The 144,179-nt window shown below is 44.6% G+C and overlaps 2 protein-coding genes across 2 annotated transcripts; both read right to left on the minus strand.

Annotated features, from left to right (window-relative positions):
* Positions 1–11,271: 11,271 nt before the first annotated feature.
* Positions 11,272–78,164, minus strand: CDK5RAP2 (CDK5 regulatory subunit associated protein 2). Its single transcript, XM_072352889.1, has 39 exons — positions 77,653–78,164; positions 77,473–77,534; positions 76,174–76,241; positions 72,556–72,666; positions 71,956–72,032; positions 70,842–70,965; positions 68,648–68,799; positions 66,890–67,052; positions 65,505–65,558; positions 64,963–65,082; positions 64,267–64,359; positions 63,492–63,710; positions 58,899–59,069; positions 57,902–58,075; positions 51,853–51,950; positions 49,151–49,281; positions 47,488–47,603; positions 46,089–46,217; positions 42,691–42,786; positions 42,256–42,303; positions 41,470–41,660; positions 39,000–39,465; positions 37,091–37,358; positions 35,652–35,768; positions 32,994–33,588; positions 30,963–31,195; positions 29,388–29,436; positions 28,241–28,428; positions 27,239–27,364; positions 23,486–23,602; positions 21,927–22,116; positions 21,590–21,711; positions 20,268–20,516; positions 19,245–19,340; positions 18,905–19,152; positions 16,599–16,745; positions 14,998–15,136; positions 12,860–12,906; positions 11,272–11,954 (listed from the first exon to the last, which is right to left on the minus strand). The coding sequence occupies exons 1-39, from the start codon at positions 78,048–78,050 to the stop codon at positions 11,895–11,897; spliced, it is 6,252 nt and encodes a 2,083-aa protein (XP_072208990.1). The 5' UTR covers positions 78,051–78,164; the 3' UTR covers positions 11,272–11,894.
* Positions 78,165–83,858: 5,694 nt separating this feature from the next.
* On the minus strand, positions 83,859–112,795 carry MEGF9 (multiple EGF like domains 9). Its single transcript, XM_072352782.1, has 6 exons — positions 112,390–112,795; positions 98,090–98,282; positions 91,823–91,959; positions 88,775–88,909; positions 88,000–88,272; positions 83,859–85,184 (listed from the first exon to the last, which is right to left on the minus strand). Exons 1-6 carry the CDS (start codon positions 112,667–112,669, stop codon positions 84,730–84,732), a joined length of 1,473 nt encoding a protein of 490 aa, XP_072208883.1. The 5' UTR covers positions 112,670–112,795; the 3' UTR covers positions 83,859–84,729.
* Between the last annotated feature and the right edge of the window lie 31,384 nt (positions 112,796–144,179).

Below are 144,179 nucleotides of genomic sequence, written 5' to 3' on the forward strand. Positions count from 1 at the left end.
TGCAAGGAGGTGCAGGTGAACAGAAAAGGCAAAACCTGAACGTCTCTTGGCAATATCTGTAGTCAGTTCTGGTTCTGGAGCTCACTTCAGGTTGTTACTCTTCGTATCTTTTCTCCGGCAAGAATGTCTTGATGGAAAAGGTCCTGCAGATATGGTGCAGCTCTCATGGCTTTGGGGGAGCTGAAGATACAACGCCTCACTTAAGGTTTTCTACCTTAATCCCAAGTAGAAGCTGCTTTCAGCCGTGTCTCAAAAGTACTTGGAGTGATTTAAACAGCGTGAGCACCTAAGAATTAGCTATATATGTTTAAATACATGTAATAATATAAAGCAGAAATAAAGAATGTCCCAACCTTCAGACGAAGCATCCTGCTAGCCTTGGTAGTGAAAATGAGTTTGCTTTGCCCCCTGGGTTATTTTGTGCTACTGAGCTTCGTGGCTGCAGTCCAGGGTAATTTCTAATAACGCTTCTCTATCTGTGAGCATGAAGTTATCACTCTTTCAGCATCCGTGTGTCAATGGTGCTGTGAGCTCTTCTGTCCCACTCTTGCTCGCCTTGAGTGACTCTCACTTCTGTAGCCGATCTGCTCAGCTTCTTCCATCTTGCCACCCATACGTATGCAACTGGCATAAATAAAGAAATAACAAGCTCTCGCACCATTAAATTCAAGGAACTGATGCATTTCCAAGGCGGAAAACAGAAGCAATAGAGTGCCTTGCTAATTTTTACACTAATTTACACCAGAGGGAATAAGAAGTCTCTTAAATCAGATGCTAATTTTGTTTATTTAACTTCCCAGTCAGCACAATGACCTTTCATCCACGAGTAAGAACAAATTAGAGCAGAAGTTCTTTGTGGGAGGCTGGAGAACTTGTCTCAACCTGATACTGAATAATACCCAATTAAATCTACTTGCTAACAGCTCTGCTTTCCCCACTAGAAGGAAGTTTCGGATAAAAAGAACAAAACGTGATGCCTTTTATTTGCCACTCTACAAAATCTCTTCACGTAATGCAAACAACCCTAACCCTGGTGTGTCTGATACAGGATTTGCAACGCTCTTGGTTATTGGTAAGAGGATAAGGAGCTTATAAATGTTTATCAGGAGGAGGATAAAAGATCCCCTGCCCCCCGTGCTAGGAGAAGAATGGATTTCCATGTTTATCAACAATCAAGGTGGGAGGGAAGCGTTTGGGTAACAAAGCTGTAAACACGAGAAGAGTTTGTGGGAGAATAGGGGCTCTTCATATTTTGTAATAGGATAAGAGACATTGGGCAGGCTCTTTTGTGAGATAAGAAGCTTAGGCTGAAATCAGAATGTTTTCTTGGTATCAAGGGGACCCAGAGGCCTTCTGATGCTGGAGGGGAAACTTAGCAGCCCCTGGGGGGTTTGCAGAAGGAACTCCCTGGGGTCAGTGGATGTGATGAAGCGCTGGTTGGGGGCAGCACCTGTGGGCATGCAGGGTTTGGGAGAGGTCTGAGATGGAGACACCTCCAGCGCTGTCTTCTGCCACCTCGCTCTATCCAGACCTTGAGATCTCTTTTTAAAAGCCAAGACACCTTAAAGATGCCTTGTAAGTGCACCAGGCACTGGGATGGCTGCAGGGCTGGGTGGGCAGCTAACAGCAGATACAGCTGGTATTAAATCTGCAGCACAAGTTTTGCTAGAACAGGTTTGGTTCTTCTGCTGGCAGTGTAGTTAAGGTACAAATGGCTTCCTGCTGCAGCTGGACTGGTGGAAGGGTGGTCTGTAAGACTGGTGCTGTGTTGGAATGCAATGCCTTGAGCACATCTGGTGCTGGCTGCCCTACACAGGCATTTTCCCACTGGCTTTGAATGATCCACGGGGACTGGAGGAAATTGATCCATAAGTGTGTGCCAGAGAGGTGTGAATGAAATGTGATCCTGTACTAGGCATGCTGTACTGTAGAGGTCATACTGCGCAGCTCCTTTTAATCCCAATGAAGTCTCACAGTCATGTGAGGTGTCCTCTTTGAAAGCTGCTCTTCCCAAAAGGAACTTGAGACCACGAGATAAAATGAATCCTAATGTATTTCCAGCTCTGTTCTCCTGTGCCCTTAGTGAAGCCATCTGTTCATGTACTGCACGGGTCACTAGATGCTAGGACGTGTCACTAGGAGAAAACCCTTTTTAATTCTTCCTATTGCAGCAGGGGCTGGCACAGCCCAGGAGCACTGCATGTCCCCACTTCTGTACCCTCAGTCTGAAGGGTTCAAACTGCAGAGTTAAACCCATCCACACTCATGTTTCTCCTTCCCACCCCACTGTGGACATGGACTCTCTTCCAGCTCCAGCATGTTGTTCAGCTCAGCCAAGGGCTGAGGTTTGGGCTTCCCTCCTGTTGGGTACAGGGAACAGATTTCAGCCTTGCTCGTCCTCCCCTTGATGAAGCCTCCAGCTTGGAGGATAAGCTCCAATCCCAACCCATTATCAGAGGGATCCAGATGCCGGCCAGCAGTGTGTGGTACCTGGCAGGGTCTGCCTGTCCTTTGGCCTCTTTGTAGGACCATAGAGCAGCAGTGCTGGAGCTGTTCCTGGGGCTGGCAGCAGACCAGGCCAACATCACATTTACTTATCAGCGGCTGAAATTCATGTGCAAAGTCCATTGAGGTGCCCAAGTTATTTTCTTAATGGATATTGCTCTGTGGATTGTGCATGGTTGTTTATTTTTAGATGTGCCCATTGGTTCCGGGGAGGAGCAGAGGGATGCTGTGGACTTGTCCCCTCTGATCTCAGTTACCCACTGGCAGAGCTTCACCATAAATCCCCCCCAGATCTGTAGGAGGATCTGTAGGAGGATCTGTAGGATGCGCACTCAGCATCTGGCTGCATGTCACCCCCAATAAAAACCAACATAAAACCATCACTGGGACCCTCCTGAGCGAGCTTCTGTGCCCCATGTCAGGAGCTCTCCCTGCCCTCCCGCCTATGGGGAGTTCACGTTTCCCACTTCCAGATGAATCTCCCTCTCTGGAGTCTGACTCCAGCAAAGGAATGATTTGCACTTACAGCTCCGCTAATGAATTTCTGAAATAAGGAATTAATTACCGTCTGTCTAAATTAGAGTTGTCCCATCCTTTGAGATCCATCTTTTTGATTCTAATTAATTTCACCCTCCTCCCCCCAAAAAAAAATTACTTCTAGAGTCTTCAGCGGAGATTCTAATTTATTTTCCTCTAATATTATTTCTCTGATAAGCAATTTAATTTTTAGATCGGAATCCTCCTAATCTCACATTTGTCACACAAACTCTCTCAGATACTGTTTGCAGCATCTGGGAGATGACAGACGATGCACAAATCCTTTCTTCTATTCCCCTTTTGAACACCTGAATGTGCGTTCAAAGGAGATTAATTGAATCCCTTCGCCGCGCCGCGTTTAGGAAAGATCCTTTGTATTTTAGAACCAAAAACAAATATTAGTTATAAAGCTTCTCTAATTGTGCCGTTTCATGGAGAAAAATGCATGTCTAATTTGCTGCTTCTTTTTTTCCTTTAAGAAGAACATTTGCTTTATGGGTATTTGCTGGAGTCTGACAGTTACTTAACTGGCTGTTTTTATTAACTCGTGTTCTCAGCATCGGGCGCGCTGGCAGCTGGGGAGAATTCAAATATCAGTTTTACATTCTTATCTAAGCTGCCATCCCACGGGCTGCAATGAGCTGCACAGCAAACTTTGCTCTGACTCCTGACTTTGTCCTGTCTGAGTTCCAGACTGCAGAGCTTTCTTTTTGCCCCATGACGGTGATGACTGCACTGAGTCTCCCAAGTGCTTCATCTCTGGGGTCTTCAATCCAAGCATAGAAGCTCACCAAGGGCAAATCTTGGCCCGCTGGCTCATCTCTTTCTCTGCTTGGTGGAAGTCTTTGGCAAGGACAAGAGTAGGTGAGGTGATGGTAGGGCAGCTGGTCCTGCAGGCTGGGTCTCCATCTTGGTTATCATCCAGTATCCTGAGTTAGAAGGGACCCATCATCACCTTCATCATGGGTACCATAGAATACCCCAAGTTGGAAGGGACACACAGTTATCACTGAGCCCAACTCCTGAGCTGTTTATAGGCACACGGCTCTCTTATATTTTCCTGCCAAATATGAATGAAAGGTTTAAAAACACATTAGCAAGAGACGGATGTCAGTGGAGATCTCGCAGTGCTTGCCAAAACTCTTGCAAAAGCAACTCTACGCAGCTCTGGGAGTCTTCCTGGCGACTCCATGGGATTTGGGCTTCCCATATACATCTCCTGTGGAGAAGACCCTTTCTCTGCAGCCCTTCCATGCCTCACCTTGTGATACAGCACCTCAGTTTTCACACTGATGTGTGCTGAAGAACACTGGTGCAATGAAGCTGATGCAGTTATTTGACTGTGCACCTGCTTGCTGTGTAGGGAAGACCTTGTCCTGTAAAATCTATCTTCCTATGTGGGTATGCAAGGGAGGCAGGAAAGTCCTTTGTCACTTGGGACAATTTTACGTCCTAGTTTGTTTGGGTTCTTCAGCTCCTTCTATCTGTATTTTGTAATTCCCACCTGTGTGTGTGGAATGGGTCTTGGATTCTAAGAATCCCAGATGCTTAGCAGATGGTTAGCTCGAAAAAATAATCAAAGAGGCAGCAAAATTCTGTGTTCATGAGCTCCTATTTATTTCAATCTGGTGTTTTGCCTCACAACAAGACTAATAAGCAATTACTCTAGCATCTCAAATGCTTATGCAGTGTAAATGCATCTGTCAACCAGATTCAACATCATCAATAAAGCTGCCAAAGCTGTTCATAACTCAATGATATATGCTTTGAGCATCTTTTTTTTTTTGAATATAATCTAAAGATTGCAGTCCTATGATTCCGACATTATTTTGTGTGTGTTTAAAATACCTCCAGCTGGAAAGATCCCTGCCTCGCATCACATAAGCACCTCTGCTGTGTGGGCTGCTGCCAGCCGTGCCATTTGGCTTGTGTGCCCATCACGCTTCTGGCTGTTCCCACAGGGCTCCCACTGGGGCTGCTGGAGATGCAAGCAGCTCTATGGGATTTGCAGCATTTCCTTCCTCCTGCAACCAGTCCCTATGTATACGTGCACGAGTCTTAATTGTTTTTCTGTATTTCAATCCAATTTGACTGAAATGCCCCAAATATGATGATTTCATTATTACGCATGAATGCATTATAGTGTGTTGCTGCAAACTGGCACCCAGCCATAGCTTTGAAATTACTTAACTGGCAATGAGAATTTCCCCCCCCCCCCCCCATGCTGCTGTCATACCTCTCTCTCCTTACCCCCCTTCCTTCACATACTGTGTGCCTGGAAACTTTTTGTATCATCGTGAACTCACAGAATGGTTTCAGTTGGAAAGGGTTATTAAAGAGTGCACAGGGACATCCCCAGCTCCATCAGTGCTCAGAGACCCAACAGCCTCACCTTGGCTGTCTGCAGGGATGGGGCACCATCACCTCTCAGGGCAACCTGTGCCAGTGCTTCAAGTACCCTTATATCCAATCTTTTCCTTATATCTCAACAATGTCTGTAAATGCAGAGATCTATGCCTGAGCTGTAGGCAGAGCAGCCCTTGGTTATATCCCAAACTGCCCACACAGAAATGGCCATCATGGATATCCCAGCTGTTAGAAACTCTTTGATCAGATGTAGCAGATTCTTTCTCTGTGTCAGTGCTGCTGAGGTGAGACTTTCAACCTGTGCCATCAGATAGAGGAAAGAAAACATAGGGTATTTTCTGTGTCAAGCATTGGTTGGTCTGGTTTTGGTGCCCACCTGTTGCTGGTCCAGTGTGGAGACTCAAAGACACACCTGGAGTCCCAGCTTCAATACCAGCATCTTGGTTGTGCCCTGAGACCTGATGAATGCTGAGGACCCCATGCTAAAATGAGCCACCTGCCTGCTCACTGTTACCTGGTCACACATATCCAGGTAGGATCTTGGCATCTGAAATGGATGCTGGAATGCTCTGCAGTGTAGCTACCCCACCTCAGCTTTGTGGAGCTGCTGCTGCAGTGGCTCTGAATGGACCCTGCTCAGCTCTCCCCCTGAGGGACAGAGCCCAGCTTTTTGTCACTGTGTAATGGGATTATGGTCATTTTCTTGTTTACCAGCTTTCCCTTCGCTGTCCCTGTGTGGCTGTTTGCTATCAGGGCACTCTCAGCCGCTTGCATTTTCCTGAGTGCAGAGCACGTTCCCCAGCTTGAAGCAGAGCAGCTCATCAATCACAGCGAGCGATGCTCGCTGGGGTTTGGTTCCTTCTTATCTCTGCTACCAAATTCACACAGACCCACTTGGCCACGTGCTTCTGTAGCACTCAGGACTGCCTGTTCCTCCCATCAGGATCACCTTGTGGGAGCTAAAATCCTCCGCTTGCTCTGCATGCTGGCTGTGCTTATTTACTCTGCCTCTGTTTTCTTGCTGCCTACCGGTGTGAGCCTCCTGGTCTCCTGGTTTGTGTTGTGCCTTAATCCAGAGTTAATGGAATAGAGATTTCTAAGGAAAGAGATCACAAGGTTTCCTTGTTATTGTTGTTATTTTTAAGGTTCTATGTGAATAAGAACCTGAGCGTGTCAGTGCAGGAGGCGATGCATGGCTTCGTTCCTCTGCTCTCTCAACTGTGGGAGCTCCCATGGGGGGAAAAAGAGCTGGTTAAAGCAGCATGCCATGAGCAGCAGCCCAAGGCTGGGAAAAGGAATGGTTACAAATGGGCTATTTGGAAAAGCTCAGCTTTGGGAAGAGCTGTGTTGTTTGTGTCTTTGCAATGGGCTCTGTTTTATTTTCTTGGTCAGCTCCCTTAACGTCTTGCAAATAGCTGCTACCTCTGTTGGGATGGGCTCCCCATTGCTGTGGCTGCATGAAAGGCTGCATGAAACTTTCATGATGTTTCTGAGTTTTCCCCGTGTCGAGGCTCGGTGTAAATTCTGTGCTGCTTGCAGAGGTCAGCAGGGCAGCTCGCTGCGTATCGATCCTTCTCTCTGCGTTATCATCGGGTGTAACTAAAAACAATCAAGGAGCGTGTGTGCATGCGAGCCTGCATTCAGGCAGACAAATGCAAATCTCCTTCCTGTTCTGCAGGGTCAATTCCATCAAGGAAATTGGTTTTGGAGTGGAAGCCAGCCCTGGTTTCTATTTTTTTCCCCTCCAATAGCAGAGGTAGAAATGTCAGGTTTCAGGACTGTGTACGTCTCTGCCTGCGCAGCAACAAAACATAATCGGGCTCCCATCAAAACGTGTCCCCTCTTATCTTGACAGCTGCTGACAGTGATGGATACCGACAGGTTTAGGAGATCAAACACAAGACAACCCGTACTGCATTTCAAACCACCCGAGGCTCTTTAAGTGCCGCTGTGACATCTGGAGGTCTCAGGAACATGAATGATGCTCTGCAACACCTCTGTCCCCATCAACCCTCATTTAGAATCATAGAATCGTTTTGAGTCAGAGGGGACCCTTTAAGACTTCTGGTCCCACTCCCTGCAATGCACAGGGATGCCCACAGCTCCACCAGTGCTCAGAGCCCCATCCCCTGACATTGGGCCTCTCAGGGCAGCCTGTGCCACTGCCTCCCTGCCCTCAATGTCAAGAACATCACTGTTATAAATTAAGAGCTTCCTCCACTTTAAACGCATTATCCCACATGTGCGCTCAGTGCGTTTCTCTGTTAGGAATCGGGTTGTCTTGAGGGCAGGAGGACACAGGAAGGGTGATAGGATATGTGAGTGGAATGTCCAGCTGTAAGAGGATGCCATTGTGCCAAACACTACATTGGGAATGTGATGTGGGTTCCACAGCGAGACGGGAGGCAGAACACAAGCAATTGGGACTCAAGTGGTGCTCAGAGGATGCAGAGAACTCTCCCATTTGCAGCAAGGCAAGGCTGGCTCACAGTGCGGTTATTTAAGGGTTATGGGGTCTTCTCCAAAAGAGTGGCAGCGTGTTGGCACACATGGGAGCAGTGGAATCGCTGTCCCTGGAGCTGTTAGAACTGTGCAGATGTGGCCCTTAAGGACGTGGTGTTGGTGGCAGGTGGTCAGTTGGACCGGATGATCTCAGAGGTCTTTTTCAACCATAATGATTCTATGGCTTTTTTTGCTTTAAAACCATATTAGGTGACCTCCAAGTGTGAAACGCAGCATGGTTGTCTGGATGGCCTCGGTACTGTCTGTGCCTTTCTTGTGTGGTTCTGCTTCATCAGCTCAGCCAGAGGCCATTGGGCACAGTGCTGCTCTTATCCTTAGATCCTGAAAGGGACGGAGGGGGAGCACATCTGGCACACAGTGAGAGAAGCCACCTGAGCTTGGTGGCTGCACTTGGTGAGCACCCTCACCGATGCTGCATGTCACACTGAGCGCAGCAGCTCCGAGCTGGTTTACTCAGCACAATACAAACGTGCCTGCTTTTGCTGGTAGCTGCTCTTAGCAATCCCAACCAGAACAGCTTGAAAGAGAGGAGGGTTTCTTTTCTCCACTCTTTCCTTTACATAAACGGGGCTTTTTTAGGGGGGTTGCTAATGTTCATTTTGCGTGCAGGCACGCGGCTCTGATCCTGTTTGAGGATGCACACAGTGCAGTGCAAAGATAAAGATTGCATCTCATGCATAATGCATGTCCCAGCAACCCGCTTTAACAAATTACCCAAGTAGATTCCTCTGATGGGGCTGAGGGGAAGAGGGGGGGGGGGATTGTAACAAGTTTCCTTCTAAAGAAAGGAAAGGCAAACACGCACCAAAAGTAGGCAGCAGGGCTTTTCTCAAGAGGAATCGATTCAGAAAGCAAGCAGGCTGGGTGCTGGGATTGGACAGGACAGAGCATCGTGAGCAATGCTTCTTCAGGTCATTGCGCTCCATGGACGGCACGTCTTCAGACTCTTTCAACCCGGCAGAGGGGAAGAAGGGGCACCCCTGTGTGTGAGGTTACCCACGTGTTGGAGGGGGGGGGGGGGTAGCAGTGTTAGCGACACACTTTATTACACTGCTGCTAGGTAAGGGTTTGCATTGGAGTCAACAGCCTGCAAAGCCTCTTTGCTTTGAGTGTCAATGCCAAAAAGCACTGCAGCTATTTCTGGGTTTGGTGGTGGTTTGTTTGTTTTTTCCCCCCCTTTTCCATATTGCAGCTCCTGTAGAATTTGGAAGTGATGACAGGAGCTGCTTTGTCTCGTTCAGCGTTGAGAATAAACCCAGCGCACGAGGAGGTGTGTGTGCACCTCACTCAGCTCTGCGGGGTGATGGCATTGAGCAGGGTGTGAGCTCTGCCTTGCCTGCACCCCTGCTGTGAATTGGACACAGCCATGCCCCACAGATCCCCCCCACCTCCCCCTCCCCACTGCCCTGAAATGCAATGAGCAGCTTCAGTCTAAATTAAAACACCACTCTGCTTTACTGTGCTTTTTGTTTTTAAACGCTCGGCTGCATTAGCATTGATTGATTTTTAATACAGCCAGCCACCGTGATTTGGGGGTATTGCTTCTGTTTGTTCTCTTTCAGTGATTGGAATCACAGTCACAGCCTGGTGTGTGACAGCAAGCAGTGCCTTCACTCCGTGCTGCTTTTCCTGGCTGTTTCCAGTCACCTTGAGCATGGAATGGAAGCACAGACAGGAACACCCGAAGTCAATGAGCCCCTCCTTTCATTCCATGTGCTTCCGCTGCTGATTTTTCTCCCCCCTAATTATTTTATACAGGAAAATTGAATTTCGTGTGATGGGGACAAAGTTTAAGAGTCGGTGAGCTTTGCCTGCTGCAGCCCCTCCATCTGCTGAGCTTTCTTAGCTTAAATGTTTTTAACCGGCCCAGCAAACTGCGTGTTTTAAGGGGGGCTGCTCATCAAGATGCGATGCTTTGATCTCATAGAACAGTCTTGTTTTAAGGACCTGATGATCCATTGGTATCCTTCCCAATAGTGACCCTGTCTGCTCCCCCCCCCCACCATTGCCCTGCCTGGAGTTCAGCCTGATGGGAGGAAAAGGGGTTGAGGAGAGCAGAGCTGTGAGTGGGCACAGCAGGGACCAGCAGGAATAAGTGGCAAATCATCTCAGGAAAAAGGAAACATTTAATGGTTATTTTTTTAATCACAGATGGTGTAACTGGAGGGGGGGGGTGAGGGGGGGGGGAAGAAAAGCTGCATGAAGACCAAGAGAGGGGTTGCACTAAATATAGATGTACAGCTGTTTCCTTCAGGTGTGATAACTCCAAAAGGTAAGGTGATTAATTCTGAAAGTTGAAACGTATCGCAGGTCCTGATTACATCTGAGTGTCTATAATTTAGCTACTTAGTAAAATTAACTTGACGTTTTTAGTGAGCTGTGAGGACAATAATGTGTGAAGAGACTAAAGAGCAAGTTTGACTGCATGCTCTTTCCTTACCTTCCCCCTCCCCCCTTTGCTTTTCAATTTGCAAAGTTAAAAATAAACTTTTTTTCAGCTTTTTTCCTGCATCTTTCCTCTTAATCCAGACAAATGAATCTGCCTCCCCCTGCTGTCGGTTTCCAGTGGAAGCCTATGGGTGCTCTCCTGTTCTCCAGTGCATAGTGTGAAGGACCCAGCAGGACCCCAAGCCTGTGCTGAGATATCGCAGTCCTGGTGCCAACCTCTGTGTGTGATGAAGGTAAGTTCTCTCATACAGCATCACCAACTTGAAAGGATTGTTGTTCAACAGAGCCATGACGGCACCACGTTTCTGTAACCAACAAAAGCTTTCAGTTCTGGGTGTGTTGGGGTTAAACTGAACGATGTCCCAGCTCATACTGTGCCATTGCTTGCACAGAGCCAGGGTGGGCAGCTTGGACTGAGAGATGTTAAAGGCAGCAGGCAGGATGAAGGGAGCACAACCACATGAGTTTGGTGCTGTCTGGCCAGAATGTTGCTATTGGAACATGCAAGTGAATCCTTTGTTATTAGTTTCTAGAAATTAGGACATTTTTGAGTGTTTGTAGCAGAAAATAGGACTTAAGCACTGTCAGGCTTTGTCCCTTCTGTGAGCCCCTGTTCTCTTGCTCTGGCTTTTTTGAGGGCTATAGAGGGGAGTGCAATGCTTCTGCCAACAGCAAGACGCCTTCTGCTCATGGCTGCTTAAAAGCAGGTTCCTAACGTGAAAACTCAGCAATGATGTGAGCAAACACAGCTGTAAGGGCTGCGTTCTGTTTGCTCCATGATGACAGAGCCAGTGTTTTGTGCCCACCGTAACAAAGACATCAACCCCTGAATTTTGTTCAACGGGAGCTCAAAGTTCTGATGCTTCAAACAAAACAACACAAGCGAGATTTGTGGTTATTAGAAAAATTTAATTCAATGGTCTGATCTTAAGGAATATGTTCAGAGCCAGCATCAAAGCTTAACTTCCTACCAGGGCAGTGAGGAAGCACAGAAGGAGGTGGCTTCCAGGACAGGTGGCTTTCAGGACAACCTTCCAGCTGAGATCTCAATGCTTTCAAACACTGGTTATTTGCATTCCTATAAAGCAAGGGCAGCTGGCAGAACTGTTCTTCTTTAAGCTCCCTTCTGTCATTTCACAAGTGGGGAAAGGGGCTGGAAGATGGAGCTCTTGGTTCTCTCCAGACCTGTTTGATTACAATCACAAGCAGCCAGACAACATGAAATATAAAATCTCAAAGGAGCCAGCTTTAAAAAAAATGTGGGGTTTTTCAATAGCTCCAGTACTGTCATTTCATAATAAATATTAAAAACCAACATCTTTTACATTACAGAAAATGTTAAATAAGTTATTTACCAAAATAGGGTTTTTTTGTTTTTTCTTGCTCTCCCCAAAACAAGATTCCGTTAAAAGAGGCTGAATGAACATTTTTTACATCAATAAATAGTAAGGCATAAAGAAGCAACCATCAAGCAGAGGAATGCTCTGTCTTTATTATTAGTGGGCCTTTCTCCTTCAGAGGATCCTTTTTTTGCTGGTATAGGAAGCTGGTTTTTGATTGTCGACTGCTGGGACCTGGTTAGAAAAGCACTAATTAATACAACTGTGTGGTGCTACGCACATCCAGTCCCTATCACTGAGCTCTCATCCCACAAAAGAATCTGCAAATGCTGCGTTCAGCTGATCTGCCCATTAAAGTGATGAGATTTCTGTAGGCAGAAAGACTTTATGTCCTCAATCTTCTAACTCAGGTAGGACTGAGCCCGTGCAGGAGCTGCATAAGGAGGTGCTCAAAGTTGGTGCTGCTGATGAGGATAATGGAGAAGAGACTCACAAAAAGAGAGGAAAATTTAAGGGCGGGCTGGGAAACGTGCAGCCATTGAGAATGGGATGGTGTGAGGGGAAGGATGCGATTTAGGAGTCAAGAAATATATTACAGCCTTCTGGGAGCAGAGTCAGAGCCTTCTGGGAGAAATCAAATCTGAACAGTGGATACTTAAACGCTCAAAGTAATTTAATGCTCTGCATTAGCAAAGAGCTGTTTGCAAAAGCTTTACCTATTGGGTCTGTGTTTTAGAGAAACAGAAACACCGGTTATTAACCCACACTCAGGCTTTAAATAAAGATGCCTTTCGTGAACTTATTCAGCAGACAGCTTATTGGGCTGTGATCTGATGAAAATAAACCATTGGAGAAGGAAAAAAAAGACATATGAATATTAATCTGGGGAAAGTTATCAGAAAAGAGAGAGGGTTTTTAGCTGTCTGCATGGCCAGTCATAGAACTCTAATTTAAACATCAAATAGTGCAGAATATTTATCACAGTAAACTGCTGTCACCCCAGACTTGATCTTAATGCCGTTCCAGTTGCAAACCCAAAATAGACTGGACTAATTCTGCAAGATGCAACTGATGTAGCAGTGCCTATTTCTGATAAGCATACGTCAAGGAACCAAGCGCACAGTAGATATGTTACTTACTTCCAGGTTTCCTCTTGCCTTCTTCAGGACATCATGAGTTAAAACCACTGGAAACAAAGAGGCAATGATTACACGACACTGTACTCAAAGTCTTAGAACCAAATATTACATAACGTACAAACTACCATCTATGAGATGGGCAGCAGCCAGGCAAACATCAATGGCCCCACCACCACTTCAGCTTTCTTAGCAATATCCAACTGTTCCTCTGCCCAAAGCCCCGTTTGGGCTCAATCCAAGGCATGAAAGGAACACTTTCTGTTCATTTTAAGAGAGATGGTGCATGATCTAATGGAGGTTAGAGAAGAAAACAGTGCAGAGGAGAGGTTATGTGGGATGATGGGCTGGGAAGACAACAGATGGCAAAGAAGTCAGCCATCTCCTCCTGCAGTTCAAGGACAAAGCAACCTATATATGCTTGGGGGAAATCATGTCAGTGGCTCGCTCTGAAGGGGCCCAAGCTTCCTTTGCTCATTCAGCTAGTTTGCTTCTGCAGGGAGAGAGCAAGACCTGTGAATGGAGGAGGGGATGCTTCTAAACAAAACTGATATTTAGAAATGTCAGGTTAAATATGTGATTCTCTAATCTGTGTCAACTCCGTAACTGCTGAAAAATACCATTCACAAGTGCCAATTTAATATTCCAGTCTCAAAAATAAACAATTTAGCCATAATAAAGATTTTTCATTACAATAATAAGAACCCAACAACTCCAAGGGTATAGCTGTCATGAGATAATTATACCCTTGGCAGATTGCTGCAATTTGGCACTGCATTGTTACATGTTCAGAGGTTCAGATGAGGTTTCTAAGCATTACGTTCTCTTGCCCAGAGAAAGCAGACAGAAGACTCTGAGCCATAAGAATGTTCCAGTCTCTGACTCTAATGTATTTAGGAATGTTAAACTAAATAAAAGGGGAATCTGAAAATCCTCAGCGGACTGACCAGCTAGCAGGGTGCTCAGAGAATGAAACCGAGCAAGGTCACCTACTGGAATGCCTGTGTTGCTTACTAGCAAAATGAAATTAAACAAGCATAAGCATCATCACAAACTCCAGCCCATGATTCACCAGTTTTGTTGCATGCTTGGTCAGGAATTTGTATACAGATGCCATTTAGAAACGTTTCTGAAATTGCTCTTTGAGGCAAAGGTAACTTGACATCCATAATTCCCATAATCAATGAAACTTAAAGAATGTTGTATCTGGGTCTTTCTGTGCAGCACGGCACTCCCTGCTCATAAAGAACTCAGCTTGTAGATTCACTGCACCCAGCAAACTAGATTTTTCTAAATCAAAAAATATTACATTCAGTACATGAAGAGAATTTAGAGCACGTGACACTAATGGTGAAGCTGCTGGGAGGAAGGCAGGACTGCACGGTACGGCTTCAGAAAACTCAGGTTTCATTTTATTAGGACCTAATTCTGGGTGTGCTGAAATGGTGTGAATGAAGGAAGAGGGAAGTGCTCTGTTTTCTTTCTCAAAGTGTGGATGGATTGAAAGGCTGAGTCCGTAAGGTGAAATCCCAGCTGATTTAAACTCTGCACAGCCCTACTGAATTACCCACTGTCTGACATGTCACTGGAACTAAGAACTGACCAAACCAAATCACTTAATCTGTCCTGAGGGATTTTAGTGGAAGAGACATCATAATAGCTTTGATTTTTTTATATGACAAATCCCAAACTGAGTTACTAAAAACCCTAAACAAAACCTGATTTGGAGTTTATCTAAGTGACTTGTCTGTCATTTGATACAACACTTCTAGAAGGGATGATCAAAAAGCAGCTCATCAACGCTAAGATAGGAAAAACAACAATAATCTGAATGCAGGGGATAGATGGAATTCAGACATACAAATTATAGGCTATGGAGCAAAATGAGTTAAATAAGGGCATGCAAAACCATGACAGGCAAAATAAATGACTTGAGGAACACAGAGTCACAACAAACAATAACTCTGCAGGATGTATAGCCTTTTACATCCTAGATTAACTACTGATAACATGAATGCCATTCAGCACAGCCTAACAAGTCTTCATATTGTTGTTTCTCTAATTCAATGGAAGCCACGAGTTACAAAAGCTAAGAACCATAAGGCACGTAATACACATAATAAGGCACATAATACACTTACACTGGTCAATAATGACTTTCTCCATGTTTTCCTTCAGCTGGTTTGTAGAGTGCAAACGTTTCACCGTGCTGTGTAACTTCTTCTCTTGCTCAGACAGTTTCTTCCGTAATCTGACTATTTCTGCTTTCATTCCTTCATCCTGTATTCACAGATGATGATAACATATTAAAGCAGTACAGAAATTATTTATACGCTGTTAACACTTAGATTCCTCTTTTGAAGGTTCAGTTTTTACCACCAATTCTAAGCAAGTCACGGTTGGTACCCTGTAAAACAGGACTTCAAGGCAGCCCTGGTACAGTCTGCTAATAAAGCACTGATCTGGATTCCTCATGCAAAGTTAAGCTTCTACATTTGTCTTGTTGTGCTGTGAGATAATAGTGCCTTCTGGAATTCTCCCCTAGCACTTTGCTCTTTAGAAGAGCTGATTACTCCTATGGGGCTAAACAGAAGGCAGTGAACGCTCAGTATCTTCTGGGAGGTATTCTTTCTTATACTGCATTTAAGATATCAGAAGCACTCTAATGATCCTAAGATCTCAGTATGTTGGATAAGAAGGTCTGAAAAAGGATTCTAATAGACTCTAATTAAGAACTGGAGTAGAAACTCAGATCTCCTGCACACGAGGTCAGATTTTCTGACTGATCCAAATCAAGGTTTAAACTGTACAGACAGAAAAAGCATTTGTCTGTGTGTATCTGTGACATGCTCAGATCACACAAGCCAGGCCAACATACAGCTGTCCCAACCCACTTTTATCCTCATGTGCACCATGTAAGAGTTCCAATATCCCAAACACGGAACCGAAACACGAGAGAATTGCACTGCTTTTCTGCTTTAACAGTGCTAGAAAACTACAACAAAAACGATACTAAAATGATATACCCAGTGTTAGCTTTCCTGAAGATTTCTTCTCTTCAGCAATCTCCTGCTTCTTTTAAGAAACACATACAAAAAGCTCAGGGAAAAAATAAAAATTCAGATGGATTTTACAGCCAGAGTTTGAAGCAGTTGATTGTTGAGCAGTGATATGATGACAGTACGGAGGATTCATTCCTCATTCGGTTTACTTCCATTCATTTGCATAGTGCAATCCTTTTTAGTTAAAATGCTATAAAACTTGTCTCGGGGTTTTGTCACACTTTTAAGAAAGCATCCTATTTTACAGCTTTGGCATCAAAAACATAAAATGAAAATGTAGCTCAGATTACATCAAAGTTGCTGAAGTTTCTGTTGTTACTGGAATATATACAATCAAATTGGATTTGATTCTATAACAGGGAACCCAAATCTTTCCTCACTGAAAGGGAATGCTTGCAGTTTGCTCGGCTTTCCTGAGTATCACACGGCAAGGCTGCAGATTACAACCTTCACATAAGGCACCTGCTAAATAAACAGCTGATGTGTGCAGTGTGATGAGGACAGAAAGGCGGTACACACTCAGCCATGGCCTTCAGCGATGAGAGCTACTTCAAAACTGGGCTACCTACGTTCATGATTTACAAGCAGTTTTGCCTAATGTTCTTCACTGGTGCGTCCTCCTTGACACGCTGCAACAGTTCAAGAAAGCCAAACACAAACAGAATGAAAGAGAACAGTACCTGAGTGCCGTGAGCTGTACTGTGTTCTGCTTTCATTGGAAGGGAAACTCTCCAGAGAAGCTTCAATAAACGTGCGGCCTCTTCTAAAATCTGCTGCACCGTGTTAGTGTTTGCAGAAAAGCTTCGCAGTGATGCCTGGTCTGGTACCTGTATTGTAGGATTAGACACGCTTTATAGTTTCTTAAAGGTAAGATATGAAAGCGTAATCTTAATTAGTGACATAAATCCCGTTGATACGATTTCATGTTTAAGATGATGTACACAGCTATTGTGCGCCTAAAAAGCTCATTTCTTCATTTAGGCAGGCTGTTGAATTGCACATTATCTCAGAAGTTGAGGGAGGAAGGAGATATCTCCTCATCAATAACCATGATTAATAATAGATTACATTTACTGGATTTGCTGTGCCACATGGTAACAGTTGGCAACTCTTGCCTTTCTCCATTTGCATTCTGTGTCATGTTATTTGAAAGTCAAATGATTACAGACATCAATTTAAGCAATATAGATGTTTCTTCCTTAGCAGACCCTTTAAACTGTTCCATTTAATGCTAAAATAACTATCAGGACACACATAAAATGTTTTCCTCTGCTGACAGATGAGAAAACCAAATTGAAGAAATTGCACGAATGTGAAATAAAGGAGAGAAAGAATGCAAGGGGAGCAAATGGATTACCAAAGCAGCAGTGATACAGAATGGGGGAGGGCAGTGAAGTAAAAGCATTTCTGGTTTGTGCCCCATCCAGCACATCATCTGAATAGCGACTCAGAATTGCAATCCTCCTGTCATACAAAGCATCCCATTTGCTAAGTAGTCTGAAACTTCAGTGAAGTAAAGCTTGATAGGAAACTCACTGCTTTTATCTTTGCACCAAGAGAAGTTAAAAAAACTTAGAGAGATTACTTCTTCAGTCATTATCAGCACCTTAACTAGGTCATCTGAAAACACACGGTACTTCAGAGACCCTTAAGTGTCATTCAGACATCTTTCTACTGTGAGCGTGCAGGTGATGCTACAAAAAGAATTTCAGAGTTGTTGCAGGCTGCATTCTCAACAGCTTTACTAATTATAACTCGGAAATAGAAGTGTTCTTCGAAATATCTCTGCTAATAGTGATTCAGCAATGTCAACGAGCAGCCTCCACCGATACAGTGTTTCACTGTTTTTACCAACAGCGTCTTGTTCTAACCTTCTGTTCCAAATCTTCCCTATTGCAGGTTAAGTTTCTCAGTTCGTTATTAACTGCTATGGACACATACAGGCTGTTCTTTCCCTTTTGCTGAAACCTGGAGGTAGATTTGATTATCCCATCCCATCCCATCCCATCCCATCCCATCCATCCCACACTAACGGGCTGTTAACTGTAAGAAAAAATCAGCGTAAGCAAACACTTGCTCTCCTGATTCTAGGGGAAAAACCATTAAATGTCTGATTTTTTTCTTCCTCCTTTGGTGTATTTTTCATTAGAAAGCAAACATTTTATTGTCTTAAAGAATTCTAATGCTTAAGACAACAGCACTGTGACTCGATAGCTTCATGTCACATATGATGCAGAAAGAATGACAGACCGTGTCTAAGAAGTCAAGACTTTACCATTACTGAGATATTCAAGTTGCTGGCCTAGCTGCTGCTATTACTGAAGTATTCACCAGCTACCAGAAAGTGGAAAAAGTCTATAAAAGCTTCCTCAATGTAAAACAGCCCTCATTAGCATACATCAGTCATTGCTGTAATGCGATCACTTGGTGTTACTGGGGGCAAGGTACAGTAAGTGGAGAACCCAGCCAGCTGTCTGTCGTCAGCTGTCTATTAAATTACTTTTAACTAACTCTCATTTCCTGGGCTTATCCCAAGCCTCAATTACAACAAAATCTCCTTTATTATTTTTATCCTTAGGTTACTGATACATACCCCATAGCTTAAGCCCTGTCTAAAGCATTTTACAGTTGAACTTGTTTTGTTGTTGTTTTTTAATAATTTTCAGTGTGATGACGACCAGTTTCCATGGTAAAGGCAAGCAGTTTCACCTCATTTCAAGTAAAGTGAGACAGCTTATTAAAGCAGAATTAACTAATTTATCCATAGCCTCGTTAACCTAGAATCACAAATAGGAGCCTGCATCTAGATGTGACTTCAACAGCCAAAGTTGAGGTATCCCAACAGAGTTATGAAGTTAATAGTGCCTGCTGCACCATTAACCTGGCTGTTTTTGTAATATATATATATATATGTAATATATAGATAGATAGATAGATTGTGTCTGTAGGCAAAACCCAGCACCTTCTACCAGCTTTCACTGCTTACCTTTATTCCTGGCTCCTGCAGCTTCGTACCAGTGACCTCTCTTAAAGTAACCTCCATTTCCCCCAAGACCTGTTGTCCTTCTGAGATCTGTTTCCGGAGAGCATTGTAATCCTCAATCAAACCAAGGACGTGGCGCCCATTTTTGTCTGCCCACATCCTATGCCCAGGAACGAGACGAGGGGTGCATGATGTACCAGAAGATGAAGTACTGCAGCAATCTAAGTCATCCTTAGAGGAAGAGTGTGTACCTGGCACAGAAAGACAGTATGTATTTTTTTTAATCCTTACATGTAGAACTAATTGACATGAGACATCTTTCAAACATGCACAGACAGGATACCTTGGGATGTACCTGTTTTTGCCAGCAAAACGCCACTTCCATGCTTCTGCAGCTCACAAACGTTTCTGCTGGCAGCAGGGCATTTACAAAGATCTTCTATACATCAAAAAGGAAGAAGGAAGAGCATATCAATAAGTTAAAATGCATTAAAAAATCATCCTAGGTCAACTTCTGTTTCTCTTCTCTGCTGATGATACGCTTGGGCTCAAGAAATAGGGAAATACAGCGAGTTTTTTTGTACTCAGGCTGAGCATCTTCCATCCTTCACCCACACTCTCCTCTTTTGGTATCTGCCCAAAGTTGAAGATATCTCCCCAGCTCAAGACACGGTCAGAAAATCTACAGTATAGCCTGATGAAGATATTTTAATCAACTCCATAAGGATGACACTCTCAAAGCTACGCCATACATAAGGTCAGATCTTGTATACCTATACAAGCAGTGGGAAGGGAGACTTTATGATGTATGTATGGAAAGCTGCAGAGCACTTTAACAGCAAGAAAGAGCATTTCTCGTGCCCTGTTCATCCATACTGGGGCCATACCCTCAGCAATAAGATACATTTTCCCTGATTTGCTGTAACAGTTTCACTTAACTATGATTGAAATAAAGGTAAAATGTTTCTCAAGAGCATAAAGGGGGAAACTGATTTATACCAAGACCATTTAGTGAACTTATTGATCCTTCCTGAGTCCCACAGCAAGTGCTATAAAGTCTGCATTAAAATAAGCACCCTCCAGTAAGCAAAATTTCTGGCACTTCAACACAGCCATCCTTCCATCCCAGACATTTTCTGCAAATGCTTTTCTTGAATGAAAAAGAAGTGACAGTTGGAGCCTACAAGACAGCACGGTGTGTATTTCTTCACCCCATATACTAATAGCTCTTGCAGGAAAGGGATTTGAAAGGCTGATGGGCAGTTCCCAAATCATAGAGTCGGTGTTGAGTAAAGTTTGAAGATCATCTTTAAAGAAACAAGGAACGGGTTCTACAGTTATAACAAAAGCACTCGTGGCACAGTACCGTTCATTCCTGCATAATGCTGAGATTCTTGTTTGAAAAGATAATTGATATTCACAGCTGACACTGATCCCATCTCCTCCTTCTTTTCTTTTGAAAGCTGCTCCTCCAGTTTTTCATGCAAAGTCTTGTTTGTCTCTATGCTTCTTTCAAGCTGTACTCGCAAACTCTGTATTTCAGTCAGTAGTTCATGTAAGTCAACGGGATTATTCTGATCTTTCCGAAATTCTTCTGATGCATCACATCTGGGATCTGAAACGATTTGAAAGGAACACTTAACATCTCTCACTATTGAAATAATATTAGCCATTATCAGAATGCTGAACAAGTAAATTATAGCCAGTTTTATCCTCAATATTAAGAATTAACTACAAACGGCACTGAGATAATGGTTTGACAAAGCATGTCTTAATTGCTTTTACTCTCAAAAGATCTGAAGAGCTGGAAATTAGTTTTTTACTTTGTCCATAATAGCTAATAAGTCTCATACCAACAGCAAAAGTATAATAGTAGGAGAATGAAGAAGATTTACAGAATTTGAAGTGCAATAAAGCACAGTCTGGGGGAAAAAGAAGTAACGGGAAATCTTGGAGTACGGAGGAGGGATAGAGGACAACTGGGAGCTTAATTTTACACACTGCAGAGAAAAAGGAAACGGTGATCACCTGGCAACCAGCAACAAATCTGAACCTGAAAAAAGCAAGGGCTGCATTCATCTTTCATAGAAGGGGGTCGGTACACAAAAATTCTGTGTTCTCTCATGCTGAAGTCAAACTGTTCTCCAGATAATGGAAAGGATTCAAGTGCGTGAGGTGGGTGCTGCTACTTTAATTACATTACCAGTTCTGCAAGGAAATTTACTTCCATTCCTGAGCCAGCCCTGGCTTAAAGCCTTACACCAAGAGGGCTGTGCTGCAGTTAGGTATGAAATACAGTAACAACAGGGTATATTATGTAATGTGGGAAGAAGGGAAAAGCTGACTTTCACAAGGACTTCCAATGGGAAATTTGCTGGATCCTGTATGCTGTACTGACCAGCATTCCACTTCTTTACCTAACCATTCTACCTTTATTTGGTGCCATATCTTCCTTAAAAGGTGGAATGCAACCTGGACATGCTGGGTCAGATCATAAGCACACCTCACAGCTATACTCCCCAAGTAAAAAGCAGCATTTTATCATCAGGTTGTTGCTCCTGCTTTTGCATGGCAAATCCAAGCAAAAACAAGGCAGTAGTGACCGAACCCTACTGTCTTTTGACAGGATCATATCCAGGAAGAGAAGGGTTGCAAGAGCCAAGGGTACAGAGGTAACTGTGTTTATACCTGTCCTCTTCCTCCTTGCTTCTTCCAGCTTTTCATAAACTTTGATCTCTGTTCGGAGCGACTGCAGTAACTTCTCATTCTCAGAGAGCTGATGCTGCTTTACATTCATTTCCGTTTGCAACCTGTTAAGATCCAATAAATCATTAAGTTGACAGTTGAATTCTTATCCCTTATTTCAAAATCTAGAATCCAGTCCTCCTTCCTCAACAATTCCTCCATTGCCTTTTGAATATATCTATGAACCTGATTAATGTTAATGGCTATGGCTAAACACATCCACATCACATTGACAATTTTCTTCTCTAAATGCATGTCTAAACGTGGACAGAATCAATACCTGTTTAATTCATTACGACTGCTGTAAATTTCACATGTCAGATATCTGGTTTCATCCTCCTTTTTGCCAATTTGTTTTTGCAACCTTTCATTTTCTTTCTTGATGCATTCATAATCCTCATGAAGATGTTCAATGATTGCATTCTTTTTAGAAAGAGATTCTCTTAGCTTTTCATTTTCCTTTTGTTTATCTGAAAGAAGAAACACGGGGTGTTTGCATTGCCTATAACGCATTAAAAGCTACGCTTTCCAACAAAATCAGCTTTCTTAGAGACTGACAGAAAATAGCAGCTGCCCTCGTGAGTTTTAGGATTTCACTTTTTCAATTGTCAAATGATTTTTTGCTATATACATTTCCTGTGACAACACAACATTTAACCCCTGAGGTTCCATATGAGGGCTCAATAAAAACCTGAGTACAGGCTCCTTTGCCAGATTCCCCACGTCTTGGAACTGATCAGAAGGAAAGCATTCAAAAACCAGCAGCAGCAGTTTCCCAAAGAAGGCACATTAACTTGGCTAAACCTCCCCCAAATAATTTTTACTTCTTGTTAGGAAGAAGAAAACTTAATAGGGTTGCTTCAGGGAGTTGCATCCATTCCATTTTGTCACACTGAAATCCCTTTGTCCTGTCCTTCCCAGCCTTATCCATCTGCCAACTTTATCACAGCTCTCCTCTCTTCATTGTTACAATTCCCTGGGACAAAAAACTGTCGGTAGGGGCAAATGACTGCTGCAGCCAGAGAAGTCTGCAGGGACACTACATCGCCCTTAGTGAAGAGGCAAGTTTGGCAAGGAAACACAAGGCAGAACCATTCCAACTCCCAACAGTTAGAAAATCATTCCTCCACCTTCAGTAGCCGGGCTGAAAGCACGTGCAAATGGTAACACCCACGTGCTGTTGACAACAAGCACCTTCAGCCTTCCACTACTAACGGGATAAGCTAAGATTGGACCCAAGATGAAAGCAAGCAAGATGTATTTAGGCAGCTTTCCTCCAGGATTAAAAGGAAAAGAAGCTCACAACTCTGGAGACATGGATATTATTTTAAAACTCGAGGGCAGCAATGCCTTATTCATCACGGCTCTTAATGTAAAAAAGAAACACTGGCATTATCAGATCACACTGTCAGATGTAGAAACAAACAAAAGCAGTAATATTTTAACAAACAGAAGATTTTAAACACAATGATAAGCTGTAAGAGGCACCAAAACAGGGTTTCAGAACACAGACATGGGGGAAGAAACGTATTACGAAAATGGTAATAAAAGGCACAGAAGAAAGAGGGGAGAGGACATATAAGAAGAATGGTATATAAAAAGAAGAATGGAAAAATGAAAGCACACATCAAATGGAAAACGCTACGAATAAAGAGAAAGGAACATTTCTGCTATGCTTTTATCACTGTTAACCCCAGTGTGAGTGCTTATGGCTGAGCACGGCATTTCAGGTGTGGGAGGAACGGTGAAGGTAATTTAATGGACTGTAAATACTTCCTTGTTTTCCTGATTTGGAATGAGTTGCAGTCTACGTCTGCAATGCACAGTTTTACATTTTACCTCGGGATCCTTTTGCCAGCATCGCATTCAGAACTTGATTTTGCTTTCTCAGGAAATGTACTTCAGAAGTGAGAGAATTATGCTGCTCTGAGCCATGGATAAAATTGTTTGCAGAACCTATAAATATGTACATAAAAGATGATTTATGAGTCATCTTTAGGTCATTAAAGATTAAACTTTCCAGACAAGAACAATTTTTAAAATTGCAGAAAAACATGTTATGAAAGGTATTTATCCCCTCTGTGTTTTGAAGGTTATCCTTACAGACTGAAAGGCAGTTCAGGTTAATGCCAAGTAACCTAAAGCTCTGCATCACAAGAACCTCTCGTTGCTGTGCAGCCATTACCCAAATAGCAAAATTATCCCTGCTCATCTTTAACTATCAGCCAAAAAATGCACCAGGACCAAATGCAGCAGTATTTTGTGACACTGCTATTTTAAAACAATGCTAACTGCACCAAGGTTTACCTGTATTTCTTATTGCTCTGTTTCATACAAACCACCATCCCACATTGATATGTACAGTACACCCTGAAAACTGCCATATCCAATTCTCAAGGCAGCTGCCTCGCAAACACAAGTCAAGTAACTGTTATTGCCCTTTATAACCTATTTGTAGTCAGTAAAACACTTCAAAACCCACTGGAATTAACAGTACCATTAGAAGTATTTTTCAGTTGATTGGTTATCCCAGCATCTACTGTGCTTTAGTGCTCAAGATAACTGCATGAGTGTCAACTGTTTGGTTAATAGAGAAATAACCAGGTGGCAAAAAAATTAGTGGAATGTATGAGAAGGATGCCTTTCAGCTCTGGCAATTCAATTCAATTGGATGTGCTGCACTTCCTCTGAATAATCTCATTTTATTGTAATCCCAATTGAAGCTTTTACCAACTACCTAACTGGGATGTAGTGTGCCATGATATGCACCTCTTGTCGTTACTAAAAGACTCACAGGCTCTAGAAGCTCAGCACTAATGGCATTTTACTATCTATATGTTAAAGAGTTGAGGTAGCTACGTGAACTCAAAAGGCTTTTTCCTTTCAGATTTTAACAAAGCAATTCAACTTCAAGTGGCAAAGCTTGATGGTCTCATCTTGATTCTAATTTAATTTATTGCCCATCACCCAGCTTTATCCTATTTGAAAAGTTATGCTATCACAATCCCACTGAAAAGCTTTAGAATATAACTATTAGTTATCTTACATAATAAGGGATAATGCAGAGCCAGTGCTAATAAGGCCACAATCCTGCAATTTGACCCACTACTGAGACTGCTACTTCTGTGCAGAGCCCTGCTGACATCAATTATGCTCTCCATAGATGCAAAGGTCCATCCAGTCGGAGTACAGTGAAGCATCAGGGCCTGCAATTGGGATACACTTGAGTTTTCATTATGTTATGTGCTGAGCACTACCTGTGAGCACTAAGAAAGAGTACCTTGAAGGTTTCAAAGAAGCACGGGCTGAAAGACAGGCACTACAGACAATCAGAGCAAAGAGGAAGGGAAGAAACACTTGTTCCCAAATCAAAGCAAAACAAAGGCAAAACAAAGCTGGAGGCTGAGGACAGACATTAGTTGCTTATGGGTTAAAAAAATAGAACCCCGCTTTTTAATGTTAACTGCTGTTATTAACATTTGAAACACAGGAAACTCAAAATTAAACCTTTGATTTTATTTTGATGCCTAACATTTGAAATGACTGAAGCAATTACTTCAGTTCTACTTGCACTGCAAATCTCAGCTCTGTAGTAATGATGTAGTCATTACCAGTGCCTTGTATCATTTATAGAATGGTGGAAGCCCAGAGGCACTCAAATACTTTGAAAATCAACTTATTAGAAAGAGCATGGCAAAAAAAAAAGCAGGCAGGTGTGTGTACATACCTGGATATAATATCTATCAAATAGACACGAATTCTATGTGTTGAATTGCTTTGAACAAACAACTCCATATCAAACAAATTTAAGAGGCTCTCATCAGCAGTTAAGTTGTGTTAAAAGAAAACAGACTAAGGATGTTAAGTTAAAACTAAACTGTTTTCAACAATTATGACTCAAAGCTAAAAATCTCCTTCAGCTCCACTTGGGAGCTCCTTTTTACATTGAAAGTTAAAGCATAAAAAACCCCCCCACAAATAAAACCCAAGTAAGTAGCAGCATTACTATATCTGATAACATGAAAGAGAGCTTCAGAACTGAGAGAATCAGGAAGAGCTGAAAGAACACAGGAACAAAAAGGAACAGCCGTAACATGCAGTTGTTTTTCCCTTTCTTTTAGAAGATTTTCCTCCGTGCATTGCTAGATGCACTAAGGCAACAAGCAGACAACCAGAAAGCATAAGACAGTTTATAAAGAAAATATACTTCCACTGCATTAATGGATGCCCTTGCCACAATCTTTATGAAGCTGTAACAGAGCTGGAAGTGTTTCAGTGTGGTTATTTCAAGAGAACGGTGTGCCTTTCCAGCGGTGTAAATACTTCATGTATGAAATGGATGCTTTTTTTATACGCCATTCCCGCAGTGTAAATTATTCCTGAAAGCACACTGCCATTTGTAGGCAGCATCCATTTAAACAACAACAGAAATGGATCACGGGGATGATGTAAAACATAATGAATCTAACGTCAATACTAGCGAAACTGAGTTAAAAGGAAAGCACAGATGTACTCATTGCTTGCTTCCACTCTGAGTAACAGTGCATATTAATCAATTGTCCTATAGGGAAAAACGTGGAAAGGAGAACAAGGAAAAGCCAAATGTGGGAAGGCATGTCTGGTGCTGTGTGCTTGAAAGGAGCTAAGAAATGGCCCTTAGCAAGAGCCTGGCCACCATCTCATGAAGAGCTTTAAATGTACCACTGAGCTCAGCTTTTAGAGGTGTTGAACATCACCAAGAGAGAGCAGTGACTCTGAATCTGCATGCTTATTTTTAGCACTTTTCATCCACTGCTTTATATTAAGAGTTTGGAAAACCCACTCTGTGTTGAAACTTCCATCGGTTTGACAGGTACTTCTCATTAGAAACTCACAATGTCATTTTGTGTAGAACACATTCATCACGCTAATCAATTCTAATGACAGGCTGAACAACAAGGCCTACGCTCTGGGCTCTACTGCAGCTACTTGTCCTTTACATACATGAAACCTGGCTTCAGAGCAGAGCTGCACAGAAGGCATCTCCAGCAGTGCAGTCCATGGAGCACTGACCACCCCCCGAGCACACAGGGAAGAGAGGTGTGAGAGCTAATTCCACAGCATTCCTCCTTTGTATCAATGGCAGCAATGTAATTTAGAGCAAATAGCCTCCTCTTTTCATACTGGGCTTGGGCCCAGCTGAAATTACGTTGTTAAAATTGGCTTCCTCACCTGCAACTGCCCCTGGCTGGACATGGCAGAGAATTAAGAGGGTGACATCCTAACATCCAGGACCACTATAACAATAATGATGTCCTGAAGGCAAAAGGAAGCAGGCTGTTCGCTGATTACAGAACTAGAAGGTCATTCAATTTTCTGGGTGAAATTCAACCACAGTAACATCAAATGGCACAAAGCAACCTAGTAGCACTTCAGTCCTGTTCTCTTAGCAAAACGTGCAACTGTGGGCCCTGTGGTGTGCCCGTATCCCACAGAAGCTCTACATCTGTACTGCTTCAAGCAATGGAGTTAAGGCTAGGATTAGGCATTTGCTCCCCCAGGCTTCAGGCAGACGAGGAGGTGGATTTAAGTTATCAGCAGACAAATTCTTACCTTGATCGAGCTCCTTGTCTGTTACTTGTCTCTCAAGCTGCTTCCTCAGTCTCTCATTGTTTTTTATGGAGTATTCTAAACGTTGTCTCAGGATTCGAATTTCATTCAGGTACTCCATTAATAACTCTGCATAAACCAAGAGATCACTTCTCATTTAAAAGAAATTCTTCTTATTTGGACCACTTCTTGCTCAGAGTAAATGACAGCCACACATTCAGACTCAACACACTAAGAGTACACATTCTCCCTTATAACAATAGGAAGCTTACCAGAGTAACTCAGATATAAATTTGACTTTGGCTCACACAATGCATACCTTAATAAATAAATCTGCTCTATCAAGTTTCATTACCGTACCTGTTCCTTCTTGCTTTGCCACTCTACAATTTTTCTTCTGCTGGCTGTAAGTTTCAGCTTTACCCAGGAACTTATCTGTTTTAGCTGTCACTATCTTATTTGCCAGTTTATCCATGTCATACGCTCCTGGTTTACTCTGCAATATTTTTCTCCTGAACAGTACGTGCTATCTCAGCTATTAAATTTTCATCGCCGCCTGCAACAAACGACTGCAAGCACCACTCGTGCTTAGTGAAACTACCCAGGTCAAACATGACACCGCTTATTAATTATGCAGCACTTACAATTCTCAAGGAAACACAACACTGGCTTTTATAAAATTAGAAAAATCTTTCTTTTTCGGTGCAATAATCTCTTGACAATTGTCTATTTTCCCTCATAACTTGTCTATTTAAAGACCGTCTGGAGTACTGTAAAAGATGATAGTCTAAAACAACAAAGACTAAATATCGTAGTTAATTTTGTTTCAAACAGGAGGTAGTTCAAATCGTTGTCATCTCTGTATGCCTTATTACTGAAATTGCAATGATTATGCAAGATACTGCAAAGCCGAAGCAGACGAACATTCTTCATTATTTCTTAATTAGTTCCCTCGTGTCTTATTTATCGTATTTTCCCCAATATCTTCATGGGGAAAAAAATTACCTGGGGGAAACTGGCTTGACAGAAGTGCCAGTGTGGCATGCTGTCCTTCTCCTAGGTCATGCCTGTGCTCTGGTGATCCAAGAGATGACTTCTCTGACAAATCAAAGTCAGACAGGCTATGAAGCGCAGATGGTACCGGTGATTCATCCTTAAGCTCTTCATACATTGTGGCATTCTTCTCGTTTTCCCTTTTAAGACAGACAAGACGTTTTAAAATATAAGAATTATCCAATTATTTTGGGAGCAGGAAAAGACAGCATGGTGTCATGTTTACAGGACAAAGGTAAAGCAAATGATTTTAGGTGACTAAATCTGACAAAGCACCGTGTTAGCTGCACATATCAAGACCGAAATCCAAACCTTACTGAAGCCAGCAGGAACAACCAATGAATCTGAAGCCCAGTGTTCACACTGCAGCACTAGGTGGTCACCTTTGCAACTTCAAACTGCTTTCAGTAGGCAGCTGAGGACTTCTGTAGTATAAAAGAACCCCAGGCTGGCCGGAATCCAACATAAGCAGCCAACACCTGCTCTCTTCACCTTCACCCTTATGCTGCTTTATTCAGCAGAATGCTGTTTTGAGAATGAAGTTCAACAGAACTGAACGCTGGTGCTCCTGAGCCAGCACCAAGATCACACAACCAGAAAAGCTACCCTTTCTAGCAGCTGCAATTAGGATAATACCTAAATATACACAGAGGTGTCTTATAGCACAACAGTGAAAGTTTTGTTTCTTCATAAAAGGGGAAACCCTGGTAACATGATGTTTTCCCTCTGCGATTAAACCCTGCATTGGTCAAACACTGGCACAGGTTGGTGGTGGATGCTCCATCCCTGGAGCCATTCAAGGTAAGGCCAGATCAGGCTCTGAGCACCCTGATCGAGATGCAGATGTCTCTGCCCAAATCAGGAAGGTGGACCTTAAATGGACCTTCCAAATGATTCTGTGATTTGCTGAGAAGTAGAGGAAAAAGCCTAAGCTTGTTATATGTGAATATTTTACTAATGAAATGTATAGTACTGAAACAGGCAGCATAGTAAAAGTCCTCCCCAAAAAGTAAGACAGTCATGTTGGGCTGCAAAACACGGAGCATCCGTACCAACTTGTCAAACAATATATTGAAATGACACTGAGTTGCACTCTTACCTTTGAGCTAATTCATAAAGTACGGTAACTTCTGCACCTACTGACTCTCCTGCAAAGAAAAAGTATCTGATTAAAGAGAGAGACCAGGAATAATTTTTGCTTCCCCTCCATCTCAAGCTATTCAAACGCAGAATGGTAAATTAATGAGAATTTAGAGAAGCCAGCAGATTCTGAACACGCTGCACATTCACGTCAAATACTGTGCGTGAGAAAAGCTATTTATAGCACAGTAACAAAACTTTCTTTGGAGTTCAAATAATGACCGAGGAAGGGCTGTGCAACATATGTGCCAGATTTTACAGTCTTAAGAGTTTACGTTAGCAGACAGAGATGAAATATCCTGTTACATGACAGAAGGATCAGGGGTACATGTCACTACTACTTCAATAAAAATTACACAAGAAACATTCCAGCTCACTTGGATGTTGGCCATCTGGAGCCGGGTTAACAAGCTGTCCTTAATAAAGGAGCATACACAGGGCTCTGCCTGCAGCACTTCCAGTGGCACAGTGTGTAAGCGCACACAATTCAGTGCTAGAGACCTGGGCTCAGATGCTAATTTGAATTAGGAAATAAGAACTGCATCGTGGCACCTTGGCTCAGCACAATGCAAAAGTTCAGTGCAATTAAGCAGAAGTGGCAGGTAAGAGTTGAACAGCTCAGACTTCAGGGGAATGAACTGAAGGTCAGGATGGAAATGCAGAGACAGACGGTTGTTTATGCATCTTCTTTACAGTCAGTTCCTAGTAAGCTGGATGTTCTTTATCGCCCTACAAACATCATTTTATTTTACAGTGTGATTCAGTGCAATAGCATTGTGCTAGATACATTGAATTGTCTCAGTTGTCAGTGGCTTTTCATAGTATATAGGATACCATCTGTTGCCTTGGTGGGTTTTGTTGTTTTTTTCTAAAGGCATTTAATGTTTATTCACTGCACACTCTTCCTATTTTTAATGTAAGGAATCTTTGTAGCCACCAAAATCACTGAAGACACTCAGTCTTTTATTACACTGCTATGACACACTGCCCGGTAATACCTTCTTCTCATAGCTCCCTTCTATGAGCTATCACAAACAGCAAAATGTTGCAACTATCTTTAAAGAAAGGCCGAATACAGATCATTGCATGGCTGGGAGCTGAACGTTCCCAAACAAAGGGCTCTTCCAGAAGCAATGTCAGGAAGATATAGGGGTTCAGGTTCCTTTATTAAGAGCAATTCAATAGTTTGGCTGAAGATGTTCGTTTTGCAGCTGACATCTGCAGAAGCTGTTTGGGTGAGAAGCAGCAATAATGGCCATGATAGGACTGAGATTAAGATTTTATTAAACTATAACCACTGGGTTTTGAGCAGTTTAAAGTACGCTAAGAGAACTGCAAATGGAAAGTGCCAATACGGAGGGCAACTGCAAAGGTAAAACCCAGCCTTTCTGGATCTTCCAAGCCAGTCCATCACATCACACATTCAGAAGCAACCATGAGAAATTAAGGGATTCATTTCCACGCACACACAAAACTATGAATTTTGAGACCACGAGCACACTTCAAACAACAGGCACAAAGCACTGCTACTTACCATACAGGAGTTTCCTTTCCAGCTTCTCAAACAACAGCATACTTTGATTCAGCTGCTCACGGAAGCCTTCAGCAACATAATAATCTACATCGCTGGCTTGAAGCAGTTCCTCAAAAGCCTTAATCAGGCTCGTCAGATGCTGATGGTAAGTGACACAGCCACTGCGGATCTCTTTAATTTGGTGGCGTTGAAAGGAAAGCTCTCGAGCTTGTGAATGAACTAATGAATCATATCTGAGAAAACGAAATTATCATTGAAAGTAATTTTCTGACCGCAAATAACATTTAAATATAGATAAAAAGTGAATTAAACTTATATTTCTAAGCTATAATTTTATGGGAATCGATTTCCTTTTAAAATGCTTTTATGGCCACAATGACAAACTCAATGTCTCTAAGTGCTGAGTTTTGTACCTATGGGCATAACTGGTGGATATTGTCCTCCACTTAATTGCTTCCTTTATAAGATGTGCAGAAACCACAATGAACTGGTTTGTGCAAAGGTGCCAAAAGAAATAAGACAGAATACACTAAAAGAATGTTTAAGAATACACTTATTTTTCCCTATTATTACTATTTTTACTCAGTATGGAAACTTTCTATACTGGCCACCAGGAGCACATTTGACTTTCATCCAGTTTGGTGAATTCTACACATCTCTGCATGCTTAATTACCAAAGGCATGACCATGGCAACCACTGTAGCATTCAATCCCTCTTCTCCACAATCTACGAATCAGTTCAGATCAGTTGGATTTATTCTGCGCTTATGAATACAGACATGCCCTTTATATTGCAACTGCCTGTAGCACAGATGCACTCCCTTTTATGGAATCAAACATTAGCAAGGGGAGTGGATCTGAAAAAATGCAAGGAGTCAAAGAACAGAGGCCATAAACAAAATCTATGATGGTGTGGGCTGTTATGGCATTTTTATAGTCATTTGTATGGGGGGAGATAGATAATTCATTCTGGGGCCTGTCATTTGTGACTCGTGTAGTTGTTCTACACTGCGGCCATAAAACCCTCACAGAGATCCATACCATCCCATTCCTTAATTCACAGTTACATCTCCCTTTGTAATATGAATGAGGTTTACCTTCAAGGTATGTAAATTTATACATACTATGTAGTAAGACCGTATTTTACGACAGTAATACTAGATGATATACAATTGTCCATGTTGCTGCTTGCTCGATGTCTCCAAATATTTCTACCCAAGCATTCCAAAGAAAGCCAACAGAATGAACACCTTTCTTTGTAATACCTCCTCTTATTCTATCAGCCCTCAGGAAAATAATGACACTACAGTCAGGGGAAAAAAAGCTTTGGACTTATGAGTCCACATTTTACGCCTGTGATTTGTATATACGTTATCAGAGATGCTGCCCCTAGTCCTTCCATATGAAAAATAGGACTGATACTTTCCAGCCTCCCATAAATGATTTTCTAGCATACAAGTTTATGCCATAAAATTCCGTTCATTAATTTCAATAGATATATACTTCTACATCCTTCAAAGAAGGCGGTGCAGGCGCACAACTGCAAAATAAATTACAACTACACTCTCAAATTCTTATTTTTACACATAAAGTGTCACACAAACAGAAGGGCTTGAATAAACGTGTCAGTCAGTTTCCCAGGGAAATGTTTGTAGCTTGGTGGGACATTCCATTTTCTTCTACCTATCACCTGAGAAAACCTCTGAGTGATATAAGGTCATCCTGCCTCATAGGATATCTGACTTTGCTCAAGAGAGGATATTTCACTGCAGAGTTGTGGGCCTGAGTTGTGGTAAAAGATCCATAGCATCACTACTGCGGACAGTACGAGCTTTCCTGCACTGAGAAATATAGTATTCTTTAAGACATCTCTTAACTAAATGCTTTAGTTGTTTTACCGTATGTTAGTAAAATTTATCATTTAGTGCAACACAGTTGTATGTGAAGAAAATCTATCTCCATTTGCCTTCCTATATTATTTGGTAGTGCTGTTCAGAAGAAGGAAACTGAAGCAGTGACAACTGTACTCACTTGGATGGTGACGTGGCTCTCAGTTTGTTTTGAAGACAATACACTTCTTCAGGACGCATATCTGCAACCTGCTCTTTTTTGAGGTCTGTCTCATTAGCTGCGAGTATTTCCTTAAGGTTTTGTGCTGGCCACAAGGTTTGTGCTTTTGAAGACTGTGAATTCCTATTTTCTGTGCGAATCTCGTAGTCCACCAGCTGATGTAAACCAGAAAATTGTTTGATTTCTTGCACAGCCGTATCTTGTACAAAACGTCCTTCCCCAGGCAAAGCTGCGTCACTTAGAACTGCATTGGAAATACCACTCAATAAAAGCTGGTCAGAGGTCTGCAAATGAAATACGAACATTTTGTACTTTTCAAGTTCAGACTGCATTTTCTTAATTCTTTGTTTCAGTTCTTCTGTATCATCTACGACTTCACAGTCATCGAGTGCATCTGTGCTTGTTACACTCAATTTGAGAGAACGAAGACACTTGGAACCCGAATGTGCTGTGGCTGAGTCAATGTCCTCATGTTCCATTGAATAAAGCTCTTCATTTATTTCTTTTAATGAATGCTGGATATTCACATCGCTAATGTCATGATGATTTTCCATTTCTGAAAAACAGGAGGCTTGCATGTGAATATTAATATTTATTTATCTAACATTCTGTTCTTAACAGCACTAGAACGAATTCATTTACTTCTGTAATGACTGAATAAAAATGCAGAATAATTACAAACTGCACCACTCTTGTTTTGGCCCTTTCACCTCTTTCTGTGATTTGCCCATTAATTCAACTTGTACATCAAATCCTGCAAACTCCTTATCAGCTGTCAAATAACCAATACTCAAAATAAATCCCTTTTTTTTTTTCCCCAAAGATTGAAAATTACTTTTTTGGTCCGTTCGCTTCTGAATCAGAGACACTGACGAAGCCCAGTTCTCTCCAGCCAAAGGGATGATAACTTCAGACATAAGGCAATGAGGTTTAAAAGCTGACTGTGTGACCTTACATGTGTCTTCCTAAAACTTCTCATTATATATTCTTTTTCTTCTCACTTCAAAATCTATATGAAACCGACTGGAAAAGCTGGCGGAATTTTAAGAAGACTATCAGCAAAATAGTAATATTTGTCTTTAATAACTTCTTTCTTAAAACATGTTCTAAACAAAATTCATTAAAACGTTCACTGCTAAAGGTTTTACCAGCACTTATTTGGCATGCGCAGCACATCTCTTGGTTGACTTTGCCACTCTAAGTAATGAAATCAACGCAGACTCAGAGCAATAAAAGCCATATATATTGCTACATATGCTCTCTGTTAATAGTTCTCTGTGTGTTGAGGGCTGTAAGTATCAAAGAAAATGGTATTTTCTGGTTACCAATAAATTAAAGTCTCCCCTTCTATTAGTTCAGCAAAAGACCTTAGCTACTTAGAAACTCCCTTCTGGGAGTCATTCATTGATCTTGAGTAAGCCTGAAGAGTTTCAAATCCCCTTTCATTCCATACAGAATGAATGTGAATGCCCAAACTCTGACTCAGAGCAGTATGTTTGAGGGGATGGCTGTATGTGAAGTCTCGAGTCAAGCACAAGGACAGGATAATAAGAACAAACTAACCTAAAAACAGAGGGGGGGAAAAAAGGAAGGTAGATTACTGGAATATCAACGTATTTGAAATTAAGGGTGGATGATATTCTCTGCAGCACACAGATTGCTGAACACCATTTACATCATTCCAGAGGCAAAAGAATCACAGGACAGAAAAGCTCCTGAGAAAGCAAAGCATTCATGTATGAATTCAAGATCACACGGTGAATAAGAGATGTGACATTCAGTTCATAGGCTTCTCTTCCTCCTCCTCTACCTAAAAGGCACAATCCTTTGACTTTGTAGCTTATTTCTGCTGAAGGAAATGCAAAAAGGTTGAGGACTGAGGTACCAGATGAACCCACTCTGTAACCTTGATCTGGGGATTGTTTCTCATTAGAAGATGGGCTATAGCTTTTAATGAAACACTGTCCATTAAGAACTAAGATACCCTACATATGTATGGGTGCCCATTCACACAGAGAACAATCCTGCAGACTGACGGGCTTCGAGGACTCATGAATAAAAATAATGATGTGATCACAACTGGCCATACCCTCAGCATCTTGTGAACAACAGGTTAACTACATTATTCAAGCCCCCACAGTAAATGACTGATATACAGTAATAAGCCTATTTACATTTTCATTAAATGACTCCATTAGGTTTCAACCTAGTTGAATGCCTTCAAATAATTCTGATAAGCAAAATCGTATCATTCAACTGTTTCATTCCAATAGTTCTTAACTAGATGCAGAAGCATAAACATGTAAAAAGATATATGTTTAATACAGAACAGTGTTCAGAAGCAAGGACATCAGCAGCAGAGATCAGGGTTATGCACACAACTCATTGTTTTTACTGACATCCAGTTTATAAATTCCTGTGACCCTTCCAAAAACATAACCCTTAAAAGACTAACTTGGATTGTTAAGAGAAATTCAACCATACAAGCAAAGTAAGCAAGATTTAGAGCTCACAAATAATGACAAAGGAGACAGTTACCTGCAGCAAATTATAATATTGCAAAACTTAGCAGAATCTAGAGTGTCATTTTTTTTTTCTTATCCCATATAAATGCTCTACCTTGACAGTTCTGCTGATTTCTGTACATCACACATCCCTTCTTGCTCCCTGTACCACATTCGATATCCAGCGGTTCAACCTGGACCCCAATGCTGTCTGCTTTGCTGAACGAGTCACCTGGAGAGCAACAGAGTGGGGAAACAGAAGGGAGTAAGTGAATGGAAAAACCCACACCCACAAACCTCAACCTGATTACCTCACAGTTCAGAACTGGAAAATCACAAAAAGAACAACTGAAAACCTCATACAAATATTATTGGTGGCATGCAACAGTTTTTCACATTTTTTAAAGCACTTGACGGAACTACAAGAATAATTAATGAACAATGTGCAAAGCATCCTAACAGTGAATAAAGACAAAGACTTGCAAGTCCCATTTGTAATATAACTGCTAATCAATTTTTAGTGCATTTTCAATTGTTTTGTGTTAAACCCTGAGGAAAGGCTAAGGAGTTTGTCTGCTGCTCCTCTGCAACCTTCCATTGCATCCAGACTCAGAATCACTGTCTGTAGTACCACCATTATCCACTACAGGATAAAGAAACCAGAATGGAAAGGAAATCTCAGGACTGCAGCGTTCATTTCAGGACCAGCCCAAAAGCACTTTCCCCTCTCAGAATTCTCCACGGAATTTGCACCAATCAAAATTAAATGCTAGTCTTATCAACTTCGACATTAACAATTAAGTCCTGCTATATCCGTCCCATCCTACAATGTTACCCTTAACAACAAAGCCTCTGCATCTTCTGCTTCTGATGGTGGTTTACTTGGAGCTTGATTTAATCTTACATTTATGTTTCCTCTGTCCCCCACCTGTCCTTTACATCTCTACCCAGTTTCTAACTGCTAAATGCATTTTTCCTTTACCACTCCAAATCTTTATATAGCACCCATTGTTCTCTGCCTTGCAAATTTGTCATACTTTGCTGATGCAGACACTTTGTCAACAAGTGAGTTTAAATTAACCCAGCCACGCTGGAAACTGACAAGGCTGACTTGACTGATCAGTGGAATACTGTAAAAACATATTTACACAGCATAAACGAATGCAGTGTTTTTATACTCTCCTGTCTCTGCTACAGTTTTCATTAAACTTGGAAGCCCATGCAGGAAATTTCTCATTGACCTGAACACTGACATATGAGTGTGCACATGTGGGCACCGTGCAGAAGTGTCATTAATTATGCACTTCATGCCATGCATGCAATGTACTTTCTATTCCATACAAAGCTGTTTTACATTCTAGCAGCAAAAATTCAACTAAACGAAAACAAACAGTGGTGCTTCTCAAGACCCACATATGTATAACTCACCACTCAGTAAGATCTTAAGTTTAAGCAGCATTTGATGTGTTTAAAGTGACCTGTTTTCACTTTCTACAAGGGAAGAATCCAAGCAGCACTGCAATGCCTGTTCTTTAAATGCAATTGCTTATTTACCTCTTGCTAATGTGCTCTCCTGTTCAGGCTCCTCTTGCAGGTCTTCAGTTCCAGACTCGTGCAATAGCAGCTCTCCATTTGCTTGTGGCTGAAGTTGCTTGGTTTGAACCTCACATGCCTTCAGACCTTTGTAAGGCACTCCGGTGTGATGCCAGAGTTCTGAATCTGACCCGTGCACAGAGGAGCTCACAGGCCAGTTTCCTACTGGTCTGGATGATCGTAGCAGAACAGGCAGCCGGGATTTCCTCAGCAGGTGAGCAGCATCAGTCTGAAAAAGGCATTGAATAAAATGGCAGCTTTCAGCTGGTAGGAAACAGTCAAGTAAAGGAAGTATAAACAAGCATTCCGGGAAGAAAAAGCTTTTCTAGCAGTATCAAGTCAGCTGTCACATGAAATTGTTTTGAAAATGAGACTGCAATACCCTCATGACACAGAAAACAAATATTCAGTGAGAACGAAAAGGCCCTGAGTGAGTGCTGCCAATGCATCCACAGCCACTCCATGAATGGCCTCCAGTCTATGAAGCAAGACAGCAAATTCACCACCACCTAAACAAAGGATTTGGGTCAGTAGGTCATTAACCTCGAATTTTTGTGTGCCCTAGGAATATAGTTTATTACTCAAACTCTCAAACTGACTTCTCTGGCTGTTGCTACCCCACTTGTATCACATGTGACTGCCAAGTAATTGTTTCCCTCAAGTCCTTTATATATATATATATATTTGGAGGTCCTATCTAGTTTTTCCTAAATTCTTGAACCAGTTTTCCTTTCCTTCCTCCATCTCCTCCATCCCAGCCCTTTCTTACCTTTGAGCAAATGAACAGAGCTTTGCATCAGCTGCAGAAGAAATGTGTTCTGCCAGAGAGAAATTACTGATCAACAGTTTCATCACCCACACGCTCTATGCATTGCCCCTGCAGGACTCCCATCACCTACTGCAACTGACATTCCATCACTGGTGCTGGGAGGAGAAACTCAGTTTCTCAGTGGAGATCACAGCATGTCAGCTGCTCACCTTGCAAAGACTCCACATAAAATAAATGCATCCTTGGTGAAGCCACAGAGCATAAGATAGCATTATCTCCAGAAGGATAAAAACATGCTACATGTTGATGTTACAAAATTCTCTATTAGAAGCACATAAAATCAACAACAAGATTCTTCTTTGCCTCCCTTGCAAGACCTTCAGGGAGTTCTCACCTTTGCCTCTACACCAACTATAGAAACAATATGCAGAAACAGTTTGGTAGACATTACTTTGCCAACCTTATGTTTGGGAGCACAGTGTACCTGCCTTCAAAAGGCCTGAAAATATCAGTGACACAAGAAAATTAAGCCCGTGTACAAAGCAGATTCTGTGCTCTTAATTCCCAAAACGAATATGAAGAACTGACCTCTCAGTTTTTAAACTTTCAGACATCCCTAAGAGCCAGACGCAATGGTAAGATGTTCATAAAAGCACAGAAGGAAGATTGAGTTTGTTGAAATCCAGATGTTACACAAGCCTTCAGTTTCTAGATCTCATTTGCTACTTACACTTAATAAACCAGTGCTTCAGAGCACTCTGGTTCTGCACTTTATGAGCATGTATACTGAAATACAGGACAGCACAGAGTCAGGTCACTACACTATAATCTCTGTCTCTACCCAACAGCTATAAGATTTACTGGTACCTAGTCCCAGTGAGGATTGAAATTCCATTATTTAATGTTGTAAGGCACGCTGAAGTGCATGATGAAAAGCTTCCAACATTAAGAACAATTATCTTACATGTATTTCGTGTGCGTCTCTTCTGCTAATTTTAAAAATTACACAAAAGCAAAATCTAATATTAGAAGTGAAACGTACTTCTTTCTTCTGTACATCTATTCCCCAGGCACTAAAAAGAGAATCTTAAACAAACTTACTTCATTTGTTCTCCTCGAAAAAAAGCCTCTTTCATGCTGCTCGCTCTTCTTACACGCCTTTTCCTGCTGAAGTTCCCCTTCTGCATTTAATCTTGAATATTTTGTTCTTCCTTCCGAGGCTCCTTTATTGCTTTCAAATTTGAATCTCATGACATTACCCTCTAAAGTCATTGTTTGTGTAGCTGCATCTTTCAGTTCCGCTTTCAGCAACTCAATATCCTTATTAATCTGTGGCACCGTATCTGCGTGAAGCTTCTCTTTCCCATCAAAAGTTGATTTTAATTCTGCTTGCTGCTTTAACAATTTATTGGCCTGCTTGAAATGTTTGAGTTCAGCTCTTAGTTGAATAATCATCTGCCTAAGATCTTTTTCATTCTTCTTCTCTATGTCTTCACTTGAACATTCTTGCTCAGTTGTGTTCAGATGATCTAACAGTTCATTTACAGTTTTCATTTGTTCTTGTCTGCTATACTCAGGAAGGAGGAAAGGAAAGGCATGAATTTTGATTTTTATTTAAGCAAACAGGAACGCCTTCTAAGAAACACTTTTGCAGTGTCTTGACATACTCGAAATTCCCAGGAGACTCTATTTTACGCACTAATGAATTACTCACTAATGAACAGAGGTTTTGAAACATTTCCACAGCGTGAATTGTAACACAAATTATCTCATCAACACTTCCCTTCTATTCATGACCATGCATGCTCTACCAGCCCCGTCCTCATCCATGAACCGTTGGTAAACCTCTAGTAACTAAATCAATTGTTTACATAGCAGCAATAGAAGCAACATGAATGCATTTTCAAAAGAGTTTACTTTCTGATTTAAATACTTGAAAAATAAACCACCCACTGAAACTCAGGAGACTCTCGAGGTTGATTTTTTTTTCCTGAAATGGGTCCCTTTGTGTATTTCTAATGCAACACAGAAGATGGAAATGGAGAAAGCAGCCAATAGCTTGCAGAAATAGCTCGCTACAGACCACCACACTGCCTCACAGACAGCCAGTGCCCATTGACAACAGTTCTGAAAACATTTTAAATGAAACTGAAGCCAAATAAGAGGCACTTAAGGCATAAGCAAGTCTTCAGATCCTACAGACGATATCATGTGTGCAATAAAGAACAGTTTGTGCCACTAAACATATAAACTAGCATTTTAAACAACTGTATTTATATAGTTAGCATTTGAAGTGCTACAGACTAACTAGGCTCTTTATGTCTCTGTCTGGCGTATAATGTCATTAGTGAGAATTAAGTTACCCAAAGTACAGGCTCATCACCAGCCAGTCTGGTCATTTATATCCGAATACAGAAAAAATTACACACTAGAGAGCTAAAGATGACTGTGTTGGAATCACTCATTAGCAGACTTTTAAGTAAAGTTAACAAATAAAACAATGTTATCTGTTCAACCTCTACAAGTAATAACCCCCTCATTTATCACTGACTGGTGCTCTGACAGCTAAGATCATTGGAGCTGTTGGAGAGTTTTGAACAGCAATGTAAAAACACAGAACTGTTTGAGTCAAGTCAGCTGCAGTGCATGCTGAACATAGAACAGGGTTTGACTTGTGTAACTCCACAGGATATTCTGCTACCAGCACTGCTGAGCTCTCAGTATATGGAAGGTCATTCCCATTACTCTCTGGAAAGCACAACACTGATGGGCAAGGGAAGAAAAAGTCATGCAATACTGTATATAGTTATAACAACGTGGAAAGAACAAAGAAAGAAAAATGAGAGTGATCGCTAGCAAAGCTGTAATTGAGTTTTCAACCAGAAGATTAAGTGGTTTAAACATAAAATGGGAGGGAAAAACCTAATGAGGGTGTGTGCTTTTTCTGTACAACTTGTTTGGTATTGTCCAGTTCCTAAAGAAATGAGCATTTCAGCTTGGAATTGATTGCATTGTAGTATAACACACACACACAGAGATAGAAACACGGTGGTCATGAAGGGTACCAGTAATGTCCAATCAAAATTAACCCTCTAGTCATTGTAACTCAATTTCCACTATCCATAATTTCTCACTCATATCCCTTCTACAGTAATATGGATTCAACCCCTTCAACACCCCACCATTTGCTGCCCTGTGATTTCAGCTATTTTAATATCATTAAAAACAAAACAAAACAAAATAGAAAGCAGTAGCATGTATTACCATATAAGCCTTCTAGCACTTCTAGTCCCCACTCTGAAAACATTCCTCTCTACAGTAAAGCTCCATGTATCAATAACTTTGGGGAGGCTTTTTTCCTCTTGTAATGGTTTTTTCATAAGGATTTCTACTGATAGTATGTTTCCTAATTACTTAATTGCATGATAGACTAAAATGGCTCTGAAGGCGCCTTGCCAATCTCTCAGGTAAATTAGACAGCGCCATTATCTAAATTCACTTTAGCAAAATTACTTTATTCTCTTCTCAAATAGAAATACTGTCAAAAGCAGTGCATCTCTCTCATACTTACGTAGATTCAAGTACAGATGTTCTATTTTCTCTTAAAAGAAATGTGAGCAAGTTCATCTCTTCTGTTTCATGTTCACTCATCCCTATTCTGCCAAAGTGTTTGCCGGTTGTATCATGTTCAAACTGAGGCTTATTTGGATTCCTGTAACGTCTACCTTTGCAGAAACTCTCTGAATAGCCTGATGGAGTTATCTGTTAAAAAATTGCAAATATTTTCTTATTAGATAGGTATGCAATGTTCTATTAGATTAAGGACTGTAATCTTTCTGTAATCGGGTTTTCTAATTCCTGATGCCCTTTATCTACATTAAGAAGCATCCACAGACATTTCACTGACCATTTATTAATTGAAAAACAAATGAACATCTATTTCACATGATTAATTCATAGAGATCAGTTGTTTAGTAGTAAGTAGACTTCCCTGATGGTATTTATTTTTGAATAGGTATGAAATTGCTGGAATGCTGCCTGCACATTACTGCTAGCTTTTTAGATTTAGTTTACCTTTATATCATTTGTCTTTACCATGTTCTGTCCTGGGACCTCCCTGCTCTGATGGCAAGGACAGGATCTAACAAACTATTTACAAGCAGCCAACTTCTTCCAAGTTACAGTTTCTATATGGGTCCTCACCATTAACTCAGCATTCCTTTAAGTCAAAGGGAGTCTTTTGTATCAACTATATGAGTGTACACACCTGATTCATTTCATGCAGTTTTATGGGTAGGCATCACCAGTGAGATACTAAAATGTTTAAGAGGCAGGAGACTCTTTACAATACATTTACCTGCTTATCCATCTCAGAAGGACAATCCATGGATTCATGAAGGCATATCTAGTCAACAGAGAAATTACAGACAACAGAATGTCACTATTCTTCAACTCAACCCCTCAATATGTGTCACTGAGTCATATTTTAGCACGTCACCATTTTCAAACTACTAGAAACGTTCAGCTAATTACACTTTATGATCTCCCGAGGTTCCTTTTTACTTGATTTATCTTAAGATACCGTGATTCTTTGGAATGACCAGAGGACAGCAGATTCCAAAAGCCTGTCTCAAGTACACAAATGTCTCTACCAAGTTACCATGACATCAAGTATTCCAACCCAGAAGGACCTCAAATATTTTTCATCAATGATGGCAGCAGACAAACCTCACATAACTTGAACTACAGAGTCTTTAAGGAGAAACACAGTGCATCCAGTGCAGAGTCCTACCTGACTTTCCCTCTCATAAAACTGACTGTTCTGCATCTTGCTGTCATTGTCACCATCTTCAGTCTGCTTCTCCCGCTCTTCTGTTATTTCAAGAAACTACACAAAGTATGGAATGATGTGAAAATGAGGCACAAAAAAAATACCGTGATATGAAACATGCATAAATAAGTCAGTGACATGTCTTAAAAGAAAACAAAAAAAGCCTGTAATACAAAGTAACAAACACTGAATTAGATTTCTTCAACAAGATCAAAGAAAATTAAGATAAAAACCAGGAATTATTCATATTACAGTGAAACCTTGCTTTATATCTTACTTCATTTTTATTTAACCCTCTCCCCTCAGATATTACAATAACAAACGAACACCATTTAGCCTCTCCCAACAAAAGACCCCTATCCTCAATCATGTTCTCACTGTGCCTATTTCATTTTCTCCACTGCAAGAATTCACTTCTACTTGCTGCACCATCAGGGCTTTCCTCCAGCACCCAAAAAGCAGAGACTTTACAAAGAAAACAGTATTGTGGCAGTATTTTAGGAACACACTGGAACAAAGGTTCCCAAACTGGGGCAGACCTGAGCCAGAAAGCAGCTCCACCCCTACCCAGCTGGGAAGAATGAGCAGCAGAGCACCAGAAGAGAAGCACAGCACAGAGCCTCTGAATCACTGCAGATAACACCCAAACAGCTCCATTTAAAGAACACCGAACTAGAACTGCAACTAGACTGGACATTTATATCATTTTGTTTATAGCAATTTTTTTCAATCCAATAGAAAAAATGATAATCATTTAAGATCTTTGCTGCTAGAACCTCATTAAAAATAAGGAACATGAGCGATGGTGAATACCCACAATGCTGTGCCTAGGATGTCTAAACCTCAGGCAGGATACAGCACTGGCACTGCAGATTCAGACTTGCATTCGATTCCATTTTTTACCCTTAAAGCACTATGCCATTAACACAGCACTGCTGTGTATAACAGCCACGTGGAGCTAAAGAAAAATTAACTTAAGACAAGATGAAGCAGAATCCTGAGCGCAGTCATAGAAAAAGCAGTAAACTGAGATTACGGGTACAGAGACTCAATTGACACATTGAAAGGAAAGAAACTGGAGCCTGGTGGTTGTGGATGTGATATTTATAGTTCTGATGGATACGAAGTGCGGAGCTGAAACTTGGGACATGAAAAGCAAAACCCACTTCCCCAGTATCACATGCTGTAGTAAAGCCTTGGCTCTCAGCACATCCATCCAACTGCAAACAGGACTCTGCAGAGAGTGTTATTTTTGCTTCCTATGAACAGTGGGAATTGAAGCCACGTGTGGGTTTGTTGTCTTTATTTTTAATTGAGCACAAAAGGTGCACAGAAATGTATATGGAAAACGAGAAAAGCTTTTTCTTAATCTTCCGATCTCTAGCAGTATAATCAGCTCTAATGGCTTTAAGTAACTGGATGGTGCAGTCTATTAATATATTTGCCTTTTACTATTAGAAATCTATATTCAAAATTAACTTCTGAGTCACGCTTCAATTATCTTGGTATTTTCACTTAAAACTTGGTTTTCCAGGACAACACAAAGTAAAGGCAATCTGAAAACCAGAGTAAGAGAAACAGAACTGCGGCAAGACAGCAAGAACATGCATTTAAATAGATGGCTTTTCATTGCAATCATAGGAAATGAAAAAGTTCAATCATATTCACTGTCATAAAACAATGCTAAATTTTAATCTTCCATATAGTTTGATGACCTGAATCTACACATCTGTGTATTAAACTCATTAGCACATATAACTTATCCACCTGATGTAACTATCTCTACAGACTTGCTATTTTCTAGCATATGAGTTTCCCAGGCCAGTACTGGGCTAAATAAGTTGTGCAGCTCAGAACGGAATTCTTATGTCAGACCAACAGGTTACAGCACATCATAACAAGGAATCGCTGCAGTTTAAGCCTGGTCCTACATCTGAAATGCTGAAAGGAAACTTTCTGTGCTCCAAGGAACATCATCTAATGTTCAACAAAATATTAGAAGCAAATAAGTGGCTTAAGGCCAGAAAAAAAAAAAAAAAAGAAAAAGAAAAAAAAGCCTGCTAAAAATAAGCAGCCTGTTTAAAGTATTTCCTTGGGGACTGAAAACCTTGAGAATGTTTTTCCTAAATGAACCACTGATATGCTTGGTTTGTAAAGATCCCTGGAGCCCTGAAGGCTGAAATCACTGAGGCTGCTTCTCTCAGAGAAAGCAGATGTTCAGAGGACAGTATACAAACAACCTTTTTCTGTTCTCCTCACTCCCTTCCAAACACAAGGCCAAGAAATGGAGCAATGTGGGCTGCCAGGCCCGTGGGAGATGCCCCGCGGAGACCCCAGGATGCACATTTATCTGATCCATGCTCTGGCTTTCCAAAGGAAAAGAGAGATGGGTTCATTTTAAGAACCTGAGAAGGGTGCATGCTTCTGTTCTTGTCCCAGTTCCTCTTATAGCCCGTGTGTTAGCATCATCCCAGCACTACCTGTCAACAAATCCTAGCCCAGAATGCACACAAGAAACAGAACGTGGTCTCTCTGACAACGGTTATTAATATGCAAAATACAGTGTTGTCACAATCCCTAGCCTGGAAACCAGATAGCCCTTTCTTGCCAAGGCTGATGCAGTAATACCTGTTGGACTAAAAGCATTTAATCACAGCTCCTCTAACTTTTGAGCTCTATAGCACCGTCATCATACTGACACTCCACCAAATTTGACTGAATTTTACATTCCTATGTCTGCTATAAGAATTCTGAGGCCTTTTATTTTACAGGCCTCACTCTTTGCCATTCAGCATCTAATTTCATGTGGCAAGCTTCTTAAGTAAGTAGCCTTCTATGTTCCACCCTTGCTGAGACAAATCCAAGACCACAATATCCTGTCATGATAACGACACGGACTCCTTCGGTACAAGCCATGGCATCAGTGGGGGTGCAGCACCCTCTGCAGGATGGCACGGCAAATTACCAAGGAGACTCACTGGAACAGACTGCCTACAATCTTTTTCAGTGCAGAACCATTACTGAGGCTATCATGACAGGACACTGCTTTCTTTATAAAGCAATATTAACTCTTTCTTCCTCTTCTAAATGAGAAAACCAACAGATGGCAAACCCAATAAATGTTTTAATATACATGCTGTTTCTTTAAAATCTACTGAACACATCACTGAACACTTGCTGAATTGAGACTGTGAGATCTCATGTTAACCTCTTAAATTTATTTCCAGCATTAATTTAAGTTATTATAAGGATTAACGATCTAAACTCCCCAGGTTCTATGGTCATTCTGCACTTACATAAACAGTTCCACAAGGTACATTAGCGATGAGAGATTCACTGCTTTAACTCTGAAAACCTACCTCACTCTGGTTTAATATCTTCCCTGCTTCCTTCCCTTGAGAATCTGTTGTGAAGAATCCAAGCTGTTTCGACTTAAGTTCTTGATTAATTAACAGCAGGTCCTTAACCATCAAGAGAAGATCAGTAACCTAAACAACCAAAGGAAGAGTGCACAAAACTGATAGCATCCATGCTAGCATGAAAGCAAATTGTGATATATAAATCTCTATGTAAATCTTAACTGCAAAGTTAGAATGCCTGGGCTTCTGTAGCTGCTCATAAGGCAATCTCCCTATGTAAGGAAAACGTGATAATGTATTTGTAAGTTGGTGTTCAAGAAAACTTAACTTGGAAGACTCTAGTTTCCAGGCAAGTTAGTAAGATGAAGCACATCAGCGACACAGACTTGTGTAGTTCTATCAAGAAGGCAGCATTTGCAGAAGGTGAAATGTTTTTATTAGAGCAATTAATCTATTTGTGAAAAGCGGATCAGTATTCAGCCACAGAACTTCTTTTTCAGGCAAGAAATGGTTTATCAACATCTTTTGCTAATGCTGTTCCTGAATCTGCCGAAGGGAATGTGTTCAGAGATAAAAGTAGTGTTCCTCAGAATGGGACTGATAGACAATCTGGGGCTTTTTTACTTACACCTGCTCAGTGTAAGGCAAGCTTCTTTCCTTCCCATTACCCATTACGTTTTGAACGCTTGCCTAGAATTCAGCTGCCCATGAGAAATGGAAAACTTCACTTACGTTCAATCTCAAACAATTGCATTCAGCACAGTTCCTTATCATAAATTGGTGCGCAGCTCAGAGATCAACGCACAGGATGATGAGTTAGAACAGTTTTCTGAACTCCAATACTAATCTATTGCTTGACAACTGTCTGCAAATTTAATTTCTTTGAATTTCAGTTCTACTTATGTAGAATGAAGATAATATTAACCTACCTCAGGGTTCCTTTTTATCATTCCATATTTGTCAAAAAAAAAAACAGTAAAGCCTAGGATGGAGTGTGCTATACAGAATAAATTACAGGCACCACTACCATATTCATGATTAATAAAGGCAGGTGAGATGTGCATTGTAGGATACTTAATACAAAAACTTTCCTTTCCACTTGGCATACTTAATGATCACTAAAATAGGGCATTGAGTCTGAAACCTGAATCCAGCTGTCTGACTATTTGAAAAGCTTTGCAGCAGTCCACCTACCTCGCAGCTCACTCTGAAGCTCATGTTGTGTAACAAGAAGAAACTGCTCATAAAAGGTGGATCACAAACCACATAGATAAGAACATCCTTTCAGAACTACCAAGTCATATCTAAATAAAATGCTTCTTCCCGTGAGAGACGCACAAACTACAAATGAATCAGAATTAAGGCATTAAAAGCAGTAAATATTAAACTAGATCAATACCTTTTTCTTAAGTTCTTCAAGAGACAGATGGTCTATCTGCAGGTTTAAATTATCTTGCCCTCCTAAGCAAATACTCATATAAGACGTTTGATCTCCACAGAAAGATAGCGTTTCATCTGTCAAAATAACCAACAACGGGAATTATTTCAGAAACTCTTATTTGTTTGCTGGAAAAGAAAGCATAAAATGCAAAGAGAGGACTTTTCAAACAAGAGCCTACCAGGAAGTCTGGGGGAGGCCTGTTAAAATTGTTTCATTGCCCCCAAAATAATCTTTACGTTCAACTGAACCAATTTTGTCCTTACATTTCTTCATGCTTCTGACAACAAGCTGTGCTGTATTTTCTCTGACTATCAGCATGAGTTGTGGATGCAATTCCGCATTATAACCTGCATATTTAGCATTACATTTAGAAACATTTTTTTTAGGAAGGATAAGTAAGGCATGAGCAGTTATTCTAACTATATTTGTAAGAGTTTGAAGTCTTGAGGCAAAGAGCCAGCTTGGACAAGGTCACAGAACTCATTCTGCACTGGGGCCAAACGAACTGAAAATGAATGGATTTGAAAATACATTTCCTCTACAACCGCATGACTGGTTTTGTTATGTTTCAATAAACACCTGTTCATTTACAGCATAGATGACAATTAATTCTTTAATATTATCTCATTAGATAGCGAGAAAGCGTATCTAAATTATGACAAAGAGGAGACATCCAAATCCTATTCCCAAGTCTGACACTGATCCTATGCAAGCTGCGAGGACTCAATGATTCACAGTCTTCTTCCCTAGCAGCTTCACCCACAGCCCCGCTGCTTCTGACAACCAAACTGGGGGGTATCCACAATTCCTTTGGGCTTCTCCTGGCTGTTCATCACCTCTTTGCTTTGGAGGCTGGAAATTATGAAAAGGCAGAAGCTCACCTCTTGTCATTTAGCAAATTGGGGAAGAGAATGATACCGAAGTGGAAACTCGAAGCTGAAAGGCTAAGTGAACAGGCTTTGCTGCTTTTTTAATGTATCTCCTAAGAACAAAACAGATCTGTCTGCACATGGAGTGAACTTTAATGACATCCATCATTTTTTATATTTAAGTATATACGAAAACCATCATCACAGAAGTAAAAACAAACTATACTTAAAAGCTCTAATATTTCTGGATAAACTACAAAACAATAAAACTACTGCCTACTTTTTCCTTCTGTGGAAGTGCTTCTTGCCTTAGGAGGAGTCTACCAATTCCCTGACACAGAAGCTGTTTATCAAAATATCATCCAATAATGAAGTTCCAGGGACAGAAAGTGATCCCATGGCCACAGATTTATTCAAAGCCAGGAATCCGATTTCTGCAGAAAACAGTAAATTCTATGGGTACAAAATTGTTGGCAGCTTGAAACGATCACTGCAGTAGAATTGCCATAGAATTACTAACATTTGCTGCGGGGAAAGAGAAAAGCTGTCCCTTTATACAACACCCTGATTGCTCAAAGATATTCTGTTACAAATCCCCCAAATAATTTTCAGTACAGAAGGCTGAAGCCTTTTTACACCTTTATCTAATTTCAAATGGATCCTCTTCATCGCAGCAAACTGAGTATAATAAAAGCACTTTTCTTTTGTGCAAGAAGACCAAGAAAAGGGACGGGCTGCACATGTATACAGACCTTGTCTGTGTTTAGCATTCTTAATCTGATCTTCTAAGACCTTCTGTAGATTCCGAGTGGCTAGAATGTCATCTTCTAGTTGCTTCCGTAACACAAAGATCTTGTTTAGCTCTGTTTGCAGGCTGTTTAAACTAAGGAAAAAAAGGAGAAAACCAGAAATAAAACAAAAACCTTTAAGATTTTAATTCAAAGCCCTCAGTTAGGCAAGGCAGCATCTTTTACACACCCAGTCTTCCACGATGACCCCATTTCACAGCAGCCAGCACTGGTTTTTAATCTCACACCTACACTGTTTTGATGCATAAGAGTTAACTAATCCCTATGCAGAAAGGAGGGATCAAACCTTTAAGTCCACATTCTCTTCTCGCTGTTTTGAACTGTTGCTACTTTTAAATCAGCTTCAGCAGGACAGATACAGTGTATCAGGCAAATGTGAGCATGTTTGTTTGTTTGTAGGAAAACCAAAACAACCAATTTCATTGTATCCCATTATATGGTGACCATGGAAACATTGTTCCCCTGTAGCAGGACTGTACCACATAATCTAATGCTCCCCTAAGAAAGTAATCATAAAAAAGAAGTCATGCTTCATTGAAAAATATAATTCAGGCACAACCCAACTATTTGAATCCTTCCATCAGCCTGCAAAAATCAGCCTTTCAAGTTTAAATTGTGCCAATTATCTCAACTGGGTATAAATTTCAAATCTTAAAAATGACAATTTGTCAACATGAATTAATTCCTTAAGCAGCTTTTTTTTTCCCAGCGCAGTCACCGAAGTGCTTACTTTAGCATCAGTCACTGCCCCCTACTTCTCTCCATGTCAGCACATCCAGCTGTCCCTAGCTAGATCAACCCCATTACCCTTCAACAGCACTGACAAGACAGCTACAATCAGTCTATAAAAGGACTTCAGTACACTAAAAACTGCATTGTAACAGTATGAAATAATTAGCATTTAATAAAAAAATAAGGTGCTACCGGACTCATCGTATTATTTATTTTGATGCTTAATTCACTCCAAACCTCAGTATTTTAAGATAAATTATGCTGCCATAGAATTTCCAACCCACAGTACAGTAACAATCCAGGAATCTTTCAAAACAAAATTCAAATCTGCCTTACAGGAGGCTACACAGGAGCAAACAGAGCATCATACTTGCATGAGGATAACAGCATCTTGCAGAAACACATTAATTAAAAGGCAGCATATATGAAAAGACTCTCAGTCTGTCTTCTGACAAGTGTGCTGTTGTCAGTGTTTCTTGCACATGAACCCCCTCCTTTAACTAACACTCCCTGGCTCGGGAATATCTTTGAAGAGAAAGCTCTCTTAAATGCTCAGCAAAAATTAAGAAGAAAAGCAAACCAAGACATTACTAGAAGCTAAGTAAGCACATTCTCTCCTCCTCTTGAGCTATCAGAATAAGCATCGATTCTCTGCAGAGAAGGAACGTCATGGTACTGACATCAGGTATCTTATTTTGAAAAGTCCCCATTCAAGTTCCACAGTCAGCTACCATTATAATTTTCCCCATCTGAAAGAAAATACAGCAGTAGATCTGTTTCTTTCTCGTTGCCATCGCTATGCAGTGTTGACACAATCACCTTACCCACAGACTGTGAGCACTTTGTGTGAAATACTGAACCAAATGTGCTTCTTACTTCATTTGGTGATTGCCACAAAAGCCATTGATCTTTTCCTGGAGATAAGCAATAATCTCCATAGTCTGCCTTGCATCACTATTTCTAATGAGAAAGATTCTATTCTCTAAAACAGCTTCTGTGCTGTGGCCAAGCACAGGATGGCATTACTATTAATGTGCCTAATTCAGATTCTAGATCTCATCTACTTTAGTGCTACTCACTTGCTGGTTTCCAAACTACAATTCCTATGCGCTGACTGCAAAATGCAAACATGCATTCCCAAAAGTTGGCAGGTATGAGCCACTGCGTTCAGGCAGGAAGAGCAAGAAGTCATCCCCTAAACATCCCCAATACCTAATTAAGAGATTTGTAATTACAACAGCAAAAGTACATTTTAATAAAACAATATTTCTTTTACCCAAAGGCTAAGAATATTCCTCGTTTCATCATAACATCTCTTCCTCAACCGCCAAGCAATAGCAGAATACAAAGTAGGTTAGAGATTTCTGTGCTCTTTGATATTAAAAGGTTGAAAAGCACTACCTCCCGCTTAGAATGCTTTTGAATGCTTGATGTTGAAAGAATGTTATGAAAATTTCACTTACTCTATTTTGTTTAAACAACTCCAAAACCTCACCTGCTTAATTCTCATCAAAATTTTCACTGTGCCACTTTTAAAGCAAGCATTATGCTATTATTATTTGAGAAGGAGCAGAATACGGTAAATCATCCAGCACAGCACAGCTGACTGAGATTTGATTTTTCCCCTATATTCCAACACAGGACAAGAACCTCCACTGAAAACCTACCTGCTTTCTTTGTACTCAAATGGAAATCTAATCCAAAGAGAAATATCTTCAGAAATAATCAGCACACTGAAACAACATCTCCTTCTTTACAAAAATATTTCTCTTTTAAGAAGACTGCAACAGCAAGTTTATCACCTGTTAACAATCAGCCTGTACAAAATAGCGCCTACCCAGTTGAGCTGCACCTTTATTCACAACTTCTAACTTTGAGTTTAGATTGACCATCAAAACAGAAAAAGTACTTACCTGTCTGATTCCTTAAAGGTCTGCACCAGTGTCGAATAAATATTTTGTTCCTTTTTTAAAGCAAGGATCAGCTTTTCATATTCAGATTCTTTTCTTTCCTAAATTAAACAAAGAACTGTGTTATCTTCTAATGCAATTTTTATGTCGGCATGTCTACAACTTTGTGCAGGCATGCAAAGAAGAAAAGGTGAAAAGAGCAACTCAGAAGTCACTGAACAGGACTGACCCCTCAGAAACGTAATATGAATCTGGAAACGATTTATGACACTTCAATCTGCTGTTATTATAGGAGGTGAATAGCGGTTTGCTATTTACATAACATAAACGAGTTACATGTCTAAACAACAGTTCAACCCAGGAACAACCCAGCGAGTTGTTGTCATAGGGAAGGAAAGGAAAGTAGAAATCTAAAGACCAAGCACCCATTTTAGAACATTGTCCTAACAGTCCTCTCCATTTTCTGGATTAAAATTGGCTTTCTATGGGGCTGAGTTTTGTGCAAATTCTGTTCCACTTCTGAATAAAAAGGTCTGCATTGAGCCAACAAACAGGATGAACAGGCCAGCCACGTGCTCGTGCAGTCTGAACACTCAAGCTGGGTCACTCCAAGCTGCTTTCTTTACTTGTACAAAGAAAATTGTTTGCCTGCAGCCTTGCTCACAGAAGGTATGTTATTACTAGAATAAATCCAGACTCCTGTGCTGCCTTCTCAGTAAGCATCCACTGTAAGTTCCGAAGACTTTTTTCAATCCAACAACCACTCAGCCACTTTTCCAGCAGGAAGCAAAAAAAAAATGCAGCTATTTAAAGGAGTATTTGCTTGCACTTATTACATAAAAATACCTAAGATGTCAGGCTGCTCGGAAGAGAAAATAACTGGGATATCTAAAGGAAATGTAGATGTATTAATGTCAGGCACAGTATCTTCTGTCTCTGTTTGAGAAGAAAAGGCCATGTTGCTTCTCTTACTTTTCCTTCTGCCTGAAAATTGAAAGCACAAACAAAAAAGTGCCACAGCCAGAGGGGAATGTGCATGGCTCCAGCATGACAAGATAACTCCAGAGGACAGGAATGAAAGGTAATTCTATTCTCTCCACATTACAACCTCAAGACTGGAAACTAAACTCTCAAGAGATACTAAATCATTAGTGAACACATCATTAACAAGGAAGAAATCTACACCCAGGAGTTTCAAGCAGCTGTTATGACTTCAATTGCAGTTCCTAAGCCAGGAATTGCAACAAAAATTCAGCTACAGTAGAATCTCGTTAATTCACGCTAACGATGCAGAGGCTGTTAATTTGAAAAATTCATATTCTGCAAAGTAAACAGCACAAAAGCAAGGACAACTGTTGTTTACTTTTAATTATTTATGCTCGTACTTCACTGTGTGCTAGCAAACATGCTAAATAATATTTTGCAAATGTAATCAAGTTTTGATCAAATTATTTCCATTGAGTAATCTGCATAACAGATCTCACTGCTGAAAGAGCAGCTCGTGCCACTTAACCCTGCAGGCTCTTTATAGAAGTGACCTTGTCTTTGTGTTCACCACGCTCCACTAACACCAACCCTAATGGTGCCCCAACACACGTTTCAAGGTTCTCATGCTGTTTATACATTAAATACTATTTGATAGGTGAACGGCAAAATATTGAGCTTAATGTCAAGCTTACTGTCAAGGCGAGCAGAGAAGCAACACACAGCAATGACTTCTGCTGGCTGAGTGCTGAGAAACACAAAGGCAAACAGGCTGAGATGGGTGAGCCAGAGTCCATCAATAAATATACCTTCTAAAAAGTGTCAATGAATCTCACAGCCTGAGTTAAGGACTCTTAGCAACGTGCAGGAATTCCAGCCTTATAAGAATAGGCATTAAGCATAAAGTACTCTGACTGCAATTCAGTTTGGAAAAGGGTTCGTCACTGATCAATGACACAAAAGGAACAGGAAGAGATAAATCTTTTGACTTAATTTAGTTGGTTAACAGTCTGTTAAAAGTTCTTGTGAACTCTTCCATATGTCTGATACGAGCCTTGCAATTATTACTGTGAAAATACTACAGAACTGTCTCCTAATTAGAAGCTCTCCCTGAGTAATGTCACTCTGAAGAGTTTAGGACACGCAGATTAGATAGCGGCTGTTACCAATTGTTCATGGGCTGTGACTGCTGCTTAGCAAAGCAGTGCTACACAGAACCTTGCCTCCTTTCTTACCCTGATTTCCGAATTCATGCACTAATTCAGCCCCACATTTGCACCAAAATCCGAGTAACCTCATGAAAACCTCCCAATGTTTTTTTTTTCCTCCATTACTGGAGACAAGGGCTGTTCCTGAACTCCAAATGTCACAGATTATAGGCAAATTATTACAAACTCTAAATTCAATTAGCTAGGTAAAGGTTAGCAAAATCATGAAGAAGCGTTCTTGATTATTCAGATTCTTCCATGAATAATAAGGATGAGAAGATACAGCACGAACATTTTTTTTTTGGGTACATTATTACTGTCACTTCTAAATAAAGCGTAGGAGTGAATTATTCCAATCAACTCCCCAAAGGTACACAAAACATACGGCAGCTCTGTAACTTACACAGACCATAATGCTGTGGGAGTTAATGAAACATTAAACCTCTTGACACATGGTGTGAGGGAAAATGTGTTAGAAGAGATAGCTGCAAGACATCCAGGACCATATTGCAGTGGAAGATTTATATTCCCATGAAAGCAGGCAATCTAATACATTAAAGTCTATATTTAAATCTGAAACGCTATTGCTAAGCAGCAGCGGTGGAAAACATCACTTATTTTCATTAAAAGGTTTTTCCAATTGTAAGCCATGAAAGTAAAAGGTCTGTACCTCTGCAGTAAGTAACCTACCGGCAACGTCACAGGAATATTTGGTGGCCTCATTGGGATCACTTCAAAACCTGTGAAGGTCAGGGGATGAATGACAGGGATGAGGCCACAACCTACAGCCCAGCACTGACCCAGCCAGGCAGCCATTAGCACAAGGATTTGATCATTTCTTATAACCTTACAGAGAACAGGACGTATGGTCTACTGTAAATGAAACGATCACTAATAAGATCAAAGTCGTTACAGGCCAGTGAGTCATAGACCCAAAGATGGAAATTACTGTAGCTAAAGACTGCTGCTGACTTTTAGAAGATGTCATCTCAACCACAGAAAATGTCAAAAAGCTGATGGCTCTGAGGAACCCATGGCCCCTCCTGATGATATATACGGCGAGACTACTGGACTGTAAACAGATCTGCAAATATCACCTCATCAGGATAACTCTGCTAAGATGAAACTGCTGCTAATATGGAAATGGTGCAGTTCGTGCATCCCATCCACTCCCACCAGCAGGTTTTGTTTAGTGTAACAGTGAAAAGCAGCACGGCTGCTGTGTGAACACAAGGATAGTGACAAAAATCAACTCAGCAACAACACTGCATTGGTTTCACCAGTTAAGACACATCCACAGAGCTGCACCATTTGTGGTTCTCAGGGCACCCAAAAACTGCAGCACTGGCTACATCAGTGACTTCATGCTTTGACTACAACTTCACCAACTGCAGGAAATCAGACATCACAACTGCACAAACTCTTCTTCAGTTCCCTGGCTGCACAGCATTAACTCCCAAAATACTGCAGTAATTATAACTAAAGTCAAATAATGTGCTGATTGTACGGGAATTCAAAAGCACTGCGTTGTTTGCAGAAACATCAGGTATCAGCTGCTCGCATTCCCTACTCCACCCTCGAGTGACACATAAGCTCCCCTTCTCAGAAACAGACTTTATGGAGAGATATCACACAAATCCAAGGATCCTTTTAGACACTCAGAGAAACCAATTTAGAATTAAAACTCACATCATTGTGGCTCCCTGCTGCTGCATGCAAGGCTATATGTGCAACACAACAGAACCCAGAAACATACATACAGGATTGAGCAAGAGCCACTGTTCTCAATGTTCCTGCTTTTCTCAGTATTGAAATGAACTGAAAAGGTCTAAAAATATGTTAGAAATGTATTAACCTAACAAATTGTCCAACAAAAAGCTTTGTAAGTAAAGGAGTATTGTTAGTGAGAGAGCAGCGTTAAGCACAAAATCATCGACCGTTTTCAACACCGTACGAGTCCATTGCACTTCTAAATTCCTTGCTGTAAAAAATACTTAATTCCAAGACTTCATTGATACCAGAGTCAGCAGTTGCATGACTAACCTCATCAGCAGTGCTCTCGCACACTCCCTCCCTCCCCTGCTCTCTCTAGCCCATAACAGTGGCTCAAGAATCCAAACTTTAATTGGAAACTGTCATTTATCTTCCCTGGCCTGGCCAAGGCACCCAGCAGAGCTTTGGATGTTGGTAGCTTTAAAATTTATCATTACATTAAAATAAAGTAAAAAGGTATGATGAAAGAGAGAAAGTTCTGCATCTCTCAATTTTGTTTCTTCAACTTTAGAGATCAGTGAGGACAGAAGAGCTCAGTTTCTGTTCTCTCTGGTGGGGAGGAACCCACTGTGCATTTGCTGAGAGTTGGTGCAGCACTGCAAAGTCATCAAAGAGTATAAAGCAGCCAATGAGAGCAGAGCTCCGGATAATCTGTGTGCAAAAACTTATGATTAATATGCCAAAGGGGTTCTTAGAGGTGATATCTTACACAGAGGTTGAGCAGAGAGGACAAAGGGTTATGATTACGTATTGTTCACAATCACTAAGTGAACCAGCAATACAGAATAGGTTGTGATTAGCAGGTGGGTACTGGATCATTACCATGCATGGCTTCACTCGCCACTGTTCTCTTTCCTGGTTATACACCTGTATCTGAAGTGGGTTGTCCGGAAGAAATTAACTGTTGGATTTATATTAATTCTATAAGATTTTCCATCACTACAAGGTCCCTTCATTACAGAAGGCACGTGCACACAATGCAGTTTGTTTTAGAGGTAAAACTTCTATGTAGCTTTTCACAGACCTCATTTGCTCTGTATGTATATTCATTCATATTTTGTTATACTCTTTGTTGGTACCCTGACCAACCATGATGCAGCTCCTCAACTCTGTGCTTGCCAAATAACTCATGTCTCAGACTGTGCTTGCACCTACCTTATTTAACAATCTGGTCCCTAACATATTAAACATTCCATCACTAGTGTATTCGGAACATGACAGTACACATAGTACCCATGCTTCCTTTGCCAATGGCTCTTTTCATTTTAAATATCCTCAAGAAAATGTCATTAATGATCAATACACTGTTAAAGAAATGAAACAGCTTTCTCCACCACAAGGAAGTACTTCTTGCTGCCTTGCATAATCCTTTTGGAGATCTTAACAGACTAAATTGCAAGCAAAAAAGACAAGAAATGGAACACATCTCTAAAGGAATCTTCTTTTTCCACTAATCTGGACACAACAGTAAACAATGCACTGATGGAGTCAGCAAGTTATTCAAAAACTTCTCAGTCCTTGATCTTCCCTTTTGGCTAGTACCAAAATACAGGGGAGAAAATGTAACTATATCTATGTTTATCCTCAAGGTCCCCTTCTTTTTTGTGTTCACTACGTGTTTAATCTTTTCCCTTACCTACTAGGAGGGCACAAGCTCTCCTTTGTACTGCTCTTCAGTAGCAGAGATACTTCCCCATTCACAGAAGTATCCATACCCTAATGACCACAAAACTCTACACCTGTATGGTAGGCAGACAAATTGTTGTACGCACTTTTCAAGAGTCAAGTTTGTAAGCTCTTCAGTGCACAATTCTACGTACACTTTCAATGCCAAATCAAGAGTGTCAGAACCATAGGCTTGTAAAACATTTCAATAATCTAAAAATAATATCTCAATTACTAATAAGGTCACTGCTATCATTTTGTTACAGACCAAAATGGTACTGCTCTGAAAGAAATGCTACCCCTAGCAACATGGATGAATTACAAGGCATACAAATTCATAAGCACGAAGCCAAAGGGAAAATCATCATTAATTTCATGTCAAAGTATTTATCTGCAAATGATCACCGTTACATGAAACTCACCTCTAACTCTCTGACTATCCTGATGACTGACTGTTCAGACTGGGCAGCATATTTTTCCTTTACCAAGCCCTCATTTTTCAGCTCAAGTTCTTGATTGTCTCTTAGGAGGTTCTTGTACTTATTCAGCAGCTCTTGCAATTCTGCTTCCTTTTCTTTAATTGTTTCATCAGATTTCTAACAAAAGAAAACAATGATACGTTTGGGCAAAACTCATTCTGGTTTTCTGCTGTAAAACATACACTGAAACAAAACAGGAAATAACCAAGGATGATCCAGCACGCTCTTTATAAATCCTACAAAGGAAAAGCTCAACACAGCAAAACAGAAATGAAATAAAAAGAAGAAGAAACAAAAGCTTCAGCCACCCATTCAATCCTTTAAACACTAACAAAAGTTCAAAAAAAAAGAAAAAATACTTATTAAATCTGAAAAATCAGCAGTATTTTGCATGCACTTTGGTGCAGAGCAACCTCAATTACGAGTTGTCATAGTGCTGGATGAGTGCTGTCAGTACTGCTCAGGATCGTACCTATAAAAGCTCTGAGCAAGACTTGTTTAAACACCCTGGCAGCTACTAGCTCACATGCCTTGTTTGGAGTTGACTCTTGGTTCACCCCCTCCCCCCCACAAGAGAGAGAAAATATTTCACTATCAATACCTATTCCTCAATTTCTCCTTTCTCCAGCATCTGCACAAACTGTAAATCACTGGCACTGCAGAGCTTTTAAGCATCATATCAGTGAAAATCCACATAAATATTAAGAAACCTTTTTCCCCCCCACTGTCCAAGTGTTTAACATAACCCTAGTAAGAAATCTATTTAATGGCACAAATCCCCATAATTATATGTCCGTTCTGCAAATACAGTATTATAAGAAGTGAAGGATTATCATCAAAATCAATAGCAAATCCAAATACAAATGGGACTTTGTAATCATTCCTCACACAAAATCAAACGAGAACTTCACATTCTTCATTTCGACTCAGGCCTACCTACCTGGAGCAACAGATCCCTTTGACTGACGTTGTCTGTTAGTTGCTTGATAACCAGTTCTTGGCTCTGCAACTTCTGATTGCATTCGCTCAGAAGAATATTGTAATGATCTTCAACAGCTTTTTCCTTCTCGGCCATTTCGCCGTGTAATTTCTCTACTTGATTTCTAAGATCCTACAAAAAAAAGGAACAATATTTAGCAAATCGGTTTTAATAAAAGTTCAAGACTGACAAACCACATTAATAGCTTAACTTTCTATTGCTTTAGATCACACATATCACTGCGTGCTCCGGTGAATGTACTGAAGTCAGTATCTTTCTCTTAATACCTATAAATATTGTCCAAGAAAACTTTTAGATAAGGTGCCAGCACTGCTTTCTAAAAATCCAGTCTGTTCTATTTTAAATGCTTTTCACAATGAATGGACACCAAGGCTGTTAGGAGTATCACACACATGCATGTTGCTACTGTCACAACACTTGCGTCTGAGTCTGCTTATTCTTTTGATAGAAATAGGGAAAAAAAGGTTATGGCTGATTCACTTTGTCATTTGCTCTTTTCCTTTCCCTGAGGCTCCAAGATGAGTTGTGCCATTTCCACATTATTTTTATGCTACTTAAAACTTCTCCTCAGACAAAAAGAATGGGGTAACAGCGCCCACATCTTAAAATTAATTTGCTTTCCTTTTATTTCCAAAAAGGGCCCATTTGTGGAGTATCATAAGCCCTTTAAATAGTTTGCACATCTGGTAGTCACCCATAAACTTCACTTTTACCTCCACTGGGATTTAAAATTCAATAGTTTTCTTATCCCAGGTACAGGGAAATAGTATTAGTGACACTTTAATTGCATTCTCTTTACAAACTGCTTTATGTCCTTTTTAAAACTTAATTACCTTGCTTCACGCAGGTTCACATCAAATCTTTAGCATCACTTTGCCACTTCCCTGCTTTATGTCTGTTTTGCACATTAAATACGAATTGTCATTTGCAACTCGTTTTGGTTTACTTGCTTAATTTTAGCTTCATTATCAGGAATCAGCTCAGACATTCCTAATAGCTCCCAAAAACCCCTCATCAAATGTTGCTTTGTTTCAAAGAATGGGTAAACTTTTGCACTTGGTTCTGCAAACTAACAACAATCATTTTTTCATCACCAAAATAACTACTTGTTTGCCTAAGCAAAGTGAGAATGTAGCGTCAGTTCCAAACTGTGTAAATAGGTACTAAATGAAATATGCTTCCACTCCATCTTTACTATCTATAAACCATAGCATAGAGTGAAAGCACTGTAAGGTCTGACTACTGCAGAGCCTTCTGGCTTTGAGCTATGGAACACTTCAAGTGGGTCAGACCACCTACAACACTTGAACTGGAAGGGCTGATCGTAACATGACGACTTTCATGATGCATTGCAAAGTTGACTCCTTTTTATGTCACCTTGGAGCTACTGAATCAGAACTTGGTAAGCAAATTTTCAAGAAACACTTGTGATTTGTCCTGGAACTTCAAGCAATTATTACTCTGTGGTTTCTCTTTATGAAGACCATAAATAGATTTAAGAGAAAATGCAGACATGTACAGATGGAAAACATGCTGTTGGCAATAACAGTACTACACTTCCTATAACCTAGCCTCAGAGTTCTCAGTGTACAACACTTGTCAGGCACAGAAGTTACATTTCGGCCTTTAAAGCAGCACATACACAATGGCCAGATTCAAGGAAAGAGCTGGACTGGCAATACACATTATTACAGTAAATGGAAAGGCCTGTGAGAGTTTGCCTGCAGTATTTCTGCCTCCGATATTCCCTTAAATCCTTCTCCAAACAAGTTAAGGGTTGAGATTGAAAGTTATTTTCTTTGCATGAGATGGAATTCTGTAACACACAAAACTATCCATCACTATAGCAGGTTGCTTGAACTCATTGACCACTCAAATTGTCTGGGAGAAAATATATTGGTTTCTATACATTGAGTTGCAAGGATAATTTAGTACCTATGTTCTCAGAGCATAAACTTTGCTATTCCTTCTGCCAACCTTTTTCCCCCAAGAGACTTTCCTATGATTAATGATAGTTGAACTAAGAAAAATGAATGTGAAACACAATAACATCAAAGACTGGTGCAGATGCCTCCCCCTCATCAGATGGGAAGCAGACTGGTAGATAATTAAGTCATGAAGCTACAAAACCTCCCCCTCAGCCTAACTTACATGTAGGAAGATTCCATAATAAATTCTACCTAATAAGTTATGCACTTCCCAAACAAGTGAACAAATATGAGCAACTAGCAAGTATACTTTAACTGTCTATATATAGGCCTGGTGAGACAACAGTTAAAGTGCTTGAATGACCTGAGGCTGGACAAAGGCTTTGATCAAGAAAAACTAGATGTTATATATGTGTCCGCCATCTTGATACAAGTAGAACATGATGATGTTTATTCTTCATCAGTTGTACGGAAGAATAAATGCCCAAAGTTTCTTGTTTCAAAGAACTAAAATGACGCAGAAGTCAACAGCAGCTTCTGGAAAGCTCTGAACCAAGAAGGTTTTTAAGTTGACTCAAGGAAAAGCTGAAGCATCCAACCCAGGGTGTCAGGGACAGTGGTCAACATGTGCTGCTTCAGAAGACTCATACTGTGGGCCATCCAATTTGGATGATCAGCTCACATCCCCTTCAGCCAGGAGAAGAACCTCATCTAGAGGTTTGCTTTCTCCTCCTTCCTCCCCTCCATCTACCTTCTTTTTTGTTTTAAAAAGATATATTATGAAAAAAAAATTGCCATTACCCCAACTGTACATGAAAAGTCACCAAAACTTTCCATGTGTGGGAGGAAGATGTAGGACAGCTTAGAATAAAACTAGCAAGAATGGTCCTAACAGAGTAGAAACAATGATAAATAGGTAACTGGGGGGCATAAACAGAATAGGATTTTTAGGGCTGTCTCGTAAGAGGTTTGCATCAGATCACTGAAATGGTTTCCTATTTGTCAAACAGCAAAATACCACAGCATATTTTTTTACTCCCACATATCTACTACTTAATGGGCAACATTTCACAGGCAGTCTTGCTCCATCCAAATGTACTAGCAACTCTGAAATTGAAGCAGCTGTTCTGCAAGGAGCAGGAAATAGGTTAGGGATATAATTTTTATAAGACTGCTCATCTTATGACAGGAATGCTTTTCCCCAAGGAACCAGTCATTTACATGAAAAACTTGGACATAATGGAGTCAAATAGATTTCTGTAATACCAGTAACTTTGAATCCCCTGGCAAATCCCTACTCAGTCCTATTTTTCGTGCCTTTCCCATACAGATTTATATTCTGGCTCCCCTTAAAGATGAAAAAAGATTCTGAATAGAGAAGACAGTTAAAGACAAAATACTTAAATCAATAAAATATGTTCTTTGTGGCTGTTTTACTGATGGGAGCTATCTGTTCTTTCTCCCCTTAACCTCAACACCCAGAAGAAATTTCAAAGCATAGCAAAGATAAAGACTGTGTGACAGGAGCCTAACCACAGCTGACAATCATCCAAAACTGTAAGTTAAATAAATACAGCAGGCTGGGGGGGAGAAAGATCTTATTTCTCTGTAGGTAGAGGGATCCCTCTACTGGTTTTAAGTGATATTGCAAGGGAAGCAATTTCCACATCTACACACTGTATATTTTAATAGAGTCCTTATTCAATCATTAGGGCAAAATATAAACTGAAGAAGTACAAGCTCATTTGACCTTTTATGTTATGTAGAAAGAGGCTAATTTTCAAACTGAAAAGTACCAGCCTTTGAAACAGGGCAGGAATCCACCCATCATGAAGGTGCTGCCCTAAGGAAAGAGAAATCTGCATGGAAAGACAGGAGAGAATTATTTAATGTCTGCACTCAGCAGAATGTGCATCCTTTTTTCAAAGGAAGTCCAATCATTCACTTTGTTGCATGACCTGTGCACGCTGGAAGAAGAGCTTGTCTAAACATCTACACTAAGGTTTAAAGAAAGCCCTAAAGAGAATACAAAGTAAGGTTAAAGAACAGATGCATCTTTTATCTTATATGTAGTAAGTGGTGGTTCGGGGATTTTACAAGCAAAAATTGCTATTAGTTACACAGCCTTTACAGTGACCAAGCTATGATAGCAAAAAGCAAGCTGAAGTTTCAGGTTTCAACAACTGACTTCTTACTCTTGCACTGCATCAGAACTTACACATACTGCAATTTAAGACAACGGAGACACATAACATGGTAAATACAGCAGAAATAGCACATACATTCTATGTCAGGCATGTTCAGACTGCAATCAGAAAACTGGAGCAAACAGCTACCATTTTCTGCTTGTAAAGACTAACCATTTTAGCTACGACTTGACCAAGGCTAACAAAGTAAGATCTAATAAATACTTTTCTGTGCAGACTAAGTGCCAGAATTTGCCTTGGTCTTTGTGGCCACATTCTTCTGAACGCTGAACAAATACATTTCCCTCTCCAAAAATGCATCAGTTAAAAGTCTGAATTTGTTAGAAAAGCATGAGGTAGTAAAAGACAAACACAGTATTTCTAAACTTAATGAAGGAAAAAAATTATATGATAATAACATTAATGGTTTTGTCACTTCTGCTCTTCTGCAGCTGCGCTTCATCCAGCTCCTTCTCCATTTTCTCTCTTTCTACATTCAGATCACTTAGCTCTTGATCAGTCCTTTTAGTCCTTCGTTGTAGTTTACGATTCTCAGCATCTTTTGTGAGGTTTTCTGAACGCAGCTCTGCTAAAAGGGTCTCTTTTTCCATCAGGAGAGCTTGATAATCCTCAGCACCCTGAAACAGAGCAGCAATCAAAGCCTGTACAGGTACTGTGTACAACCTGCAAGTTTTACTACTGCTGCTTTCCCCACGTGTGCTCTTTCTACCACTTTACATTTGAAGAAATGTAGAAATGAAGACATACAAATATAAACAAGTCTCTCAGATTCTTTTTAACTTTTAACTCTGCTGATGTGGAAGGGTGAGTTGTTACTTCTATTGGAAGAACAACCAAAACATTCAGTTCAGAGAACTCAGTATCATCTCAACTCCACATATAATGGCACCTTTATCTTCAACTCACTGTGTTTCTACATATTTCTTACTTAGTTCTCAGTTGTTACAGAAGAAGAAAATGAACTAAGAAATCTGATATTTTAAGATTCAATCATTTAAACAATTATTTTGGGCAAAAATGTATTACATAAAATTAAACATTAAAAAAGAAAACCACAACTCTTTGAACTACTTTCCAATCCATTACTTCCAAACACATGAAGTAATATATGTTATGAGGAAACAGTGAAGGAAGGTGTAGAGAAAAGGAAAGCCACATTAAGTGCTTGCTTACCTTGAATTTTTGGATGTGTGCTTGATGAGTCGCCTCTCTTGCCTTAGCCAACGAAGCACTGAGAGCTTCAACTTCAGAAGCAAGTTCTTCATTCTTTAAGTAAAGTAAAATGAACGCTACATAGAAAGTTATTTCCAAGGGATGGCGACTCAGTAATAGCTATCCCACCACCTCATTATCTATCCAGCCAACTACGCAAAACAAAGATTTTTAAGAACAAAAACATCAAATGCATCATAATAAATCTCACATAAAGAAACTCCTGCCTCATACCATACTCACTAGACTGCCTATCACTCAAGTTAAACACTTCCCTCTCTTCCATAAAATTCGAATTTCGTCTGACATTGACCTACTATCTCACCTTCTTTTATGACAGCTCTACTTACTCAACAACAAAAAAAATACTTCTCATACCTCTTAAGTGGTGCTCAGAGCTGATAAACAGCAGTGTGTAAATGAAAACATTTTTCCTCTAAGTTCTTAAGGGAGAAAGCATCAGTTAAGTACTTTTTCCCTCCCCCCTCCAGCTGAAGGCCCAAAGCTCTAGATAACAAAGAGAACTGCTTACACGCATGACAGGAGCAATTTAGAATCTACTAGAAGCTTCCTAAACAGTTACAGGCAGAGAAAACAATCCCTGACACGCTCACATCACACACACAATCAGCGATGGCAAGATCATAGTCATCATACCTCTTTTTCCTTTGCTTTTAGTGCAACAGTTAACCCTTGAATGGTTTTATCCCTTTTCAAGCGATTCTTCTTTTCAACAGTAAGCTCATTTTCTCTCTCTTGCAACTCTTCTTCGAGAGACTAAATTAGATTATGTGCAAGTTGTATTAACTTCTTACTAAGAGTTACTGTAGCAGCAGATTAATAAGTAGAGCCTCTATGTTCTTATATTTTATAATTCAAATCACTAATATCAAATACATCCCAAATGCAAGTCATCATCTTAAAGATAAGCCTGGAATAGAGTAGAAGAAACCTAATCACATGCTGGCCACAAGCACCAGCCATAGAGCTTTAATATTTAATGAGAGTGCCTTTCAGCTTCATTGAAAACTGCTTCAAAAACAAGGGGATCCTTCCTGCCATCCAAAAAAGAATTAGCCAAAGGAGTTGCTTTACTACTTTTCTAGCCAAGACTTCTCCATATTTATGCATGTATAACAGAAGATATCCCAACATGCGCTGCATGAAGCCACAAATACAGAAAGACAACTAGGACTTACCTGGATTTTTTTTTCAAAGGAATTTCTCACATTTTTAAGCTCCATCTTAATAGCCTACAAGAACAAAACAGGTACGTTGATTCTAAACACAGAAGCAACACATTAAGAATTAAAACTCAATAAAATAAACTTCAAGAATACTCTGTATACATTTCAGAACCGTACTACAGTCAATATTTAGGCAGGAATGCATAGTTGCTTCCTGGAAATCTATAGATGTATCTGGGCATAGTATGAAAGAAAACAGCGTTCTTCAATGAGAGACAGGGCAATTCTGCTTTGTAAGCTAATAAAAGTGCACTATTATGAGACTTAGCTATGTCAGCAGGATCCTTTTAATACAGGAGATTTTAATTAGCACTTTTCTTTGGGGAAGATTGGTTTTTAAAGAATAATTCCATATAAAAAATGGAGCTGTGCACCAAAAACGTTCAGCTTTCTTTCTCTAGTACCATAACCCAACAGGATGATACAGTCTGTCCACCTGCTCTGAAATGATTAAAGACGACCCTGCTTTCAGCTTGACACAAAATAATCTTGTGAATCTGGGGTAGTTCTTCCTGACACATTGATTTCATTGCAGCAAGACCCAGAAGTGAAGCTTTAATTCAGTTCAGCTGAAGAAGGCTCTCATCTATTCCTGACAGAAACAACAAGGTGTTTCTGCACTAATTGTTATGAAGTCCCAAAACAAAAGGGATGAATCTTTCTCAAAAGCACAACAGCCTCCATAATTTCTTTTTCCTTTCAGTTTTCTTAGTGTGAATAACAAATGGGAAAGCAAACAACCAAGAAAAGCAAGGTTTCAGACTTATTCCTGCCTTTAAGCTGTCAAGGAATCTGTTTTCCTCTTAAAGAGACAACAGAAATAGAATGGCAACTCTTGAACTTTTTGTAAGCTAACAGCAATGCTTTCACTTTATTTCATGAGAAATTTTTAAGCACTTATCTCCTTTAATAAAGCTTTTTCTCCAAATAAGAATAGGGAAATGTCTTCCTAAAACAAACTCTCAGGTCACATTCTTAACTTATAGTATTGTAAAAGTTCTGTCATCTATTGGTGGGGATCTAGAAACATTTAGCTTTTCTTTTAAATATATACTTCTGTAAAGCAATTACACAGTATCTATGATAGAACAAGCTTATGCTCGTAGAGGGAAATGATCTCTCTTTGAAAGAATGATAAGCATGGCTGGTAACGATGAATACTGACTGCCAAAACACAGTATAAACAATGAATGTTTAGGGGATGAAAAAGAGAGAAAGGAATAGCAGTGGAGAAGGATCTTTTATTATTAAGTCACCCACGTGCTGCCATGCTTAAAACCCTGAGAATGCCAGGCCACATGAGATTTACTCTGTATAACAGTTACAAGTTTCCTCACCTCTATCTCACTATCTTTTTCACGTCTCAAAGCAATGGTAAGTTCTTCCATCTTTTCTGCTGCTAGGTTCCCACCACCAGATCTGCTCCGAGAGTTTTCCTCTTCAAGATGTTGAATTACAGCTTCTTTATTTTTCAAAGACAGATTCAGTTGCTCTATAAGTCTAAAATGATAAGATTTTTCATATTAATCTTGCATGATCTACCAGCAACCCTACAGTTATTGCAGTAAATCTCACAGGCAGCTTTCCTAGCCAAAGGCTCCAGACAATACTTGTAAAATTTGAGGGAGCCTTTCTTTCCACAATCTCTCTCTCCTCCAGAGAAGCTAGAAAAGCTGCCATCCACTTAAAGCAAACAACACATTTGAGCTATCTGCAAAGCACTCATTTTTCTCTTCCTATTTTAAACATAAAAGCTTAGAGCTTCAACATTTTGTTTACATTATCCCATACACAAAAGCTTATCAATGCATTCCTCTTCCTAGCACACATAATTACGTACCATCACAAAGGATCCCTTAAGTACCATCACTTGTATTTGTGGCTGAAGTTGATTCTAGTTAGACATAACACCCTCAAAATTAGGCCATGGCTACCTCCATCAGTCAGATACGCATCTCAGCACCCCTAGTATTTAAACCAATTAAAAATCAATGCTACCATTCTTCTTTTAACAGACTTAAAGGTTATACCTGAGAACTTTCTGGCATACAGCTTTGATCTTAGTGTTTTGCAACCTAGACTGTGAAAGGATCTTTTTAATACAGCATGAATTCCTCATGTGCTGCTCTCAGGCAAGTTGGAAGTGCTGCACATTAGTGCTTTGTTCACTTCAAGGAGTCAAATACCTTCCTCCATTAGCTCCATTTTTATTGTCCTGCAAGTACCACTTTTGTAACATACTCCTTCCCAGCTCAAGTCACTCAGGAGAGCAACCGTGTCTACAAAGAGGTCTAAAAGACTAAAAGAGGACAGGGAAGATAAAGGGAAAGGGAACAAGATGGCCTAACAGCCAGGTTATGACCACTGCAGTATCACCTATCACACAGTAAGAATGACTTCATCAAATTATGATACTCAGAGCTGCTAACTTCAGGGTTCAGTCAGAACAGGATACTCCAAAGTATTACAAATTATATCATTCTTCTCATTTCTACCTCAGGCTCGCATACCAAAGCTTTACTAGGTTAACCAGACATGTATTTTATCCCAAAGATCTGACTTCACACATCTCCCTGCCTGAAGAACAACTTGGGCACCTTTTCAAATACCTGCCAGACAAAGCAAAACCAATGCCTTGCAAAGCACAATCAAAGCCGTGAAGCTCAAACACATTTTTCTTTTCCCATTAGATTTACCAACATCAACAGATAAACCAAGACTGAAGAGCATGTAAACACTACGAAAGCAGTGAGTGAACACAGATATAGGAGTGAATCTCTGTTCAAGCAATGGCTCAAAAGCAGGAAGCAGAAGATAAGACAGCAGAGTTACAAAGCTTTAAAGCAGGACACGTTCATGTCACGCGCACATTGATTCTTTTACACTTTCAGACATCTTTTAAAGATTTTGCTGTCATGCAACATGTAAACTGGTTGCTGCACCCATTTACAAGCTGATTGGATATCTAGTAACACTCAATCATCTATCCCAAGGCAGGATCAAACCATTACATTCTATACCCATGCTGACTCTTCACACTTCAACAGTAAAAGGACTTCCATCTGGTTAGAAATATCACCAGCAAGTGTTCAGACCTGTCCTTCTCAGCATCTGCAATCATATCCAGATCCTTTACAGGAGCATTTGTAAGTGAAGAAAGTTCCCGCTCAGCAGCAAGTCTCAATGCTTTTTCCTTCTCTGTCATTGCAATGGCTTTTTCCGCCTCTTCTTGTGCAGCCTTAAGATTCTGTATTTAAAATAATTAAAAAAATAAAAGAGCATTTTGATGTCTACAAGAACAAAATGCTCACAGACTATTTCTTGCACTGAGTCTTTACCAAACATGCACTAATTATCTCAAACACTTTGCAAACACTTCTTGAAAATACAGACATGAAAAGTTCAGGTGAATCAATTTTCTGTGGTACATAAAGATGGGAAGTTCATTTCAAAGTAGCAAATCAAATTCCCTATCCAACAGCAGAAATAGAAGCAGAAGTTCCCTCTGCTATGGCTTTAGATTTAGCTATGATAATTTGCTTTAAAATAATCTGACTTTACCCCACTACTATCCCACCCTCATAAGAAACGGACAGAAAATAAGAAGAGGAGGTTTTATTCATAAAATCAGGGATAAAAATCAATATTCACAGCCTCACTGTAGCTAAATGGAACTCCTAGAAGATTGATTAAGCACCAATAAAGCATAAATCGCGTTTGCCTTGAACAGCAACAGAAATAGAAGGAACACCCAGATGTTCCAGTCAACTTCTAGCTCACTGGGCTGGGGAACAAAAAGCCACCAACAAAACAAACAAAAACACACAAAAGCAATCTGTCATACACTACATAACGTTTGTTTCAGATCCTCATTCCTCTGCGGTAAGCTTCCCTGCTGTGCTCACTGAGTTTTGCTTTCTATGATCTATCAGCCTCCCTGAAGCCTAACAAGTAATCCCCTCCCTTCCAAAGAGGATCTCTTGGGGAATGGGGTGTGAAGAAAAAGCCCTTCTCTACTACAATTCATTGCTCCTCTCCCCTTCCTTCAGCACTTGTCTTTTAGTCAAAAACTCCAGAGAGATCTCATACGCAGATCTGTGTAACTAAACAGCACTACATGAACAAATGACTAATACGGCTCTGCAGTATTTACAATCACCAGCATAATACAATTCACGTCAGAGACTAACACTACCTTCAGGTTACAGAAAATACTATAGCATTGTGAGATGATAAAATCTGCTACTCTACATGTCAGATTTAAGAAACATCAGTCTGATCAATCATTTTGTTTTACAATAAGTAATTTGGGATATTTTCTACCTCAGCAATAGCACAGGGAATGCTTTGAGAAAGCCCTGTTCTGCTAAAGAAAAGGTCGTGGTGAATCCCCATAACTCAGTTCTGAAGGATCTCACGGCTTTAGAAACACTCCTAAATCAGCCTGATAGAAAATAGCATTATAAGACTGCTACCAATATCTTCTATGACCAAATCATTCTTTTGAGACAGAAAAACAAACACTGGAGCTTAACCGTGTCCTATTTATTTACTCACAAAAGAGCACCAGATTTCTATTCTCTCAAAAGATACAGTTACATAATCCCTTACCTAAGCATATGCACTCAGTGATGCAAAACAATTAAGAGTTTATTTATAGAACTTAAACATTCCCAGCACAGGTTATTCAATATCTGACTTGTTCTTTACAAGGAAGAGGAGTCTCTTTGCTTCTGAGGAAACACGTTACTCATACAGACAATTCTTTTCCTTGTGGTGCCTAAACACTATAAAATGAGAAAAACACGAAGCAGTTCCCCTGTTAAGGTATCAGCAATGGCTCAAAAATAAATATGGGAATAATCTGTGCCAACCACATGACAGGAGCTCTTACAGAGTGGTTTCAGCTATTTATGAAGCTGAAACCTTACCAGAACAAGTGTCCAAAATGCAGCCCCTCTTCCTCTAAACAGAGATTGCAGTTCTGGAAACAAAGCTGCCTCACTGTACTCCAGACTTAAATGCCTGTTCTGAACATACCCAAATAGCATCCAAAGGTAGGAATTTCCTGAAGAATTGCTATCCTCCTATTCAGTGCTTTAAGAGTAGCTAATGGTACTCTCCCTTTCACTTTTTGCTTTGGTTTTCCTCTCTTTTCTTCTCCTCCTGGATTTGCACCAGCTATTTCTCCATGAAAGCTGAAGCAATTTTGAAAATACAGGCCCATTGCAGTATCAAATCTCCGATAATAGTACAAAGTACAGATTTCTAACTACTCATTCCACTCACCTCCTCCAGAAGGTTTATTCTGCCAGTCAAGATTCCTTCCATTTCTTGTAACTTCTTTTGTGCCTCCTCTTTCACACGCTGTATTTCAGCATCACCACCCTGGGCCAGGCTTTCAACTGCCTTTCTGAAAGGCCATAATATATAATCGAAATCCCATTGCATACCAAAGTAAAAAACATTTTATTGAAAGCAGTTGATAGATTACAGAGAAGTTTCTTCTACTTTATCTGTACCTGCTTGTCAATGTAAGATAAAATACAAACATCTACACAGCACATAACTATTTTGGCGGTATAGTCTCTGCTTGATGTACAGCAACGAGAGCTGCACACAATCCTCGTCACAACAAATAAGCGTGCAATGAAAAATAGTTACTATTTCTTGCATATATTTAAAGCTTCCAAGTACAGTATCAAGCCTTCAGTAGAGGCATATTACCTATAAGCAGCAGCACTGGAATAAACTGAAGTTATGTAGTTGCTGAGACATCTTCTAATCACTTCTTTAGTAATCCCTTACCAGCTCCTTCTTCTCTTATACTTCCTCACTAAGCAAAGGACCACTTGTTTATGATTTCACTCTAAATTCCATGTCCTATTATGAACTCATGCAAGGTTCCATTCAAAGCCCATTGAAACCTTCTGACAGCTACAAATGAAAATTAATCTGGTCTGCAGGATCTACTTGGAACTCCCAACTACTGAAAAAGGTAATTAGCAACAACTCAATGCCACATGAAGCCAACCAAATTCCACTGCAACCCAGGCCTGCAGAGCAGTCATTAGATGACACTGACAGCTTGGATTCATTTTTAAACTGCAATCTAGAAGGAAATAGCCGTACAGGGAATTATTACACTAGTTATGCTAAGGCTGGCAGGAATGCTAACCTATTCTCTACTAAGTAGTCACATTTAAGTTACTCCGTGACAACACCCTTGTGTGTATAAGAACTAAAACATCAATCCAGCATCACAAGAGACAGTTTCTAGAAAATACATCATTAAAATACTACTTTGTGTCTTTCATATTCTGGAAACATCAGGAAAAAAGCATACAAACAGAAGCAAGACCTTGGAAGTCTTAAATAACAATTTCAGTATACTGGTACTCACGAGGCCTTGATGAGCAGCTTCTCTCTCTCCTGCAGATCACGCTTCAGACTTTCTATCTCAACTTTCAGCTCAATGTTCTAGAACATAAGAATGGAAGCATCCTCAGAGAACTCAGATGTCACCATATGCATAAGTTAACATCACCACATAGATTAGTTTTGCTCGGAGCAGCAAATAAAGTATTGCTGGGATAAGATCAGCATAGCAACTTCAGTTTATGAAAGCACATTTTAAAAGCATCAAGCATTCAGGATCACTGTAATCAAGCAAGTCTATGCACACGTGTGCATGCTAAACTACAATGGGAAGGGGAACAAATCAAGTTGGGAGTTACTACAGCTTGGAAGCTACAATTTCCTGGATAGGAATAGACTGGAGAGTTTGCCACTTTGATTAGCAGGCTTTCACAGCACTGGTGAAATACCATTATAGAACTGCTAGGAAGGAAGCAGACTCCTCCAGCGTGCAGTCAGAGGGCAGAACAGGAGAGTCATACTGAGATTGCCAGCTGAGAAAGATTCAGAAGTAAAACAGGCAGCTTTCCCATTAAACAAACTCTTCAAAGATACGTAATTCTCTTATGATATTCTAAGCACTTACAATTTTGTACATATCTTCAGTGGGACCATCAAACTTCTGCTGCATTTGCATTTCCAGGAAGTATATACGAAGCTTCAGGTTGAAGTTCTCCTTTTTCAGATCAGAGATTTGCTGTGAAAGAAAGAAAGCAAGCCAACTACGTCACAAGTTTCATATCAAGGAAAACAAACAGCAAGACCCACATTCACTTGGTTTTGCTCTCCACGGTGAAAGACAATTACTGAGATAGAATCCAACCAACATGGTGAGACATGCATGTGTGTGCACACATATGTTTACTTATAGCCCTCAAAACTCTGATACATTGGCACTGAAATCATGATTATAGAAGAGTATTGTTTAAGAAGCATAGTGTGCTGTCACAGTGTTCTTTATAATACTCCCCTAAGTGCTAAAATGTTGTCTGACTTCATATGAAGAGAAACCAAACGAATATGAGATGGGAGCACCACTCATGGGAGGCAAAGCCTCAGGCACACAAAGCAGCAGAGCCAAATCAACTACCAATAAAATCTTTATCCACTCCTATATATTTCATAGCACAATTCTCTGGGGAAAAAAATGGCTTCTCATACATGTCCTTCAGGACTTATGATTTTGAACTAGTAGAAGCAGTAACATAGCGGATGGTTTCATTAAAAAGAGTCTCCCACTGAAATGTTTTAAGAGGCCGAGCATAAAACATTCATTCAAATAAGCCTCATGACCCCTGTCAGATGCTCTCAGCAAAAGGAAATCTAATATGTTACAGAGCTCCTAATAAAACATTTATGTAGGCTTTTCCAGAACAGTATAGTACCACTTGTAAAAGTTATTACCACTGCAATTTTTATAATACTCAGCTTGTGTAAGCCTAGGAAGACACTTTTCTGTAACTCCTCTCACCACTTGCATTCACAATCTATTGCTCAGTGTAACAATCTCTGCCTAGCAAGGTGCCCCGTTATTATTCACAAGCAAGCATCACCCAAGCAACCAGAAATCCAGAGCACTGTAACAACTCCGTGGCCCTTCCACACATCCTGCAGAAGCTGTCTTCAGTGCAACAGTGCACACAGTTAACTCCTTCCCTCCTTTCTGTATCCCTACACTTCCACCCCAATGACCATAAACAGCAGCAACATCAACTGCAGAACTGGCGACTGCTTAAAAAAAGCATGATGCCTCCTGAGGATCAGGAGTATTCAGGAGCATTCAGATGGGTGTGAGTATTAAGACAGCACAACTTTGTGCTCTGATTCACATCACAGAGCACAGTACTCTCAGTGCTGCTCAAAACTGAAGTCCTTACTTGGAATAAAACAAAAATTAATGCTTTCTTAAGGTAAGCAAGGCTGCAAAGTTGTTTTATCACATCTCAGCCAGCTTTGCTCCCAAAAATTGAGCACTACTTGCAACAAGTGAGAGCACACCTTACTCTTCTGTTTGTTTTTAAAGCTATCAGAAGATTTTCTGTAACTGTTTGATCCTTCAGAAAAAGCACAAGCAAAGACTGAAGTTATGAGCTGAATTTCTGCTACACTTCATACTTTCAGTACGGATCTGAACTAAAAAGAAAAACTATTTCAGATCTCAGCATTCCTTAACTCTATTCTCATGTATTTCTGTGGCAACAGAATTAAACCAAACAGCTTAAGCATCCTTTTTTCAGAAGGCAAGCAAGCATACTACACCATCAGAAATGAAGAAGTGAAATAAGCGTTCCCTCTGACATTCAGTTCCCCAGTGCAAAGTGAATTCAAGCAGGCAACAATTAAAAGTTATAGCTTAATAAAAAGCAACCTGTAAAATACCACCAAGTTCACATTGCAAAGGAACTTTCTGCATTTACAGACCCACTCTTGATGCCTTTATACATTTTCATGTCTGTACTTAAGAACAAAAGAGGAGAAACAGCAAAGATGTCACAAAAACAGAGGGAAATGCAATATACTGCACGGAAAATTACACACCACAGACACCATGGTAGCAAATACCACTTCCCCTGCTCAGCTCCTCTCCAAGTCTGCACAGAGCCACTTTTATGCAAAGCAGCATCTGTCAGCAGGGGCTGTGGTTTCACAGCACAGTTTTTGCCAGCAGAGGCCATTTTATAAGACAGCACAATTCTGAATGGGTTTGGGAAGACAATAATAATAAACAAAACCACACAGACAAAAAACACAAACTTGCTACCAATAACTGTACTCGTGAGCATCAAATAAATCATAGCAAGGTCCTCAATTAATGAAGTCTTTCATTTTGTCCATGTAATCACATTTAAAGCCACTGGTGTTTTCCCCTTCTCCAGGACACATCATAAACACCTCCAGGATTATCTACCTTTGTATGTTCCCCAACTCTTAATATATAGCGGACCTTTCCCACATAGGTCCACTCAGTGCGCCCTTCAAAGGTCACCACATCCATCCTGGTCTCTCCAAACCACAAGGCAAGTTCTTCCATTCTTTCCTTCCAAGTTGTTTCCCACTCTTCCTTCATTTCCTTCTCAAATCCTGAGCAAATAACAGCCCAAAGCTCAACAAATGCACATGTGTACATACACACACACACCTCCAGGCAGGAGCTATCAGGAATTGTATCTGCCTTCAACATGTTAACTCAGATTTGTTTTAAGGCAGGATAAGAGCAGGCTTAGGATGTCAGTCCAAGCACATCTAACAGCTTCTGGACGGCTAAGTAAACAGTACAAGGACAAAAAAAGTGAATGCTTCCTTTCTCACATTTAGCCTTCCGGTTACCAATATTCCAAAATAAAGTGAAATAGAAACAGAAAGAAATGTCAATACTAAGACTTTCCAAAACAAGCTTACAGTTCTAAACAAAGAGCACAGCTCTCTCCTCAGAGGAAAATAAAATGTGAGAGTTCAGAAGAAAAGCTCATTTCAGACTTTGCAATGCTACAAAAGGTAAGAGTGGCAGTAAGAAGCACACTAAACACCACCACCAACCACCAACACGTGACAGGTCCTGATGATAGGAAGCCACAAGCTGTAAAGCAATAAAAACTTGAGCTAAGCAACATTAAAAACTCTACGGAAGTGTTGTCCTGCTATACCCAAACAGACATCACTCAGCAGTCATAAACAATTAGCTCATAACTTAAACAGTTTATTCAACGTAGCTGACACTTTAAAAGCATCTGATGATTTCCTCTGTATTCCAGTAAGCATCAAAACCATTTTTATCTACAGCACTGTCACGATAGAAGACCTTTTATAACAAAAGCTTGTACATAAGCATAAGAGATACCACACAGCAGCGAATTAAAACACAAAATCCTACACAGGTATAAATGAAGATAGGTTTGATGCTCCCTTGAAATACAAGGAATCAATGGCAGACTTGAGAACTACTCTCTGTTTCTGGTGATTACATCCACTTCTGAGCAGATGGTGCTAATTTCTGTTTCGCAACTTAAAAGCAACAGCTGGCTGGTCTGCCTTACAGCAACGTTTTGCCTTTGGTTTTAAAGGCAGAGAGATGAGGGTTGACAGCACAAATAGCTACAGATCACACCTGTGACATAAACAGAGAGCCCAATCCACTGCAGCCAGCATATCAGAATTACCTTACACATAACACTGTCACTAAGTCTTACATTAAAAGCCCGCTTACATTTTCATAGTCCTTCATGGTCCGAGCTCTGGTTGGTGAGACTGTGTCTTCTGCCACATCTGGTAATCCTGGACATTGAAGAGACAGAATGAGTTCAGGCAGAGGAATCCAAGATAGGTTTCACTCTGAAAACAGTGAGTTTTAGTACTACCATCCAGTTACAGTCTGGATTTCATTCTGATCCCAATATCTGGCCCATCACAACCTCTGCATTTTGAGCTTAAGTCAAGAGTTACATTGAGGTTGTTAGGCTGTTGTCGTGGGTTGTACAAGAGACGCTTCTAAACACAAGCCTTCAGAGCATCTGTAACAGACTCCAGTATCAGAATGAAGTCCTATTAGGAGCTGGAAATGACCAGCATTGGTATTCCTAAATCGTAACACCTTCTGAACACACATGTATTTAAACTGCTTGCACATATGTTCTGCAACAACTGCATTTAACAGGGCTATATAACCCTTTCTTTTCAAAGCTCCCATGAGAGTAAACTTAATGAAAATAGAGAAATTGCATACAGCTCGTAGCACTTGAGTCATCCTAAGTACAAAGAGGCATCTGTGGCCTCAGGCAAACACCCACGTGAATTCAAACACTTCATTAAAGTACTTTCAAAGTCATTGTGCAGCCACATACATCAGTCTTTAAAGCATCCCAGGGAATACGAGCAAACTGCTTTTAACTCTTTGACATTCTAATTAACAATCACAAGACTGCATTCCTCGAGCCCAAGGCTGAGTACGGTCCCATTATTTGGCAGCAGCACCACTGCTTGCTTTTGGCAGCAAGGAGGTCCTGGTAAGCCTGGCTCAGTTTGCATTATCTGCTTTTGCACGACGAATTGAGCCCGGTTACACTGCTGGAGACAGGCAGGAACAAAGGCAAATCAGAAACACATGCCTTGCGCTCGCAGAGCAGAACAAAGAACAGCCAGCTTGACAAGCAGTACTTCTCAATATAACACCTCTCAGCCATTTTATTTCCAAACAAGCGTTTTGCATCACTGTCAGCCAGCCCAAAGGATGCTGAACGTAACGACACCTCATCATTTAGAAACATACACCTAATTACAGCTACTCTTCAAGTGAAAGGGAAGGTTCTCAGCGTGGAGGAGGATACAGCCTGAGGCGCTGCGGCCAGACAGAAAGGGACCCGGGGAGCCTCACACCGGCAGCACGCGGCCGCCCCCAGCCCTGTGCTCTCACAGCCTCGCGGGCCACCCGTCACCGCCCCCAACCCACCGGGACCCGCACCCCACCCGCACGGCCCGGTACCACCGCCACCCCGCGGCCCCGCCTCACCTCGGCAGCCGGCCGGCTCAAGCTGCGGGCCCTCGCTGGAGATGTCCGGCAACACGGAGACACTGCGAAGAGAGCGCGGCGCTGAGGAGCGGGGAGGCCCGACACGCACCACGGGGGGCACCTCAGCCCGGCCCGGTTACTTCAGCTCCGCGCCCCCCCCCCGGCGGCTCGCCCGCCTACCTGGCCTCGAAGCCCACCGGCAGCGTCATGTCTTCCCCTGGTAGAGAATCCATCCCGCCGCCCTCACGCAGACCCCGCGGGCAGCCACAGCTCCGGCGCCTTTTGTGCGCAGCTTTGGCGGCTCCGCTGGAATTCAAACGGCCGCAACCGCTTCCGCCATCTTTGCGTCGACGGAGATGAAGCCGCTGAAGGCAGCGTGGAGGAGGGCAGGGGGAGGGCACGGTGGGAAAGAAAGGGGAGGCGCCATCTTTGTTGCGGGTACTGGCAGGAAGTGAGCGAGCGGGCGCCACGTTGGTTGAGGGCAGAGCGGGGCGGTGACTGCCAGCTGGACACTGGGGAGGAGAGCGGCGGACGCCATCTTGAGTGAGGGAAAGAGCAGCGACGTACAGAGCCGCCATCTTTTTAAACCAGACAAGAGAGGCGGCAGTACCGGGTTGTCATCTTTATTGAGGGCACAGCGTCAGATTTGGAGTGAAATACCCGAGTTTTAGAACTAAGTTCCAGTCACCGGCAGAGCGCAGCCGCGCAGAGGCCCAGCCGTGGTCTACTTTGTACATCTACCTCAGCGCTTCAGACTGTGGCACTGACGTGTATCCCTGTGACGTTCCACCCTTGAGTCAAAGCACTGGGATTTTCCCATTGGAAAGAGCTAATTCTGCAGCTGCTGGCACAGAGCAGTGGGGAAATCCAGACAGCAAGAGCTTCACCCTTCTTTGTGGCTCTGTAATGCAAGGACACTGTGGGGTAGGACATGCACTGCTCTCAGGATCAGCAGCAGCGTTTGGTTTCCTCGGCTGTTCCAAGTGTGTCACGTTTCCTCAAGGGGATTCTCACCTGGCTGGGAAATAGGCCAGCAGCAGGGCTGGCACAGGCTGTGTGCTGTGATGATCAGCTTTATGTGCTTGGCATATCTTCCCGCAGCTCAGCTCTCTGTTGGGAACAGGTGAATGCTGTGTGCCCCGATCCCAGCCACGTGTGGTCACAGTGGGCTGCCCATCCCTGTTTCTATCACTCTTCTCTGGATGCACATGAGTGCATGTGGAGCAGCTGTGGGTACTCCAAACAGCAAGGAAATGTACTGCTTGATACAACTAAGCTCTTAATCCCATCTCCTTTCCAGCCAGCCGTGCCTGATGCTTTACACTTGGGGGCCTAAGATATACTTGGTCCCTTCAACTCCCCCACTGCCTTCTGGAGACATTTGTCACCTGATGTGACCGGCTCCCCTTTTGCAGTGGCCTCACCTTCTGTCCTGCTGAAGCTCAGTGTGCAAAACCGGGTCTTCCATATGGCACCAAGATCCCTTCATCCTGTCTGCAGTGTGCCTGCACATCCTTACAAAGCAGAAATGAGCATTCACTTCATAAAATGAATAGATACTTACTTAGGATACCAGTGTGGTGTTGGTTAAGGTTACAGTAGGATATTATATATTTCGTGCGTGCTATTAAGTCACCATCTATCAGCCACAAGTGCTGAATCTGCAGAGTTCCAGCATATTCCTTCCTGAAAGGAAATCAGAAGTGCCCTCCTTGTCAACACGTCATGAAATGATTGTCTGATGGACAACGGCATACAGACAGAGATGTACACACATACATACGTAGATGTGATGGAAAACTCCTCTGGGTTACTACGCTGCCCCAAGTTTTAAAATCTGCAGCTGCGAGAGGCAAGGAAGGTAAGTATATTGTCTAAAAGCCATTAACAACAACTGATAATCTTCTTAATGTTATTTAACATCTTAATTATCAGTATATTCGGGGAGATTATGGAAAATCCTTGTACCAGCAAGCCAAGCCAAGGATGGATGTCACCAACAGCTGAACCTGGGTTGCTTGCTGTCCTCAAGACTTGGCATTGGGGACCTAGTTCAGCATTCAGTTTTGCCCACTCCTGAGCAAAATTCCTCCTCAGCTAAGTCATGCAGAATCAAACTGTTCTGCTAATGCAAATCAGGTCTCAATAAATTGCCTGGAATTTCACTGGTGTGGCCCTTGCTTAAATAGCTCTGGCTCAGTTAAGCATTTGAATGAATGTGTCGTTCTTACGTTTGCTTAATTGATGCTGGCTCACCTCTCTTCAGGTTCTTTGCTTAATAGGAGTCAAAGAGTTAGACACAACATTCAGCATGCAAAGTTAGCATTTGTATTTACACTAAACAGATAACTCTATAAAGTGAGAAAGAAGTGCAAGTTTCTCATGAGTCCTTTTGCAGACATGGCCAAAAACACGTCCAATACTACTGACACCACAGATGTGGGTTTCAGAGTGTCTGATAAACATAAATTATCTGCAGAAGACCCATTCTGGTCGTGAAGAAAAAAAAAATACAATATCCTCTTCCAATTTCTTTTCTCTGCAGCTTTCATTGTTAATGACTGCACAGATCTCTGACAAAATATGTCTGTGTGAATATCACATTAAATGATGGGGAAATAACTGTTGGCTGTCCAGCTACCAAACACATGAATGAAAGCTGAAAGCTGGAATGGTTAATAAGCAGACACAACAGATCACAGGGCTCATTTTTTAGATGGATTATCTGACACGGTGTCAGCTGGACTAATGAATATCTGATGTTAAAAAACGTTTATAGGCCACAGTTCTCATCTCACATACAGCGGTATAATGAAGGAATAATTCTCTTGGAACAAATGTCATTACTGGGATGAGATCAGATTCATTCCTTTAGGTTTCAAGCCAGCTCTGATTGCTATCTGTACGAAGACTCCTGCTGAACTCAAATGAACAAAAAACAAATGCAACAATCCAAGTGGCATAGATACAAATTATATACATTTATTTTTATTCCTTTTAAATAACATTCTTCTGTATAAATTCTGACATATATTCAAATCATACACTTTTTTTTTTTTCTTTTGTTTCTTCTAGAAATGCATTTGTCAGCATAGCATATAGCTTAGGAGACGCCTTATTTGGATGTGTAGTAAGACTGATGGGTTTCAGTTGGGAGCAAATACAAGGCCCACATTTTTCTGATTTTAATCCATTCCTCTGACACACAAAGAGCAGAATCCTGTGGGAGCTCATTTCAAGACTTCATTTTAATGAGAAATGTATTTTTAGGATTCAATCTGAAATTCATTATTTAAAGGAGACTGTGCAAACTTTCTGCCACATTTACATTGCATTTAACATTTAGGATAAGACGCTGTATAGCAGTGGTTAACTGGGCCAGGATACCTGAAGGATGCTGAATACATCCCCTCCTCTTTCAATAAAAGGCATCCAGTGTGCTAAGTTTGCTCAGCCTGCTCCAAGGGAATTATCATTCCAATGGATGACATCTCCTGACAGCTCCCCAGGGCTACTGCTCCATGCAGTTATTTCTAGCTACAGTGGTTCCTATGATTTAAGATCATCTACTCACATTAACCCAATCATACTTTTGCATGTCTGTTGCACTTTGCTTACCAAATGCTCTCCTAAGTTGTGAGCCAGCCAGGCTGCCCCATGCCTTTGACACATCATTGCTTTTTGCCCTTTATCTGCTCCATTATATCCTCTTGCCTTCAGTTACTTGTGGAACTGAACTCACTCCATCCAGATCAGCCGGTTCCACAGAGCCTCATAACCCCAAGGATCATGCCTGCAGAGCTGGCTTCCCACCCTTACTCACCTCATCGTACCTTTTATGTGTTCTCCAGCTACCATACCATCCCACCACTGCCTTTCCCCACAGTGGTCACACCACTGCAGCCAGACAGTTGTATACCCCATTAGAAATGAAAGATCTGGGTATCTGTATTGCTACATCAGCCCTACAAGTCTTTGCCATTTCTTGATAGTCACTGAGTTGGACCCCAGTGCTGCCCCATTAAATCCATTTTGGCTAATCTACCCATACCCCAACACGGCAATTGCAAACCTCAGCATCTGGGAAGCTTCATGACAAGTTATAACATAGGGCAGGCTGGTAGTCCTGGTGGCCTTTAGTACCCTGGCACACGTGCTTTGGCTCTTCACTCCATCCAGGAGTGATGCCAACCCAAGCTGACTGGAGATGTAACTTCTCCTTCACCTTCCACGGTGCCTGGGGGATGACTGCATAATTGATGGAGGCAGCAAGGAGAACTTAATCTCAGACCAAAGTCAAACATGAAGCTGTTCATTCATTCTTTGCTGGGTTATCCCTTTATAAATATCATTCCTCCACACTAAAGTTCTGGCTTGCTGGAGATGGCTGGTCCACCCTGCTGAGTCAACTTGCAATCTGACAAGCACAGTCCCACTGCCACATACTTTCTTTTTACCTTCCTCTGCTGCCCAAACCTGGGCAGCCAGGCCCCCAGCCCAGCCATTCTTCCCATCACAACTACAGGGGCCATCTAGATCCCTTTGTCCAGATGCACAACCCCCACAGACCATGGCTGCATCACCCTCCCTTGCATAAGGCATCCTGACCTCCTCATCTTTTCAAACCCAGGGCTAAAACACAAAGCTCTTACATTTCTGGAGGTCAGAAGCAGCTCAGACACAAACACCTCCCTTTGCAGCATATGGGATGGGAGGGCTCAGCACCTGAACTCCTGCTCCGGTTCACAGACCGGTCGGTGTTTTTACAGCCAGAGAAAAATTAAACCTTATTCCAGTCACAAGGTAGCCTACCGTCTTACCAGATCTGGGGAAGAGGAGTTTCGTGGCAAAGAGGATAACATCTACTAAAATGTTTTGGAAGCATTAGAGTGAACAACCCATCCTTCACTTTGCCTGCTAGCATCAGTCCCAGAAGCTAACAGTTCCTAAATCACCTTTCCCTGCCCTACGAAGTGACCAAGTGCAAGAGTATTGCAAAATGAGCACTGGCAAATAATTACAATTTTTAGGAAATTCTCCATTTGTCACCATTCTGCTCTTTAAAAACTGGAAGAGTAACTCAAGGTAACTCAACTCTCACCATTTCTCGCCATCCTCTTGGCTATTTTCCTTCTTTGCTGTGCCTCTCCTTTCAATCAAACAACAAGCTTTTGAGGCAGAAATAGCATCTTTGTGCTTGTGTTTAAAGCACCTATTCCCTACCCCCTCCCTCCCCAAAAGTCTCCAAAGATAAGAAAAGCCTCCATGCAGCACCAGAAAGCAAATAAATAATCACCACATTCTTCCTACCATTTCTCACACTGAGAAATATTCATTTTGCCCGGCTCTGAGGATGCATCAGCCAGCTCCTGCTGACCCTTAGCAGGTACTTCATTCCTCCTCAGCACCAATCACTTGCAGAGCACCAACATGCACAGTGATGCAGCTTTGTTTTGGAGGTCGCCTGTGAGTTGGGTGTAATATTAGTGCATATTCAGCACAATGCTATTGATTTACATGGGGCTGGCAGTACCAGCAAGGTGCCGCGTGGCACAACCTCCCCACACTGCGCTGCCCATTTGCTCTTCTCTTGGCACCAACAGCCTGCCAGGCCCACTGAAAACTCAAGGTAACCTGTAAAACCCAGTCGCCTTGTAGAATTTTAGACAGCTTATTCTCCACCACCACCTTGTGCTACATGAATTTCTTGAAAGCACCCATGCACTTTCAGCTTTTAAGGCCAGAAGTGCTGATCGGTTTCTGTGAGCTGAAAGCCATTTCCATCCAATTCCAGGCAATTTTTTGCCTCCATCATTCAAGAGAAGCCAGCAGGCTGCACCCAGCCATAGCCAGCACCGTGTCCACATGGGATGGACAGCACCAAGATCCCTCACATGAGGAGCATCCGCTTCAGTCATTGAGAGCAGGCTGTCAGTGCATCCATGCCAGTGTTATCTGCATCTTGTACAGAGAGTTCAAAACAAATAACAAAAAGGTACATCTGCCTGTTGGACACCTCCCAGGCTCTACTCATGGCAACGCAGGCTATTTACTCTGTATTTAAAGGAATAGGGAAATCTGACAGATGCAAGTAGGGAGCACTCACATTTTCTCTTAAAAAAACAAAGTTATTCAATGACACACTAGAAGAAAAGCTTGAAGCAGTGGGTGTTTGCCAGAGTCCCAGCTCTGACAATATTGTCATCTAATTTACAGTATCTTAAACAACCCCATTTTCCTTTCTTTTTAAACAATGCCACTAACCACTGTACAATTAAAATCTAGATGATAAAACATGACTGGGGAACAGAGGATGTTGGGGACGGGTCCATGGTTTTGCTGTTGGCTTTTTTGGTTGCTTGGTTGTCTTTTTTTCTTTTTTCTTTACAAATAATTACAAATACAGTTCCAAGAAGATATATTACATTTTATATACAGAACACACCATTGCTATCAGGGTAGGGTATTAAGCCTAGCTTTTATTTGTACACAGCAACCCTGAGATGTCTCGTCGTCTTCCCTTGCACAGAAACTATACAAGTTCATAAACCTCTGCTAGGAAAAGAAAAAAAAAAAGTGGATTGCTATGTTTTAATAGCATCATCACCCTGTATAAATACTCAGAAAGGGAAAAGCTTACTCTCCTCCCTAACTCCAATATTTCTGTGATATTTTTTCCTGTTTCCCAGCTTTGTGGGAACAGTTAACGGTGGCTTTTGTTCAAGTGTGCAACTCACTCCTCTACTTGCTTCTTGGTAGTACAGTAAACAATCATTTCCCATTTGTCCTCCTTTTCAAGCAAATTCACATCAGGAAGTAATACAAAGCCTTTACAAAGGTCTGCTTCCTGAAAATCCACTGTTAATTCATAAGCTACTTTTCAAGCTAAAGATGCAGGCGTAAGTGTTAGGCTGGCTGGAAACAGAGTAGCTTCTGATTAATGGGGCATTGCTTTCACTGCCCCATCACCTCTATGTAAAAAGGATATTTTAAGATCAGTGTAATCAAGTCTTTACCAACAGTGAATTATATGGGTCCTTACGGAGAACAATACACCGAATGCATTTCACCACGTTACCTGAAATTCGGACGTACTACACCTTCCTCCTGCTCACCTGCGAGCTACAGCATGCCCAGCTAAGAGTATCTGAAGAGCAAACTCCTCTGTACGGAGCCTTGGCACGGATCCTGATACCCCTTCAACAAGCTCTGTAACTTCTTTAAGCCAACTTTGGAACAGCTGGATTGCTTCCTCTTCTAAGCTTTAAAGTTGTGCATGGGAGTCGTCAGCGTCAGCTGTCCATTCGGTGCCACTTCATTCCCATCGTCTTCCAGCAGCCCCGAAACATCAGCGTTGGGGATGCTGTCGTGGTAGCTGCTGAAGCTGATGTTGTCCTCTTTGAGTTCAATGGTCCAAAAAGGAGCATTAAGTTTTCTGTTTTGATACTCACGGTACATGTAGACAGCACCCACAAAGCCCATTAGTAGGACCACGACAATGATGATGACTGTCAAAATAATTATATTAAACTGAGTCCAAGAAACATCTGCGAAAGCAGAGGTACTATTGTCAGAGGAACTTAAAGGAAATATAGTCTGTATAGTTGTTGGTGACAATGTACTGTTTGTCACTGCAGTTGGAACTGATGTTGCCTTGCTAATATTCGGAGCAGGACTTGTAAACTCTGTTATTTCTGGGCCAGGAGTGGCTTCTACAAAACAAAGAAAATACAGATGCAATCAATAAAGAAACACGATAAACTGCAATCAAACATACTCTTACGTAACAGTTATTATGCCAGTCAAATCTACAGTAAGTGCTCCATGATGGCAGAGACCCTGTGCAAATCCGGTGGTGAACAGATGAGTTTAATGCCCAAAGACGGATAACAAATGCACAAGCCAAGATTAATGATAGATACATGACCTTGTGATGAAAGCAAGCCACCTGATCCAGCTCATATTTAGCGCATGAAAATGGGACTCCACCAGGCACAGCAGTGACTCAACTGCAACTAAAGAATGCTCTGGATGCTCTCCTGAAGCCAGTAAACACATGAGAAGCCAGCCCAGATCCTGTTTTGGTCTCTGCTGCAGGAACATGTGCTTACATGAAGGACAAACCCATGGGGACAAGTAGAGGGCCTTTCCAACACCACCATCCTCAGCAGCCCTAGGCACAGGCAGCCAAGGAGCTGCCCTCCCTGCAGGGTTAGTTCTCTACTCAGAGCTGAAGACAGCTAGAAGGGAATGCTGCAGATCTCCCAGGAGGGAAAACACGGTGATTAAGCCTTCTTCAAACCCACTGAGCTTGAAGCCTCAAAAAGCATCATAAGAACCCGAGTATCTTTCAAAATGTGACTACAATGAAGTATTTTCTTCACAAGAGTAACCTGTGAATCTATTTTAGACTCTTAAGTAAAAGCAGTAAGAATCTTCCAGAAGCTGAAACCTCAATCAATCAAAATGTACTCAGCATCCATTGTTCCACGGGACTCTCTGCACCTTCTTTCCCTCCCTCTTCCATTTCTGTTTCTGCTATCAGAAACACAACTTCATCCTAAACCCACTTACAGCTGCGGCAATTACAGCTGATGGTGCTGCTCTGTATTGATCCAGCTCTCCTGGAAAGTCTGCTAATGATGACTGAGGAGAGGAAGCCTCTTCTGAAAGAGTCATTTTGCACAAAGTTGCATCTCCAATGGCAACAGGAGCTGCTGATATTGAGCACACCTCCAGCCATGGGCCCTCAGGGGAACTCCCAGGAGTTAACTTTGGGCTGATATGTTCGCAGCTCAGGTGATGGAGAAAGAAATTCCTCTAAAAGAGGCAGCATGAACCTAACTCAGGCTCCTGCTTTGAGTCCTCCTCCCTGCAGCAGCTTCTTTTCATTGCAGGTGCTGCATTAGGTTGATAAGGATGCTGGGTGACAGAAGGAACTTCTCAATGGGTTAATGGACAGAATCTAGTAGTAGGAAGGAATGTGACGGGAGATTCCTGGATACAGCTTTTGGAGAATGGCATGAGGAATTCAGTCATTCTTTCCAAATTCCTTCATCAACACTTAATTCTTGGCAAATCCGGCCAGTAGCTATAATTAGCAAAAACAGAACTGAGACAATGGCTGATTCACCAGCAAGGAAACAGGACTTTTCAGAGCCTTATTTGTGAGTCAGCACCAGCTAAATGCTGGCAAGGGTGTCCCGGGTGAAAACATATCCTGGAACTGATGACAGCATCGCAGGAAACAGTGCCATGCTCTGACAGCGGGCTGCAGCTTCTGGGCCACGACAAGGGTGCCTGTTTCTGCTCGGTGAGGCCGTGCCAGCCCTCCAGATGTCCTAGGCCTGCTCCTTGAGAGCAGCAGCTGTTCAGTCAATGGGCAGCTTTGGCAGCTTCATCGTGAGCATCATATCCAGATGCTCTGCTCACCCACAGCTTCTGCAGAACTGCCACTAACTCATGCTATGAGTGGGCTCCAGGGAGCCGGAGCTGTGCAAGCGGCACTCAACGCAGACAGCAATACTCTGCAGATGGCAACCCCAGTTTGGCTTCCTCTGTGCCCTGTTGCACCTCATCACTACAGCAGGTTCAGCAGCCATCTGGGGGTCCAAATCCTTCACTTTGGTCATCCCATGTGACTCTCGACTGTTCTCCCAAGCTGCTGCTAAAGCATCACACCTGGTAAGGTTTGCGAATGGTCTGTGTGGAAAGCTGAGGTTGGTTTTAACCTTGTCCAGGGAGAGCAAAGTGTGTTGTCATATCAACTCTGATGGCTTAACAGAGCCTCAGAGCCCGACAATTTCATCTGCAGATCTGGTGAGGATTTCACTCTAGAAACCACTCCAAACTAGGTCACTCACACACACCGGTGGTTTGTGAACATGTCATGCTGTATCAGTTAATGCACAGTACTTCAGCAAGTCAGTTTTTAGACAAGAAACTGTCAGAAAGAGAAAAAACAGGTGTCAAGGAAACAGGAAAGCTAAATGAACACGTCTCTGTCCCTTTGAACAGAGACAATCTTCTCCCACATCAGGAACTGGCTTAGCAATGTCCATAAAATAACATGAATTGCGGAGAAAACTGCAAATATACAAGCAAAATCATGCATATGGATTTTAATGGAGCAAAGGCACATGGCAGAGCTGTGCAGAGGGAGATAATGGATGACCCAATGCAAAACTGTCATTTCCAGCCCTGCATCTGCAAAGTTAGAGCTAATGAGCATTCAACTTTCTTTGTATTGATCATCTCCCTGCACAGAGGGCTCAGTGATTGCACCTTCAGAGAGCAGCATGGGAGCAAAAATCACATTAACTCCTAATGGAAGATCTGGATTCAATCTCTGTTGGTGACAAGGATGAATTTGGGTCCAGGTACATTTCCTGAACAATGGGTTCTTTTACCTAACACATAAGAGTGCTGGAATTGTGTCTATGCATGGAGCTGGAGATCCACCTTGAGGAACAACTTCCTGATAACCACTGAACAGACTCCAGCCCTGAGCCCAGGAGCACATTTTACCTTTCCTGGTGCAGTTGATTCCCTCGGGGTCCCTGACATAGCCATCCTCACATTCGTGGCAGTGGAAGCCAGCGGTGTGATACAGGCACCCGATGCACTCGCCACTCTCTGGCTTGCAAATGCTGGGGGACAGTGTGGGGTCCACATTCCCATTGCACTGGCACCTGACACAGATGCTGTCAGAGTTGTAGTAGCCGTTGGCACACTGGTTGCAGTTGGGGCCAGTGTAGCCAACTTTGCACTCGTCACACGTTGGGACAGCTTCACCAGGTTCTGCAAAAGACAGAAAGCAGAAGAGTTATGTGCCATAGCCCCTCTCTGTAGAGTTTATTTTGTGGAGCTGACTGTGAACCACAAAGACAAACATCAGCAAAACCACTGACTGTTAATCAATCTCAAATTCTAGGCTATCGATATAATTCTTTAACTGCAGCATTTTCTGTTTCTACAGAAGAATAAAAAGCTTTGTGGGTTTTCTGATGCCTTGTACCAGCATCACAGAGCATGCTCAGCACGTTGCTAAGCAAACATGCCTGCTTCTGAATGTCTCCATCTCAAGCAGCAAGTTTCAGGAAACAGCTGGATTGAGGCTGTCAGCAATCTACAGCAACCTGGTGGCACTGCTTCCAGCAAGATGCCCTGGTTGCTCCCAGCACAGGGAGACCCACCGGCTATAAGCCAACCTCATGGCTGTTGCACACTGAGCAGCAATTTAATTGAAACACATTGAGAAGAGCTCAGACCAAGAAGAATCAGACCAAAAGGAGAGCCTTACGGATCTGGCAGGTGCCGGTCGATGCCACGGTGGAACAGGGGCAGCGGTGGCAGCTGTGGGCACTCCTGTAGAAGCCACTCCTGCAGAGCTCGCAGTGCTTCCCCTCCGTGTTGCCCTGGCAGTGCAGGCAGGTGCCTGGGGACAGAGAACAGCAGCCAGTTGGCGGCAGAACTGGAGCAGAACATTTGGAGCATGAACCCACCTGGTGTGCTCACAATCAGCAGAGCTCATAGGTGATTCAGGATGCCCTCCAGCCAAAACACAATCCTGGGACTTGCCTTGGACTCTTATGACCTTCTGACAGTGTTCCACACACATATATAACATGAAAAGCCCCAGCAAAGGTGCCCACAGCTCAAGGTCAGAGCAGGTAAACACATGCTATCAATATTAAATATTCCCCAACAGAAGGGGTTTGGGGCAGTATCTGTGACAGCAAGCCAGGATGGCAATGCTTAAACTCCTCCACTTTTGCAAGGGGACCTCCCTCCAGCTTATGCCTTTGCATCTTTTCGCATACCCACACTACAGAGCTGATGAACAAATGCCACTGCAGCACTGTGGGGGCCAAAAGCTGCATACCACCCGTGTGGATCCAGCTCCCCCCATTCCTAGCACAGGAGGAATGTCTATCATGGGCATGAGCCAGCAGCAATCGGTGACCTTCCTGCAGGGACAAAGGAGACCTGCCAGGGGAAGCCCCTGAATCAGAAAACTGACAAGCTGTGTCTCATGGAGGCTGTATCCTAATGGCCCTCTAAATTGCATTTTGATATTATTGTGAACAAAGAAAGAAAAATCGACCACAAGGCCATCCATCAACAGGAACATCCTGTAATTCAGCAGGCTGCTCTTGGAGGTGGCGGTGACCTGAGGGATGCTTATTTGATTAAATCCCCTGCATAAGACTCTGAAAATGCAACAGCCTTCTTGTAACAACCCAGGCTAGCACTACACATCCACTGCACCTCTGAGCACCAACAGGAGGTTCCCTGAGCTAGGCCAGCAGTGCTGCTCCTATCAGTGCTAACCACATCTAATATCCTGAACTGGTTTAATGCTGACTATTAACGTAACCACAGCAGATTTTCTCATTAATTTTGAAGCAGTTTGTCTCCCATGGAAGCCCACTGCATGGCTCCTGCTCCTCTCCTTGCATAGCGATGACTTTGCAGCTGAGCATCCCAAGTCCAGCACCAAGGAGACGAAGCAAACCCTGGTTAGCTGCTGAACTGGGGAAGTGGCTGATTCACCCACAGTAGCGCCGGCAGCACCCTGGTGACTCAGGATGCTTGCTCGGCATCAGCTCCCACACAGTTTGATCTGCTCCCGGGTGCCTGCCAGACACGAGCTGGTGGCTTTTGTGGGAGAGGTGCAGAGTTAGAGGGGAAATCACCTCCTGCTCCCTGTTCCCACAGCTGCAGCCCTCAGTCAGCTGCTTTGCCAGGCTGCCCTGTGCAGAGCCACTCCTGGAAAGCCAGAATGCTCCATCAGCACCAAGGGTGCCTTGAACTGTGCTCTGCAGGCTTCAGTGAGGCATAAATCTGAGCTCACACCTGTGTGCTCTATACAGCTGTGGTTATTTCAAGCCCAATGTCTTTCCTGCCCATGGAAATTACCAGCATTTATCTGCCCTGTGAAATGGCTGCACTTCCAATGAGTCAGCAGGTTGCTCAGCCGTGCACAGCAATCGAGTATCAATGTTGGAAAGCCTTAATAATTAATAGCTCTTCCCACCCTGATAACACCCTGGGGACAGCTCAGGGCTGGCTGAACCCCAGCTGGATACAACTGAAGCCACACAGCCCCAACACCAGGCATGAGGGTCACAGCAGAGGAAGCAGGACCACGTGGGGACTTCTGGCTGCCCAATTTCCAGCCCAATAATTCTAAATATTTCTCCTGGGCAGAGCTGAGCTGAGCCAGGCTGTGAGGAGCCGCCAGAGGGAGCCCAAAGGACAGCATTAATACGGAAAAAAGCCTTGCAAATTTGACAAAGACTGCACACAGTGGATGTGAAGCTGGGGAGGTCACACAAAGTGCAGTCTCTAGAGCAGGCTGAGAGCACTGTGTTACTTGTTAGACGTCGGAGCTCGTCTTTATCGACTGTTCTCTGTTCTGGTTTTGTTGGGTTCCCCCATCTCCGGCAGCAAATAAAGCAGATGGAGGAAAAGGGAGGAAAAAAAGGATTTTTGTCAAATCAACAATAGCTTGTTAATTGAAATGAGAGCTTTTCTTTGCAGAGCTGCAGAGGCCAGGGCTGTACTGGGGTTTGAATCAAGAGAGGGGGATCGTCGTGGGAGAAGAAGGAAGAGCAGATTATCTCACTCCTTCACAAAACCCACACAGCCAGCTCCAAATCAGCATAACAGCTGATGTGTGCACAGCTTTAGCTACAAGCTCATATCCTGCAATATCAAGAGAACATAAAACCATGCTTGAAGTTCAGAGTAGGAATGAATGAATTCAACTCTAAGGAGTGCAGACCTGGAGCAGCTCAGCCTCCCCATCTTCCCATATACCACCCAAGTACAGATGCCTCAACACTTTCACCCCATCAGCACCTGTATGCACAAGAGACAGCCAAAAGGGTGATCAAGGATAACAAACAAAGCAAATTCAGAAGAAGTAAGCAATAGTAATTAGATGTTGCCAGTTTTTTCCCAGCACTAATTACGTTATCTGTGGCAATAACAGTCCCCTTACGTCACTGCCAGCATGGTATATGTTTCCAGGTAAACAGCAGTGAAACAAAAGCTCCTTAAGAGCCCGTGTTGTGTTTGTGCAGGAGAACAATGGAGCACTGATTTCCGATAGAGACTGCAGGATAAAGGCTTTGCGCTGCAGCCTGGAGCAAATAACACAGCCTTTATCAGCTTCACTGGGAACAGCACTCCCTCCAGCCCTGCCCTACATCTTAATTTCAGCCTCACAGTGATGATCCTGAGCACTCAAAGCACAAAGATGCAGATCAGTGGGGCGAGTGAAATAGGGAAAGGAGACAAAGAAGGCAAAGCTTGCAGGCTCGGGAGGGGAAGGCAGCGTTACCTGTTACACGGTCACAGGTGTTGGAGTGGTTGTTGCACTGGCACGGCTCGCAGGTGCTGTTGGCTCTGTAGTACCCATCACTGCACCGGTCACACTTCAGGTCCGTCACACCGACTTTGCACTGGCACTTCCCATCGCTGCACAGAGAGAAACAAGCAGTGAAATCATTAAGTCATAAAAAGAGACCTTTAAAAGCCATCAGGTCCAACTCCCTGTAATGCAGAGGGATGGTCAGGTTGATCCCCTGCAGGACGAGGGGATCAGTGCGGGCACCACAACCTACAGAGCACCCAATAGGCACCACGGGATGCAGCCCCTGCTCACCCCTTCCTTCCCCCAGCATTTAGCAGTGCCTTCGTGCCCACACCCCACTGTTCTTTCTCCATTGCTTGCTAAAGGAAGAGCAAGGCACACCGAAATGCAGCAGTCAGCCCAGGAGGCTGCACAATTAAACACTTGCAGACTACAAAATTTCAGGCACATTTAATGGACTGATTACAACAACGCGATGTTTCCTGGCTCTTCAGACCATTATCCAGAACTGAAGCAGGCAGATGCAGAATTCAAAGGGATGATGCCATGAAGCAGCTCCAAACATTTGACTTCTTGAAAAGCTTTTCACAAGGCCTGACATTAATCCAAATGTCGTCACAGCGTTTACAACGGAGAGCAAACAGAAAGCAAACAGTTTGGTTTTATTTGCTTCTGGCCATCGCTGGGCAGATATTCCTATAAGAGGGCAGGGGATGGGAAGAGCCAAGCAGGGAAAGACAACAGTATGAGGATTTCCCAGAGTCCAGAGCCCCGTTTTATTGCCTCTTACCTTATGATCATGCTTATATTTACTGACACCCTCCTGCATCTTTCCTTGGACATCATCATTTCCCACATCATTTTTTAAAGCTTTATTTCCCCACTGACTCCACTCAATGGAGCATTTTGGGGCAGAGTCCCTTGATTTTACTGGTGAGCATAAAAATAACAAGAAAGCAAGCTTTTTTTTTACTAAAAACAACAACAACAAAAAGGGTTTGGAAAAGTTTAATTTTAATGGCTCTCAAGCAGACCTTTTCTCTACATGTTACATATGGCACAGAGCCAGGTTCTGCATGTGCAAGAATTAAATCACTCAGCAAATATAAAGCTTTCCCTGTGGTCATTGCTTCCATAGAATAAAGCCCCCTTACAACACTCCTTTTCATAGCCCCAGCCCAGTAAGGGCTGTCAGACACTTTTTAAAGCAAAGGTCAATGATATAAATGCGTCGAAACCACAAAAAAAAAAAAAAAAGTCCTGTTAACAGACCGAGCGTACCCATAAAAACCCAGAAACTTGAAAGAAAAGAGCCACAGTTTAATACTTGCACAGTGAGAACGGAGCTGCATTTTGAGCCGACAACAGGAATTTCATTTTGGGGGGAAGGGAGGAGGAAACATTTTGATGCAGCGACATCAATTGCTCAGCTCCATTTCAGAGCCAGCTTGTAGCTCTAGACAAAGAAGTGATGCAGGGATGGGATGGGACAGAACCAGGCCCCAGGTCCCAACATCTCAGTCAGCTTTAACCCTGCCTGGGAGTGCACATAGAGCGGGGCACAAAGGGATCCCACCTCTGTAGCATCCTGCCTCATGCTGGGCCTGAAGCTGCAGAGCATCACAGGTAACTCCCAGCCAAGACTGATGGCCGGGGATGGACACACAGATACAAAGAGCTGTGTCCAAACCCCACACTGCTCAGCACAGGAACTTGAGGCCTCTTCGCAAGGAAAATAATGAAAACATAAAAATATCTGTGGTCCAAGAGAAATCGCAGCTTGCAGCTGTGATGGGAGCTGCGCTCCTGCACAGAGACCCCTAAAGAGAGGGGGACAGACAGACACAAGATAGATGGGCACATGAGCAGCACAGCCTTAGGGCTGTTTGGAGGCATGCTGAGCATGGTTTAATGGTGTAACAGAAAACCCTTAGCAAGCTCCAATGGTTTATTTTCTTCTTTCTTTTCTTTCCCAAGGAGAAGGGAAAGGAGAAATTCATGCTGAATGTTTTTCCAGCTGCCAACCAATGTGTCCCAGCACCAACCTTTGGTGCTTTTACTTTAAAATCTTCTCTTAATATACGAGGCTGGCAAGACTGTGGAGCAGAGTAAGAAGGAGGGCACACCCACAGGTGTCAGTGCAGAGCACGACATGGAATGGATTTCCTACCTCTCTGCTTCATTCAGAAGCACAGAGCAATGCACACCTGGAGCAGGAAAAGCCCCTTTGGGTTTCACCTCCCCTCTGCCATTGGAAGTCCGAACGCTTTCGTGGAAGCAGTGCCCGGCTCTGAGCTGCCTTTGTGGCAGGCAGAAGAAGTGGGGCTTTATGGCACAGAACATTGGGCCTTTGTGCACCACATTCCTCACTCTGTGCCGGGGGAGGGCGCCTGGTCAGAGGGCAGCCCTCGATGGAGAGGGACCCTGAAAGGCCGCTCTGTGAGTGTCAAAGGGCCACCTTGTCCAGCCCCGCCGCCGCATCCCCCCGCCAGGGACACCCCACATCCCACCCTGGGAAAGCTGGGGATCTCCACCCCAGCACTGCCTCAGTGCTCAGAGGGAGCTCAGTGGCAATGAGGAGAGCACAGTGCCTCCAGAGACCAATGCTGCCCTACAGAGTGCAGAACTCAAATGGACTCAGAACAGGATCCAGCCATGGAGAATGGGCCCATGGTTCTGCACAGCACAGCCCCTCTGTGCCCAAAATCCCTCTATGCAGAGAGAAGGAAGGCACAGGGCATCCTGAAATCAGGCTGAGCATCTCCCCAAAACCACAGAGCAGCCATAAGGGCTCCAACAGCTGCGCTGGTATCTTTGCGAGGGCAGGCGGTGTTCACCAGGGCAGCAAGCCTGCAACACAGGAACAGCAAAGCCTGCAACACAGGAACAGCAAAGCCTGCTGGAAAATCAACCAAATAACAGGATTTCAGAGCAGCCCAAATTACTGTAGGGGAGATTATGACAATCTGCTGCCCACTGTCCATTCACTCAGTCCTTTCCCTCTCTCTTCTGCATCCCAATACAGATGGGTGCAGGGAAGACATCCACCTGCTTATAGGGAAGTACCAGATGTAAAGCACAGGAGCTGGTAATAGAAGAGATGTTTGGATAATTAAAGCACACAGACAAAAAAAAAGAGCTGTTCTGCCTGGGTATTCTTCAGCATTTATGACGTCCACATGTAACAATTTCCATCCCTTCTTGGCAGAGGGATGCTGACGAGGCATTGCTTGGAGATAATGAGCCACCACTTGTGCTTGGCCGATCCACAAAGAGAACACAGTATTCCAGATACGAAATAGGGGGAAAAAAAAACAGCTTTTGGGGGTCATTTTTTTGGAAGGCATTGAGATGGGCTCCCAGTGTGGTTTACTGGGATACAATGGGATGGCAACACAGACCCCAGCCTAAAAAACGACATTTCTAAGTGCGGTGACACTGATGACAGGAAATGAGCATTTTCTGCATGCAGAATGAGAACTCCGCTGCCTTCACCCCAACAACCCTCCGAGCTGGGATGGGTGGAGGTCTGGGAATGAGGCTGGGGAAGCTCCACAAATGGATTTCCACAGATCTGCCTCTTCTAACAAACCTCACATTTCCACCCCACATGGCCTCACACCACAAGATGCCCAGCCTGGTTCCAGCTCCTGTTCTGCCCCACTGCCTCCAAGCAGAACCAATGTTCCATGTTCACATTTCCCCATGGCCTCACTGCATCCTTCTCCTCCCAAACAGCTCTGCAAGCCCAGCTCCCCCCAGCCCTTACTCAAAGACCATCACAAAGGGCACTCTCTGGTGCTGCTGCTCCTACCCTCATCACAATAACCCTGCAAACTCATCCAGGTCAGCCCCTCCAACCAGAGCCCAGCAGATGGAAAGCAAGCAGGGGGAGGCTGCTCCTCTTCCAGCCTCACTGCTCCAGGGCACAGCCATGTACAAACACTCTCAGGGATGTTCTGCTTTAATTCTTTTTAATGCAAACATAAAGCATCGGATCCCCTTGAGGGGGCAAAACATCTCTGAATTAACACTTTGGCATTTATATGCATGCATTATCTTTTTTTTTTTTCCCCTTTTCTTCTTAGAATGGAAGCAAGTGACAGCAGATCTTTGCTACATGGCTTACACCAGCCTGAGTCATGAAGCAGGGCTGCACCTCAGAGCTGCCAGGCTGGCACTGAGCAGAGCAGCATGCAGGCTGCAATCCAGGGCTTGAAGCAAACTGCAAAGGCAACACATGAAGCTCCTGCTCCCCACTGCTTGTGGGGAAACTGAGGCACGGGCAGTGGGAGCAACTCATCAAATACTGCAAAGCCCCACTTTAACACATGCCTGTTTTCTTTTGGGACAAGCAACCACGCTACACTCTTGTCCTCAAGGTCCCACTTGGTGCTTCTCTCCACCAGCAATTTCTCTGAACACAGTGATAAGAGACAACTGCATAGAAAGGAGAAATGGAGAACTGAGTGCTGAGCCTTTCTGCAGGGCTCACAGCATCTCTCCACGTCACCTCCCAACACACAGGGTGTGACAGCAGCCGCACGGGGCCGCCTGCTCACGTGCCACCAGGAAGAAAAGCCAGCAGGTGCTGCACACCATGCTGTGAACTCCCAGCAAGAGGCAAACAAGGGCAATGACACCACCGCACTGTGAGCCTCAGGGACATGCAGGGCTGCCTGGCATTGGCCAGGGGAAGACGCAAAGTCCTTCAGTACCTCCTCTTTGTGGGCTGCCTCCTGCAGGCTGGAACTCTGCGTTACTCACTGAGTCAGACAGAGGACAGGTTTCCACAGGAAGGCTGTTTCACCATCCCCTGAGATGCCTCTGCGGCAGGAGGAGGCTCTGACTGCTCCCATCCTGGGCTCCGGGCATGGTGCCCAGCAGGAGCATCACACCCAGCAGGACACAGGATAGGCAGGCAGGCACAGCTCTGCACTGCAGGTGCCCACCCAGCAGTGCCAGAGGACGTCAGCACAGCCCTGCTGACAGCAGCACCCGGCCCTGCTGACTCACAGCCTCCAGAGGGGACTCCCAGATGGAGAACTAAAACTAAAAGCGACCTTTGATTAGTGGCTGCAGAGCCCAGACATGGTGACAGCATGTCAGGTCAATGTTCACTGCCCAGATCAATGGCTTGCCCGAGGAAAGGGGATTTTTTTTTATTTTATTTTTTTATTTTTATTTGTGGTCTAGTTAATAAACAGCACTTCAGCTGACCAGATGATGGCACACGGATAGAGATACCAATAACCATCACACGGCGCTGCTTTAAAAGGCACTTTGGCAAAAGTCTGAGCAAGCTGACAGCAATGCATCACTCGTGTTCTGCTGCCCTGAGCTCCCAGCTCCAGGCTGGCAGAAATCAGCAGCTGCAGGAGCTGCTGGAGGCCACAACCAAGCTGCTGCTCTGCTTACAACAACGAGCCCTTTTTTCTTAAGGCAGGGTGCAGGAATTAACCTGTGCAAGTTAATGCTTGGCTGCTGCTTTCATTAGTTATAATAGGAATAATAGCAATCATAATAACAGCCATAAACAGCTGGCAGTATTTTTAATGTCAACAAAGCAGGAGCCGGCAGCTGGTGTGCCCAGTCCTGAGCAGGGTGGAAAACTCCACAGCCCCAAGAGCCACCTTCTCAGTAAGAAGGTCGTTCCATTCAAGTGCTGAGCTGCATTTAGGTTTTGACTTTTTATCGTGTACGTTGCCAGAAAAAGGGCCGATAATGCAGGGCTTGGGCCCTTGGAAAAGAAATAAAGCATGAAATTCTTACAGACAGCATGTCCCTGCAGGATGCTGCAGTTCTGACTCAGCACCAGCCTTGGCAGCAGAGTGCAGGTGCTGAGCACAGAGGGCACCCGGACCAAACCCCAAAAGACAACAAGAGCGATGCCAGCACAGCAGAATTCCAGGCAGAGGAACACATTCGTTATGCAGCAACTCAGGAGCATCTGCAGCAGCTCTCTCAGGTTAAACGAGGCTGGTTTAAAGCCCAGGCAGGGAATGAGCCACAGGGCAGATGAGAGCAGACCTCAGTGCCACACTTGCCCCTGCCACCACCAATAACCTCCAATTAGCACCAGCCAACATGACCCATCTGCAGGCATTGGGTTGGAATGAGATGATCTTTGAGGTCCCCAAGACATTCCACAACTCTATGATCCATACCTGCTCTGCATCTCAAACCACCCCCCCCCCCCAAGCCCACCCCACTTGGGACCATTTGGTTACTCACTCATCGCAGCTGGGTCCGAGGGCACCAGTGGGGCTGCAGGCACAGGGCAGGCAGTGCTGTTGGCTGTGGTCGGGGTGGAAGCCGTGGGCACAGCGCTCGCAATGCAGCCCCGCATAGCCTGGCAGACAGGTGCAGTGTCCAGGAGTGTCGAGGCACCCGCTGCTCCCCACAGCACTGCAGTTGCATGGCTCTCCTGCAAGAGGGAAAGAGAAGCTGAAAGGAGTGTGCCATATTATGGGTCTAAGTGCTTAAACACGTATAGACACACACATCCAGATATATAATCATGTTTGTGGTTGTCTTGTTACGTGGTTGGTCAGGAGCTGAGCCATAGTAGGTGATATTGGAATAAAGTAACAGTGCTGGTGGTCCTGGGCAAGCTGCTCCAGGTGGCCCAGGTGAAGCAGAGCACCTCCAGGGATCCCAACCTGCCTTGGCCAGTCTCTAAAAACCATTAGCAGGTGGAGAACCCATGAATTGTAAGATCCTCCACATCTCTAGTTTACCAGTGGGATTGCCCTTACAACAAAGACATCTTCAACACACCTATATGGTGCACCAGGCAGGACCACTGCGCATGGAGAGAGGATGGAGAGAGCCAACAAGATCTGAGCTCCATGCTGGGAACACAGAAACAGCTTTAACCACAGGGTGATGGAGCTGGGCAGCAGAGACCCACCTGCCTTGCCCATAACACGATGGCCACCATCAGCTGCCCATGAGCTTTATGGACCCACACATGCCCTTTGGAGACCCACACGTCCTCCTGACATCCACATACGTGCTCCAGGGATGCTCATCCTTCATGAGGCTATGAGACCAAGCAGTCAATGTTTTAAGTGAGGAACAAACCTGAGTCAGCAGTGCCTTCCCGGTCCCCACGCACTTTATTTCTCGTAATATCTTCAAGCACCTAACACAGCAAAGAACAACCTCCCCAGCAATTTGTTTCTGACACGAGGTTTATCTCCGCTTCTTCACTGCAAAGTATTTGGTGCCTTAATAATTTACAGTCTTTTACTGCCAACTGTGAATTATAAACAAGGATTATTTTCAGAAAGAGCACATCAGGGCTTTACGCAAGCGCTGCTGTTTGTTATTCCCTGAGGAAAGTCCCATTTGGGGCACTTTGCAGAGGGGAGAGGACAGGCCCCCAGCACATGAAAACCTGACTTCAACCAAGCTCCAAGCACCCCATGAGGACCCAACACTGTAGCTCAGTGTCAGTGCTAGAACCTAAGGTTATTTAACACTTACACTGCATGCTTGTGCCCCAGTGAACCACAGCTGCTTGTTAAATACCTCGCCTTGCTTTGACTGCTTGTCTGCTTTCTCTCAACATACATACATCTCAAAAAGAGGAGTTATTTGGCTTTGCTGCTCCACCCGGGAAGTCATCCCCATGGAGGTCACTTGGTGTTATATACCTGTGAAGCTGGTGCCAGCAAGTAGGACAAACACCCCGGGACCCACAACCACCCCTCCAGAACTCACTTCACACAAGAGTCCAACTCTCAGCTCAATCAACCCAGTGGAACCTCATCCATGTGGGTATTGGGCTTTTGCCAGAGCAAGGCATGAAAACATGCATTGAGCCAACGCAGCACCTGCACTGGAGTCTGTCAAAAACACATCTAAATACCGCTCAAAGCTCATTCTGTGCTGTAGCTGACAGAGCTGTGCTGAAGGAGGATACGAACCTGGCTTTGTGGCCATGATGTACGACAGGACAGGAGCCGAATAGGAGGTAAGAGCTGGGGCTGGGCCACCCCCAGGCACTGCGATCCCAAAGGCTGCAGGCTGAGCTCAGCAATGGTATCAGCTACAGATCTTGTAATATAGATCATGGCATTTTCCTTCCATGGGCAGGGCCGAGGCTCCCTCGGGCTTTGGGAGCTGTAAACCTTCCAACACACACTATCATCCCAGTGACTTTTTATTCTTCCCCTTTTCTTTTGCGGGTCTCTACCCACCAAAGCTGCACAAATTCAGGTCCAAACCTGGAGGCAGCTCAGCTCTAGCAGCCGAGCTCAATAGCAACACAGACGGCACTGGTTCCACATTCCCCATACAGCAAGCAATGCTGCAAGAATCCAAACCAACGCAGGCAAAAGGAGCTTTGTGTTGGCAGGCTGGAGGGACCTGGGAAATAATTGCCCCTGGGTGCAAGGCACAGCACGACCGGGCCAGCACAGACCTCCCCAGGGGCAGCTGCCCTGAGTGGCCTTCCTCCCTCAAGCACCCAGAAGGACTATTGGAAATGGAGAAGCGTCACACATTGTACCCCAAGGACAAAAGTCCGCTGCACCCGGCTGATGGATTCCAAACATGCCCTCAATGCCCTTTGGTGGGAAGCAGAGGAGCAGCAGACAGCAGCATCAAAACCCGGCGGCGAGCGCAGCGTCAGGGTTTGACATGATGATGAACCAGACTATGAAAACCCCAGGCTTAATTCAGACAACACTTTGGCGTTCTGACGGCTGCCGGGTTGGAAAAAGCAAATAGGATCCGCAGGCGGAAAGGGAACGTGGTAACAAAGCTTCTGCCTTTGAGGTGTGGGAACACGTCACAGAAAGTGGGGATGGGAGAAAAAGATCAGGGACTGCTGCCCCGACTCCTGGCTGGTCCCAGGTACTCGGAGCCTTTATTCTGTTCTGTCAAGCAGACACTTTGCTTTTGAAGATAACCTTCACAAACACCTCCCCAAGAGCTTCTGCCCAATGAGAAGGGTCAGAGGAAGCTGGGCTGGAGGTACTGGGTTTGGTTGCCTTCAGCAGCAGGCACAGCAAAGCCCCTGGGGCCACAGCCCTGCTCTGAGCTCCTCACCACGCTCTCTCCCTTCGCTGCCTTAGTTTCCCCACCCATAGCTCCACTTCTAAAGCATCGTGGTTTCCTCCCCTTCCATCCTTCAGCACTCAGCTCTCAATGATAAGAACCACCACCTTCCCTCACAAAGGCATCGATAGGCTCTAATTAGCCCAGTGACACTGTGAGATCCCTGAATAGAGGCGCTATAAAAGCGTGCACCCTTCCCACGTGCTGCTACTCCTCCAGCCAGAAAAAGGAAACATCACTCCCACCACGAGCTGCATTTCAACCTTCACCACTCACTGCCAGATCCACGGAGGCAGCTGGAGGAACAGAGCAGGTTCCCAACGCGCTGCAGCAACAGGCACGCTGCTCACAGTGCAGAAGACCCAGATTTAAAGTGCAATTACAGCCAGCAGCAAGCCTGAACTGAATAATTACTATGCAAAAGTCACAGGTTGCCAATAAACCGGAAAAGAGTCACTCCTGGATTTTCACCCTACTGGATGCACACCGTTGCTGTAGGATTACTGTAAGATCTGCTCAGCAGCACCAACACAATGAGGAACCTGCTGGGATCTGTGCATGCACTGATGGACCAAACACATCCCCAGCCATGCCCTGAGGCACAGAACACAGCGCTGAGCCCAGCACCCAGCCTCAGGGCTGCTTTTAGTGAGCATTTCTATTGCGTGCACAGCACAGCCTCCAGCTGGCTGTCCTGGAGGGCTCCTTGCAGTGCAAAAATTGCTTTCTGAATCATATATTTTACTGCATCCTATTGGACATGCTGTGTTTTTGGTCCTTGCATGTGCTTTAAGCGTGACTCTTTCTTCCAACAAAGGCACTTAATGAGTAAATAATTTAAAAGCCACTGAAAACAAAACAGCAAAAGAAGGAATAGCTGTGAGATGCATCAAGATGCCTGTATAAATCCTATATTTGCTGGAGACATCCTTAAACCCTGAACTGCATTCAAACCCTATGGCTGAGAGCAATGTCCCAACGCTCCCTGAGCTCCAGCATCAGGGCTGTGCCCACATCCCTCTAAGGCACAGCCCCAGCCTGGCAATCCCCCTGACAGCTCCTCGCCATGAATTCTAGCATGCTGCCAGCACACAGAGCAGCACTGCTCATGTTAATGCTGTTAAGAGCTTTACAGGAATCACTTGTGTCGTTCCATAAAAGGATTGCGTGGGTCAATAGGGGAGAAAAGACAAGGATTTCTCAATGCTTATACACCGCTTGTAATATCGTTAAAAGATTAAACATGTTTGTTGAGGACAATTAAATCAGATTAAATCCATCTCTTATCACTTGGAAAGAAACACGACGTCAAGGTGCCAGTTCTGGGTCGCCAACAGCACTTCCATCAGCGTGGGGCAGGCGGCTGGGGTGCAGCCAAGACAGTCACTGCTCCTGGGTTTCCAAGAGCTGCATATGGCTCCTGGTCATCCCCATGCCCTATCGGAGCACAGCAACAAGCAGCAGGCCTTAAACAAACCCAAAGACATGGAGCATGAGTTATTTTTGTTCCTTTCCTGCACCTGCAGTCAAACATGCAGGCATTTGGTTTCCTAGCAGTTGGTGAAAGCTTCTCCGTGCAGCGCAGGCACGAAGCAATTTGTTGTTCTGCTGTCCTTTTTGATGCTGAACAAGCCAGCAACCTGCACAGCAAGCTTTGAACCAGCTCCTTCCCGAGCAACGTGTGTCAAAGCAGCCAGACACACAGGTGTGCGACTGAAGCATCAAACCCTGCCAACAGGCACAAGATCAACTAACAAACACAGGTTGCACGACCCAACAGCCCTGCTGGGACACAGAGCCCTGGGCAGCCGGGACCCCACCACTGTGGGAAGCAATTCACACCCAACACTGAGTTCCCATACACAGAGAAATCCTCCGGGTCTCTCGCACAGTATTTGGAAGTCATTTTCATATAAAGAATGCAGCCCTAAAATGTTTATGATACAAGAAGCTGCAGCAACATCAAACAGACCAAATGAATGTTGAGCGATCCCAATCCCCGCAGTTAATACAAACCAGCCTTGATCCTTTTCATCAATTCAGAAATAGTTTCGTTGGCGTTTTCCTTCACTTGCTTCTATTTTCACACTAATATTTTCACAAACGTCTGCAACCATATAAATATTCTGCCTTTGCTGTTTAAAAAATGGGGTGTTTTTTTTTTTTTACCACCCAGAGTGCGACACGGCCGAGCTGGGAGGTTGGAAGCAAACAAGACGAGACGTAACCTTGGCACACACCTGCCAAAGCAGTTTGGGAAGCTCAATCCTGCAAGGCACACTCCCTTTGGACCGCAGGAACCTCGGTCGTTTTGTCAGCAAACCCTTTCAGATGGAAGCTGAAGGCACCTCGCACAGGCCGGGGATTTATGAGCACGCTTCAATTTTGGTATCTATCCGCCACGTCCTCGAGGAGAGAGGGATTAAAAAAAAAAGCTTGCATGAATAATACAAACTATAATCAGCTGCTCCAGTCTCTGTGTGCTCAGATCCCTGCAAAAAGTAATTAAATTCACAAACTTTGCTCAGCGCTGTGGGGAATTGAAGCTAATGAACGAGTGCATTAATTTATACCGGAGCTTTAACGGCGCTAACCTTGGGCAGGAGCCATCCATGCCAGCACCCGCGCAGCATATGAGCTCTGCTGCATGCACCAGCAGCAAGAATGCTGGGTTAGGAGCAGGTAGAAGACTGCTGCCTCCTTTCCCATTCTTTGAGGGCCAGGGCTCAGTTTCTTCCCTGATTTTCAAAGCCAGATGTTATTCTACAGCAAGCATGCTAACCTTCCCAGGGCTGCCCACCTGCAGCCCTGCATCCTGCTGCTGTTCATCTTCTGGGGGATGCTCCAGCACTGCAAGTCCATCCCACTGCCAAAGGGAACAACAACAACAAGCTGCCCTACTGGGACTAAATGGTCAGCCACTGGGTGAAGGGACAAAGCCAACTGATGAACATAAATGCTGAGGACTGAGGCAGAAGTGTCACCAAGGACACAGAGCTCAGCTTCCAGGCACACGGATGGGAATGTTCAGCCCAGCACTTGGCATGCAGCCCCAACATCACACCCAAATTTGCTGACTGCTGACACAGCGTGAAATCCCTGATGCTGCCCAAAGCCCCACAGAAGCTTTGTTATCTCAGAGCTTTGCCCTCCGGCCTTCTCCTGGAGTTAATTTGTTGTCAGTGATTTGGACTATGTTGATGCGTGGTGCAAAGCACTCATGTTCTCAGCTGAGGCTCCCAAGGGCTCTCCCCTAATTAAAAGCATCTCATCAAGCTCCCATTTATCAGCTGCCCACCGAGGATGGCAGATGCAGCCACCAGCCCCACGTAAAGCACTCGGGTCTCCTGAGCAGCCCAGATCTCCAGCAAAGGTGACATCCTTGACCACCATGGCTGATCTGCTACACATTGCCCTTGCAGAACCCTGCTGCTGGGGCTCCAGTGCAGGAAAGCTCCCACCATTCAACCAAAGGCATAAAAGCACCAACAGGTCAAACACACACGATGTCAAAGAAGGCCTCACCCCCACACCAGGCCCAGCAATGGGGTCCAAGAGCTCCATGGCACCTGACTGCCACCCTCAGGGCCCTCTAGATGGGAAGGGATGGACCAGGCCCAGTCTGCTGTATGTCAGCACCTTGCTCAGAAATCATCTCTATAGCTTTAACACACCTCCTTGAGCACCATCAGCACTCCTCTCTCGTTTCAAGCCGTCACACTGGAAGAAAATACGGAGCAACAGCATGGAGATGCCAGAAGCAACAGCACGGACGTGCAATCAATACAGAATTCAATATGAAAATGCACAGGCTGGCTTTGCAGGGCTGCAGGCTATTCTGAGTTTAAGCCTGTGGAGAAAATCTGGAATGCAAACTTCCATCAGCATCTCCAGCAGGTGGCCAAGGCAGCTCCTTTCAAGCTTCAGCTCCTCCGCTGGAGCAGCAAAGGGACAGATCCTCTAACAAAGGCTTCTTTTATCCCTTAATGTTAATAAACACTTACTGAATGTGTTAATGAAGAGGCGCTTTGCAGAGCCTGAGGGAAGACCCCCACACACCCCATCCCTCTCAGCTCACTGCATGCTCAGCTCAGAGATCAGGTGAAGCCACAACAGTACAGGATTCATTTGCTACATCGTTTTCTTTCCTTCTTTTTTCCCCCCAACTCCAAGTAAACAAACACAAAGTTCCACTCCTCACTGCAAAACAGCAAAGTATCATAGAACCATAGACTGGCTTAGGGTGGAGGAGACCTTAAAGACCACCTAGTAGTTCCAACAGCCCTGCCATGGTATTCTCCCTTCCTTGCATTCAATTTAACACCTCTGCAGAGGAGGAGAGAAGAAAACCTCCCAGCAACCCAAAGCCTGGGAGTTCTGGTTCTCAAGAACTCGGTTCCAAGTTTAATGAAGCTATTTTGTCTCATTGCTCAATGAGCGGAATTACCACAGCAGAAACTCTCCGGGGAGAGAAGGATAGCACAAGGCATGAGTAATCACAACTGGTTTCAAGCAGGTTTTGCCATTTGGGTCTGGTTTCAAGGCTATGACAACACAACGCTATAGGCAAATTTGGATTTACCACGATTCTTGCCAGGTGAGTAGTTGCAAGCTGTGAAGCACTGCAAGCATGGAGAGCTCTGGAACAGCACAAGGAAAATGCCCTCCCAGGAGGGAATAGAGGATGCTTCCTGCTGGCCAGGTTTTATGGCTTTATTCCTGTATTTTATAACACCAGCCTCATGCTGGCCCTGCAATGCTTTGCATGGGACCTGGTTCTGTTCTTGCTTCTCGCTGCCATCCCATTCTGGAGTTCCCCAAGCCTTTGCTTTCAGCCAGCACCAGCAGAACTGGAATGTGGACACTGTAATGAGACAAAACCTGCTGGCAAACCCTAAGAGGAAAAGCCAAACTTTTGAAAAGGGAACCGAGTGGGACAGAACACATCAGGGAAATAACACATGGAGGGGGAGGTGGGGATCTGCAGCCAAAAGCCAACATTACCTTCTGGGTACCAGCACCCTGAGGTCCCCAGAGGAGGAGGGGATGTCTGGAAGCACCTGAGCTCTCCTCAATGATTTCTCCTCCAGCTGCAGCACTGGCACAAGGCCGGAGCACAAACCCAGCATGCTCAATGCTGAGCCCATCTGTAGGGCTTGGAGGGCATCCCCGCTGCTCCCCCGAGCCCTGCAGCAGATTGACGACCCCAAACAGGGATGCAGCCACACACGCACACGCCTTAAGAGACAACACCATCTCTCGTTTATTTTCCATTTCCAGTGGGTTAGATTTGCACAAAGGCCTCCCCTGAAGAGAAGAAACAGAAGGAATGGAAGACCCAAGCACAGGACATCAGTGATAACTCACGTCAGCAGGCAACGCTGCTGACAGCTTACAGTAAGCTTCCAGGAGGAAAAAAAACAAAACACAGAAAAAAAACAAAACGCTCCGAGTAAAATAGTTAAACCCAGACAAATGTTTGTCATTCATTATCTGGAGTCAAGCTTGGATTTCTCAACAACGCAACTGAGCCAAAGCAAGCGCGTTAATAATAAAAGATATTTTCCAGGGAGCTCCATGTTGGGCGTGCAGCCTGCCCTTGAAGGGAGAAACGCTGGAGGCAGGTGGAGGCTGTTTGCTTTCCTCCAAGAACAGGTATTTAAGCTGCCTGCGTCACAACGCTTATCGCCAACCGAAGCTGCTGGTGCTGCTCCCTGGGCACGAGGCCACAGGGATATCATGCAAGGCACTGTAGGACCTGAGTCCTGCCCTGAAACTGGGACAGAGCTCTGACACACACACCTTCATTATAGATTCCTTATAAATAATAAGGATTTAATAACACAGCTGCTTCTAGGGAGATGAAGATGGTCATGGTCACCATCAAGGTCTCCAGTGCTCAAACCCAAAGCAAATCCTTCCCCAAGCACCAAAGGGGGATTGGGGAAGATGCAGCCCAGGAGGGAAGGCAGAGCAGGATGGAGCCACTGCAACCTGCTGGGGCAGCCACAGCCAAAATGCATCTGATGTGCTCACACCAAGGGAGCAAACACCCAACCCAGGCAAGATCCACAGTGCTCCAGCTTCACTTCCACAGCATCATAGAATATCCTGAGCTGGAAGTGCTGAACAACCTGGGGCAACCCTGCACCTGCTCAAGGCAAAGACAAGGAGGGATTCCCCCACTCCATCCCTTATGCAACCCATGAGCCAGTTTGTAGGAATCTTACCCCAAAATCCTGCCCACCTTCCCAGCACTCACAGCAATGCATCCCTTCCCAAAACCAGATGGCTCCCTGCAGCAGTCAGGTTGGTGTGTCTCAGTTCTGAGGCGCATATATATATATATATATATATATATAAAGAAATCTATAATATTTCCTTTGTTCCCAGTGACAAAAGGCCTGAGTTATGGCTGACAGAAAAATGGATTTTCTATCCCACAGGAAGTCCTGGCCTTACTAAAAAGCAAATACCTGCTTTGGAAGAGAGAGCAGGAGGAAAACAAATCACTGCAGGTTTTCATGAAGCTATGAAGAATTTTGGGGGGGGGGGGGGGGAACAAAACGTCAAACAAACTGCTTACAGTGGGGAAAATGCTTTGAATGAAGAAGGATCTTTTCCAGAAAGGGAGATATTTTGCTGATCTTGACAGAAAGCTCTGAGAAATTAATAGATGCCTCCTTCTGAAGGCTTTCAACTCACACTGCTTTGCATCCTTGTGCTTTTCAAGAAGGAGCCCTCACAGTGCCTTCCTTGCATGTGGTGTGCACATAGAAAGGCACTGGGTTCAGCCCCTGCCTTGCCATGGATGTGAGCAGGTGTCAGCAAGGCTGGAAAAATAAGGAAATAGAAAGCAGCGTTTCCCCTCTGCTTTACCTCCAGGGAAGGGAAGTACTGGTCCTTGGGCTCATTGATGCACCTCCTGCAGCCATCCTGGCTCCCAGCCCATGGGACGGATGTGGGCAGGGTGAGCTCAGACATGGGACATAGCAAAGGATGTGGTGGCATTCCTGGGGTGATCCCATCCCCAAGCAGACCACATCTCACCCCGCAGGGGAGGAAGCTGCGGGTCAAGCAGCAATTAAAGTCATTCTCTTAATATCAAGGAGCCCCAACCAACCTGTGACAGCCTACAGGAAACATGCATTGCATCCACCCCATTCCAGCTGGTTTCAACCCCAATGAGGTGCCTCTGGGCTTGAGTCACAGCAGCAGGAAGGACAAAGCATCACCTCCAAGGCCAGAGTCCTCCCAGAACATCCCCCAAACACAGCCACAAACCCACAGCATTGCCACTAAGGAAGCACTCGAATGGTGCTAAACCAGAAGCGCTCCACGTGCTACCAGCAGAGCTTGGGGAAAAGCAGTGTGAGAGCTGGAGAACTACCAGGGGGGAGGGAAAAGCAACAAAACAAACAGTCCATTTCAATATCCTTTTCATAAGCAGCCGAAATGAACCCAGGGAACACATCAGAGAATTATCATTTAGCACAGATCAAACAGCAGAACTCGCGCATTAAAGATACATGCGGCATTAATCAGCTACGCGGAGTTATGTGCCATCATTTCCATATATAATACGGGATCAAAGCAGCCCAAGCAGCACTATCAGTTAATATAGGCAGCCAGTCAGTCAAAATACAGTAAAGCTGCCTGAAAAGTGCAGCAGGGTAATTCACCGGGAATAAAGCAGATCCATCTGAGAAGTGGCACGACCAGTTAAACGGGTGAGGGCTTCCCGCAGCCTTAATTACACAGGTGATGCCATGAAGCCAAAAGCAAGGCAATAAAGGGTCAACGTAGCCCCAGAATGGAATAAAAGGGGGAAAAATAAGGATAAAAATGAAACCTGGGGGTTTCATTTCATTTCAGAGGGCACCAACCCAACCAGGAGCATCCCCCAGTGCTGTTTTGGTGCTGGGCAATGATAACCACAGCAGGGATGCAGGGTCAGGACATGGGGCTCCCCCCAGCCGAGGGGTGCCACGCAGCTTGAGATGCACGCAGGCCTCGCTGCATGCAGAATGCCTGTGTCATGAAGTCTTGAGCTGATGGGCTGCAGAGCCATTTAGCCGGCTGATTTTTAAAGCAAGCGTGCGGAGCAGCACGAGCTATAAATAGCAGGGATGCCTGCCTTGTCATGTTTCTGCTGGCTTATTTATAAGGACGTGGGGAGAGTGAATTAAAAATGGTTAAAAAAAAAAGGAGCAGCTCGGGCTTCTCTCTGGTTTCAAGGCCGGTCTGCATCAAGAGGAAAACCTCGGGGGTTTCACTGTTTATCCTCATCCATGCAAAGAGCAAACAACCGCCTCTCCTGCTGAGGCTCTGAACTGGTTACATTTACAAAGCAAATTCTAATTCATACAGCAGGTGCTCAGCAAATCCCCCTTCAAGCAGCAGAGCCTTAGCAGGAGTCCATGCAGCACCAGGAGCTCCTCAATGACACCTGCCTGGAAGCGGGACCCATGCAGGAGTAGTGACCCCACATCCATCCCAAGTAACATGGATGAGTGCTCCAAAGCCTGTCCTGATAGCGATGCTCTGCACATGACCTGAGCATCCCTTGGGATGTGGAGCCCCTTGCACAGCAGGGGACAAGCAGCAGTGCTGGCTCTGCTCTCACTATAGGACCTGGACTGGCCCACATTGCCCACAGGGCAGCACCATAGTGCAGGGCCCTTGAGCTTGAACACAGCCAGAAGCAATGCAATAACCAGCATGCAGCCACGTTATTCCAATCTGACCCGACTGAAAGTCAAATTAAATTTGTTGGGGAAGGGGGGAGGGAAGAAGGAAAGCAGATAATTTCCTGTGAAGCACAAACCCTGGACTGCAGGCAGTTTAACAGGGGTTCTCCTGGGGTGCTACAAAGCCACATGAGCTCCCAAGGCAAGGCAGATGGCGAGGCTGCAATCCTCCCCCCAGGCTGTACACCATGTTAACATCCCACCAACCACCCAGCACCAGTTCCAGCCTTGGCCCCACTTCCCCTTACACAAGGCAGCCCCATGGAGCCCGATGTCTGCAGTCCCCAAAGAGAGCTCATGTCCTTGCCTCATTGAGAAGCCTCAGCTGCAGCCTGAGTGCTGCACAACACTTCAGCATCCCGGCAGTTTGGGGGTTTATTTTAAGCACTTGTCAGAGGTGCAGCAGAAGGAGCCGTCCAGGCCAGATGGCTGCAGGAGAAATCCCTGCTCTGCTCCCGGCACAGCTTCAGCTCCAATGCCAGCAGATGCCTCACACAGCCCATCTCCGCTCTCGGGAGCACCAGGAGCTGCAGCAGCACACCCCACCAGCCCGCTGGCATCGGCTGCAAATATTAGAAGCAGCACGATGACTTATCCCGGGTATTTATAGAGCAAAAACACTCTGAAATCCCTCCCCTGACTTCAGCAGGCTGGAGCGTCTCCGTTCCTCAGGGACGGCTCCTTCTGTGCTCCGCTGCCCACAGCTCCTTGGGACGTCCCCTGGATGCCCCCAGCTCCCCTTGGCAGAGCCTGCTGTCACAGTAAGCAGCTCATTGCAGCACAGTCCCACTCCAGCTCTTCCATCTCACACTCTGTGTTTCCCACCTGGCAGCTCAGCAGTGCAGCGTTTGTCCCAAAGGAAAAAAAGGCAAAGCCTAACACTGCACAAAGAAGCTAATACGTGAGACTCTGGGTACTCCGTAGGTCCTCCCAATAGCACTGCTAAGCCCAAAACTCTTGAGTCAGGACCGTTGGCAGCATCTGATTCAAGAGTGACTCAGGCACAGCAGCGTGGAGGCAGGAGGAAGGCAAGTGAGACACAGGCAACATCCCTGCATTGTAAGCTCAAGGTAAATCCCTATAATACATTCCTCAATTGAAGTAAAGCTCTGCCCTGGCTGCTCCCATACTCATCCCAAGTAACATAAGCATCCTCCTTACCACGACCCTTCACGTCTGTAACTTGATTTCCACGTCCTTAATCAAAACCAAAATGTGCCATCCAGAAACCCAGCTGTCCCAGCAACTACACTGAGCCACATCCAAACCTGGGAGCTCCTGTTCCCCCTGGGATCTGGGCACAGCCCTCCATGTCATGCAGCTGCACCTTCCACACCTGTGCCGAGAGCATCCCAGCCATGGGCTGCAGCCAGCAAACCTCAGCAGCACCCCAGCAGGGTGCAAGACACCTGCAACCTTCCTTGCTCCAAGTGCTGCTTTCCCAGAGAGACCCTCATGCACAAAGCACCCTGCAGGAAGGAGCAGACAGAGGGGTTTTGTTCCCCATGCAAGGACAGCCCAAGCAGGGCCGTGCTGATTGCATGTCCCTGCAGTGTGAGGCCACCCCAGCTCTGTGCACACAGGGAGCACTGGGTGCTGTATGGATAAGGCAGGGCACGCTCCTAAGCCCACCTCCACAAACAAACAGGAGGATTAGCAATTTGCTTCTCTTCAAAAAAAAAAGAAAATCCGGGATTTTAACAGGATCGGCAAGAAAAATAAACACTGTGAAGCTGGGAAAGGGGGAAGAAAACAAAACCGGGCAGGGACTGAAGGGCTTCTGAAAATCAGAGTGAGAACAACACAGTGATGGCAGGATTTCAGTCTCGGTAGCATTGAGAAGACTGGCACACCAATTCCTTACCAGGAATAACACTATCAGCGTTAAAGGAATTCTTTCTGATGGCTGTGAGGCCCATTCGCTTCATACAATAAAGGATACAAAGCAGCACTGAAGGCACGGAAGCCAAGAAGGCCAGTAACTGACCCGTGGATCCCATTGCCTTCAGCAGCCCTTCAGCTCCATGTGAGCTGGGAAACCCCCCCCCATTAGGTGCCATTGGGCATGGCCAAACCCAGGGAGCAGCTCCACACCACCAGGCCCCCAAAACAGCCCTGACACATCACAGCACCCAATAAGGCCCGACCCCATCCAGCTAAAGAACCACAAACAGCCCAACAAACTGAGGCTTCACGAAGGCATCACCAGCCCACGTGCTCCCACCCCGCTCGCACTAAGGGGCAGAGAGCAAGCAGGGATCAGCACCTGCTGCCACCCACACACGGGCATCCCAGTGCCACCACAGCGCCCATCCCCACACAGCAATGGGGGCAGAGGAACCGAACCAGGAATAGGCAGAGCAATGGGCAGGGAGGGGTGGCAGCCCGCTGGGTTCCTGCTGGGTCCAACCTCAGCCGTGGCAGCACCGCGGGGTTTTGCTGCCCGGGACCCCAAGCCCTCCTCCAGCTGCCGGCATCTCCCATCTGCATCCCTTCTTTCTCCGGGAGAAAATAAAGACCAGAACGGCGATGTAGAAACGAAAAGCATTGAGGGCTGCAGGAGGGAGCAGCCGGGAACGCCAAGAGCCGTTGTTCAGCCGCGGGGCGGCTCTCAGCGACCCCCGGCAAGGAGCAAAAATTAACACCTATAGAGAAATAAAGCAAGCAAAGGCAAGCAGCAGCTCTCCGGGACCACGGGTACCTCGCGGCGCTCACCTGTGGGGCCCGCGGCCGCCTCCTCCTCCTTCTCCTCCTCCTCCTCCGCTTCCTCCCGGGGCGGCTCCGAGGGCGGTGGCGGTGCGGGGCCGGGCCGGGCCGTGGGGCCGCGTGGCCGCGCGGTCGGTGCGGGGCTGCTCTCGGAGGGGCCGCCGCTGCCGCTGCCGGGCTCGGGGGGCGGCGCGGAGCCGGGGGGGGGCAGCCCGGTAACGACGGCGGCCAGCAGGGCGGCGAGACAGAACAGGACGAGCCCGGGCGCGGTCCGAGCCCGGCGCCTCATGGTGCGGCGCGGCGCTCCGCCATTCACTCCTCCATCCCGTCGCTCTCCTCGTTGGGCGGCTGCTCACCGAGCGGCGGCGCCGGGAGGCGGCGGCTCCCGCCCCGCTCAGCCGGCCATGCCGCACCGCTGCCCAACGCCCGCAGGCGGCACCCGGCGCGCCCCGGCCCCGCTGACAGCGCCGCGCCCGCCCCGCCTCTCACCACCGCAACCAATCAGCGCAGCGCCCGCCGCGCGTGACGCTACCTTTGGGACACGCCCCTCGACGCGCAGCCAATCCGAGGGGAGGAGATGCGGGAGGGGGCGGGGAAAGGGGCGGGGCCAAGAGGTGAGGCTCGGCCGTGCGGCATTGTGCGGAGCGCCCCGCCCCGCGCTGCCGGGTGGGCTTCATTATGGTGCCGTACAGCGTGTCTGCGGCTTTGTATCTGTCTTATGCCTTTATGTGGCCTGTTCCTGCCTTCCCACATTTCACAGCGCAGCGTTTTACCTCGTCGTTTGTTCTCTATACCTCGTTATATCTATATTGTTAGATATCCATATAAATAACTGCTCATATTTTCACACCTTTCATTCAAACGACCCCTCCCCCCCCATAACCCAGCAGTGATAAGGGCTGTCCCCGCAGCCCCCTCGCACTGTTCTATGCTCCCACCCAGCATACAGCTCCCTGTGCTCCCCCCTCCCCACATAGTGACAGCCATGGGGTGACAAAGCTGCGGGTCCCAGCCCAGGAGTGACTTTGCCCCGTCATAGACGTGCAGTGATACAGATGTTAATCATTAACATGTGGCACAGGGATGCGCTGTGAGCCCGGTGCTGTGTAATAGGACTGTGCTTATCAGCATTACTGCACGTGGCTGCTCATGGTGCTGTGACAGCTTGCAGGGCCGGACAGGACCAGAGAGCAACCACTGCTCTGCATCATTGGCATCGTAGAGTCACAGAATGGTGTTGGTTGGAAGGTATCACCCATTTCCAGCCCCCAGCCCTGGGCACCAACATGGATGGGGCACCCAGGCTGCCCAGAGCCACATCCAGCCTGGCCTTGAATGCCTGCAGGGATGGGGCATCCACAGCCTCCTTGGGCAACCTGTTCCTGTGTGTCACCACGCTCTGTGTGTCACCCTCAGTGACAGGCAGGTGTTGGCTTTGCATCTCTTTCATACAGGAGGTGACAAACACCCCCCCGGGATCAGGCAGCCCCACCTTCGCTGCTGATCCAGGCTGTGAGCCCTTCTCTTATTCCACCTTATTTTGGGTTTGTCTGCAAGGGCAACACAGCTGCTGGGGGCGAATTGCTGCTCGGTAATTCACCACTCTTCCCCTCATATCCATTCCCTTCTCAGATATGAACGGGGCTTTATTCAGGCCTGATAATGTAATAATCATCCCCCAGCAGCTATTCCGTGCCGTTTCCCTCGGGAAAGGAAACGCCCCAGCTCTATTCGTGTCTCAGAGCCCCGGCGATGCTCCCACCGCACGCTGAGATCCACTAGCGCTGCGATGCCCGGGGCGCTCCCCACGGGCAGTGCCGGCCGTGCCGGGCTGCAGAGCTCGCCGCTCCCCCTGCTGCTATCAGTGAGGGTTGCAAGCACTGCACGCAGCCCCGAGACCGAAGCAGCTCGAAACGAAGCGCCCCGACACCCAGCGGTGCTTCTCGCGTCGTTCCGGACGGGCACAGCCTCATTTCTGCGTTCGGTCTGCAAATAGAAAACGAGAACGGTGCGTCCTCGGGACCGAGCTCAGGTTGGGAGAGTCTCAGCATCCCCCTGAGGTTGTTCCTATTCCATCACATCAGCAAGATTTCCTTCCCCGCTGGAAAGTTCCCAGGAGCTGTTTAACAACCGGCGTTCTCTGACCTATTTGCAAGCCCCAAGCCTCTCCCCACCACCCACCTCTGGAAAGCTTTGATAATTCAATGAGATGTTAATTCTGATACCCACTAGAACTCATGATCCAAAACCTCCTTTATTCTTTTTAACTGTCGTTAATTGCAATGCAGGAGTAACCAGATTTTACCACTGACTCCATTTCCAAAGCAGCATTGTGCTGCACAGCTCCCATTGCGCCCCAACATGCACACAGCCACAGCAGGGACCAGCAGGACCCATCCTGCCCTCCATCCTGCCAGCAGAGCCCCACACTGACCACAGGGACAGCAGCACATTCTCTATGCTGCCCTTCTTGGGTGAGCTGTTTCATTATCCCATATGCACACTGACCATCTTTTAAATCATCCCCATGGGTCCCAGTTGGGCATGCGTTTAAACAGCGCCTTGACTTTGGGTACATGAAGGTCATGCACGTGGAAAGCTAAGCTCCTTTTCACATCAAAAAACGGTCTTACACGTGGAAAAAGACTGAATAAATCTGAGTGCCGCATGCATTTCTCGCTGCTCGCTGGGAGGTTGGGTTGGAACAGCTCTGCACTGCTGACTCAGGTTGCTCAGAATCTCGTAGCACTTTGTATTGTGCTTTCACCTCCAAATCCACCCAAAAGCTCCCAGAGAAAGAAGAACTCTCAGAGCTCTGGATGGAGGTGACCATGCTTGTCATGGTGCAGCCCCGTATAGCAGGGAGGGAGAGTTTCCCTACTGCACATCCACAGAAGAGAGCAGCAAATCCTCCCCTTGTTTGATGGTGGATCGTGCAGGCAAGTCCTCGAATGTGCTACCAGGGATTAACACTCTCTATCTCTGCAGCTTTCTGCCACAGACACGAGTTTTGCCTTTCAGCCCAAGGCTGGGGTTTGTCATTGAATGCTGAAAGCGCATTAGTGCCTGGGATGCAGGGCAGGCTTCGGTGGGGCCGCCTGAGTGAAACAAAGCTTTCTGTGTCTGACTGTTTTTCCACGTGTGCCTGCGGTAATGGAACCCTGTGGGCCTGTACGGAGCCTGGGGCTCATTCTGGCCACGGAGAGCTGCAGCATCACACCTTCCCAATGGCACTGCAAGGCAATGAGTCCTCACAGCCCTTAACCCAGCGATGCCCACATGGGGCATCTTCTGCACCGCTGTGCACCAGCTGGCTGCTGTCACCAATGCACACCTTCCACAAAAGCCCCCAGGTTTTGTTTCAAGACCATTTCCCTTTGGATTTGCTCCAAAACATCAGACCTGGTTTTGTTCTCTTTTTAACAACGGTGGTGATTTATTTCCACTTTGACTCTGTCTGGCCCTCGCTTCCAGCCACCCGTTTGTGTTCCCCCCCCCCCCCCCCGTTAGACTGCAGGCCCTGCAGCACCCAGCCTGCTCCTCCATCAGCTATTTATACGCTGTCATCAAGTCACCTCTCAACCCTCTTTTAATCACACAAACAGATGGAGCTCTGTAAGTTCTCCCCATCCACGGCTGCTTCTCCAGCCCTTCCATCATTTCTGCGGCTCTTTTCAACACCCTCCAGCACCCCCCATTAAACGCAGACACCTGAACTGGTTGCAGAATTCCCAATCAGTCTCTCCAGGCCCATAAAGTGCAAAATCCTCTCAGCTCCTGCACACAGTTTCCCCTCTCACACATCCAAGAGTGAAATTCTGCCTTTTTGGCTGAAGATTCACCCGTCACCAGTAAGATCCTATAGAAATGCTGCTTCTGCTGCTTCGCTACAGCCCCACTGGGGCTCCATAGAGGAAAAGCTGGCCTAAATTACCCCCTCCTTGGTCCACTGCCTTGCCCTGTAACACAGGTGCTTCCTCAATAGGAAATGCTGCTTTTATGGGAGGAAGGTTCCCAGCTGGGATGTTTTCTGCTGGGAAATGGCTGAATTCTCTGCAGACGGGGTGATGGGGTGGGGGGGGGGCAGGGGGTTGGCAGCTGGTGGCTGCAGCACCACAGTGCTCCTCCATCCAGCACACAGCTGTGCAACATCTGCTTGCTCAGTGCAGGCACATTGCACATCACACCCTCCTGAGCCCCACACACAGCACAGCACCTCCCAAACCGTGGGGTCTGGATCAGTGCTGTTGCAAGGATAAAGGACTGACTGCACAAAGAAGCCCCTCTAAAAATGCAGAACAGAGACAAAAATCGCTCCATTGTGGATAATAATCCCCAGGGTTAACAGCATGGGGTGCTCAGTGCCCCTCAGAGCCTTCCACTGGAGACAACAGTAACTTGTGTTGTTGACTCCCCCCATCCCCTCCAGGCTCTGCTGAAGAAGAAATCTCTAATACGAGGCTTGCTTTTTCTTCCCATTGCCTTGGCAACGTGTTTCCTCGTTGTGTCCATCACCTCAATAAAACACATATCAGTATGGGGAAGGAAAGAGAACCCTGGAAGCCCCCTAAGTCCCCAGCTGCAGGCTCAGCTCCAGACTCAGCACCACGGTATTGTGCAAAGGGAGGCAAAAAGGCAGCAATTTTGCTTTGGTTTAGTGAAATATCAGTACTGGCAAGGGTAGGAGGATTTATGGAGTAGAAATTGGGCTGACCGCAGCCAAACAAAGCCTTTGTAGACTTGGAGGTGAGGGAAGGTGTTGAATTCAAAGGCTGCACGTTGGCTGGCTGCATGCCTGAGCGCTGCATTCAGCCAGGAGGGCCATGCAGGTGTTTCACACTGCCTGACGTGAAGTTACATGAATTGGGCTCCCTGCAATGTGCAGCTCGGCACGGCTGTGCCTATGTGGGGAATATCCATGGTGATGTGCCCACGGCATCTCGCCTGTGCTGCCTGCAAAGAGCAGAAGCACAGCTCTCATCTAAATAGGGCCTTGGAAAAGCAGAGGGATGGAGCTCTTGTTCTGTTGGGGCAATGGGAGCGTGTGGAAATGGAAACACTTCAAGACTGCATCCAATCCTACATCACAGTGCCACATCCATCCCTATACCCAAACACCGTATCAGGGTCAGAAGGAGACACACTGCTGCTGCATCACACATCCTCTGCCCAGCCAGGTTCCTGGGTCCCATTTCTGCCCCATTGCTGTCCTGGAGCCCATTTCTTTCCTGTCTTTCCATGTACATTTTTGTTTGTGTGAATAATATGAAAGCTTTGCTTTGCATTCCCCCCATTGGGTAATATTCATTGCAGCAGGGAGTCAAGTAGCTTGAAAAAAAGGGGGAAAAAAAAACAAACACCACTCTGGAAAAGTTGCAGGCCTTGCAAGTATTTAAAGGGCCATCTGCATCTCCTCCAGAACTGCAAAGACAAACGCAGGCAACAGTAGCACATATTTGTTCAGTAGACATCATGGCAACATTTTTGCTCCTGTCTCAGCCAAGAACTCACGTTAGGAATGTAAGGCTGGCTGCTCCCCTGGTCCTCCTGTCCTTTGGGAATACAGCAGCGATGTCTCAGAAGGAGTCACTCAGAATAGGGGTCAGGTGCCAGCTCTGTGCTCTTCCTCCTCCTCTACCTGCACCTCACCTCATCACCGTCCCTTCTGAGCTGCACCAAGTCCAGGTTTTAGGGCTCTGCATGCTGCCTGCAAGGTGTTGGATCCATGTAAACAAGTGGTGTGGTGGGCAGGTGGACAAGAGATTGTGATCCCCATCTCCTGCCCCAGGCACCACTGCACGCCTGGGCATCTCTCAGCTCAGCCATGACCACCTCTGGGCAGCCACTTAGACCCGTGCAATCATTAAGGTTGGAAAAGGGCACTAAGATCATCAAGTCCAACTATCAACCCACCCCCACCAACCACATCCCTCAGTGCCTCCAAGGGTTTAGGAAGCCAAGGCCATTAGTACAGAACACTGCGGTCCTTCTGCCCTTGCTTGAGGGTTCATTTATTGTAATACAAACACACTCCATATGTATGAAGCTTTTGACTCACATAGATGAGTACCTACCTCACTGCAGCCCTATGGCCACAGCAAGAGGGACCAGGACAGTCTGCCCCAGGGAATGGGGATTTGGGAATGGGCCCCATGCCCAGAACAGGGGATGCAGCCAGAGGGAGGACACAGTGCTGGACACACTGTGATTTAAGTGTCATCCCCTGGAGAAAGGTCTCCTCGTTTCACATCTGGACGTAAGCACTTATTAGACATAATAAGGAAGGGTTGAAATCCATCTTAACATGTGGAGCGAGACAGACTGCTTAAGAACAATAATAAATATCAATAAGTTGATTCATAATTCATCCAGTTCAAGCAAACATCTTCTCCGGGCAGCCATTCCAGCCTGCTGTCTCTCCCTGACATTAAGCAGGGCTGCTCAGGCCTGCCCCTGATTTTGCCTTTGGAGAGCAGCCAGCAAAGCCTCCAGGTGGATGCTGCTGATTTACAGCCCATCTCCGTTTGCCTCTATATTTACCCCGGTTTTTCTTTTTGTGTGTGTGTGTGTGTGTGTGAATTGCCTTTCAGGGCGCTCATCAGTTGTGAAATACAGGAAGGAAATGTCAGCAATCGGAGGAAACCTAGAGTGAAATTTAGTTACAAATCTCCTATATTAATTCCTGTTCCATCCCTTTGCTTCCTCTGCGCTCGGGTTGGGAAGTCGTGCCCCTCGCTGGCTGCTTTTGCACACAGATATTACATTGCTATAAATATCAGACATTTGAGGAACAATGCTATCTATTAGCATGTAAAAGACCGCCATTGTCTGCAAGTTGCTAGGTTCAAAGCCATCACTGTGCTCGGCAAATTGCTTTCCACACCTCCTGGCAAACCCCCCCACACCTCCAAGCTCCCTGTCACCAAAATGAGGCACCAAAATGAGAGAGACCTCCAAAATCCAGCCTACATCATCTGCTGCAGAGTCACAGAATGGCCTGAGTTGCAAAGGACCACAGTTCTCATCCAGTTCCAACCCTCTGCTGTGTGCAGGGTCACCAACCACCAGACCAGGCTGCCCAGAGCCACATCCAGCCAGGAGGCATCCAAGGAGAGGCTGGTACCTTCAAGCATCTCAGCCAGGAAGCAGCAATAACCCCTGTGACATTGCAGAAAGGAGCTCTGGGACAGAGCTGAGTGTGCTTTGCCGTCAGGCCTCTGGGGAAGCAAATGCAGAGCAGGTGGTTGGAAACTGCACTAACAGCCCTGTTAACAAGCGCTGCCGATTAGACCAAACAAGAGCTCATCAGCATGCAGTCCAAAGACCACAGCCTGTGGAGTGAGGAGAATAGAGGAACAACAAGAAGGAGGGGAGATGAAAGGAAAGCGGAGATGGGAATGGGTTTTAATAATATTGTTTCCTAATTACAGCCCGGCAGAGGGAGCAGATGCATGCTGTGTGCTGTTCAGAGCTCAGCCGGGGATGTGCTGCTGCACTGCCAGGCACATGAGGGCATGCACAGAACTCATCTGTGTGCTCCAGAGTGCCCAATGGCTTCCCTGGGTGCCTGGTGGGCCAGTGGAGTTGTGGTATAATGGCAGATGTGGAAGTGGAGGCTCGGTGTGGTGACACACTGGAACAGGTTGCCCAAGGAGGCTGTGGATGCCCCCTTCCTGCAGGCATTCAAGGCCAGGTTGATGTGGCTCTGGGCAGCCTGCTCTGCTGGTTGGTGACCCTGCACACAGCAGGGGGTTGGAACTGGATAAGCACTGTGGTGCCTTGAAACCCAGGCCATTCTATGGTTCTCTAATTCCATGATGTGGAGTAACTGGCATTCAGACACCCAGTTGGGCTTGTGGTCCCCATGAGCTGTGCTTGTTGCTGCCCCATGCCCTGCTGAGGCTGTGAAAAGCAATTTGAGGTCTTCTCCTGAATGAAGTCACTGATAGGGGCAGTAGTAACTTCTACAGAGCAACACATCTGGAGGCAGAAAGAGAGAAGGTTTTGGGGCATCAGTGTTGCCTGAGCTGTGCTGGGTCTCTCTGAGGGAAGCAAGGAGCTGGCACACATGCTGCCTGGTATGGAGGCACACTCCTACATCACCATGGCACCTCCCTTATCCCAGGACAGCAGGAATCTGTTGCTTTCACTTGGGAGTCCCCCACTGGCATTGCATGGTAAGCACTGCCCTACAGCCAGCAGGACATGGATGGGTTTGAATGGGGCCAGCCCACACCTTCTCCATATGAGCACATACAGGACGAAGGCTGCAATGCCCTGAGAACCTCTCCCCCACCTCAGCTCCGTGTCTGTGAGCCCCTCTGCTCGTTTGAGCTGCGTGCAGAAACCCACAGGATGAGGAGCACTAATGCATGTTTTGGCCCCAGTCCAAGATAAACGCTGGCTATAATAACCCTCATGGGAAAACCAAACAGAGGACCCCATTGTTAGGGACAACCCGGCACATTACGCTTCATTTGGGCCAACAGCACTCCCTGCACGAGGCTCTGGGCACCGTCTGCTTGATGTGGGCAAGGTGGGCTGAGGCCAGAAACTGGAGAAAAAGGGAAACCTGGGGACAGGGGCTTCAGATGATGGTTCACGCATCAGTCCAGCCCATAGAGTCACAGGAGAGCTTGGAAGAAGAGGGACTAGCAGGTATGTTGGGTCCTGCTTTCTGATAGGGCAGGCAGCAGCAATGGCATCTCCTGTGCCATGCTCCCTCTATGCACATGGATGGAGAGGTCCTCTCAGGATCCCCTCCAGTGAGCTCTTGTCTGGTTCCCTTCCAAAACAGCCACACAGGAACACCAGTGTCAGGTGAAACCCTGCAGCTCTCTGCTTGAGCTCTGCTCTCTTATGAAAGCTCCTTTCCTGTTGCAAACTATTTTATTGCTATTAAGGGCCAAGGGAGCTCAGCACCGCAAAGAAATGGAGATTTGCAAACAGAGCACTCTTTGCAGCCCCCAGGCATTCAGGTTTGGAGCACTGCTGACCTCCTTGGCACACCCTGTGTAGCAGAAGGTGCAACAATGGGAAACACCTGGGAGAATGATAAAAAAACAAACCAACTGGTGTTTGGGGTAGGCAGGAGGGAGAGCAGATGGTGCCGGGATTGACACAGGTGCCCTGGATTGCAAAGCTGCGCTGAGATCTGAATTGCCACCAGCTGGGTTAGCACTTGTTCTTGAGCACACGCAGGGTGAGATGTGCTCTAGGAGGTGCTGTTGGGAAGCTTGGCTCTTTTAGTTTCACTGCTGGGCCATGTGAGCAGGCTTGCCGGAGGAGGAGGCACGTGGCTGCTGTGACACAAGGTGAGATGGGGCGATGTGTGCTGCTATTGGGGTGGATACAACCCTGTAAGCAGGGGCTGGAGGTCAGAGCGTTGTCCTGGCCTTGGGGAGCATCTATCTCCAGCTCTCAGTTGTAAGGTTGGGTGGCACCCAGTGGGGACGAGGGCTGCTTAGGGTAGAAAAAAGGCTCCTCTGTTTCCTGTATTTTGTTAACATGTGTTTATTTACCTTATAAAAATCCTTGATGCTGAATGAGCGGGTAGGCATTAAGTTGAGACTGAACTGATAGCAAAGATGCAAACTTGAGTTGTTTCTAAGCTCCTTTTTCTCTGCCAGCCCCTCAGTTGTGCTGCTGGCTGTGTGGGCTGTTTGTGATGGAGACTGGATGGGGTTCTGAGCACCTGATGGAGCTCTGTTCATTGCAGGATGTTGGACCAGGGGCCTTTAAGGGTTCTTCCTGCTCAAGCTGTTCTACTATACTGTTTTTTGAAGAACTAAGGGTAAAAATGCCCTCTGAAATGTTGCTCATCACAACCCAAATTGGGCAGTCTTCCTGTCCAGAGCCATGTGGTGTGACCTCTTTAAGTGGGGCAAATGATAATGGGGAGGTCTCCTTCCCATCTAGGTAATGTTCTGCTATAACGAGAACTTGGCCAAAGCATGTTTTCAGGGCTGGAAGGAAAGGCAGAGGTTTGAGCCCATAGGACTGAGGTTGCTCCTGCAGGTACCGGTGGTGTCTCTTCCCCAGTGCAAGTGAGGAGGGAACAAGGATTTGAGTGGGCTTAGAGGTCTTGATGGATGGGTGTTCAAAGCCCTACCACCCTGCTGGGGATTTAGGAGCAGTGGAAGAGCTCATGCAGCTGCTCCCCAGCACGTGTACCTGCTTTGTGGGGTGTGTTTGCTTTGTAGAGTTTTGACCTGTTGCAGCAGTGAAGGTAAACCTTGAAGGTGAACAGAGAGGTCCCTACAGACCTAGGAGCTGGGGGACTTGTGTCCCTACAGCAGGAGCTCAGCCTCAAGGTGTTGGAAGCCCCTGGAAGCTGCTAAATCCTTGTAGTGAATGTAAAGAACCAGATACTGTTGAGGATTTGGTATTTGTTTTTCTTTTTATCCCTGCTTTGGGTGAATGTCTTGATGGATAACAACCAAGGGAGTAAAGCAGTGCTGTGTGTTGCTTCCTGCCTGTCCAGATGAAGGGAAGTTGCTGAGCCTGGGTGATGCTCCAGGTGCACTGAAGCATCTTAATGTGAAGAGACTGAAGCTCTGATTTGAACACGCACGTGACTCATTGTGGTGCCTCATTTGGTTGATTAATGAATGAAGCTCTGAAAAAAGGCCACCTGTGTCCTGCTGGTTGCTCAGTTCTGTGGTTGCCAGAGAGTGCTGGGTGATGTCTTCCCCATTCAGAGACCCCAGCAGTGATAGCAGGAGCTGCTTAGGGAGATCACTGCAAGGAAACAGCATGCAAACTGACCCTCTGTAGCAAATGGCATGTGTGTTCGTGTAACTTGCAGAGCACGTGCGGTGTCTGCCAGCATACGAGGTGCACCGGGCTTTTCTGCGTGTGCTTTTACCACGTGCACTGCAGATGGCAGCAGAGGACTCTTACTCCGAGTCAGCCTTCACAACGTGCTGCTGCTTCTTCTACTTGGAGTCTGGGAGCAATCTGTAGCACTGATGGTTTCTGAAGTGCTTGGGGATGTGCTGGCTAAAAGATGGATCAGCTCTTAGGTCCGAGCCATCCATCCCATTGATTCCCTCAGGTCAGCAGCCTTTCTGAAATGCTATTTGCTGATTTCAAGGCCAGAAGCAGCTACTAAACCTTTTGGGTTTACCTCCTGTGCATCCCAGCCCATGCAGCTCTGGGCTCTTTACTGCAGTTGACTGAAGTAGGTTTCAGTTACCTGGAGGCTGCATCACTTGTAGGAACTATCTTAGCTACCCAACCATAGCCCTTGTAAGTTGTTTGTTCACCGGGTGTCTTGCATTAAACTGTGACATTGTTGCACTTACTGTTGTGTGAGGTTTTGTTTGCTTTTTTTTTTGCCTGTGCTTCTTGCCTGCTGAGTGAAAAGAACAATGCTCTCATTTTAAAAGCAAACCTTAGTTTGAAACATAGAGCCAGCCCAATAAAAGATGAAGTGTCTTTGCAACTGGAAAGGATCAAAGTGAATACAAGTCATCTTTCTTTGTGGTGTGACTTTCATTCTTGCTCCAAAGGGGTCCAGTGTTTCTCAGGACTTGCTTGTGGAGGGACAAGAATAACTGCATGGTTCGGTCCTTGGCAAAGCCTGGACTGCTTTGATATTTATTTTCTTTTTAAGCAAACTTTAAATAGCTTTTTTGGCTCGAGATTTTATTGGCAATCCAATCCCCTTACACACTGATCTTTTAATTGTTTCTATGAATACCAGCGTGGAGTAGGAGAATGTTTTTGTGTCGATCTCAGCACAGCACACTCCATCTGCCAGCCTGAAGGAGTGCAGGAAGGTGACTAAAAAGGGGTTCGTGTCAGTAGGTCTGAATGCACGATGCAAAGAGCTGCATCTCCTGGGGGGGCTGCAGGAGATGCTGGGTGTTGTTGCATCTTGCTGCAGTACCTCACTTGAGCTGCACCACGAGAGGGCAACCCAAGGCTGCAAATCCTCAAGCCTGGGAGATGCTGTAGGAGCTCTGGGGAAGGATGACAGGGTTGGAAAATGTAGCCACAAACCTCCGTGCACAGAGTGGGGTTGGTGGCAGTGTGTGCTGGAGGTGTTTACAGCCATGCTGATGCTCTGTAGGAAGCGTTTTGTTGGCATTGGCTCCATTTGTGCTGGATGTTTCCCTGCCATGTGGATCAATGCAGGGGCTGCTGTGTTCTATATGGGGGCTCTGCTCTTTTCCTTGATGTCTGCCAACACCAGAAGCAGCAAAAACTACTAAAAATAAAGGAATGAAACACGTTTTTCAGGCAGAACTTGTTGGGATGACGTTGCTGCACGACTTGGAGCAGTGACAAACTTGAGGTTTTCATGCAGCCAGAATGGTGTGAGCCCCATCCCATGTAGAAAAGACACGATGGCACGGGGAGTAGAGAGCAGTGGATTTAAACTCTCGTGACATGGAAAGCATTGCTCTGGTAATGGGTGAGGGTAAGCAGAAAGGACCTTCAGACTGGTTTAAATGGCTGGGTTGGTGGGGAAGGACTTGTTGGGATGGTGGCAGGAGCACAGTCAGAACGGAGGCACTCTCCATGCAGAGGTGTGTAATGGCAGGAATTACACACCACGATGAGTTAAAATAACTAACTCAGGCCAGGGAGGGCCAGACCTGAAATAGACCTTGAGCAGGGCTTGTTGAAAATGCTTCCCTCAGAACAGTTTCCTGATGGAGAATTTGGCGTTTCTACTCAAAGAAATCTTTCAAGAGAAGCATCTGGTCCTGTGGAAAAATTCATCTTTTTTTGGGTTGGAAAAATGGAGCACATGAAAACCAAAATCCCTCAGCCCAGTGAAGCATTGGTGCCAGTTCTCAGACAGGCTCCACCTCTGTGCTGAGCTCTGCTTCTGGTTCATGGGATTCCTCTGCACCGAGGCTAAAGCCCAAATAGCTGAAGCCTCCCCTATGCTGGTAACTGTCACACAGCAACAGAGCCCACATAGGGGTGGCTGTAAGGATGGTTTCCGGAGCTCTAAGCATAGCAGTTCTCATCTATGCCCACCCCTCCTGTCCTTCTGATAGGAGACCAGTTATCGTGTGGAATAACCCAAGTTTGAAGCACCGGTCTTAAATTGTTTGTTTCTAAGATGGTCATTGCCAGGCTGGAGGAGGCTCCATGCAGTCAGCAGATGGAGCATCTCACATTCATGCTGTGGGAAGGACCCCTAGCAGCCCTGTATGGGCAAGGAACTTCATAGAAAGGAGTTCTGTGTGCATCTTTGCTTCTTGGGGGCCCAGGCATTGTCATAAGGTGGGGGTGTGAGCAAGTGCTGAGCTGAAAACTTGCCTGCAGCTCAGCACAAAAGTGCTTTTCCCCCAGGTGAACTTTATGAAAGAACTTCTCAGTCCATTTAAGAAAATATAGAAGTGTTAGGAGCAGAGGCTTGGCCAAAGCTTGGGGTCCTGGTCTGGAGACTGGAGGGAACAGAAAGGCCTCAGTAGAGAGCACTTCATTAATAGAAAAACAACAACCCCACACAGGCTGGGTTTGTGTTCCAGTGCTAGCACAGGTTCTATTTACTGACCTTCTGCTGCTCATTGGGAATCAGGAGAGACTCTTTAAAGGTAAAATGAGGAAAAAGTCCTGTGTCCGGAGCAGTGGTGATGGGGATCCCCATGTGCACCATCCCCTGTGCCTCTTGCTGGGGATGAGGTCTCATATTGGCCCTGTTGTCACCCAACCTTGGTCTATGTTATGACAAAGCCACTCGGTCAGTTTCATTTGGGTGCTAAATCTCACCGTTGCTCTCAGGAGAAAGTGGGCAAAGCAGGCTGTTCTCTTCCAAGTGACCTAAGCATCCCCAAGCATTGGGAACTATTGATTCTCTGAGCACTGCCAGGGATCTTGAAAAACGCAGCTGGGAAGGAACGTACCACTTGGTGATATCTCTGTTAGCTTCTTTGCATCTGTTCCCTGCAGTCTCTCTGCATCGATCCCTTGCTAAGTCAGGCTGGTGGCATTGAGCTGCACAGACCCTGTGAGCTGTGCCACCTGGGGCAGCACAAGGCTTTCTGTTTTGAGATGTACAGCGTTTTGTGATATCCCATATCTATGAGTTCTGAGTCCTTTTAAAGGGCCTTTCTGCTTCTTCTATGTTGCCCTGAATACGAAAGCATCTAAAATTGTAGACATGTGAAAGTCAGACCGTGATTCCCTTGAAATAATCCCTGCATGCATTTGAGGTGCCACTGTTGTCTAGTCTGTATATCCTAGACATTACTGGTTCCATCTGATCGCGTTTTACGTTTGACTATAGAATAATCTAATGACCTAATTGCTGAAGGAAGCCTGTTCCTTATTAACCGTGATGTAAATCCTACCAGCCTCAGAATCAAGAACATCAGGCTTTTGAATTTCTGCTCTTTTTTTTTCCTTTAAAGATCCAAATCTCGGGGGCCATTCATCATTTTTCTTTTTCCCCTGACGTGTTGAATTCAGTCATGTGTTAGAGCAACAGAAATTCATATGGGCAGTTTATGATGCAACATTAACTTGTCAGCAAGAGGGACAATTCATGGCTGTCTATGACTAGAGAGTGGCAGGCGTTTGGACAACTGTCCCATAGTTCTGCAAGCATCAGCAATTTTGTTTGGCAAAGTCTATGTAGGCAGAATATAATATATGCTTTTGCTCATATATTGGGGGGGGGGGGAAGGGAAGAGGGGGGGGGAAAAAAAACAACAAAAATTATAATCCCCTGCCAGGAGTTTCCACTTATTTTCCATAACGAGAGCTGGAGGGTCTGTAAAAGTTGGCCTCGTAAAAAAGAAATGGTGTTTTTCCTTTGCAAGGAAGAAATTTGGTGTTGTTGGGATGCACAAATCTTCCTCAGCTGTAGATTAGCTGCTGTGCTGCTGCTGTGCACACTGGGAATGGGTGAGCAAAGCGATGGTCTGCCCTTGAGCCTGACACTGCCATGGGCTGTGATAAGGTGTGGGCAAGCAGGGCAGGGAGCTGCAGGGAGACATGATGGCCTTGGGGCACCGACAGCCCGGCTGCTCTCAGGGCTCTTGAGATATCATAGGACAGAGCTGCAAGGACTTTGAGGGTGGGAAGGGGGTATGCTTTGCTGCAGCCTGTGGTTGGGCAGTCTGATGGATCCTTGAGAGTGCTTTGATGAGTGGCTTTGCTTTGATGGGGATGAGAAAACCAGAAGATAAATGCAGAAGGAGGTAATACTTTGGGAAAGCAAACAGATTAAACAAAATCTCAATGGCACCATTGCGGGCAGATACGTACTGAGGCGAGGCTGTGTGCCAAGTCTGAGGACGGGCTGCAGGAACCAGGCTGTGAGCACATGGAGCTCAATTGGGATTTCAGCAGGGTGAGAGAATGCGAGGGGCCCGCTTTCTGAGCTAGGAGCCCTGTTCTGCTTAGGTCTAATAGAGGAGCAAGGTAGAGGCAGTAAGCTGTGGCTGTGGGCAGGCTGCTGGCTCGTAACACAACTGGGAGTGTGATGTGAGGAGGTTTCCTGGGAGGCAGGAGGGAGAGAGATGGAGAATGGTAACTGTAGTAGGGCTGGGTGGAGAGCTGTGTATGTGCTGCAGGACGTAGGTGGGAGAATGATGGTGGTGAAGCAGCCGAAAATGGCCTGATGCATTTCACAAGGCAAGAAGATGATAAGGATTAAATGTTGGTGGAGGTGGTTGTGAACTGCCCTTCTGTTCATCTGAGGTTTGGGCTGAGCCTCATTGCGGGAGAGGGATTAGGAACTAGAGGAAAATGTGGGAGTGCTTCTGGCTTGTGCCCAGGTGTGTGCAGACCAAGCTGAAAGCATCCAACCGTGCCGGGCTGCCTGCATCCATCACTTGGCACTAAGGAGGAAGTAGTGCTGCAGGAGCACGGTGGTGGGCAGCAGAGCACAGCTGGTAAAGAAAGTATAACTATAGAGGCAATGGGGAGCACATCGTGGCACAGTATGCGTACAGCAGTTTGTTTTTCCAAGTCGTTGTTTTTTGGTGAATATCACCATGTTGGAGGTCCTTCAAACCTCCCAGGTTCTGAGGTGGTAAAAAATAAGATGGTGTGGTGAAGTTTCGTCCTGGTTTTAGGACCGTTTTGTATCTTCATTAGTGAACTGAGCAATAGAGTAGGGCACGGTCATAGAAACGTTGCAAGGAACAGAAGAGTGGAAGGGTTTCAAGAATGCTGGAAGATGGCTTTCAGCTTGATCTTGACATAATCCCTCCTAAATGAAAACCAAATCCGGAGCGATTCCCTAAAAATATGGATAAGTGCATGTGTGTATAAATGTGTATTTGGGATCAGTCCATTGAGGGATTGCAGGAGGGAATACTTTTTGGGCTCTGATTTTGCAGCAAATCATCCAACATTGCTATGAATCACAAACTGAGTGTGGGTTGAAGGTATTATCCTGTTGTGAAAAGAAGGGACAGGTTAAGCAGCGTGCTGGGACAACAGCCCTCCAAAGCACTGCTTCTGTGGGGTTCCCTTTGGCTCCAATGCTTTGGCAAGGCCTCCATAAATGAGTGACTCAACTTTGTGCTGGAGGAAGAGTAGAGCGAAATGGATCAGACATCAGTTTGTGATAAGGAGATGAACCAGAGCTCAGCACAGTGCTGTGACAGTGGTGTCTTCTGCAGGCAGTGCCTAGGATGCAACTCCTTGCACTTGTTTGGGAACTTCTCCGGGTCCCTTCAGGATGTGACAAAGTGCCTCTGTCTTGTTCTTTTCCAAGAGCACAGTTTGATGGGTTTTCAGCCATGCCTGAGCTTCCTTCAGAAGGCCAGAGCTCCTGGGCTCCTGTGCTTTTACTCAGCATGGCAACGTTAATCTACCTTGAGGGGAGGGGGGGCAGACTGGCTGTCACTCAAGAACTGGCTGCAAAACGCAAATGTTTTGTCTTGCTGAGTAAAATGCTTTGTGCAAAAACTAGAGCTGTCTGCATCTGCTGAAATGTCTCTTTGCAATGTCAGATACTCAGCAAACTTCTCAAGGTTCCCATGAAGTCTTGTTTTAAGGAGCTGAGACAAGACAGATAAGTGTAAGGAGCTGATAAGTTAACTCAGATGAACTTTCTCAGCCTCTGGTAGCTCTCCAAACAGATGCCAGCTATGTGGAGACAGAGAAGCTTGCTTATTCCTGTATGCTTCTCATGTCCTGAGCTTTTAATTCCATGCCGTGATTGCATGGACAGAGATGCCCTGGCAGGCTTCCAGCCAAGACAGCACTGTGCACTCCTGCCTGTGACTTTAGCATACCTGCACATCGTCCTTCAGCTCCTCCACCACCTGCCTCCAAGTGCATAAGCACGCTCTGTCACCTCTGCACTGTGGAGCCTTATTTCTCACCATCAAAGTCACACTGAAGAGAGGAAGTTTGCACCAGAAAGCTTGTGTTTCTTGTTGCTCCTGGTTTATAGCCAGAAGGCCTCAACAAGCCATCTTGTTGCATGCCAGCCAGCCAACAGAAAGCCTCCTGTCAGCCTCCTTTTGCACAGTTTATCCAACAAATTCCATAAGCTTGCCCATAAAACGCAATTAAATGAGATGCCCAGAAGTATATGGACTTTTAATGTTTAGCACCACCGTGCACCAGTCAGTGCTGAGCACACAGCAGACCTTGGTTAGGTCTGACAGCCTCCTCCCATCCCCTGTCCTGCCCCAGCCGGCAGCTGCTCCCTGTGGGCATCCAGCTGGCTGATGGATGTGGGGTCACTGGGGGCATCTGGTTTGTTCTGCTTGCAAGTTTTCTCACAGAGTCATTCTAGGCTTGGTTAGGAGGGCCTCCAATTCAGGGAACTTGCCTTTACTCATTTAAAACCCATTTCTTTCATGATTGCTTTTCCATGGCTTCTAGATTCAGAAGTTCACAATTTATGTCAGAAGCAAATGTGTCTAAAGGCGACAGTTGCATCAAGCTCCAATCATTCCAATGCACCTGAGTGCCTTCTTGGTGATTGTTTTTTCCTCAATTTTCTAATTTCTTATCTACAGTCAGTGGTGAAGGAGCATTCTTTGGCTGAAGCACACGAACCCTGCAAAATCCCTTGATCCCCCTGTCTAGCTTCAGACTTGTTTATGGAACAGAGTCTGTGTGGGTATTAGTGGCAGAATTAGCAATGGATGAGCAGAAATGTTTTTGGCTGTACTTGGCACAGGTCAAAGAAAGTCGCGTCCTGATGGATGGGCTCAGAGGATGCTCCAGCTCAGGTTGCTCTGGAGGCAGAGTGGGGCTGAGCTGGGCAGCCTTGCAGATGAGAGATAAATTTTGGCTATGGTGTCTTGGCCAATTATCCATGCTGACTTGGCTGCATTAAGCTGGCTTCTGTCACCTGACAGGGTGATGCTGGAAGTTTCCTCCAGTCTTGTACTCTGGTGGGAAGACGAGGTGTTAACTGATATGTTGATGGTGATGAAAACTGTTTTCCTTCTATTTAAACCAGAGGTGTCTGTCAGGGTCTGCATCCTACATGTCTAACACTGGGATGACTTGGAGAGCCATTAGGGCCTCAGACTGCACCTGCTGATGCAGCAGAGAGGTCCAAAGAGCTCTCTCACCTCCCTGTTGAGTGAATCTGAGATCAGTGATGGTCACTACTCATCTGCAAACCCTTCTCATTTAGAAGAACGTTGTGACTACTTTATATAGCACACTTTGCTTCCCCTGTGAATGTGATGCTTCCAACTAATTTCAACCTGGGCTATGTTGGGTTCCCAGGTTATAAGCAGGAAAGCTGTGCCACCAAAGGTCCCTGCTAGCAAGGGCTTTGTTGGCTATAATAGAGGATGCCAGTGGTATCCTTTACCTCTCCCACCCCAACTTTCTTCTGCACAGATCCCCTTTTCTTCCCCATTTGAAAGAGCTGCCTGATGTGGGGCTCACCTGGTTGTGGGCTCAGGCTCAGTGATATTTTGGGCAGGGGCATGTGAGGGCTGGGTGCTGTTTGCCTGGGAGATGTATTGGGCCAGTGTAGCGTTGTGAGGACCTTGCCATGTTACACAGCAGCTTTGTGGCTGAGTAAAAATAAATGAGTGACTTATCCCACTGCCAAGGACCGTCAGTGGGAGGTCAGGGTTTGATATTTCCACACCCAAGAAAGCAGCCCCAAGCTAGAATTACAGTACAAAATACCCATTCAGACCTCTCCAGCCTTCTGTTTTCATTGACTTCCATCCCCTGCTTGTACGCACAGAGCCCCTTCCTTTCCAAAAGAAAACAGTATTGCTGATAAGGGACACTTATCTCGGCGAGTCATTACAGAACAAGTGAGCTTTTGTGTTTGCATGCGATTCCTGCCACAATGTTAACAAACTCCTAGTATGGAAGCTTTATTTTCCACTCTGAAGATGGCCCTTAGGGTGCTATGTGAGGTGCATTATATGTCTCATAAATACTTCCCACAGATGTTTCTTCCTTTCCCCTCTGCAAAAAAAAAAGGAGGAGGAAGAAAAAAAAACACCCACAAACTTCTTAAGCTTTGAGCATTTTATTTGTTCTGTTGGGTGCTTTTAAACAATGATCCTTGGCTGTGCTGCATGTGGGTATTTACCCTTCTCATGCTCTCTGCTGAGATGTCAGCGCCCTTCAATCCTTTCAAAGCATTAGATAGCACTGGAGTTTTCTCTCTCATCGCTGTGGGTTCCCATTAGAAACTGAACGTTTATCCCGAATGGAAGCAGTATGAATCTGCTGTGTTTTATTTCCCATCCCAAATGCTGGGGCAAAGCATGTGTGGTGTGTGTAGGTCATTTGGTACTCTGATATGGGAGTGCTACATGTTGAAACCTGTGTTCCAAGGGGGTTTTCTGATCAAATTTAAAAGCATCTTCCAATGCAGTCCTTAACATTACAGATATGATAGAAAAGGATCTTTGGGGCCATTTCCAACAGCTGTTGTCCTTCTGTAATTCTGTGGGGCCCTGGGGAGACAGTATTGTGGCCTTATAGTACTTGAAGGGAGCTCGTAAACGGGAGGGAGAATGGCTTTTCACACAGAGAGAGTCATAGGACAAGGAGGGGTAGTTTTAAACTAAAAGAGGAGACGCTTAAATCAGATATTAGGAAGGAAGTATTTCATTCAGAGGGTAATGAGGTCTTGGCAATGCTGCTCAGAGCTGTGGGTGCCCAAGGACATGGATGGGACTGAGGCCAGCCAGCCCATGGCAGGAATTGGAACTGGATGATCTTGGAGATCCCTTCCAACTCATGCCATCCTGTGATTCGTGAGGAAGAAGACTGGGCTGCTGTCCAGCTGCTAAGAAACAAACTTCTTCCTTCATGTTGTGATGTAGAAACATCATTAATGATCCAGAAGTCCTGGGAATGGAAGTGGGCTCCCCCAGTGCTGAGGGTGGATGAGAGCTGTGCATGGTGGGCCTGCAGCCCTCCCCAGGAACTCTTACCCAGCCACATGGTGCAAAGCTAGCTTAAGCCACGTGGTGGATTGGTTGAAGCAGTGGGATGAGAGGGTGAGAGGCAGCTCTCCCTGCATGGTGTCGAAACAGACACTCTGCATCCCTCCGCTGCAGCCAAAATCTGATGCAATTCTGATTATGTACGCAAACTAAATTGGAGTGGGCTGCAACTATCCTTGACAAATAAACTGAAAACAAGAACTGGTTGGAAAATGTCCTCCTTCCCAATGGGTTTTTTTTTTTTCTTCTTGGAGGCATATCTCATATCCAGAAGATTCCATTTCCTCTGTATTGCTTTGCATTGTGCTCTTGCTGCTCATCAGCAGGGTATCTCGCTTGAGCTGAGTGCTCCCCCCAATGTGTCCCTGCTTTGTGGGAGCCCCTCGTGGTGGTGGTGTGAGGGATGTGTTGTGCCTGGGAACTCTGCCTGGTGAGGAGCAGAGAGACCTCAACAAGCTGACATTTCTCATGGGAAGCTGTAATCATGCTTTGGGCTTCGTTCAGAAATGTTTTGGTGTTTCTTTGGAAGGAGAGGTCACGCAACTTGTAACGTGAGATCTGATTCTTTACTGGAAAACTTGCATGGATTTTCTTCCCTATTTTGTTTTACTTTGCTTGCCACCTTTTAATTAAAACAGCCCAGTTTAAAATGAGATGATCCCTCAAGTCTTGTTGACACGCTGAAAACATCCTCCATCTTTAAGCCCTTTAAAATGAAGATTAAATTGGTGTCCGCTTCCAGGCACCTGCCCAAATACACGAGCCTGCACTACATTCAGTAGTTCAATCATTTGGACTGTTCTGATCAAAGAAGTTCTAAAGCCATCCATGAATTGTTCCTGGTCAAAGGAGATGAGAACTCCGGGTGTGGGATGTGTTGTTCTTGAGTGTCGTCCTTGGGTCGTGTTGGCTCTAACAAAATGGAAGTGGAGGTCTTAAGCTTCTGTGCATGTCCTGCAAATGTGCACACCTGGCTGCTCAACCTGCAGACTGTTTTACAAGGTGTATGTAAAAGTCTGGAAGATTTAACTACCTTCCTCTTGTACTAACTGTTTTCCCTGTGATGTATTTAAAGTACAAATAATTTTAGACATTTAAGTAGCCTTCAGAGGGATTACTTGCATGGCATGTAGGCTGTAGTTTGCAGAGCTCTTCACGAAGAGTTACGTATCTTTTGGCCTTGTGCTGGAGAAGGGAAATTGAAAGCATGGTAAATGACAGAGCTGGGACTGCATCCCAGATGGCTGCTCCCACTGTCCGGCTGTCTCTCCCTTATCCAGCCTGGTGTCTGCACGTTGACCTTTTCTGGCTGTAGCTAATTGCTGTTGTTCAAACTTTGATAACGTAGAGACCCTGAAAGGAGCTGACTTTAAAGATGGCAATGTTACAAGAGGTCGGATCACTGCTTTCCTCTGGTATGTCCTCCTTCCTCTGCATCCCAGCTCAGTTCCAACACACTTCTCAGCAAGGGGAGCTCACCCTGTGGCTGTGGTGGGAGCAGGACTTGGTTTCTGGGGGTACCAGTTGGGGCTCAGTGGTTGGCTTGTGTTGAGAGCTGGGCATGGGCATCTGCTGCTGAATGCAGCAGAATGGTGTGTGTATGGGGGGGGTGGGGGGGTGAAATACAACCTCTGATACTTTTGAAACAGCTCTTTTACTAATTTTGACTATTGCTGCCAGGAAGAGCCTTAACACCCTTGTAGACACAGTGCTGTGTAATGACTCCTTACTGTCATATAATCTAATTGCGAAAATGGACCAAATTCAGTCAGTGGCACAAAGCCAAAGTACAGAACTCCCGAGCCCTGATCTCCATGGCTTTATGTGCTTCCCTCTTGCATCTATTTCTTCTTCCCCACCCCTCCCCACCCCCCTCCCTGTCTCCAATGAATAGAAGACTTCATCTTTTCTAAGCTCCAACAGGACAACGCACGCGTGGACTGACTCTACCACAAACTCCTCAGTAACACTCTCACTGTTTGGGGGAAGTAAATAGGCAAATTTCAAAGGTCTTTCTGTGTGGAGAATCTGTTTGGATTTTGAACAGGAAGTGGGGAGCAGGCATATAGGTAGCCATATTAATGAAGTTTTTAATAAAGGCTTCATTCAGGGGCTTTCAAAGAAAATATGACTCTTATGGGACTCACGGTTTGTCTGCCAAGTCCAAGAATCTGGTTGGAATTTAAAATTATATATATATATATATATTTAAAGGTCTCTGAGAAGTAGATTAGAAGACAGAGCAGCCCAGGAAGGGCACATGGGAAATTAGTGCTAGGAGAGGAGATGGGTTTTTGGGGGGTGAGCTCTGCATCAGGGTGTTCAGCCACCTGAAAATAAATGTTCTTATTGGCCACGGAGCGGTAGGAAGGGGGGATGGCTGGTGCAAATCCCATTGCCACCTCCAGCTGTTGTGCCATGCCAGAGCAGTGGAGGGCATCTAAAAGTCGTCCTTTAGGTGATGGACCTGTGCTTTTGCAAGACCTCGAGTTCAGGCTCCTTTTTCTCACATGGGAGATGGCTGTGTTGACTCGCTTGTTGTCTGAAGAAATGCAGCTAAATAGTACTGCCTTATAGACTTTGTTTTGTTGAGGGTCTTGAGACCATCTGTTGTGGGACTGGAAGCAAAGTGGATCAGCAAGGTAAGCTGCTCAAGAACAGCACAGTGATGGAAGGAGATGTCCAGGCAGGAAACAACCAGAGGCAGCAGCTTGCCATTTCTCAAGGTTGGAAAGGACCTACAAGATCATCTAGTCCAGCTGTCCTCCCATCACCATTACTACCACAAGCTACTACACCAGTCTTGTAGCTCTTCATCTAGATGCCTCTTGAACCCTGCCAGGGACAGTGACTCCACCACCTCCCTGGGTGTCCCAAAGGCCCCTGATGTACCTACATCTTTACTCTGGGATGTGGAGGATCAATCTGAGCAGTCCTCTGCTTATTTGGAGAAAAAGAGGCTCCCTGAAAGGAGAAAGGTGCTGCATTAGTTCACTGCTTTGGGTCAGATCGTGTTAGCTTGGAGAAGAAGCCTGGAGAGCTCTGCCACATGACATCCAAGTGCTGTGTTTGTGATGGTTCTGCTCTCCCATGGCAGTGAGCCCCTTTGTGCCATGCCCCACGCTTTGCATTCATGGTGCAGGCAGAGCTGTGTGGATCCAGGCAAAGTCAGATGGCAGGAGCACGACGCTGTGCCTTGGCTTTTGTTGTTTAGAAAAAGCAGCAGTGCTCATTTGGAGCGAGGGCAATCTCTGTGTGTGGGTCAAAGACCCTGAGAGTGTAGGAGGGTGGAGTACAGCTCTGCTGAACCTCGTGCTCCCATCTCCAGCAACAGCAGTCAGGAAGAGGCTAATGACCCTCTTATAGCTATAACTTTTTCCCTATGTGTGTTTTTTTTCCCACCAACTTCACTCTGTGGGCTTCCTCAGCCAGTGGTGGTGCCTTTTGGATTTAGTACCTGCCAACAGGTTATTCCAATTGTTCTTTCTGTCCCATAGCAAAGCCTTTTTGCTGCTCAGATACACGCAGTACTTTACTGTGGGGCAGTTTTCACCTCATCAGATCTATGCCTATTCTGCAGACCTGTACTGATGTGATCAAGCTTGTTAGCCTGTCTGCTGGATGCGATGCTTTGTGTCCATCAATAGCTGTTTGCTACCCTAGGATGAGCTGCACAAACATTGGCTGCATTGAGCTCTCAGTGCTTCTTTCACATGCTATCTCTATTCTACTTTTGCTGCTGCACTTTCACCTTTGTTGAGTCCTTTCCAGGTGTCACTGTTCAATGCAGTGCCTTTGTTGAGGTGTTAGCGATAATCCTCCTTTCTTCTACAAGCCTCACAGTCTCACTGTTAGCAGAACAAATCTCTGTTTCCACTATAGAGGGTTTTTAGAAGAGAATTCTGGCTCTATTTCAGATGATGACAGAACTCTTGGGGGCTTCAGGGTGATTTCTGGACCGTATTTCCATAGGATCACAAGGCCATGTTTCAATAGCAGCAGGAATAACTGCTTATAGAACGGGATCAGACTGACTCAAAGTTACTGTCTGGCTTTGACAAAAAGAAGCTCCTCACTTCTGGGTTTGGTAAGGAGGCATCAAACAGCCCAACCTGAAGTACATTCTGAGTTGGGATCTCCTGACTTTCTGTTCCATGTCAGATCAACACAAGAGCAAATATCAGTGTTTACAGCACCAAAATAACCCAAGGAAGAGGATGATAATTATTACTTGTTTCAGCATTGAATGAATGGAAAGGATTTCCGAAGGAATATGGCTTGAATGATGAAATTAGTGAGCAGGCAGCTGTCGGGAGAGAACCCACAGGGAGAGGTCAGGATTTTTATGTCAAAGGATAAAGTAAACTTTGTGAGAAAGTCCACCCTGTTGGAGGAGGGGGTTTTTTTGGTGACTCCAGTGGCTGAAACACCCAGAACTGGGTGGGTGTGTTGGCACACAGGGCAAACAGGAGCAGCAAACGTGTGACTGCCTCTGTGTATGAACTGATGGTGATTCATGCAGGTTTTTACTGGCGTGGTGAGGCCACCAAGCCAGCTGAAATACATCTGAGGTGAAGGCCATGGAATAAAAGGATCAGCTCAGGACAGCAGAGCAGCATCCAGATGCCAACGCCCTGCAGTGGTACCATGACTCAAGGCTTGTCCTACCAGCAGCCAGGCAGCAAGGAAAGAATGGGCAACTGCTTCTGCTTTGGCAGGGATGGGACAAAAACAAGCACTGAACTTGTCTGCTGCTTTGGATTTTCGTCATTTCTTTGGTCTATGTCCTGTTCAATTTCCATGAGCTTAGAAACTGGAAGCGACCTGGGGCCCTTTTCTCCCCCGCATCCCCAAACCCAACTATTTCTGTTATTTGGCTGGGGAGAAAGGAAGAGATGTCAGTAGGAAATGGTTATTTTAAGACAATCTGGAAAAGGCAGAGGCTTTTAGCCAAATGAACAGCATAATGCCACTAAAATGCTGCTGTTCGTGTCATGCTTCCAGTGACTAACCCAATAATAAAGGGCAGCGAGTTGGTGGAGCTGCTGGGCATGGGTCTGAGTGTGACTGCGCTCCCTCTCAGCTGCTTCACCTCTTCCTCTTACAGCACAGGATGTCAGGGGCTGGAGCAGAGCTGCTGTTTCTCTTCTGGCTGTAATTCTAGCCAGAAAGAGGCAAGTGGATACATATTTGTAGGGGTAACTTAAGGCTTCCGACCTGCTGAAAAAGAGCAGCTTTCCTCCTGAAAATGGAGCGGAGCTGCAGCAGCGGCTGAGAAGTCATTTCTGATCTCTTGGAAATGATGCTTCAAAAACGGAGATGTTTGTTTTGGTGAAGGGTGGTTTTGGTGCCGTTTCTGTGTGTAACTCAATGAGATTTCAGCTCCAATTCTTATTTTTTTTTTCTTATTAAACATATATAGAAATGAAGAAGGTGTTTATTGCTGAAGGAAATGCAGTGGGAAGAGCCCCATTTTTTTTGGCTTTCTGTCTGGTTTCCACAACAGTGAGGGACTGTGAAAACACAAACAAATCTTTATTTCTGAGCTAATTGGTCGAAGCCAGCAGCTTGCAACAAGCTGTGAGTGACTTGATGCGAAATGCAGCCCTGTCACCCCGTTTTCACACCCCTCATTTCTCAATGCACTTCTGTTCCTCCTTTTACGTTTGCCCTTCCCCGTTGCACTGTCTGGGCTATTGAAACCTGTAAGCTCATCCAAAAACTACTCAAAGGCACAAAGCTTTCTTTTGACTTAATGAACTCTAAGTACGTAAGGCCTAAACTAACACAGCCCCGCTCCAACCCCATCTGTGGAACCAAGTCCGGACACCAACTCAAATGCTGGTTTGGAAGCACTTTTGACTGTTTTCATAATATTCTGAGATCCTTCTGAATTTTGGGGTTTTGTTGGTGGTTTTTTTTTTTGTTCTCGATGCTGGGAAAAAGAAGAGTCCTGAACGATAGAGGAAGATGATGGTTGGTTTGATTTGTTTTGGGAATGTACCTTTTGCTGGGGTTCTCACAGGGCGTGCAGATGGCATTGCTGATCCCTCCATGTGCTCAGAGCTGGATGCCAACCACCTCCCCAGCACCCCGCTGCTTCATGAACTGGTTGCACTGGGATGGAGGGAGTGGGAGGGGAAAGGGGGGTTTTATTTCTCCTCCTTGTGAAAACATTGTGTGACACATTTGGCCTCGCTGTTCTGTTTTGTGTCTTGTTCTGATGTTTCCGACAAACAGGACATCACGAATGCAGGCTTCTCCCAGGGAGGGAACGCTTCTGATGTTCCCTCAGCAGCCAAAACGTGACTGGCTCCTGTGCTAGGAAAGGGCTCTTCCCTCCCAGCGGGGGGGAAGAGGTGTAACTGGATTTAAATGTGTGCTAGATTGCATGCATTGAGGAGTTATCATCACCAGCTTAACAGTGGGGTGAGACCCTCATAACTTATGGTGAGCACAGGTGAAGATTTAGTGTGGCTGTCTGGAAAATTCCTGCCTTAAATGTGTGGCATGGGAGAGAAGGGCAGTCTTTAATACGGGTTGTTATTATGGGACAAACCGAGTCATTCAGGCACCATAAGAGGGAACAGAAAGATCATCCTGAGATTCTCTTCTGTCCAGCTAACATAGAAGATCCCATTGGTTTCAGCAATTCAAGGCTGGGAATTGCTTTGTTTCAGAATAACGCTCCTAAGTGATGCTCTAGGAAGCTTTTATTTGCTTCTGCTCTATTAGTTTAATGCATTAATTTGGCACAGAGGAGGTGGAGCCCATAATATCCTGCTCCTGAGGAACGAGTGCTGGGCAACACTGTGAGCCACTGTTCCAAGCATGGGCTTATTTACTTTAATTAGAAAGTGCACTTGTTGAGTCGTCAATTAATTAGGTAAAGCAGCACCTACTGAGAGCAGCTGAAAGAGCTACTGTATGAGGAAGGAGGGAGGGGGAGAAGGGAAGGATGAAAAGGGAAAGATAATACCAGGGCTGGAAAGCAAATGGTGGTGGAGGTGCCAGGAGGAGATCACAGGTAGTGCTCTGTTAGAGCCTAAATTGTGGTCGCTGTTCCTAAATCGCCTTCAGGTCCAGTTGCTGCTGCAGATTCTGTGGGATTACCTGGGGTCAGACTGCAGGCTGTTCTAAAGCAGGTCATTGAGTAGGAGTTGGAGATGGGTTTGTGCTGTGCTGTCCCACTCCCGACCTGCCATGGCCTATTGGTAGCTGGGAGCACCTTGGCTTCTGGTCTTTTGGCCAGCAAAAAATACTGCAAAATAAAATGCAGTCACTTGTTTTATGGACCAAGTTGTTCATGGCTGCTTCAAAGGTGTCCCAACATCCTTCGCTGTTTTGTTTCCCTTTCTTTTTGTTTCTTTTTGAGTGAATTATCTCCAAAATTTCAAAGCAAACATGTCAGTCAGTTTTGAAAGAAAGTTTTCATGTTCTTATTGCAGTAACAAACTATTAATACCAGATGTTCAAAAAGTTGCATGTGTCCCAAGAAGAAGGAGGCGAATGAAGCGTCGTGTAGTCCTTTCCTTCTGGGTCCTGTGTGTGTATAGGATTAATGTCTCGTATCTACATGGAGTAGAGGTTTGGGGGTTTGTAAGCAGAGCTTGAATTCATTGTGCCAGTTTCCAAAGGCTGAGGTTGAAAGCAACGTGCCGAGCGTCATGAGACTTGTGATAAAATCAGGCAGGGTTGCCAGTTTTAAACTTAAACCCATCTCCCCATCAAGAAGTTCACTTGAACTTCAGCCCAGAAGCAGTGGAAGAATGTAGTGAAGTTGGGCTGAGTTTTGGGCCTGACCCTTTGCCTGGCAGCCCCGCGTTTGCCGTAGAAGTCTGTGGTTGTTTTAAATACCGTGGCTAATCAAAAACCCATTTAGTGGGTGGCTGCAACGCTCTCCGAAAGGTCCCGTGTTGACAGATGGATGCTTCAGTGCTGCAGACAGATAATAGGTTTTCTGTGATCATCTGTGCCTGTGAGGTCTTTTTAGCCTTCCCCAGCATGTATTCGCAGGGATATTTTGGGGTCTCCTGATGAAATGTTGTGCTCCAATGATGTCTACGTAGCAATTTCCAGGGAATTGTAATCACAGACTGAACCAGTCTTCTCGGAGGTTAAGGGAACCTCTCCTCAGCATTGCTGAGGTTCGCCGTCATTCCTTGGCTCCATGCAGGAGCACAAGCGTGGTTCTACCATGGGTAAAGGCAGCGTTCGTGGTGGGCAGCAGGAACACTGTGCGCTCTTGTAAGCCTCTTCCCGAGCCCCTGGAATATTCCTAAGAACAGCGTTTGTGTCACTGCACAGCATTAGGTAATGGCAACCCTCAGAGCCTGACTCTGCTTAGCATTCACCTCACTCATGTTCCACTCTGAGAGCAGAAGCTTGGTGCAAAGGAGAAGCTCTTGGAAAATGAACTGGAGAAATGTTTTGTTTTTTTTCTTTACCCCAACATGCAGTTCAGCTTTAAGTAACAACTGTGACTTTAAAAATGAATAAATAGCGCGTGTATCGCTTCGTAAATCATCCTGGGAGGGTTTGTAGGACAGAGATGACTTCTGAACCGTAATGACTGAGGTTTCCGAGGAAGCATAGGGATTCAAATCCAAACCTTTCATTAATCTTAATGAGGAACAGAAGATTTGGGTGCACATCTCCAGAAATGCCTTATAATGCTGTTAACTGTTAATCTGTGAACAAACCCTCCCCCCTCTTTGATGCTGCAGTCTCCTGAGGTGATGCTCAGCAGGATGGTGAGATGGTGACCCGGTGGTGGGACCTCAGAGTGGGTTTGGTGCCCCAAAAATTGGGAGCGGGATGTAAACAAGCCTGATTTCAGCCCAGCAGCGTTGCTGGGCTTCAGGCATCAGCTTTGCCTCTGCAGCAGCCCCTAAACTGAGGCTAAAGCAACAGGGAAAGGATCTCCTGCTAACGCAGGTCTGGATCCTTTTGTGTAGCTGATGGAAATCCTCATATATACATTTCTTAGCTGCAGAACAACTGCAAAACAACATGTAAGATGTGGATGCTTTGAAATGAGCGAAGACGTCTTTTGGATGAATAATGTACGTGCTAAGAGTTGTTCACATCGGGTCAATTCTAAGTAGTTTTCAGCTGGAACAACAGAATGAAGCCCAAGAAGCTTTCTCCTGTGTTTGCACATTGAAATCTTGCTGTCTCCATTTCAAAATTAATGTTTATTTTTTTTATATCTGAAATGAAAGTTCTGGCACTTAGAAACCATGGAATCACAGAATGGTTTGGGTTGGAAAGGACCATTAGAGCTCACCCACTCCAAGCACCCGCACTGCCTATGAGAACAGACTGACCATGGCACTCACAAAGCTTTCCCAGCACTATTTCCACGTTTGTGAAGGAGTTGTGGTTTTTCAGCTTTGCATAGATGTGATGCAGCTACGATAGCTTTGCTTCAACAAATGGAAGCAAATGTCCCACGTGATGGTGATGCTCATTAACGTGGCCTTGAAACTAGTTTCCCAAAACATCTTATTAAACCTTTGGCACCAAAGCAATGAAACCTGGTGAGGTTTTGCTGAGTCCTGTAACAGCTGAAGCTGTGTACGTGCACAGTGACTTTGGTGATGGGAGAGACAGAACCATGGCTGAAACTCTGCATTCACTAGATTTAATCTTTGTAAGCTATTCCTGTAATGATCCTAATATTTCCAGCAATCATCTGCAGCACAGCCTGTCTGGTTGGTCCTGAAGGAATTATAAAAGTAGTCTTAACATTTCCTAACCTTGTTTCTCTCATTTGTATGTACTGAGGGATTCAAATAGCAGTGGGATTCCTTATTTATTTTATGGGTGGTTTTATAATTTTGGTGTATTTTCCCAAGCTGCCACCATTAAAAAGAGTTGCCTTCATTGGATTACCAAAGAGAGACAACTTGACTCATGCAATTGGTCACAGCTAAATAGAGCTTTGGACTTCAGATCTCACATTTTGAATCTGCACACTGTGCAGGGATCTGGGAGACAAAATACCCATTGATGCTTCCTGAGATGAAGATGAAGCAATGGATTGGAGGAAGCAAAAGTTCTGTCTTGTTCTTTCTGCTTATTTTCGAAGGCCAGCAGCAATATGTGAGGATACGCTGCTCTAAAGGCTTTTAGATCAAAAGCTAGAAAATTAAGCCCGTTTAAGTCTTGTTTGAGGCTCAGAACTGAAGTAGCTGCTGTTTGATTTTTGAGACAAAGTGCAACTTTGCCCCTCTGTGCTGTGGTAATCAAAGTGGAGCAAATTAGGAGGGTTTGTACACAGCAGAAATATCAGACCAGAACCAAATAACCCCAGACAATGAGCTGCAAAGTTGTAGCAAAGGAAAGCTTTATCTTCCCTGGAACTTGAGATTTGCTCCTTATGAAGCACCAGCATGTTATCTGTGTGTCTCCAACATACCCGTATCAGTTGTGATGTGCCATTTTAGACTCCAATGGTTGTGCTTAATTACTCACCAAGTCACCAGGGGGCACCCATGGCTAAAGCTTTAATTGTCCATAAGGAGCTGCGGGCATTCCCTTCCATAGGATCTCCTCTAACCCCCCAGGACTGTATCTGCTCCCTTTGGGGCTGCTGGAGGGGAGGCAGGAGGCTCTGAAGTCAAGTCTTGGCAAGGTGAGAAGAGCTCCATTCTCTTTCTGTAGGGAATAGAGGAGAAATCCCAAAGCACCTCCCTTAGTGCAGGGGTTTAACTGCAGCCTGCTAAACTCATGAAATAATAAGGTAGGACCATTACAACAATCTTTTTAGGCATTTTGGTTCCATCTTTTTTTTTCCTTCCAGCCAACGCTAAAACTTTTTTAGTTCATGATAAATTCAGGACCGGCTGTTACATTAACAAGAGACAGTCATTTATAATTAAAGACAGGTTCGTGTTTTTGCTGTTCAAGGATGGAATTAGAGTTCTGGAATAAGAACGAAGCTTTCTAGTGATCTTCTACGTAGGATGTTTACGTAGCAATGTAGAAGATTATAGGGATTCAGCAGTCACGTAAGGACTTGAAAATACCCACAAGTGAGCTGCCTATTGAGTTGTTATTGTCTTAATTTCTGTTTACTTTGCTATTGCTGATTAATCCCCAAAAGTGCCCAACATCTTTCTCCCCCTGTGCCCTTTGGTAGGAAATGTGGTGTTCTGCATTTCTAAAATGGAAAGTTGAATGGAGATCTTGGCTGCCTTTCCCCACCTTCTCCCCTTTCTGCTCTTTGGACCGTACTGATTCCACATCTGTATGAGCATCTCGTTCCAGCGACATGACACGTCCCTCTGCGTCCTTATAACCACAGCTTTACAGGCTCAAAAGATGAATTGCATTGGCAAGCAACGCCGACAGCGCTAGTAGTTCTTTCCTTCCCAGCTCCAAGAATGGAAAGAGCCTTCCCCACTTTGATCAGGAAAAGCC

The sequence above is a fragment of the Excalfactoria chinensis genome, chromosome 18, assembly GCF_039878825.1.
Source record: "Excalfactoria chinensis isolate bCotChi1 chromosome 18, bCotChi1.hap2, whole genome shotgun sequence".
Classification (NCBI taxonomy): Eukaryota; Metazoa; Chordata; class Aves; order Galliformes; family Phasianidae; genus Excalfactoria; species Excalfactoria chinensis.

Excerpts from the sequence above, each read along its gene's own strand:
- CDK5RAP2 (XM_072352889.1), bottom strand. The coding sequence starts at position 78,050 with ATGGCGGCTCTGTACGTCGCTGCTCTTTCCCTCACTCAAGATGGCGTC. Across the intron at positions 42,304-42,690 it reads TTTATGAGAGGGAAAGTCAG|ATATGCCTTCATGAATCCAT; the intron begins GTAGGACTCTGC and ends TCTGTTGACTAG. Across the intron at positions 12,907-14,997 it reads GAAAGTCATTATTGACCAGT|TGGTTTTAACTCATGATGTC; the intron begins GTAAGTGTATTA and ends CTTTGTTTCCAG.
- MEGF9 (XM_072352782.1), bottom strand. The coding sequence starts at position 112,669 with ATGAGGCGCCGGGCTCGGACCGCGCCCGGGCTCGTCCTGTTCTGTCTC. Across the intron at positions 88,910-91,822 it reads CACCTGTGACCGTGTAACAG|GCACCTGCCTGCACTGCCAG; the intron begins GTAACGCTGCCT and ends CTCTGTCCCCAG. Across the intron at positions 85,185-87,999 it reads AATCAACTGCACCAGGAAAG|AAGCCACTCCTGGCCCAGAA; the intron begins GTAAAATGTGCT and ends TTTGTTTTGTAG.